The 125,699-nt window shown below is 38.4% G+C and overlaps 2 protein-coding genes across 2 annotated transcripts in view; one reads left to right on the forward strand and one right to left on the reverse strand.

Moving 5' to 3' along the window:
• vwa5b1 (von Willebrand factor A domain containing 5B1) overlaps window positions 1-10,023 on the forward strand; it is an 88,964-nt gene extending 78,941 nt beyond the window's left edge. Inside the window, exons 20-22 of the mRNA XM_057820224.1 lie at window positions 987-1,056; window positions 1,283-1,406; window positions 4,522-10,023. Coding sequence (XP_057676207.1) covers window positions 987-1,056; window positions 1,283-1,406; window positions 4,522-5,037 — 710 coding nt within the window. The 3' untranslated portion in view covers window positions 5,038-10,023. The remainder of the gene's footprint in view (window positions 1-986; window positions 1,057-1,282; window positions 1,407-4,521) is intronic.
• A 21,097-nt stretch (window positions 10,024-31,120) lies between these two features.
• Window positions 31,121-114,907, reverse strand: LOC130906197 (XK-related protein 7-like). The gene is made up of 4 exons (XM_057820236.1): window positions 114,264-114,907; window positions 46,186-46,385; window positions 45,837-46,056; window positions 31,121-39,809 (listed from the first exon to the last, which is right to left on the reverse strand). Exons 1-4 carry the CDS (start codon window positions 114,878-114,880, stop codon window positions 39,005-39,007), a joined length of 1,842 nt encoding a protein of 613 aa, XP_057676219.1. The 5' UTR covers window positions 114,881-114,907; the 3' UTR covers window positions 31,121-39,004.
• Window positions 114,908-125,699: the final 10,792 nt, after the last annotated feature.

Raw genomic sequence — 125,699 nt, forward strand, 5'->3', positions numbered from 1 at the left:
GAACAGCAAAACCCTACCTGAAGGTGAGAGCGCGCGAGATTAGAATTACAGACGTCATGACTTTAACGAGATACTATCGCGTACGTACCTACCTTATTTCGATCCAAAACCTCCATGTCGCATGTATCAATGAATGTCAAGACACAGCTGTGAATGGCCACAGCTGGATTTTTCGGGGATTTTACGGGTGAAACATGGTAATATAACAAGGGTTGCGATGCAGAAATCGCAGACATCAAGGAGTGGTCGAGATTTTCTTTTTCATATATTTACCATTTTAAACTTTTTTTTTTCTTTTCTCAATTTTTCTTTGTTTGGATCATTTTTTTTTTTTTTTTAAATCATCTAACATATCGGGGAAAATGCGACAGTAACAAAAAGAAATACAATTTAGTGATAGTTATGAAGTAGATATCTGTGACTTTTTTACAGACGCCATTTTTTTCATTGTGACGTAATTTGTTTAAAAGTCTAAAATATGCGAGTGAATAATATCTTAAAGTCATTTTTTTTTTTTTAAACAAAATATTAGACATCAATTAATGATTCTAAGCTAAAAACGACAGACATTTCAAATACTAAATAATCATTACTTACCTTGTTTTCATGTCTGGGTTGAAACAAATACGGTTGCGCGACGTCTGTAAACGTGGGGTTTCCAGGGTAAAACGGGCAAATAAAAAATAGTTCGGGGGCTTAATGCGCCATGAATCTGCTATGGCAGCATATAGCCACGCTTGTATGAATGCCAAATGTCCAACATGACGCCAAGTATGTAGATGCCAGATCTTAATTAAATTTTTTTAAATTACCTTAAATGGTCACTTGCTCTATTAAGGGTTAAAATGATTACAATCAGTGCTCATTTTGAAGATTGTGATTGAGTTTGTCGTTTAGCAAAAAGTAATTTCTGCATGTAAAAGTTGCCCATCGTAAGACTGATCCCTCGTCCCCTTTCTCGCTTACATCCCCACGCTCTCTTCCAGGGACTCAAAGGAGTCCGTCGGTGACATCAGACCAGTCTCAGAAATCTGTGGAAAGTCTGTTTTCTGCCAGGTAGGTGTGTGAAATGTCGTTCTCAAGCCTTCATTTTTCCTCCATTTTTGCCTGGCTTGTTGTTTATACCTGGTATTCTATTGGTTTTCTTTAATGTGTGAGGAGTTTGTGTGGTTCTAGGCCTGTTCCATGATGTGAAGTACCTTGAGATAACACCCAGAGTAAATTGGTACCAATATAAATAAAACTGACTTTACTTGACTTGTGGAATGTGTCTCTTGGTCAGGTTGGCACTCAGCAGGACTCGTCTATTGACCAAAGCTGCCAAAGGATTCATGAGCCGATCCCACAGCAGGTCAGGTGATTCCATGGGAGAAAGCGACAATGAGAACAAAGACTACATCCCTCTGGTAGGTAGCAGATATATCCGATCCGAAAATTGACATCCAAAAAGAAGCAGGCATTTGTTGGATTATTATTTAATTATGCTCAGGTTAGCACTATTCAATTTTTTGTTTAATTCTTTTGGATTTAAAAGAAAGACCGCTGTTAAGATATTTAACCTGTAAAATATCAAAGAATAGTCATTAAAATGACTATTGCTTATGTTTTTTCTTGTTCACCCGTTACGGTGCTACTAGTCACCACAAAATCCAATCATTAACATTCACTGTTTATTTGCGCAATTTAATTACTATAGAAAAAAAAAAAAAAGGAAAACATATCTACTAAGGTCCATAACCTGAGTATATTTAAACAACATTATATTAATTTGTTTAGAAATAATAATGTAAACAAAAAAAGAAAATATTTTAAAAGTACAAAAAGAAAATGTTATAAGAGTGTATTTTTCGGACTATAATGCGCACCTAAAATACTTTTAATTTTTCCCAAAATTGACAGTTCACTTTATCCAGAACAGATCCAGGTTTTTATGATGCAAAACAATCTTTTTAACTCATTTCAATCTGGATTTCGGCCACAACACAGCACCGAGACTGTGTTTATCAAAGTCCTAAATGATATACGTCGGAATACCAATGCTACTATTGGATCTCAGTGCCGCATTCGACACGGTTGATCACAACATACTACTCAGCAGATTGGAACAGTGGGTAGGGCTTACTGACACTGTTTTTCAGTGGTTCACATCTTATTTACATAAGGATTTCTTTGTGTCAATCGGAAACCATCAGTCAGAACGAACCAAATTTACGTGTGGAGTCCCTCAAGGGTCAATTCTTGGACCACTCTTATTTAACATCTATATGCTTCCCCTAGCTCAGATTATGAAACAGTATGACATCTCCTATCACACCTATGCAGATGACACACAACTCTACATTTCTGTGTCCCCACATGATTATAGTCCCTTAGTCTCCCTGAGTAAATTCATTCATCAAATCAATGAATGGATGTGCCATAATTTTCTCCAGTTAAATGTGGAAAAGACAGAAGTGATCATTTTTGGCCCAAAAAAGGAAAGGTCAAAGATAAGCAGGCACCTTAGCACAATGTCTCTTACAGTTACAAATCAAATCAGAAACCTCAGCGTAATTATTGACTTAGACCTAAAATTTGATAGCCTTCTAAAGTCCGTCACTAAATCTGCTTATTACCACCTAAAAAATATAGTCAGAATTAAGGGGCTTCTGATTCAACAAGACATGGAAAAACTTATGCATGCATTCATTTTCAGCAGATTGGAATATTGAAACGGTATATTTACAGGTCCTCACAAATACAAGGAAACAGGACCACATTACACCGGTTTTGAAATCGTTACACTGGCTTCCAGTGAGTCAAAGGATAGACTATAAAATACTACTGCTCGTCTACAAAACACTTAACGGCCTTGGACAAAAAATACAAATGCTTGATTTATTAGAATCCTATGAAACATCTAGACCCCTAAGGTCCTCTGGAACCGGTCCCCTATATGTTCCAAGAACAAGAACCAAGCAGGGTGAGGCAGCATTTAGTTATCATGCTCCTCAACCCTGGAACAAGTTACCTGAAGGTCTGAAGTATGCTCAAACTGTTAGCTCCTTTAAATCAGGTCTAAAAACGCTTTTGTTTAGCACTGCATATCCATAACTGTCTATATATTTCATTCTATTTGCTTTCTACTGTAATCTTATCTCCATTGCTGATTTCAATTATTAGCAGTAGTAGTAGTATGTTTTTTTTTTTTTTTTAATTCCATCCGTGATTAAATGCGATTTTTATGTATAATTTTATTTCCTATTTCGATTGTCTTTGTTTTTACGTTCTATTGATTTTAATGTGATTTTTATGATCTTCATGTGATGTAAAGCACTTTGAATTGCCTTGTGTTGAATTGTGCTATATAAATAAATTTGCCTTGCCTTACTTCAACTGCACTTCATGTTGTTCTGTCTAAACTAGCGGTGTCCAAACGTTTTGCAAAGGGGGCCAGATTTGGCGTGGTAAAAATGTGGGGGGGCGACCTTGGCTGACATCCTTTACATAGAACAATATATTTAAGCAAAATTTAGCAAGCCATTCAGTGTGTCACATTTTCTTTATTAATTTTTTAATGAATAATTTCAACAATCTCGCAACTAGCCTTTGCGGCGTTCTCTTTCGACTCTCGGGCTCTTGCGAAATACTACTCTTGTGAAATTGAACAAGCTTCAAGTTGCTTCAATTTCTCGCTGCGTATCTTCCCTGTAATCTTGTCGTACATGTCAGCGTGTCTTGTTTGGTAATATCGCCTCACATTGAAATCTTTAAAAACAGCGACTGTCTCTTTGCAAATGACGCAAGACACAGTTGTTGCGTATTTTATGAAGAAATAGTACAATTTCCACCTATCCTTGAAGCGTCGTCCCTCACAGTCAACTTTTTTTTGTTGATTGTCGCCATTTTAGAAAATTGGAAGTAGAGGGTCACACGAAGTAATGTTGCTTAGCCTGCAACATGAAGCAATTATCAGAAAATCCCAAAATTTGAAAAATAAGGTCCTAATGAAACCTTTTTTTCAAATTTGTGAAAAGAAAAGTCAAAATGAATATGTGTAATAAGCGCTCTAATATCTATAACCCATGCCAAATCATGTTTTTTTCTTATGGAACCAGCAGATGCATGTGTTGACTTGCATGCATAATTATCAAAAAGAAATGTCAAAATTCTAAATTGGTCTGAAAATCATGAAATTTTAGGTGTATCAAATGTGATACATTTGGCAATAAAGGGTTAAAGTGCTGCTGCCTTTTAGTGGGTAAATGAGGAGCAGCATTTAGTGTGTCAGCTACTTCATATGCTGGTTGCAGTACTGCTGACCAATTTATTATTAAATCTGTGTGCGGGCCAGATGTTATTGATTTTATGACAGTGGCTGGGGGCCGGATGAAATTTGACCACGGGGCGCATTTGGCCCCCGGGCCGGACTTTGGACATGTCTGGTCTAAACTGTTCAGAGCAGAAATGATCAAAAATGGCGCCGCACATGTTTCGTTCAGGAAACCTGTCTATTGAAAAATGATATTCGGTACTCCACAGGTATTGCTGCAGCTGGCGTGTGGCGCTTTCCCGCTTGACCCAGCCCTGTGTGACACCATCAACGTCCCCATGGATAAACTCAAGTGGACATCCCCCTTTGCTAGCCACCGAACCAGCCTCGCACACCCTTCCCACTCAAGCAGCCGGCGCGCAGAGAGCACTGAAGATGACTCTGGACTATCGAGTGACACGCAGACAAGTCTGAAAGATTCTTTACCAACCGATCAGGAGACAACCTCTCCTGGCGATGCACAAAGAAGGATGATGGACCCCGAGAGCCTAGTATGGGCGACGGCAGTAGCACTAGCCTGGCTTGAGCACAGCTCCGCCAGCTATTTCATCGAGTGGGAGCTGGTCGCCGCCAAGGCCAGCATGTGGCTGAGTGAACAGGACATCCCAGAAGGCCGTGATGTGGGCTCGGTCAAGGCGGCTGCCAACCAACTCTTTATCATCCTCAGACACTGGGATGAAAACCTTCAGCTGAACATGCTGTGCTATAATCCAAACAGTGTGTGATGGTCATGCAGGTGCCGACGCTTGTCTGTCTGGAGTCATTCAGTGTTGTGAGCAATGTGCATGTTCTTTTGTGTACGTGTCCTCTAAACATATCAGAGTCAGTACGTTTACATGTACAGTGTTGCTCAACTAAGGCATTCTTTTCAACTGCTTGCCGACTATGAATGACTAAACGAGGTTGGCCATTTCCACAACACCAAAATGAAGGATGGCTTGTGGCATTTAGTGAGGAAAGAAAAATAGCAACATCCAACTCAAGTGTGCACATTAAAAAAAAATATGATCATGGTAGCATAATACAGATACGTTGTTTATCACAAGACAATTTTATTGATAAGGCAGACATTATGTCTTGAAATTTATATTTTGTCAATGCATCCTTCAAGGAAAATGGAGTGCCACAAAGCATAACATTTATAGTTTCTGTCAGAGGACTGTTATCACTCTGGATATCAAAGGTCACGTGCTTTTAATGCAATTAACTCTGCATTTCAGATCATTCACTTCCTTTAACCCTTTAAGAGACAGTGGTGACTACAGTGGACAGCTATTCAAAAGTTGTGAATTAGGACCTTTAACCCTTTATATAGCAAATGACTATTTTTGGTCATTTAAAAAAATGAAGAATCTAAATAACCATTATTATTATATACAGTGGTACCTCTACATATGAATTTAATTTGTTTCAGGACCTGGTTTGTAAGTCGAAATGGTCATATGTCGAGTGGGATTTTCTACTGAGAATACGTTATAATTCGATTAATTTGCTCCACAGACCACAAACATACGTTTAATCCTTCATAAATACTGCATGTACAATTAGAAATAGCAGTTACACATAGCAAAACAAAGAAATTATGACTACAAATCATAATAATAATAATTATGTAATGAATTCTGTTCTCACGTGGCTGTTGTGTTTTGCATCCTGTTCTTAAACATATTAACGAAAAGTGAGAGAGGCACAGAAGAGTGGGAGTTTTTTTTACTTTCTCTTTTCATGTTTTGTTGTTGGCATCGGCTACAGCAAACAGTAACCGTGTTGCGTTGCACAACTTCGGAAATAAATAATTAAAAACCTGACGAAGCTGGCGACTTCCTTGCCGATATTACAATTAGGGCTGTCAAAATTATCGCGTTAACGGGCGGTAATTAATTTTTTAAACTAATCACGTTAAAATATTTGACGCAATTAACGCACATGCCCCGCTCAGATTAAAATGACAGCAGTGTAATGTCCACTTGTTATTTGTTTTTTTTATGTTTGGCGCCCTCTGCTGGCGCTTGGGTCCAAATGATTTTATTTTACAATGAGTGAGCATGGTGTAACTATTGACATCAACAATGGCGAGCTACTAGTTTATTTTTTGATTGAAAATTTTACAAATTTTAATAAAACAAAAACATCAAGAGGGGTTTTAATATAAAATTACTATAACTTGTACTAACGTTTATCTTTTAAGAACTACAAGTCTTTCTATCCATGGATCGCTTTAAGAGAATGTTAATAATGTTAATGCCATCTTGTTGATTTATTGTTATAGTAAACAAATACAGTACTTATGTACCGTATGTTGAATGTATATATCCGTCTTGTGTCTTATCTTTCCATTCCAACAACAATTTACAGAAAAATATGGCATATTTTATTGATGGTTTGAATTGCGATTAATTACGATTAATTAATTTTTAAGCTGTAATTAACTCGATTAAAAATTTTAATCGTTTGACAGCCCTAATTACAATAATAATAATTGTCACCTTAACCTATAAAACTGGCGAACAGAAGACAGTTGAGATTGCTGACATTCTACGGCCGTATTGCCGAGCCAGTTCCCGGAAGCGCACAGCACGCTAATATTTTTCCATCATTTCCATCTTCATTTCAATATTAAGCCTCACCTTTTTCCTTTCTTCACCACTTACACTAACATTCTTAGAACCCATGTTGATTTCTCTCACAAGAAAATCCGCCGTGCGTCCATCTTGCGGGAAAACAAACTGAGGCGTCATCATAAATCGTCGTATTTTGAGCACGTCGTCAATTGTAGAGACAAATGACGTGTCAAATTTTACGTCGGATGCCGAAAGGATCGTATGTCAAGGTAGCACTGTATATATTTACATTTTTAAACATTATTTATTCATTGTTGTATTCTTTATATTCTTTTTTAATTTTGAATACATTTATAAATGAATGTTAATAAAACTAAATTATGGAATTAAAATGAATGAAAACAAACACTGATTACCTCCACAAATATCACTCTTAACTACAATTAAAAATCAAGACATTCACTTAACTCTTTGCATGCCATTGATGGTGAGGACTTCAAATTCATTTTAACCAGGAAGTCTGGATACAAATACCCATGTTTCAGTGCCACTGACGGCTCCAGACTTCCAATCCACTTTGAATAGGAGGGGCAAATGAACAAACCTCCAGTCAAAATGGATTGGATGTCTCACACAGTCAGTGGCAGCCAGTGAGTTCAATGTGTGCCAAATAAGCAGAGGTGGGTAGAGTAGCCAAAACTTTTACTCAAGTAAGAGTAGCGTTACTTCAAAATAATATTACTCAAGTAAAAGTAGTTGTCCGAAAAAATGTACTGAAGTGCAAGTAAAAAGTATTTGGTGGAAAGAATACAAGTAATGAGCAACATTGTGAATGACTGCTTATATTTTTGTTGGATTTTTTTTTTTTTTTAAACAATTGTATTTTTTTTCCGAGCTCAGTTATCTATATGGACTGTTGTTATAATGATACTGTACAATAACCCATTACATAACCACATTAGGCCAAAGATATGCGGAGAAAAAAAAAAAAAAAAAAAAAAAAAAAAAATCATTGAATTCTGACCATATTAGGCCAAAGAAATGCAAAAAAAATAAAATAAAATAAAAATTATTGAATTCTGACAAAAGAAAAAAAATTACATAAATGAAGCATTATTCGTCCAAAGAGCATGAGTGCCCTCTGGTGGAGAAATTTGTTCCTAGTTTGAATAGTGAAGAGTTCCTTCATCATTACTATTTTAAAATTAAAAGGATCATATGTCACGTTTTCCGTGATCAGTCGGTGTCAAATAAAACCTGGGAGAGAGGTTAAAATCCTGCTCTTTTCAGTCATATTGAGGGCAGTGCTCTATATTAAATACTTCAAATTTTACGGTGCTTTAAAGACGCCACATGATTGTACATGCTGGCATGAAGATGGAACGGCAAGCTTGTGTCTGATTGGTATAATAGTCATGTGATTATTGTTGCGACGTCTCATTGGTGAAATCGTTAGAGCTACCCTGGTAATACAACAGGCATATCTCTACTCTAGGCATTGCTGGCCGAAAAAAATAAAAATCTACCGGTAATATCTAGAATAAAGAGGAAAAATGTAACGACTCTTGTGAAGCCCAAAGTTGCGGAGTAAGAGTAGCAATTTTTCTTTACAAATCAACTCAAGTAATAGTAAAAGGTAAAGCTTAGTAAAACTTCTCTTTGAGGTACATTTTTCTCAAAAAGTTACTCAAGTAAATGTAAAGGAGTACATGTAACACGTTACTACCCATCTCTGCAAATAAGTATTGAATACAAAATCATATTTTGTGCATGAAATGGTTAAAATAACATTTTTTTTTTTAAAATACAGAAACATTTTGACATTTCTAACAATATTTACAAAAGAGTCCAGCACCAAGAACTATTTCCAAGTTTAACTTGATATGTAGCTAACCGCTAGTATGCTAACACAGACTTTAAGTAGATTAAACTCACCGATTCCCTCTTGTTAGCAGTCGCATTATTAACAGAAAATATGTCATCTGTGGCCATTACAAGTGGACATTATATCAGATGCTGAGCTAAGACAGTACTCTCCAATGTGTTTAACATTACGCACTTGCAGCTGTTCTCAATGCAGTGAGCACTTGAGAACACAAATAGTGTGTTGTGTTCAGGTGCAACTCTAAAAGTGAGGACAATTAATTGTCATGCTTAAAGGTGTCACACAAGGCATTTAAAATGAAGGACCGAGTTTCATATAACAGGACGTACGGCCACCCATAGTCTATCAGCTATTATTGGTAGTGCTTTGCCTTCTTTAGTTCTTTTTGTTACCTTCCTTACCTATCCAATCTATTGTAGGTCTACTATGCCACAGACCATCCAAAAATAGTAATCACGGTGCAATTCATTAGTGTTTCGTTTCATTGGTTTTTGACATTTCAGTACTAATAGTGCATTATTAATAATTGGGGAACAAGTGTCTAAAAACAGTGTAGGCAGAGTGGCTTCATTTAACCATTTCACCCTTAGTAACTGCCTTTATATTTGCCCTGTGACTGACTGGCGACCAGTCTTGGGTGTAGACTGCCTTTCTCCAGAGTTAGCTAGGCTAAGTTCTAGCTTGTCGCAAAACTGAACAGGCTGAGCAGAAACATTTTTCAAAAGATTCTTATTTATACAGACCTGCAAAAATGACTAAATCAATCATAATGTGCATGCTAGATTAGTAGTTGTTTTGAAAAGCTGTGGTTGACTATTTTTTTTTAACCTTGTGAACGCTTGTGCACGTGCATGTTATCATCTCATGTTTTAAATGCTTGTGTTTTCAGAGCTTAACTGCTGTTGTCATGCAAAGAAATGGGAAAATGAGTGCATAGGTAAAAAAAAAAAAAAAAAAAAAAAAAAATTTTACTATTCCAGCATGCAGTTACTCAATGTCTGGTAATTATGAGGACTTAGTCAGGTTTTGGGATGTTTTGTGTTAAATGTTGTATAAAAGGCATTTACGCATTTCGACCTTAGTGACAAATATGAGCTAAATGTTTCTTATGTAGCAAAGCAAGCCAAGTCAAAGACCGGATTTTTTTGATGGCCGCCATTTATCGCAAGAAAAGTGAATGGCATTGATGGGGTTGAAAAAGTATTTCTTTCTAAGAAATTAAGCTGTATTTTATTTTGCATTCTAATATGACAACTATACTGGCATGCGGTAGAAATTTTAGAACAGGGGTGCTCAAATCCAGTCCTCGAGAGCCCCTATCCAGCTTGTTTTCCATTTCTCCCTCCTGCAACACACCTGACTCAAATAATCAGGATCATTATCACGCTCCTGCAGAGCTTGCTGATGAGCTGATCATTTGATTCAGGTGTGTTCCAGGAGGGAGACATGGAAAACAAGCTGAATAGGGGCTCTCGAGGACCGGACTTGGGCACCCCTGTTCTAGAACTACAGCAACAAGTACAAATACAAATTAGCTTTACAGTACTCTGTATTATTATTATTATTATTATTATTTTAAATGTATAATCATACAAATTGATGTACGAACCTACCTACCGACTAAATATGCATACAATCATAATGTTGTTGAAGGTTATACATAATTTATTATTCATATAATTTATTATTCATATGATTTTATTCGAACAAAATAACTTTCAAAACGACAATTACATACTTAAAAAATATCAATTTGCCTGACCTGATTTTAGTAGGTTTCCCAGATATTTCTCACAATGGCAAAATGGGGTGGGGGAAATGGTTCTGCCCACTAAAAGCTAACAATTTTGAATTCATGACAAATGAATGAATGCAAATGGGCCATTCTATGTGAATCCACAAAAAATTCCTGGAACCTCCCCAATTTTTAATGTCAAATTGATTATGAATATCTGTTTTTACCATGAGAAACATTTAATAGGCAATAAAAACAAGTACTGACGGACAAAAAAACAAACTACTTACAGCAAACAGCCCAAGAATGCAAATGCACAGGCATATTTCATAGTACATATAGTAGTACTATATACTGTAAAAGCTTTTATTGGCTTAAAAATTTTATTCCCATTATCATGTGCCCACATGGTCAATCAATAGCGGAAATAGGTAGTCCCGAATGATAATTTTGTCCTGTTGCCATATTTGGAGCCCTCCCATACCCCCACCAAAGGTCTGAGTGCCTTGAAACCCTCTAAATTCAGAGTAGTGTTCTCAAATATAATGATAAATTATGAGAACATATACTTTTAAAGGGAGAATATCTCTAAAAAATAGTACACCTATGTTCATTGGCTGCCATTGACGGTGCTAGACGCCCTATGCATTTTGAGTGGGATAGGGCAAATGAACAATTGCCCACTTTGCCTTGTTCACTCCCAGTCAAAATGGATTGGACGCCTAGCACCGTCGATGGCACTGAAATATTATCATTCACAGCCAGGCTTCCTAGTTTAAATAAACTGGACGTCTATCCTTGTCAGTGGCAGGGAATGGGTAATGAAGATTATGATAGGTCCATAAAACATAAATATAGTATATACATATATATAATATACTGTATAATAATATTAGGTATATACCAAGGGCTTAGGTTAGGTCTCAACATTGGTAGGGACGATATGCGTAACAGCATAGCCTGCATGTACATGTTTTACTCGGGATGGGACATTAATAAGACCAAACAGATCGTGTGGACGGGGGTCAGGGCTACATTTCACACAAATATGAACCTAATTAAATCAGCGGTGCTTATTACATGATTACGGTCGACCAGTTGATTGCAACGCGAGTTTGGGAGGCTCGCGGCATTCAAACAATTTTTTCAACCTTTTTTTTTCTTTTTTAATGTACATAGTTAATTATGATGATGTTGTGTTGTGTGAGCAACATATGAGGTTATGCAGCACCTGTCTCTCTCTAAGCAGCTTCTTGCTCACGTTTTTCTAGTTCTATAGTTTCCAGCAGAGTTCACTACATTTCTAACAGTTTAATTAACGTTAACAGAAGAAAACACAAACAGGAGACTTCTCTCTAAGCAGCTTCCTACTCAAGTTTTGCAGGTTAGCAAGTTCACACAGTTTAATGTTATGCTAACTCTGATGTAGGTCGGACTTTCAGTAGCAAAATTAGTGGTGTTTCCCACCCCCACGAAACAGGCGTCTTTTTAAATTACTCTCAGTGGCTGCTGCTGGCTGAAAAAAATTCTCTTCGAAGGGGGAGGAGGAGGCGGCATGTCGTCGACATGTATTTTTGTCGGCGCTGTGTGAGTGTGAGCGTGGGTGGGTGTGTCGGGGATGGGTCAAGTCATCAGCCAATCAGACGGGGGGGGAAATGGACTGGCACATTCAGCAAGTGAAAAGGGACAAATGTAAGTTTGAACATAATGAAAATCATTCACTTAATAATAGTAGGGTCAATTCTATCCTTTTAACATACAGTGTATTACAAAGGTTAGTACACCCCTCGGATTTCTGCAGATATTTAAGTATATCTTTTCATGGGACATCACTGACAAAATGACAGTTTGACACAATGAAAAGTAGTCTGTGTGCATCTGATGTTATGGAGTTGATTTATTTTCCCCTCAAAATAACTCAAAATATAGCCATTAATATCTAAACACCTGGCAACAAAAGTGAGTACACCGCATAGAAACTACGTACATCCATCCCTAAATGTCGAAATTGAGTACTGCTTGTCATTTTCCCTCCAAAATGTCATGTGACTCATTACAGGAGTGCTGTCAGCATTGCTGCAGAGATGGAACAGGTTGGGGTCAGCCTGTTAGTGCTCAGACCATACGCCGCATTCTACATCAATTCGTACATCAAATTCGTGTGCGTGGCTCTCACCCCAGGAGGAAGCCTCTTCTGAAGACGGTACACAAGAAAGCCCGCAAGCAGTTTGCTGAAGACATGTCAGCAAAGCACATGGATTACTGGAACCATGTCCTATGCTCTGATGAGACGGGCGGGGTTTCTTGTGTACCGTCTTCAGAAGAGGCTTCCTCCTAGGGTGACAGCCATGGATACCAATTTGATGTAGAGTGCGGCGTATGGCCTGAGCACTAACCAGCTGACCACCCACCTCTTCAATCTCTGCAGCAATGCTGACAGCACTCCTGTAATGAGTCAAATGACATTTTGGAGGGAAAATGACAATTTGAGCATCCTGAAAAGTTGGTAGTGTTATGTCCCTTATCGTCCCTATGCAAACCTATGCCCTTGGTATTTACTGTATACATTATATATCTGTACTGACCTTAAAACAAAAGATGAGACCCCCAAATGTGTGACTTCATATAGAATCACCCAAATATTACTTTGCTAGTGGCCCAAAAATTACATTTTACTGAGTCTGAATAAGTTGTGGGCAAACTAAATGATACAGAGCATTTATTCATCAAATGCTGTTTTATCACAAGTGCCTATAATGTGAAGTGTGATTGCGCCTAAACTTATTGTATTCTTTCTTCTTTTTTTTTTTTTTAATTTTTAAAATATGTACTTTATTTCTTGTTTCCTCTTGTGTACTTCGAGGCGTCTTTCAATATTAATTTTGTTCCCTACGGGTCACCGTGTTGCTTTACTCAGGTAACCATTCACCTCGTTTGTGGTTGATTACTTCCCTTGCATGAGCATGGGCTGCCATTTTGTGTCACCCTTGTGATAGTAAAATACGTATTTTATGATAAGCCTTGTCAATGTTAATACAGTGTCATGTAGTACTACTTTTGTGTGTGTTGTAGTTAAAAGTAACGTGTGCCTCTGTGATGGTGCCAAGGTATATTTTGAAGTGAATTTGCTACATGTGCCTTTAAAAAAATGAATGTTGACAGTTGTGCTAATGCTCAGACTGGCTCTACAGGTGCATGTAATGTAAAACATCCAACAATAAATATTTGTGCCTACTGAACTTACTGGTTATTATTGACCTTGTTTAACGAATATGAAAATATTCACAATCATGCAGAGGTGTGTACAGTAGCCAAAGATTTTACTCATGTAAGAGTAGAGTTATTTCAGAAAAATATAAATGTAGTAAAAGTAGTCAAATTTTACTCAGGTACAAGTGAAAAAGTATTCGGTAGAAAGAATACTCAAGAAATGAGTAATTGCTTAAGATTTCTGATTTTCTTTTTTTTACACAACATATTTTTTCTCTGCATGTCAGCTATGTGAAGTGTTAATACTACTACCGTACTATAACCTATTACATGACCTTATTAACCTCCAAAATACCGGATTGGCCCAAATATAAGACGGCCCTGATTATAAGACGACCCCCTTTTTTTCAAGACTCAATTTTAAAAAAAGACTTTTTGAACACCAAATTAATTTTTATACAGAAAATAATTACAGTAAATCCGAAATAAATGATTATAACAATACATTTGAGAGAAAAAACATGTTATTTTGCCTCATTCAAATCTTAATATCTGAACATTTAAATATGTAAACTAAAGTGCAATCACATTCGTAAATGAATGGCTTCTGGTTTTTAAATGTAAATAAACCAATCCATTGTGAAAAAAAAAAGAACAAAATTGCAATAACTGCATTAACCATGAAAGTGAAATCTAACTAACTGCCGTCTTGAAACAAATCTGAATAAGGAAAAACATTGCAATAAAATCATGCAAATGGGTAAAACTTGAGAGTAGCTGAGATCTGTCATGACAGAACATCGCTTCAATGATATTTGGCGCCATCTAGCGTCGTGAATGGGGAAAGTAGCTGAGAACTGTCATGACAGAACATCGCGTCAATGATATCTGGCGCCATCTAGCGTCGTGAATGGGTATAATGTCTAGACCGCAAATATAAGACGACCCCCTTTTTATCAATCTTATTTCAATGCAAAAAACACCGTCTTATATTCGGGCCAATACAGTAGATAAAAATCATTTATTACTGACTAGAAAAATCGACAGAAAACTAACATCGCCTGTCCAAAAGAGCATGAGTGCCCTCTAGTGGGGAAAACATATTTCCTACCATAAATTAAAACAACCATATTTTTGATTTTCCTTGGTATATCGGTGCCAAATAAAAACTTGAGCGAGTTTGAAATCCACGCTTTCGAGTGAGGGTTCACTGCAAACCGCTTCTGAAATGATTTTTTATGGCACTTTAAACACGGCACGTGAGTGAACACGCTGACGTGATCATATGAACTCCGACTGCAAGCTTGTGTGTGTGGTCATGTGCAATGTTCTCTCTTAATTTTTCATGTGTCTGAGCAGACACACAAACTCCCTTAGCACACTGAGAACCACTGTGAGCAACATCAGATGTGTACGCAGCAGTCACACACCAGTATCACAACGTTTGATTTGTATAATGGAGTCATGTAATTATTGTTGCAACGTTTCACTGGTGAAACTGGTAGAGCCAAAGTGCGCATCTCTGGCAAAAATAAAGTCAAATCTAACATGTAAAATATGTCACAAAAATGTAACTACAGTAATGGCCCGATATAAGACGGTGTTTTCTGCATTGAAATAACACTGAAAAAGAGGGGGTCGTCTTATATTCGCGGTCTAGACATTATACCCATTCACGACGCTAGATGGCACCAGATATCATTGAAGCGATGTTCTGTCATGACTAATCTCAGCTACTCTCCCCATTCACGACGCTAGATGGCACCAGATATCATTGAAGCGATGTTCTGTCATGACAGATCTCAGCTACTCTTTTTAGTTTAACCAGTTTGCATTATTTTATTGCAATATTTCCTGATTCAGATTTGTTTCAAGACTACAGTTACAGTTAGACTTCACTTTGACGGTTAATGCAGTTATTGCAATTTTGTTCTTTTATCACAATGGATTGGTTTATTTACATTTCAAAAACCAGAAGCCATTCATTTACGAATGTGATTGCACTTTAGTTTACATATTTAAATGTTCAGATATTAAGATTCGAATGAGGCAAAATAACATGCTTTTTCTCTCAAATATATTGTTAAAATCATTTGTTTCGGATGTACTGCAATTATTTTCTGTATAAAAATCAATTTGGTGTTCAAAAAGTATTTTTTCAAACTTGAGTCTTGAAAAAGAGGGGGTCGTCTTATAATCAGGGCCATCTTATATTCGGGCCAATATGGTAATCTTGTGCGCAGGCGAAATTAGCAGAGGGTTTCGTGTTTCTTCTTCACAAATCTACTCAAGCAAAAGTATAAAGTATGACTTATCTCAAAAAGTTATTCAATAAATGTAATGAAGTAAATGTAATGCGTTAAAGTCTCGGCATTTATGTCCTATTCTGGCAAAATATTAACATACTTTTTCTACATTATATATTTTCACTAGAAAACCCAGCAGAGGCCAATTCGGCCTTTCCCAAAGACAAATACTCCTAATATTCCCAAGCAATGGCCGATTTGGCGTTTCCTTCTATAAAAACCCAGAGGTGGCCCAAATGACCCAAGTGGCTTTGAATTAGCAAGTCGTTGTCTGACAGACAGCAACCATTCATATGCAAATGCAACCACTAGACAGACATTGTGTTAGAATGGGGCCCAAAAGGAGGGGAACACACCACAGTTGCACAATTCATGCACAGGCGGTTTTTGCTATGGGCAATGTGGGCGACCGCCCAGGGCGCAATCTATTTGGGGGCGCACAAGCGCCCTCGAGAAAAAAAAAAAAAGAAAAAAAAATCCTTTAGTTTTCTAGACTAATACCGCTCATCTCCACGTCAAGTTAGTAGAGTGGGCGCTAGGGCGCCCCTTACTATCATGTCAACTGCTGCTGAGAGTCGTGTGTGTCAGAAGAAAAGGCAGGGGGAGACGGGAGGGGGATCAGCTGCTCGCAACTGCAGAGTGAGTGAGCAGGACGAGTCTCACTCACTCTCAGAGGAAAAGCAAGGAGGGGGGCGGGGGATAGACTGACCTCTCATGATCCCAGGCCACACAACACAAACTCCTGCTTCCAAATAAATTGTATTTAATTCATGAAATTAACATAGATATTATTAAATGTATCGGGTTATGACATAACCCAATAAATGTCTTTGTAAAATGTTAAAAAAAAAAAAAAAAAAAAAAAAAAAAAAGAACAACGAATCTGTGCCTGCATCAACGTGTATTTGTTTACGTCACGTCAATCTTGACTCTGGTGGTTGACAGACGGAAAAGGTGATGATGTCGAGTCGAGTCAAGGGTGCTGCATCATGGACAAACGACCAAAAAAACCATCAGGTGCCCAGTTCAGGAAGAGAAGGAAAGAAGAAGAGGAGAAACGTTCAAAAGATAAAGGTATGCAGGTCTCTATGAGTGACGTTAATTGTGCATGTAATGAACCAGTAGCCTATACGCTATGCTATTATCCTCTTGCTAATATGTTGCTACTTAGCCACAGAAGACGACTGTATTGTTAGCTTTGCTGAACAAGCAGCTACCATTTCTCCAGTAGGCTAGTTTGTGTTTACAACACAACAAGTGCAAGTTCACACAGGCTTATTAGTCTGGGAATTTGGTAAACAATAGTACGCCGTGACTGTGGAATTTTTAATGCTATGCGTGGGTCTATGCTAACCTAAATAACATTCATGTCATATACATTGACATGATGTTTTGTAAGCTTTATGTGATATAGCTTTTTGAACAATTTGTAGTGTGTCAATAGGATCAGAATCAGAATCAGAAAAAGCTTTATTGCCAAGTACGGTTTTACACATAAAAGGAATTTGCTGTGGGGATATTGGTGCGTGCGGTCAATAAACTATTAAAAAATTAAAGATATAACAATATAAACTATTAACAAGAGATACAAACTATTAACAAGAGATGTTACAAGATGTTAACAAATGATAATAATTTGTGCATTACAAACGTAACACATACTTGTGTTTGATGTCGGCGGGGGTGGGGTGGGGGTGGGGGGGGTAGTTTGGATGTTGGGGGGGGGGGGGGGGGGGGGGGGTTCGCCCAGGGCGCGAAAGTAGCCAGGAGCGCCACTGAATTCATGTCATAGTTTGTGTCAGTTCAACTCAAGCTACATTTATTTATTTACATTTATTTATGGAGTTTTACGCTTTTTACAAATTTTTAACTCACTTCTCCTATATTCCACACAGAAAAACTGAAAAAATGGCCCAAACGTGTACGTTGTTTTGCAAAAAAGGCATTTTAGAACTGCAATTTGAGTTTAAAGCAGGATCGTGTCTATAGTTTAGAATGACTGGATCAGGTGCATGAAGCATAAATTGTGGTCATTTTGTCTGAAGTTACTACAAGAAAACGTGTGAAAACCTTTGAGTAAAAGGTCCAGTTTGTTCTTCATACTCAATTAAACGGAAATCAATTCACCTCTGTCTGTTCCACAGACTATTGTACTTGTTGTGTGGTACCATTTTTGGGACCCGCAACAACAACACACATTAATAAAATGTGCAAAACCCCATAAATGTAGCTTGACTTGAAATTACACAAACCATCACATGAATAGTACTACTGTTGTGTCTTCCCCTCCATTTGGGGCGCATAACAACACAATGTATGTCTAGTGGTTGCATTTCCATTGAATGGCTGTTGTCTGGCAGACGACTTGCTAACTCAAAAGCATTTGGGTCACCTCTGGGTTTTTTCGGAGGAGATGCCAAATCGGCCATTGCTTGGGACTATAAGGAATACCAGAATTCTCTGGGACTTCAAGTGTTAAAACGGATGAAAGGTAATCTTAGACTAACTGAGCACAAGGACGAAGTAAGCAGACTCACGATCCATATTGTTTGTCTTATTTTTCTTCATGTACACGTGTAAGGTTAAATGAGGTTTGTGTTGCAGTTACCTGTTTTGGTCGCAGGGTGGAAGCAGTGTTTCACAGATTTTGGAATAAGGGGCAAACTGAGGAGAGGGATTTATTTCCCTCATGAGTAAATGAATACAGCATTTAATATTGTAATTGACTTGTAATGGACCTTCAGAAACGTATTCCCCAAACACATGTTTCATGTTTCTCAATTTAGTAACCCAGGGCCATTTGGTCCATTGAAGATTTGATGGGAGGCTTTTGTTTGTACAAATGTACTTTTGGAATGAGACTAATATATTACAATGACATTACAACTGAGACCGCTGTCAAAGAAACAACGACTATCATGCAGTATTTCCCCCCCCAAAAACTTCCTATGCCTGGTGGTACAGAAGCCCACTGGCCACCCACCATGTTTCCGAAAATAAATATTAATAATTTACAGGAATTTTTAACTCAGAGGCTGAAGGATGTTGTGCTGAGTGACCTCTTCAAGTTTTTGAAAAGAAAAACATACTAACCCTGTTCATAGCCAGTGTTGTCACAGATTACTTGAAAAAGTAATTTAATTACTGATTACGCCTCAAAAAGGTAATCTAGTTACTTTACTGATTTCTTCATTATCAAAGTAACTAAGTTACTTTAAAAAGTAATCTATCAGTTACTTTTTACCCATTTTTCTCCCTTTGCCGCCTCAACATAAGAATGACAACAGAAAAATGTCATCACATGTAATTGACTTTACGATGATTGAATTTAAAGGGGAATATCAGAATTTCGCGCCAGCTTAGCCACTCTGGAGCCCTGGAACTAACAAATATCTGACAAACTACTTGGAATTTGTTGAAATCAACTCCACCGACCAATTAAACCCCGCTAACTCTAAGATTAAGCCTAATGTCAAAACTTCTGAATTTTGGGTTATGGTTAACAGCATATCAGAGCCAATGTAAAAACAATGCAAACTGACTGCACAAAATTGCAAAGGTGGTGGCGGGCGTGGATGCGCGTGCATAACCCGGAAGTACTCCTCTCAACGCACACGCGGTCAATTTGGCCACAAAACGTGACGGCAACTAAGCACTTTACACTCAATCAGATTTACAACACATCCCACAGATGCTAGACGAACACATCACCTCACGGCATGAATGTGCAACACGCATATGAAGTAAACAAAGCTTGCCAACTTGGAGCGATGACTGCCCGTCGTTGCTACGGCAAAGCTACGAAACGGCCGCGCATGTAGGGGGTCCAACCTTTTGCTGATACCCTCTAGAATGAAGGAAAAATACTCACCTTCATTCATGGATATCCACAGATCAACATTCCCTCGCAACGTCTCAACACTCGGCTCGAATGTCCACCCGCCTGGCCCACGCCTGCAGTCCCACAACATATGCGACGCGGGACCAAAACAGGAAATAGCTAAGAGGTTGTCATGGTAACACGTACCGGGAACCTTTTATTTTAGCATTTTCTGTTCAAAATGCTCTTTGTATATGACTAGAAAATTCTTCATTCTACATACGTTATGAGGCAATGAAAAAATAGTAACGCAGAGACACTAAGGAAACTAACTTTAATCAGATTACTGGTGTCGAAAAATGAACGCGTTAGATTACTTGTTACTGAAAAAAGTAATCAGATTACAGTAATGCATTACTAACTAACGCGTTACTGACAACACTGTTCATAGACGATAAATTTCACTACTCTGGGAGAGAGCTGGGACAGGTTTGTTCACACATCAACATATAAAATGTCGCCATTGCATTTTCAAGCCTAACATCAGACACGGTTAAAATATGTATACGTTTTTTTTTTTTACTTTATTTTGGTGCACTGTATTAGCCTAGCGGGGTGGGTGGAGGTTTGAGAAAAACTTGAGGCTTAATAAGCAGTAGTGAAGTTTGTGAAGTTTGTGAAGCTTGGACTTTCTATGCTAGCTGGCTATCTGGTTGATGAGCGCCAACCATCCCATATTAGCCAGGACATCCTATATTTGAGCCAAAAGAGGCGCATCTCGAATGTGACGTTGGTTGTCCCGGAGTTCTGAAATTCCTTTCTACCCCGCGAGGTGCCCTATCAATGCCCAGTGCGCTTGCGTATACAGTGTATCACAAAAGTGAGTACACCCCTCGCATTTATGCTATCGCATTTCTATCTTTGAATGGGACAACACTGACAAAATGACTTTGACACAATGAAAAGTAGTCTGTGTGCAGCTTATATAATAGTTAATTTTATTTTCCCCTCAAAATAACTCAAATATAGCCATTAATATCTAAACTCCTGGCAACAAAAGTGAGTACACCACATGGGAACTATGTACATCCCTAAATGTCCAAATTGAGTACTCAAATGTGACTTGTTACAGGAGTGCTGTCAGCATTGCTGCAGAGATTGATGGGGTGGGGGTGTCAGCCTATTAGTGCTCAGACCATACACCGTACTCTACTTCAAATTGGTGTGCATGGCTGTCACTCCAGGAGGAAGCCTCTTCTGAAGACGGTACACAAGAAAGCCCGCAAACAATTTGCTGAAGACATGTCAACAAAGTACATGGATTACTGCAGGGGTGTCCAAACTTTTTGCAAAGGGGGCCAGCTTTGGTGTGGCAAAAATGTGGTGTGCCGACAATGGTTGACGTCCTTTACGTAGAACAATATATTTAAGCAAATTTTAGCAAGCCAATCTGTGTGTCACATTTGCTTTATTATTTTTCTTTAATTGATAATATCAACAATCTCGCAACTAGCCTTTGTGGCGTTCTCTTTCGATTCTCGGGTTCCTGCGAAATACTGCTGCTGTGAAATTAAAACTAGCTTCAAGTTGCTCTAATTTCTCGCTATGTATCTTCCCTGTAATCTTGTCGCACATGTCAGCGTGTCTTGTTTGGTAATATCGCCTCACATTGAACTCTTTAAAAACAGCGACTGTCTCTTTGGAAATAAGGCAGACACAGTTTTTGTGTATTTTGGTGAAGAAATAGTCCAATTTCCACCTATCCCTGAAGCGTCGGCCGTCACAGTCAACTTTCTTTTGTTTTAATTGTCACCATTTTAGAAAACTGGGAGTTAAGGGTCACATGGGGTAATGTTGCTTAGAGTGCTGCTGCCTTTTAGTGGGTAAATGAGTAGCAGCATTTAGTGTGTAAGCTACTTCATATGATGGTAGCAGTACTGCTGACCAATTTATTAAGTCTGTGTGCGGGCCAGACGTTATTGATTTTATGACAGAGGCTGGGGGCCGGATGAAATTTAACCAGGGGCTGCATTTGGCCCTTGGGCCGGACTTTTGACATGCCTGGATTACTGGAACCATGTCCTATGGTCTGATGAGACTGGCGGCCTCTATCATGCCCTCACCATGATAGTAGACAATTCCCCGCACTTTTCTCAGCTTTGCATTGGGGGTAAGTTGAATTACAACAAAAATGAAGTTTTATTTGGGAGGCACCACAAGACATTAGAAAAAAAAAAAATCTAGAATCCTAGATCTGCCCCTGGATAACAGCATCTTTTTGTCTCCCCTTGGCTAGTATAATGTGTTGCTCTCTGATCTTCCTATTTCTAGTATTACTGGCTTACAAATAAATCATTAGTGGATAAAATGGGCTGTACTTCCTCCATTTGGAAATAGATACTGAATCAGCGTATGAATTATTTTTGTTAAATGGTTTTCAATGTGAAATATGTGACAAATTTATACTTGCAGAATAGAGAAGTACACCGGGCAAGCAATCTTAGGACCCAAAATGAGATCTCTCAGACACCCACTGAATAAACATATCGTCTTCAGGATGGAGGATGATGTGCTGAGATCAAACAACATGGCCTTGAGGGAGATTTTTTTGCTCTCTCTGGAGGAAAGGCTGGAGAAAAGAAAGGAGAGTATCTTAGGAGCTCCAGTTTTAGTCTACAGTGTAACAAATGTGGGAGAATTTTCTGGGCATAAACCTATCATTGTGAAGGAGCTACGGTTCCATACCGAGACTATCTTGATTGACTGACTGTCCAAAAGATAAAGCCCAGATTCTGCTCTATATCGTACCAAAAGTATTTTGTCAGGAAATCCCACACGCTCAACTTTGTTGGTATAGTTTGGGGATAGTCTATTCCAAAATTGAGCCGGTGTACAAATTAAGGTAAAGGTACGTGTGAGAAAGCTTTGTAGATTAACCTGGCTGGTCTTTACTGGAGGTGGGTAGAAGTAGCCAAGACTTTTACTCAAGTAAGAGTAGCGTTACTTCAAAATAATATTACTCAAGAACAAGTAAATTTACTCAAGTACAAATAAAAAAGTTTTCATTGAAAAGAATACCCAAGTAATGAGTAAAATTGTGAGTAAAATGCTTAGAATGTCAGATTTTTTTTTATAACAATGTTTTTTTTCTTCTTAGCACCACGTCATCTAGTATATGAACTGTTATTATTGTACTGGGTACAACCTATTACATGACCATATTAGGCCAAAAAAGATAACTTGCAAATCGTCGAATTCAGACCAGAACAAGACTTGAAACATCACCCGACCTTTAATCTTAAAATTAGGGCTGTCAAACGATTAAAAATTTTAATCGAGTTCATTACAGCTTAAAAATTATTTAATCGTAATTAATCGCAATTAATCGCAATTCAAACCATCTATAAAATATGCCATATTTTTCTGTAAATTATTGTTGGAATGGAAAGATAAGACACAAGATGGATACATATATTCAACATGCGGTACATAAGGACTGTATTTGTTTATTATAACAATAAATCAACAAGATGGCATTAACATTATTAACATTCTGTTAAAGCGATCCATGGATAGAAAGACTTGTAGTTCTTAAAAGATAAATGTTAGTACAAGTTATAGAAATTTTATATTAAAATCCCTCCGAATATTTTCGTTTTAATAAAATTTGTAAATTTTTCAATCAAAAAATAAACTAGTAGCCCGCCATTGTTGATGTCAATAATTACTTACACAATGCTCATGGGTGCTGAAGCCTGTAAAATCAGTCGCACCCAAGCGCCAGCAGAGGGCAGCAAAACTCCACAAAACACAATTAACAAGTGGGCATTTCACTGTGCTGTCATTTCAATTTGTCTGAGCGGGGCATGTGCGTTAATTGCGGCAAATATTTTAACGTGATTAAGAAAAAAAAAAAATACCGCCCGTTAACGCGATAATTTTGACAGCCCCACTTAAAACATCAGTAAATGTTTTATCTTGTGCCTAATTGAGATAACAATGTTAACCATTGTTTTTTGGGACCACAATATCTTGCTAATACAGAATTTTGAGCCACTTTTGGAATTGTTTTGATTTCTCTCTCCCCTTTATGCACAGTTGAGTGATCACATTTTGAATGAAATTAAGTATATATTTTTTTGTGAAAACAAACAAACAAAAAATAAAAACATTACCCGTCCAAAGAGCATGACCGACCTCTAGTGGAGAAAAAACATTCGATTGGTGTAATGGAGCATGTGGTTAATGTTGCGATGTCTCATTGGTTAAAATGAGACAGCCTCTGTCAGCATCTCTGGCATAAATAAATTCAATATGTAGAAAAAAGACGAAAAATGTAACGACTTTAGTGTAGCCAATCTAGTGGAGTAAGAGTAGTGTTCTTCACAAATCTACTCAAGTAAAATTAAAAAAGTACTGCATTGTAAAACTACTCTAAGAAGTACATTTTTTCTCAAAAAGTTACTCAAGTAAACGTAACGGAGTAAATGTAACGCGTTACTACCCACCTCTGGTCTTTACAAAGTCCTGACCTCAACCCAATTGAACACTTCTGGCGAAATTTGAACAAAAAAGGAGATCCAGGCACTGTTGGCCATGGGCTTTGCCAGACATATTTCACTTGGTCAGGTGCCCCAGTTTTGATCTGCAGTGTTTTATTTGTTACTGCAGTCCCTGTTATCTGTAACAAGATGTCATTATTATTTTTTTTCTTAAATTTCTATTTCACTCAAACAGGATTATTCTTGCAAATGGATATTAGAACATTATTTGCTCGTGGCAAGGATAAATAAGGAAGGAGGAATTAGAGGGGTAAATTAGGTAACCCACCTAGACAACATAAACCACCTACCAGTTGAGAAGCACTGATTGATTGCATAACAGTTACAATGATATATCCCCATTTCTGTCCAGACAAAGTAGAGCAGCAGAGTGTAGGAAGAGGTGAAGGACAGATGGAAGTTGATGAGCATGAGCAGAGGTGAATTGACTATCAACAGGGGATGTCCCAATTTTGATTTTGAACACTGATGCACAGGCGCCACCAGGGGGTGGCCAAGGCCACCCCTATAAATTTGTTGGCCACCCCGCTAGCTAGTATATCGTATTCCTGTTGGGAAGTACTTTTTATGTTATGTTCATTCAGTAATAATTATTTTTGTGTCACATCAACACCATGTTAGGAAATACTCAGTAAAGATATGATTGCTTCTGTACTTGCTTTTATTTGTACCTGCCAGCACCTGCTTTTCCCCAGTAATTATTTTCTTTTGGTAAATGTACACTTTATGCCTAATATATACATGACACAATAAAACAGAATTGTAGGGAACTCAAAATGTTGACTGGATAGTTATGGACTATGCACATTAAATCATTAGTAACATCAAATATTACACAATACACCAAAGTATATCAGTAGCCGTGTCCTTAACTTTTTGTTATAGTTTTCCCCTGACCTTTTTACTGCAATAGTATAATGAAAACCTGAAATTATGGCTTTTAGTTTTGGTGTGCCACCCCAAGATTTTAAGTGGCCCCTTCTGGCCACCCCTATGAAAAATTTCTGGAGGCGCCACTGTACTGATGGCTGAAAAACAAAAACATGTCACATTTAAAAAGAAACTTGTATTTTGGTTTGATTGTTTATAGTTTAAAGAGCTATTTCTGACTTAGGTACCATACGTGTCACAACGTGGCGGCGAGGTAGACCCAAATGCAGGGAAAACACGAGGAGACGAGGCAGGGTGGTGGTGAACTAAAAAAAAAAAAGATATGATTGTTAGCAAAAAAAGTAAAAGCTCAGGGGATCCAAAAATCAAAGACAAACTAAAGACTGGCATGAAAATTTACTTTGAAAATTAGAAACCAAGCAGAACGAGGGCACAGGAATACAAAGGGCTCAGACACTGCAATAAACACTGGGATAGACAATAAATCAGCAAAAATAAATAAATAAATAAAAAACAGGTCACACAAGGTGAAGTTTTTTTTTAGGACAAGTGGTCCTAGTCCAATTCTTTACCCTAAACTTAACTAGACACAGGGGGTATTGCAGATATTGCGATAACTAGATAGTAACCTTTGCTATGTGTGGAAGTCATTTAATGTTGTGAATCAACCGTTAAAGTTGTTAAAATTGCTCCCGTTATTGGATTAGTTCCCTTCTGTCTATTTTCGACATGTGTAAGTTTTAAAACTGTTTCATCATTTAAAGTTACTAAGGTTTGCTAGGAAGGTTCTCTACAACAGAGCCTTCCTGAGAGGTCTACTACTTTAAGATGGCGGCTGTTTACTAACGCATCTAGTTCTTTATTATAGATGTTGCTGATGCCACCGTGTCTGTCATTTGCATTTAGTTCTGTATATATGTGATATCTACCGAAGCATGTGGGCGTAGTTTGTAGGCTATCGGCTACAGTCAGGTGTTATTGGAGCCACCTAGCATAGTAGCATCACGTTTGCAACGGCGTCACACTTCCTTGCCTACTCCCCACTCCTGCTCTGCTCTCTCTTCTCCGTGAGTCCGTCTTTTTCAGACTTTTCTCTCGTCAGTCAACCAACATCATAACGCATACTAACGCACGCCTTTCCCGCCTCAGTAACGGTAACGGCGTTGCCAAGATGAGAAAAGTAATTAATTAGATTACTCACTACTGAAGAAAATAACGCATTTAGTAACGCCGTTATATTCTAACGCGTTATTAACAACACTGGTGTAAATCTACTAGAAATAAGTGAAATTATCTGCCAGTGGTTCAAGTAATTTTACTCAGATACCTTGAAATAAGAAAAATAGCAATAAATTAGTATATTTAATCTTTATATAGCTTTGAAAGATCAAAAATGTTCTTAATTCAAGAATAGATATTGTTCAAAACATTTTTTGAAAACAGTTTTTTCTTGATTTAAGTGAAAAATTACCAATTTTTAGACATATGGGCTTAATAAGAACAAATAGTAATGTTTACTTAAAGTAAATGGAATAACCTGAGCCATTAATCTGTTAACTAGAGAAAAAATATCTGATTAAGTGCAATTGTAGTGAACTGTATCGTATTATTGGCTAGACACCTGACGCTCAGTGAGTAACGTTGCAAAATACCGTACTGGCCCGAATATAAGACAGTATTTTTTGCATTGAAATAAGACTGAAAAAGTGGGAGTTGTCTTATATTCGGGGTCTAGACATTATACCCGTTCACGACGCTAGATGGCGCTAGATATAAATTAAGCGAATGCTGAACTCGAGGAGCAGTGTTCTGTCATGACAGATCTCAGCTACTCTCAAGTTTAACCAGTTTGCATTATTTTATTGCAGTGTTTTTCCTTATTCAGATTTGTTTCAAGACTATATACAGTTAGACCTCACTTTGATGGTTAATGCAGTTATTGCAATTTTGTTGTTTTATCACAATAGATTGGTTTATTTACATTTCAAAAACCAGAAGCCATTCATTTACGAATGTGATTGCAGTTTAGTTTACATATTTAAATGTTCAGATATTAAGATTTGAATGAGGCAAAATAACATGCTTTTTCTCTCAAATATATTGTTATAATCATTTGTTTCAGATGTACAGTAATTATTTTCTGTATAAAAATTAATTTTGTGTTCAAAAAGTCTTTTTTCAAACATGAGTCTTGAAAAAGAGGGGGTCATCTTATAATCAGGGCCGTCTTATATTCAGGCCAATACGGAAGTTCAAAAAAGGATTTTGTTGGTCTAATTAACTAGATTACATCAGTTCTAAAATTAGATAATAATTAATACTGTAGCGCTTGCAAAGATTGGCAGCGAAATGTTGCTTCAATAAATCAGCACAGGAGTCAAGCTCACTTTTCTCCACATATGGGAGCGTCGCGTTGCCGTATTGAACGCACCAATAGGAGGGTCGCGTTGCCGTATCGAACGAACCAGCAGGATTGTCAGGCTGACACATCACTATGATGCTGACAGACAGTAGTCCTATTGACGCTATAAAACGTTTCTATTGAATTTTATTTTGTGCGCTGCATAGATTTTCATGTGTGCTGAGTATGTGGAAGCAGTGCGCGATTGCGCACTCGCACAGTTTAGGGGGAACATTGCTCGCCAGTGCCCCACTATTGTATTAGGGCTAGTGACACCCCAACTCTTGGCTTGTGATCAACTCACTGGCTGCCACTGGTGGCGCTAGATGTCCAATTCATTTTGATTGGGTGAGGGCAAAGGAACATTCAGTCTTCCTAGTTGAAAAGAATTGGACGTCTATCATTGTCAATGGCAGGGAATGAGTTAAGAAGGAGCTTATGTTAGCAGTAGGGTTGTTCCGATCATGTTTTTTTTGCTCCCGATCCGATCGTTTTAGTTTGAGTATCTGCCGATCCCGATATTTCCCGATCCAATTGCTTTTTTTTTTTTTTGCTCCCGATTCAATTCCAATCATTCCCGATAATTTTTCCCGATTATATACATTTTGGCAATGCATTAAAAAAAAAAGAATAAAACTCGGACGAATATATACATTCAACATACAGTACATAAGTACTGTATTTGTTTATTATGACAATAAATCCTCAAGATGGCATTTACATTATTAACATTCTTTCTGTGAGAGGGATCCACGGATAGAAAGACTTGTAATTCTTAAAAGATAAATGGGACTTTGTATATTGTGACTAAATATTGCCATCTAGTGTATTTGTTGAGCTTTCAGTAAATGATACTGTAACCATTTAACTGTTCTGCCCAAATGCATGATGGGAAGTGCAACCATGATTGTGCGTAGTGGTACCAATTGATATATCTTCTCTGCATTGGGAAATAACATAGGGTGTTAAGAAAAAGATCAATTACTACCTATCTTCCCCACAATGCTTCCCACGATATTTCTAATCGTAGGGAGAGGGATTGTAAGGCTTTAGCCAATTAAAAAAAGGCTCCAAAGACTGCCAAAATTCACACTACTCATTTTACGCTGCCTTTTAGCTCTATCTATAGGTAAAACGGCGCCATTACAGATTGAACGCGACAATGCGTGAGTGGGTCGTGCAGCGCATGCGTTAATTGCGTTAAATATTTTAACGTGATAATTTTAAAAAAAAATTAATTACCGCCGTTAATGGGATAAATTTCATAACTCTACCTTAAGCCTAAACTAAAGACTCTGGATGAGTGTAACATATTATGTCTGTAACGTTAAATGCAATTAGAAAACGATTTAATTAAGAAACATTTTAAAAAAAAGGCATGGCCGATATTTTTTTGCCAATTCCGATACTTTGAAAATGACGTGATCGGACCCGATCGATCGGGATACCGATCAATTGGGACATCTCTAGTTAGCAGTGCTAATTAGTAGACCAGAACTTTGTGTATGACTGTGTACAAGAAGCTGCAATGGTGTGGTTTTGGCAACTATTTATTTCTTTTGAACTGCTCTTTTGTTGCTTAAATAATACAAGGGCGTAGGTTTGGTCTCAACATTGGTAGGGACGATAGAACAGCATAATCTGCATGTACACTTTTTGCTGGGGACAGGACATTAATAAGACCAAACTGATTGGGTGAATGCGGGTCAGGGCTACATTTCTCACGAATATCAACCAAATTAATTGATAGGCTAACTGATCAATGCAAAATTAGTCTGTATTGACTTATGCTAACTTTTATATGTATTGGTTCAGGTGATAAACCGTTCGATTCAAATCTTTGTTTTCAAAAACTACTAAAGAAACATTTTGAAAACATAGATGTCTGGATTTTATTAGCAAATTTAATTTGCAATATTTGAAAATAACTTAAATTACATTAACATTCACAATAAATACAAACTTATTAATAATCTGTTAACTATCCAGGAATGCAAAAAAAAAAAAAATAATAAAATAAACATTTGTCTCGAGACCACTCAACATTGTCTGTCTAAATGAATTAATTTAAGATAACTGAAAAAACGTCTTAGTCAGGGAATAACAAAAATAAATAAAGATGGGGCCTTCCTTCAGATAAAACATTACTGCTTTTGTCCATAAGCACAGCCAAACTTAAAAGAAAACAAAAGCTCCTTTGGGCTTCTTTCAGGCCACATAAATAAAATAAAAATGACAACTGGGGAGAAGGGAGTAAACCTCGGTTCACTGCATTTCTAATAGTTTAAGGAGAAAACACATACAGGAGGACACTTCTCTCTAAGCAGCTCCCTACTCGAGTTTTGCAGGTTGGCAAATTCACACAGTTTAATGTTAACCTAACTCCTGTCGAATTTTCAGTAGCAAAATTTGTGGTGTGTTCCCCACCTCCACAACATCGACGTCTTTTTACATTACTTACAGTAGCTGCTAGTGTTGTCGGCTGAAAAAAAAAACAACTAAGGGAGGTGGAGAAGGCGGCATGTTGTCAACATGTTGATTAAGTGATCAACCAATCAAACATGCGTTTGAGGGGGACAAAAATGGACTGGCACATTCAGCAAGTGAAAAGGGGTAAATGTAAGTCTGAACATAATGAAAATAATTCACTTAATAATAGTAGGGTCAATTCTACCCTTACGGCATATGGGAATGCAAACTAAATGACCCATATAAATGAAGTCATTATATAATGCAAATAAAGTTGCTTGAATATTGGTGGGGACAATTTGATCATCCTGAAAAGTTAGTAGTGTTATGTCCCTAGCGTCCGTATGCAAACCTACACCCTTGAAATAATTAGGGATGCAGCTATCGAATATTTTAGTAATCGACTGAAAATTCTATCGATTAATCGAGTAATCGGATAAAACATTTTTTTAAAGGTAAAGAGCAATTATTAATATACATGAGAAAAAAAGACATTTCATCTAATATTGAACCATTTTCAGTCAATCAATGTCTTTATTTTTTATGTACATTGTTGAAAACAGCCAACAATTGCATCTCAGAGGTGACTAGAATAAAAAGACTAATTCACTGCTTTTACTTAAAAAAACTTCTAGATCTTATAAAAAAAAAAAAAAAAAAAGTATATTTCTTACCTAAAAATGTCATTACGCTTGATAACACACATCACTTAAAAGTTAGGTGTTTTTCCCATGTGTTTCAATAGAATTTCCATTTGTGTCAAGCTATTTTTAAGTTCTAGTTAAGTTTTAAGTTAGTCTGAACTGCAAGTCCTGATAGGATTTTGAGTTTTTGCAGTGTTCAAAATAAATGTACGTATGATACCTGCTGTATTGGAGCATATTAGGGACCAGTACTACTTGGTGTTTTATCCAGCAATGACTACTGAGCTAAAATTGACAGTTAGCATTTTTATTTTACACCCTCATCACTCTACAGCGCTATGTTTTCACAGATTAAATGAAGCCTGTATGTAAAACACGTTAACCACGCATCGACAGTGGTCATAATTGATAGAAAACTAGCCCTCCGCAGGGCTAACGTTACGTGAGCTAGTGACAGTAACGTTAATCTTATTTATTAGCGCTATGTAGTCTACTGCTTTAAGATGGCAGCCGCCCTGTCTGTCATTTCGCATCTAGTTCTACATACATATGATATTTGTGAGACGCATCAGAACTTAGCTACCTGCTACAACTGTAGCATCATGCGTGCGTAGTTTTTAGCAACGTCGGCGTAGCTTGTAGCGGCTGTCGGCTGCAGTAAGGTGTTTTTTTTTATTGGTTCTTCCTCTATGCACGTGCGTTGTCCCGCATTAAAAGTACTCCGGGCAAAACGTGATGCTTAGAGCTGGCAAAATTAAACGATTCCTTGAGGTGAATAAAATTACTCGGATCAGTTTTTTAACTCGAGTTGCTCGAGTATTCGTTTCAGCTCTAGAAATAATACTAGTGAGTATGTTTTAGCTACAAATAAGGACAACATACATTTCTCCTCCCAAAATTTTTACTTAATAGTCCATTCCAGAAAATACGGTACTTAAAAAAATAATAAATTCAAAAAGACACAGAGACACACTTCTTGCTGTCCAGCCATGTTTACTAAAGTAATTGTTCCCAATCTACAATCGTCAGCACAGCTTGTTGAGCTTTTTTAAATTTAATTTTTAAACACCATCAAGAAAGTTTCAATCTGAAGATTATGTGGTGTGAACAACCTGTCTCCAAACACACTGTATACAACATACACACACACACGCACGCGCACATCCTAGTCTATTATGTACATATAGACGGAATGAGTAAAAAATCGTTTTTACACCTTAATGTAAGTTATAACAAAGATATGGCCACTGAGTGATTAAACAATAGGAAATAGATATAAAACAAATACAAAAATAAACATAAATACTTGCATCAATTAACAGAATATGATTGACATATTTTATCTCAAGGTAATAAATAATCACCACGCAAAAACAAAAGGATCAGTTCATTGGAGCGCGAAGTCCCGCCCTCAACAACTGACAAGTTCTGTACATTAGCTTATCATGTTTGACATGATAGGGGGTTAGGGGTGGAAGGAATTTGTGGGGCGGACGCCAAGTTGTCGTTTGCAGCACCATTAACGTGGCCATCAACATCCACGAGTTGTGTTACCATGACGACAACACTGATTTGATCTTTACACACTCATTTTTTGTCAGAGACAAGCTCATCATTACATGTGACCTTATTGTGCTGTCATTATGTACTGTACATTCTCAGAACCCAAGAGACACATAAGGAGTACTGGAGTTCAACCAGCAGGGGGAAAAAAAACAAGTTGAAATGTTTGAGTTTGTGGAGAATGCTCAGTCTGAAAAGAAAACATGAGTTTTCCCTTCTTCCTTTCTTCAAATTCCCAAACTGTAACAGTTCACGGTGGATGTTTTGGTCACTGAAGATCAATACGTTTGATCTTTTGAAGCATTATTATTGAGAGAAAATCCATTTACTGGTCCTTCTAAAAAAATTAGCATCTTGTGATGAAGTTAATTATTTTCTGAAATGTAGCCTACTGATAAACATTAGACTTTCATATATTTTAGATTCGTTACACACAAGTGAAGTAGTTCAAGCCTTATATTGTTTTAGTATTGATGATTTTGGCAAAAAAGTCAAGAAAACAAAACAAAAAAATCCCTATCTCAAAATATTAGCATATCATGAAATGGTACTCTAAAGAAGCTACTAACCTAATCATCTGAATCAACAAATTTACTCAAAACACCTGCGTAAGATTCCTGAGGCTTTAAAAAACTCTCAGCCTGGTTCATTACTCAAAACCACAATCATGGGCGAGACTGCCAACCTGACTGCTGTCCAGAAGGCCATCACTGACACACTCAAGCTAGAGGCTAAGACACAGACAGAAATTTCTGAGCGAATAGGGTGTTCCTAGAGTGCTGTATCAAGGCACCTCAGTAGGAATGAAAAAGTGTGGCAGGAAACGCTGGACAACCAGAAGAGGTGACCGCACACTGAGAAAGATTGTGGAGAAGGGCAGATTCCTGACCTTGGGGGACCTGCAGAAACAGTGGACTGAGTCTGGAGTAGAAACATCCAGAGCAACCGTGCAAAGGTGTGTGCTGGAAATGGGCTACAGGTGCCGCATTCCTCAAGTCAAGCCACTTTTGAACCTGAAACAGTGGCAGAAGTGCCTGACCTGGGCTACAGAGAAGCAGCACTTGACTGTTGCTCTGTGGTCCAAAGTACTTTTTTCAGATGAAAGCAAATTTTGCATGTCATTCGGAAATCAAGGTGCCAGAGTTTGGAGGAAGACTGGGGAGAAGGAAATGTCAAAATGCCTGAAGTCCAGTGTCAAGTACCCACAGTCAGTGATGGTCTGGGGTGCCATGTCAGCTGCTGGTGTTGGTGTACTGTGTTTTATCAAGGGCAGGGTCAATGCAGCTAGCTATCAGTAGATTTTGGAGCACTTCATGCTTCCATCTGCTGAAAAGCTTTATGGAGATCAAGATTTCATTCTTCAGCATGACCTGCTCACAGTGCTAAAACCACTGGTAAATGGTTTACTGACCATGGCATAACTGTGCTCAATTGGCCTGCCAACTCTCCTGACCCGAACCCCATAGAGAATCTGTGGAATATTGTGAAGAGGAAGTTGAGAGACACCAGACCCAACACTGTGGATGAGCTTAAGGCCGCTATCGAAGCATCCTGGGCCTCCGTAACACCCCAGCAGCGCCACAGGCTGATTGCCTCCATGCCACGCTGCATTGAAGCAGTCATTTCTGCATTCCCGACCAAGTACTGAGTGCATAGCTGACATAATTAATTGAAGGTTGACTTTTTTTTTTGGTATTAAAAAAACACTTTTTTGTATTGGTCGGATGAAATATGCACATTTTTTGAGATAGGGAATTTGTTTTTCTTGATTTTTTTTTTTTGCCAAAATCATCAATATTAAAACATTAAAAGGCTTAAACTACTTCAGTTGAGTGTAGTGAATCTAAAATATATAAAAGTCTAATGTTTATCAGTACATTACAGAAAATAATGAACTTTATCACAATATGCTATTTTTTAAGAAGGATTAGTATACTGTTTCTCATGATATACCCAGTGCAAAGATAAAATGCATTTAGAATATTCACTTGAGCTTCATTTTGTTCATGTGGGTCTATTCTAAAATTTTCAAATTGCATAATTTCTATGCAGTGATGGAATTGTATTAAATGATCTGCTCAGAAACTTTACAAATCATTCAAGTGATCATATTTTAGTGGAATGCAAGTATTAGAAACAATAGTAAGATATGCTACATTCATCCATTTTCTGCAGTCTTTCTTTTCATCGGGACTGGTCGTCGACATGGACCTCTTGGACCTGGGCGCATGGACCTGAACTCCAGGTTGGTCCTTAGACCTGAACTCCAGGTATGTCTTTACACCACGACTCAAGGATCAGGGCTACAGCAATTCCCTTGGACCATGACACTCAAGTTCTTGGACTTCAGGTAGCTCCCTGGACTCTAAGACATTGATGTGGATGCCAGGTAGGTTCTTGGACCTGGACTCCAGGAAGGTCTTGGACCTAGACAATTCCAAGGACGGCTATATCTCTCAATTACAAAGACGGCCATACCCGGTAATTCCACTGACGGATATATTCGTCTATTCCAAAGGAAATCAGGAAAAAGTTATCGACCAGCGGAGCAAAGCATCCCCATGCATTTTCTCAAGAAATCTTCTATTTCTAGATAAGAAAGCCATTGAGGATTCTTGACTTTAGAACTTAAAAGCAAATAGACATTTTTTTAAGAAGAGTTTGCTTAACATGTCGGAATAATTGAAAATAATACACCTAAACTTAAATATCAATACTTACTGTAGTATCTCTTTTACAGCTACATACAGTACTGTACAAAACTGTCCCTTACTAGCTTTGATGTTGTTTAGCAGCAATCATGTTGACATGTTATTTTCATCTTTTGAGGAAATGTAATTAACAGCTGGAGGTAAACTGCTAGTTTAGGTGCTTGAATTTAGCTTCGTCACAAGTGCTTGTGCTATCATTATCATTTTCTTTTGTTGTCTAATATAAATTATGCGGTATCTTTGTGCCATGCGCAATGACAGATCAGCAGAAGTACTATTGATGATCTAAAATGTTTACTTTATTGAATATTTTAATGTCAACTTTTTGTGAGGCCCTTTGGAATCTTTTGGTGATTTAGGGCTATGTAAGTAAAGACTAACTTGAATTTTAAAAATAATAGAAATAGGAAAGTAGGTGGTTTTCGTTTGTAAATAATACTCATCTAGGGTTGCCAACTCCCTGAAAAAAATAATAAGGGACACCCCATTGGAAGAGCTGGCAGGCCCAATAATTGTCACCATTAGTACTTTTTTTGTATGTGAACAAAGATTAAAAAAAAAAAATTATTTGACTCAAACCTGAATTTATTAGGTGCATATTTGAGTGATATAAGTATGTGGAAAACCAATAAGTATTAGCAATGTATTTTAATACAAAATTAAAAAAAAATACACACACGCACACAAAAAAAAAAACAACCCAACCAACTTGCAGCAGAGCGACATGCAGCGTTTGTGCACGTGAAATTTCGCACTCGTGCACGTGCACACATGGACCAGCGACGCGATATCCAGTACGAAAATAGGAAATGGCTCTATTTCTGTCACTGTTGCCTGGCACAACCAATCAGCAACAGATTTATTGATCGACAATCACCTGTGGGGACACTAGCCAAACCTTCGTCAACATCGTCGAGCGTATCATTTTAGCAGTGTGCGACCAGTACATACTTTATTATAGCTCTCGGCATGATTTCCGGGACATAAATTAAAAAGCAGCAGTATGGGAAGTTGTTTGATGATGGCATTCTCCATTGACCATCCTAGTTTTTAAGATGGGTTTTTTTTAAAGCAAGGTTAAAGGTTTAGCTCAACGGCGATGACTTTCGCATTTCACCATCACCTCCTGTGTGTCGAGCCCTTAAGTATGTGTTCAGCTTAATTTAAAAGTATATAAATTAACCCTTAAGGTCCTGAGCCTTTTGTGTGTTTGTTTTTGGATGTTTGTTGTTGTTGTTGTTGTTGTTTTTTTTCTTAATATATAACTGTAATTTTGTCTCTTTAGAGCATGTAACAGTTGCCACGTTTACATGGAGCCAAATATTCCAATTACAATCGGAATATTTGTTCAAACCGAATAAATGTGTTCCATATAAACCCCTCATTCGGAATGAACAGGCCCAAACCGAATGGAATTTCATTCCGATTCACAGGGGTGGAATATTCCTTTTCCCAAACCGATTAGAAGTAAAATTATATCATGTAAACAGGGAAGCGGAATGGTGTCTGGTTGCGTTCTTTCTGCACATGCTCCGTACTGACGTGGTGACGTCACTTAGTGACGTAAGTAACGTCACTTGCAACATGGCTTCCAAGCACAGCGCACCTAATTGGAGTCCGGCGGAAAGATTGTATTTAATTCAAACTTTAAAAGAATTGAATATAATTGCTCGCTTAGACGGGCGTAAAACGAGGAACAGTGAACTATTTAAAAAAGTTCACGAGAGCTTACACGAAGCCGGAATAGACCGGAGCGTTGACCAGATTAGAAACCGGTGGAAAACCGGCTACTACAAGGCAAAAGAGCAAAACAGCAGAAGCGGATACGACCCCACAAACACAACAAGTGGGTTAAAGTTAAAACAGCAGCACTCCGACGATCGATCTCCATGTTTTGCAACGTGACGCTTTGTTTTGATTAATCTGCGCATGTCAGACGGCAGTTGTCAAACGTCCTTTCGGAATAAAGGCAGTCACATGTAAACGCTGGATCGGAATAGATAAAGTGACATGTAAACAGCTGATCTGAAATTTCCATTCGGAATGATTTGAATCGGTATCAATAAAAGTCAGCATGTAAACGTGGCTAATGTTCCACATGCCCTGGGTATCGTGTTTGGTATAATTTTTCTCAGCACTTCATCTATATGAACTGTTATTATTACACTTTAAACTATTACGTTACCACAGTCTGCCAAAAAACACATGAAAAAACAAATTTATTCAGTGAAGTGATCCCTTCCAAAGTGCATGAGTGCCCTCTAGTGTCTATTGCACACACATGCACATTTCCAATTTTTTACCATCAAATAAAAACGATCATATGTCCGATTTTCTTTGATCGATTGGTGCCAAATAAGAGCTGGGAGAGTCCTCAGGTATGAGTCATGTTGACATTAAAGATGCCATTCAACTGATTGGTGGCGCAGGCTTATTCATAGGATTCATGAAGGTTAATATAGAAATCTGAACATTTTGTGCAGCCACAAAAAGTGAGGTAAACAAAAAATGTAAAGCAAACAAACAAACAAACAAAAAAAAAACCAACAACTTCTATGATGTGTTATTTGTTGAGTCATCCAAGGTGCTATTATGCTTCCGTTATCATGACAAGTGACAGGACCTGGACCAATGAGATGAGCGTGCTTTTGGTTTGTCATTGTTCTGTTGGCTGATTGATCACAAAGCAGGAGAGGCAGGGAAAACGTTTCCCTGCATATTTTTGAAAAGCCCTATACTAGCATTCGTTAATTCTACGAAGAGTTTCATGATAATACGGGAAAAAGCACGTCTCTTTTAAGCTCAATACAGGACGCGGACTTGTTCCTGGATAGGGGGCAATTTTGTTTTTCACGGGATGGTTGGCAACCCTATAACTCATCCACCATTTAGACAAACAAGCTAACTCGTTAGCTTGGCTAAATCTAGCGTTTCACACAATTAACCCATCCCTCCATCCATTGTCTATAATGCTGAGCTGATGCAAATCATACTTTCCCAATAAAAAGTGAAAAATGTTGTCAAACCACATGACTTCCACTATAAATCTTGCTAAAAGTTGACTTGAATGAACATTTAGACTCTGTTGAGTCACTCGTCTCCTACAGTAACTACGTGTTCTACTAGCTTATATCTGACATTAGTATTTACTTGACTGTACAACAGTGTGAGGTGGCTCTCAAGTCACATCAGTCCTTGGTTATGTGATGTAAACACGTAATCCCATCATTGGACCTAAATGGACCTGTGTGTGATGTTCGTAGAGGTCAGAGAGGGATATGCAGCCAAGTGGCAGAAAATTGTGATTACGGTAGGTCTTCTCGTACCCTCAAAGTTACCTTAAAATTGAGCTTAATTAGTTGACATTTAACACTGGAGCTCAGTTTTTACCCTTTTCAGTCTATTTTTGATTAAGGTTAACCTTTAAATTAGAAATGGGATATTTTTGTCAATATTTGATTTTGCTCCACAATTATTCCACGTGCCATTCTAACCACCTGACAAAACAGTCTTTGAACTCTCGCCCTCGTTCATTTTAGCAGATAGCAGGGGTGAGGGGGTCTCCACAGTCTGAGGCTCATGTTCATGCATTTGCTCATTAATCTCATTCTGACCATGACGAATGGAATCTAATATTTTACTTCTCAGTCCCACCGTGTGAGATTAAATATTTCACCTCCAAGCGTTCTAGTTAGATGAAGATGATATGATTCCTGCTCCCCTTTCAGCTGGCTGATGGAGCTTCCACCTGGACCAGGTCAAGCGAAGAGAATGCCTTGGCAAGAGATTGCACTTCACATTTTACAATCAGTTTTAACAGCCATCTTTCATGAAAAACAGTGTCTCCTGGCAGACGGAGTTCTGGGATGAGAACTGGTCTCTGGCTGAGTCTAAAGCCCAGACTGCATTTCTTATCTGAATAGCGGCAGTTTGCCTAAACAGTCGTCTCATACTCTAACACCTCTTTACTGCCCATCATGCTACTTCTGTACTGTATCCTTGGGCTGACTGCTGACGTGGTCTCCAGAATTAAGATGGTCTTACGGAGGCGGCGGTCAATAAAGTGGGCATCCCAGGCCGGATACCTCTTCCTTGGAAGGTCGATCCGGATCACAGGACCTTCTTGGGAGGATGAGGTTCTGTGGAGGAGTGCCGGGGAGGACGAAGGGGACGGACGCACCTGGAATACTGGCAGGCAACTATCTCGATCCCGTTCCTTGTCTCTCTCCTGTTCCCCGGGAACCATGTCACCCGTGTCTTTAGTCCTAGGGAGAGTTCTGGGAGGACTGGTGATAACCATGTCTGTTTGCGAACCTTGGGATGGGGTGAGACAGGCGTCGATCACGCCCACCACGCCACTTGCACTAGCTATCCCCTCATCCACACACCCGCCCCAATTTGTGCCAAGAACTGGCCCGTCAGGATGCAGCCAGCAGTAGTAGACCAACATAAAGAATGTCCCCAAGGCGAAGCTGCAGGCCACCAGGCACACCACAATCAGGGCGTAGGAGTCAGAGGTATAGGGACCACGATACGTATACCAGGCCGCCGTCAACGCTACGTTCTCAGCAAGCGTCACGGTGTAGTAGACGGTCATTCGGATGCGGCTGGGCCCTTCCTTAACGTTGAACCAGCAGAAAATGTAGATGATGCCCACCACCATGTTGTAGATAATCTCCTCCCACTTGGACATGCAGAAGTCAGTCTCGCCTTGGATGATCCAGAAGGTCATGATACACCTGGAAAACCATACAAGAGACACTCACAATCAGGTCCCATGTTTGAAAATGTAATATTTTATATCAAGTACTTCGTAAAATACTTGGCCTGTTGTGTACAACCACCACTTACATGGTTTTGCTTTTTTTGCACCAATATGATGTTTTTGAGGTCTGATTCTGCTAAATGGCTGTGTGGTATTAGCAGATGCCAAAGGTGGATAGTAATGCGTTACATGTACTCTCTTACATTTACTTGAATAACTTTTTCTTTTTCCCTGTTATCTCTCCTTCTAACAAAGCTAACATACAGTGGGGCAAATAAGTATTTAGTCAACCACCAATAGTGCAAGTTCTCCTACTTGAAAAGATTAGAAAGGCCTGTAATTGTCAACATGGGTAAACCTCAACCATGAGCGACAGAATGAGGAAAAAAAAACAGAAAATCACATTGATTGACTTTTAATGAATTTATTTCCAGATTAGAGTGGGAAATAAGTATTTGGTCACCTACAAACAAGCAAGATTTCTGGCTGTCAAACGTCTTCTAACGAGGTCTAACGAGGCTCCACTCGTTACCTGTATTAATGGTTCCTGTTTTAACTCATTATCGGTATAAATACACCTGTCCACAACTCAGTCAGTCACACTCCAAACTCTACTATGGCCAAGACCAAAGAGCTGTTGAAGGACACCAGAGACAAAATTGTAGACCTGCAGCAGGCTGGGAAGACTGAATCTGCAATAGGTAAAACGTGTGGTGTAAAGAAATCAACTGTGAGAGCAATTATTAGAAAATGGAAGACATACAAGACCACTCATAATCTCCCTCGATCTGGGGCTCCATGCAAGATCTCACCCAGTGGCGTGAAAATGATAACAAGAACGGTGAGCAAAAAATCCCAGAACCACACGGGGGGACCTAGTGAATGACCTACAGAGAGCTGGGACCACAGTAACAAAGGCTACTATCATTAACACAATGCGCCGCCAGGGACTCAAATCCTGCACTGCCAGACGTGTCCCCCTGTTGAAGCCAGTACACGTCAAGGCCCGTCTGCGGTTCGCTAGAGAGCATTTGGATGATTCTTAAGAGGACTGGGAGAATGTGTTATGGTCAGATGAAACAAAAATAGAACTTTTTGGTAGAAACTAGGCATGTGCCGGTTACCGGTTTCACAGTTTACCGCGGTGTGAAAACGTTGCGGTTTCAAAACCACTAAAATTTTCCGTCAGACCGTAGTACGGTATTCGCCATTTTTCATGTGTCAAAAATGCAGCCAGAAGTGGCGTGGCGCGACAGCGCTCACCCCCTCCCGTTTGTTTCTGTGTGAAAGTGACGCTAAACAGCAAGCAAACCCAAAAACAAATACTCCAATCATAAGTCGTTCTTTTCTTCAATTTATTGAGCTCTCAAATCGTGGTAAGTGTAATATACAAAATAAATACATTTAAAACGTTGTCCAATTGTATTTTGCCATGTGTGAGAGTGAGTAGCTTCAACAGATTAGCACCATGGAAAAGTTCGCTAAAAACAAAACACACATTTTCCTTTCAAATTCGATATACGCACTAACTAAAAGCTTACAAAGATGAATGTTAGCCTAGGCTTAGCTGGAAGAGCAACTTCGTCGAGTGTTACAGTCGCAGAGTGAGAAAACAAGCTTGATTTGCTTGAATGAAGGGGGGAAAAAGGCATAGCATCAAATATCGTTAATTGACGAAAGATGATCTTGCCCTAAGCACAAATCCACGTTTGTTAGCTCAAGAAGAGGTCTCACTCCCAATGTTTTTTTTTTTTTTTTTAGATGAAACCTTTCCACAACAATATTTACATTTTAACTTTTACATTTTTAACTAACTTATACTAACTTGTACATTTTTAACTAACTTATTAACTTATGAATTCTTTATGTTCTTTTTAACACAAAGGCATGACCAGATTTGACACAGTGGCTGAAAATGGCAAAACTTCACTTGAGCTTTTCCACCCTCAAAAAAAAAAAAAAAAAAAAAAAAGTCATGCAGTATACATTTTTAAAAAATTTATTCAGAAGTGTTTTTACTTTTTTACAGAAATTATTTTGTTCTTGCTCTAATCTTAAGCAACTTGAGCTGTGGCTGTGGGTATAGTCTATTAGTTATATTTTAATTTTATTTAAAATGTTGCTGTTTTTTTATTGATAATGTATTTATTTTAACAACATATTCATGTTCCAATTTGCAACTATGTTCTGAAAAACAAAAAAAAATCCTGTTCAATGGAAAAAAGTTATTTTTTTTAACCCATACATCTCAAAATAACACATTTTGTAGCTATAATTGCAATACCGTGATACCGTGAAACCGCGGTATTTTTGCTCACGGTTATCGTACCGTCAAAATCTCATACCGGCACATGCCTAGTAGAAACACAGGTTCTCGTGTTTGGAGGAAAAAGAATACTGAATTGCACCATACCCACTGTGAAGCATGGGGGTGGAAACATCATGCTTTGGGGCTGTTTTTCTGCAAAGGGACCAGGACGACTGATCTGTGTTAAGGACGGAATGAAATGGGGCCATGTATCAAGAGACTTTGAGTGAAAATCTCTGTCCATCAGCAAGGGCATTGAAGATGAGACGTGGCTGGATCTTTCAGCATGACAATGATCCCAAACACACAGGCAGGGCAACAAAGGAGTGGCTTTGTATGAAGCATTTCAAGGACTTGGAGTCGCCTAGCCAGTCTCCAGATCTCAACCCCATAGAAAATCTGTGGAGGGAGTTGAAAGTCGGTGTTGCCTGACGACAGCCCCAAAACATCACTGCTCTAGAGGAGATTTGCATGGAGGAATGGGCCAAAAAAACAGCAACAATGTGTGAAAAGCTTGTAAAGAGTTACAGAAAACATTAGGCCTCAGTTATTGCCAACAAAGGGTACATAACAAAGTACTGAGATGAACTTTTGGTATAGACCAAATAATTATTTTCCACCATGATTTGCAAATAAATTATTTAAAAATCAAACAACGTGATTTTCTGTTTTTTTCCCCACATTCTGTCTCTCATGGTTGAGGTTTACCTAAGTTGACAATTACAGGCCTCGCTAATATTTTCAAGTGGGGGAACTTGCACAACTACTGGTTGACTAAATACTTAGTTGCCCCACTGTATTTATAAGATGCTCATGTCAATGTCATTGTTCATAAAACTTCGACTCCTGATTGGTTTATTATGCAAATTCATCCACCATTTAAAGCACAGGTGTCAAACCGATTCCAGAAAGGGCCTAGTGGGTGCTGGATTTTGTTCCAACCGATAATGCGCAGAGAGTTTAACCAATGAACGTCCTGCTGAAACAAGCAGCACCTGACAAAGTTTAACTGATTACACATGTAAAAGATCTAATTGGTGAAAAGGTGTCCTCTTCACTGGTTGGAACGCAAACCTGCACCCACTAGGCCCTTTCTGGAATCGGTTTGACACCTGTGATTTAAAGTATAGGCCCATACATCGAGAATGTGACTGCTAAATAAGCACATTCAATAAAACCAGAATAAAAACTTTTCCTCTTCTTCTTATTCACTGGCGTTTGTAATCGGTGACCATCTTGGGAAGGGCAACAAACACTACTTCTTTTAAAGCAGCGTTTGTAACAGGTGGCCTTTTTGAAAAGGTTGGTGGCGGTTGGAAATTAAATTTCGAAGAGACCATATTGCGCAGCAAGGGTGACCTATTTCTTAGTACTAGCCTATACCTGCATTTCAATGTTGTATCAGGATCGGTGAAACACTATCCTAGTTATTTTAAACGAAACAGTTCTAAAACATTAAAAGGAATCTTTTGTAGCTAAAATTGAATATAACCGAACAGTACTTGATAAATGCACTGTTATGGATTAAAAACGGTCATTTGAACATTTAATTCTTTTGCGTGCCACATACTACTCGTGAGACTTGTATCACACAATGAGAACCACTGAAGAAGACGATAAAATAATATCAAACAGCTCACACTGTCTGAGTCTGAACCAAAATGTACTTGAACACTCTACAAAGAAGACTGTATTAAAGAAGTAGCTGTATTAATTATTCTGAATCATCATCCTCTTAGAATAATTCCCTAAACCATTTTTTACCAAAATTTTAAAAAATTATTTGTGAAAGTGACTTCGGCGATTAGTTTATGAAGGTGTTGAAATCAGGGGTAACTGGGAAGCCTTCTTAAATTTGGATTTATTTTTATTGTGCTACCAATGCTACCAACAAGATGTGTAGGGGAAAATATCAGTTCATTCAATGTCAATCCTTGCATTCCTGTGAAGCTAAACAAAACAAAACAACAAAAAAGGATATATCGTGAATATACAGTGGGGCAAATAAGTATTTAGTCATCCACTAATTGTGCAAGTTCTTCCACCTGAAAATATTAGAGAGGCCTGTAATTGTCAACATGGGTAAACCTCAACCATGAGAGACAGAATGTGGGAAAAACCCCCAGAAAATCACATTGTTGGATTTTTAAAGAAATTATTTGCAAATCATGGTGGAAAATAAGTATTTGGTCAATACCAATAGTTCATCTCAATGCTTTGTTATTACTGGTGCACGATAATTATTGGTCCGATAATTATCGGTCTGGTAATAGAAATTATGACGTCATCCCGATAAATCCAATAACATTATTAATAGGACCGATAATATGTATTGTGCTGACTTTACAGTTTACAGTGACTTTACACACTAGTTTAGGAAAGCAGTTGACCATTTGCGGGGCATTGCTCCCACCTGCTGGTCAGAATAATTCGTTGCATCTATTTTTTGTCACAGTAGTTTTGTTCACATTACAAGCTCATTCACATACACATTGCGGTGTCTAGCGGTCGCATTGACAATCGTGAATGCTTTCTGTTACGTTTCCGCCTCGGAAATATGTCAATGCAGCGCAAGCTAGTGTGCTATGCTATACATATAATAGGTGTGTATATAAGTGTATTGTGCAGTTTGTTGTATATTGAGTGTTGAATATGCGGTATCGGCTTTGAGGAGCAGGAAGTTATCGATATCGGCTTAAAAAAAATGGATATCGTGCACCCCTATTTGTTATGTACCCTTTGTTGGCAATAACGGAGGCCAAACGTTTTCTGTAAATCTTCACAAGCTTTTCACACACTGTTGCTGGTATTTTGGCTAATTCCTCCATGCAGATCTTCTCTAGAGCAGTGATGTTTTGGGGCTGTCGTCGGGTAACACGGACTTTCAACTCCCTCCACAGATTTTCTATGGGGTTGAGATCTGGAGACTGGCTAGGGGGACACGTCTGGCAGTGCAGGATTTGAGTCCCTGGCGGCGCATTGTGTTACTGATAGTAGCCTTTGTTACTGTGGTCCCAGTTTTCTGTAGGTCATTCACTAGGTCGCCGTGTGGTTCTGGGATTTTTGCTCACCGTTCTTGTTATCATTTTGACGCACGGGGTGAGATCTTGGATGGAGCCCCAGATCAAGGGAGATTATCAGTGGTCTTGTATGTCTTCCATTTTCTAATAATTGCTCCCACAGTTGATTTCTTTACACCAAGCGTTTTACCTATTGCAGATTCAGTCTTCCCAGCGTGGTGCAGGTCTACAATTTTGTCTCCGGTGTCCTTCGACAGCTCTTTGGGCTTGGCCATAGTGGAGTTTGGAGTGTGACTGACTGAAGTTGTAGACAGGTGTCTTTTATACCGATAATGAGTTAAAACAGGTGCCATTAATAGAGGTAACGAGTGGAGCCTCGTTAGAGCTTGTTAGAAGACGTTAGACCTCTTTGACAGCCAGAAATCTTGCTTGGTTGTAGGTGACCAAATACTTATTTTCTACTCTAATTTGTAAATAAATTCTTTAAAAATCAAACAATGTGATTTTCTGTTTTTTCCACATTGTCTCTCATGGCTGACGTTTACCCATGTTGACAATTACAGGCCTCTCTAATCTTTTCAAGTAGGAGAACTTGCACAATTGGTGGTTGACTAAATACTTATTTGCCCTACTGTATTTTGGTTTTGAGGTAGTTTGAGGTTATATGACGCACCAGTGACTGACGATGAAAATTCCAAAATACAGCTGGAAGACAGAGGCAAAGAGGGCGAAGGCCACTGTCCTGGCACCGATGGTGAACAGGTGCCAGAGAATCTGAGCGATGACGGCCTTGTAGGACATGGGGAGCTTGTCATCACGTGAGTCTCTCAGAACCTTCTGGTAGGACGCGATCATCCAAGCCAGCGACACGAGGGAGGCAGAGGCCGACAGACCTGCATTGAGAATAGAATTATGAGAATATATTGAAGTAAGTGCCGAAACAAGAATGGCAACAGGCAACAGTTTTTTCAAATTGTCAGTGGTTCATGATAAAACTTGTAGGTCATGTAAGTGCGTCTCACCTTGCAGCGGGAGGACTGCGTTTCCGTGGATCATGATGCTTAGCTGAAGGACAAGCTGTGGCGCCGACTTGAGGAAGGCCTCCAAGAGACGGAGCATGGTGATGTCAGCACTCTCGAACATTAGGCGCCAGTGGAAGCGGTGGTGGGAGCTGTTGCTGTGCCAACGACTCTGGGCGCCCAAGTAGAGAGCGTGGATGTATCTGAAGTAGAGAAAGCAGCTAAATCTTCTATCGTGATAAAAATATGCCACATTACAGTGTATATTTTTAACTATTTGATGAAAAATAATATAACTGTCAGGGCCTCTGCCCCCTGCTCCTCCTCTTTTTGTGTGTGTTTTGATTGAAGGATTGGATAGATGAGTGAGCCTGGGACCTGGTGCAGTCTATCATCGTTAACAGCCTACTTAAGCCAGTACCTTGCCCTCACTTCATCGCCAGATAAACAACTCTACTCCACGGTCGCTTTGTTCTCAGAATGGTATAGCTTCTACTCAGCTCATTTTGCCTTTATTAACAGCTCCTGCGTTGTTGTCTGCCTTCACAGCTCACCTGCTCACCCACCAACTGCCCGCATGACCATTTGGACACAGATTGCCTTCACATACTGCAATAAAAAATTGTTACATCTGCCACCTTGCCTTCCTTCACCCACTCACCCAGAACTTTAACAATAACAATTATGACAGCTTCTTTATATTTGTTGTAAACTGAAAACAACTTCAACAGATAAACAGGAGAACGGACATGCATTTCCAAATCGACATCTTTTTAAAGAAACAGCTAGTTATCAACGCTCCCACTTAAATTGGATTAGATGTATATCGCCGATAATGGCCGCAAAAGATGTAAATATACATAAAGCATTGGGGGAATACATATAAATGAAGGACATGAAAAAAAATTAAAATTAAAGGTAAAAATCAGAAAATGCTAAATCACAGATAAAGGAAAATATAGAAAATGTATTAAAAATACATGCAACTGAATATATATATGTGTGTGTATTTAAATATAAATTGAGATACAATTATATTTTTTAATTTTCAAAAACACTAATATTTTATTTGTAAACATTTTATTTATAATTTATTATAATTGTTTTGTTGTTACTATGTGTTTTAAGTCAGATTTTTTTATTTTAGATTTAATATTTTAATTTTCATGATTAAAAAAAAAAAAATCTTTAAATTTAGGATTTACCGATTTGAAGTTGTATTAACAATTGCATTTTACACACAAACACAACTATATATACACAGTGTTGTTAATAACGGCGTCACCTATATATACACAGTGTTGTTAATAACAGCGTTAGAGTATAAAAACGTTTCTAAAGGCATTGTTTTTCTCAGTAGCAAGTAATCTAACTACTTTTCCCCTAAACTTGGGAGAGATCAGAGCGGGAGTGGGGAGGAGGGAAGTGGGTGGTGACCAGTGTTGTTAATAACGGCGTTCCAATATAAAATACGGCGTTATTTTTTTAAGTAGTGAGTAATCTAATTAATTACTCTTCTCATCTTGGCAACGCCGTTACTGTTACTGAGAACGGATAGGCGTGCGTTACTATATTGGGTGAATGACGCGAGAAAGGTCTAAGGGAGACGGACTCACCGAGACAACATGCAGAGCAGGAGTGGCGAGGAGGCAAAAAAGTTGTGACGCCAAGCAACCGCGATGCTAGGTGGCTCCAATAACACCTGACTGTAACCGATAGCATACAAACTACGCTCACATGATATAGTAGATATGTTAGACGTCACATAGATATAGAACTAGATGCGAAATGACAGACACGGCGCCATTAACAACATGTACAGTATAGGAACTAGATGTGTTAGTAAACAGCCGCCATCTTAAAGCAGTAGACTTCTTAGGAAGGCTCTGTTGCAGAGAACCTTCCAAGCGAACCTATGTAACTTTTTATCTAAAATACTCCTAAATCAGCAAAATGTTGACTTGAATCTATCTTTAAATGATGAAACAGTTTTAAAACCTCCACATGTCAAAAGTAGACAGAAGGGAACTAATGCAATAATGGGAGCAATTTTAACAACTTTTAACGGGTGATTCAGGGTAAAGGGTAAATTAAGGTAAAGAATTGGGCTAGGGCCAATTGTCCCAAAAACCTTTTAAACTTCACGTAGTGTGACCTATGTTTTTTTTTTTTTTTGACGAAAAAAAACAACAAAACATGAAAATGATCACCAGTTACTTTGCCAAGTAACTAATTACTCTTACATTCAAGTAACTGAGTTACTAACGCAATTACTTTTTGGGAGAAGTAATTTGTAACTGTAATTAATTACTTTTTAAAGGTAAGATTAAAAACACTGGTGGTGATGCTGTTGCAAACGCGATCATGATTGGCTGAGTGGGTGGATTAGAGCTGTCCCGACTAGTCAACATAGTCGACGTCATTGATGACATAAATGCGTCAGTGAGCACAACATCCCGTCGACGGTTAATGAAGGGTTAAAAAAAATATATGCGTGGAAAGTTGAAAATGGCGGACGCTGGGTATGCAAGCTTGGAAAGGTGCACAAAGCCAAAAAAACACACCAGAGTGGCCAAAACATTGACTTATTTCAACGAAACGAAGGAGTGTACACTGTTGTGTCCTGTCTCTTCAATGCCAAGCTTGGCTGCACGTCGGCCGTAAATGAACACCTAATGCGCCGTCTCCCAGTTGTAATTTTGGAAGACGACAGGAGACAAGCTGGCAGATCGTAAGTCCATCTAACTAACTAACAACATTTTTTATTGAAGTTGCTAAGCCTGTCGCGATATGCAATAAGTCCATTTATTGCACGGTAAATAAAAATGAGTGCGGTAATTTTCACGGCTGCATTTTATCGCGTGCGTGCATACATTTGTGCGTGCATGTATACATGTGTGTTGATGGCATATGAGACTCCAGTTCCTTTCACAGATGTTTATTGGTCATCAACACGGCGTAGAATTAAGGTTCAGACATACAAAATAAGGAAACGCGTATATTAAACACTGTAACCGTTAGCATTGCAACATTGAAGCTTATGGGGAAAAAAGACAACATCCTCATCACTTTAGCCTGCTATAAAACATTGGCAGTCTTCTCCAAAACGCAAAGGTGCGGTGAAAAAGTGACACTTCAAACATGAAAAATCGCTGGTTAACAGCATTTGCAAACAAGAAAATGAAAAAAAATCTATTACTGACACCACATGCAGTGACGAAAAGTGCATTTTTTTGCGGAGTGTGAAGCTTACGGTTAGCAGTTCAGTGAACATACTTCCGGTGGCCATTTCAAACTAAAAGCATGTCATGTTCAATATATAAATAACAATTTCTGGAGTTAATCTCACATATTTCAGAATTCAGATTCCACACTAAGAATAGCTTTAAAATGACACCCTTTATGAAAAATCAGATTTTGTAATTGCTAGATTTGTAAAAAAATAAATTATAAAAAAAAAAAAAAAAAAAAAAAAAAAAAGAAATATTAGATTAGCCGACTAATGGTTAAAAAAAAGTCTGTTGACTAATCGGGAGAAAAATAGTTGTTTGGGACAGCCCTAGGTTGGATCATACCCGCCTCCTCTCATGGTCTACTGCACGGCACACTCCGGCAACACAAGAGAGCGATAATGGCGATTAGCCAGGGAATTTCAATGGTAGAGTTCTCAAACTTGAATTATTTTCACTATTTAATATTGTTACTTTACATAATGTTTAAGAATAGTATTCTGCTTATTGTGCAGTAGGCCTAACATACAGTTTCAGAGATTTGCACTGGTTAATGGTCAGAAGTTTACATTTGATAAATGGAGACTACTTGTATAGCAAATTTATCTACATGTTTACCATGTCCAAACGCTCTAAATTAGCACACATTCCAACACCAATGGTGCTGCTGCCACACATAGTGCTGCCAATCCATTGTTGTCAAATTCAGGTTCAGTGGCTTGTCTAAGGGCACCTCAATAGTGGGCAATCTTGGCCAGGACTGGAGCTGCTGACCATTCAGTCCCAGGACAACTTGAGAGGTATACCAACTGCGCCACGGCTGCCCCGCATTTGGACCCAATATATTGTGTTTTCTTAACAGAAAACACAATATATTGGGTCCAAATGAATACCAAATGTTCTAGAATACTGTATATAGTGTTCTTATTCTTCATTCAGTTAATATAAACATCTTTGGTATGAAATATATTATATAATGTATAATGTAATAACGGGTAGAACATGACAAGTAACGTCAGTTTCTTTGTTGTGTAACAAATTACTCTTACAATGAGGTAACTGAGTTACTAACTCAATTACTTTTTGGGAGAAGTAATTTCTAACTGTAATTATTACTTTTTATGGTAAGAGAAATAATACTGTATATATATATATATATATGCATAATATATATGAAAACACAGACAAGACTGAAAAAGCAGTTTTTGCTCTTGCACTCCTCTTTAAAAGAAACTGCTGTATTTTAAGCCAAAACAACTGTTGTGTTTGATAGAACAATATGTCTATATGCTGCCATTGCAGGTTCATGGCGCATTAAGCCCCCGAACTATTTTTAATTTGTTCGTTTTACCCTGAAAACCCCCGTTTACAGACGTCGCGCAACCACTTTTGTTTCAACCTAGCCATAAAACGAAAGTATTATATTTATTATTCAAAATGTCTGTCGTTTTTAGTTTAGAATCATTAATTGATGTCTCATATTTCGTTTAAAAAAAAAAAAAAAAAAAAGACTAAAAAATTACTCACTCACATATTTTAAACTTTTTAAACAAACCACGTCACAATGAAAAAAAATGGCGTCTGTAAAAAAGTCATGGATATCTACTTCATAACTATCGCTTAATTGTATTTTTTTTTGCTACTGTCACATTTTCTCCGATATGTCAGATGATAAATAATCGATCCAAACAAAGAAAAGTTGGAAAAAAAAAAAAAAAACGTTTAAAAGGGAAAATATATGAAAAAGAGAATCTCGACCACTCCTTGATGTCTGCGATTTCTGCATCGCGACCCTTGTGATATTACCATGTTTCACCTATAAAATCCTAAAAAAAAATCCAGCTCTGGACATTCATAGCTGTGTCTTGACACTCAGTGATACATGCTACATGGAGTTTTTGGATCGAAACAAGGTAAGTACGTGATAATATCTCGTTAAATTCATGGCGTCTGTAATTTTGCTCTCGCGTGCTCTCACCTCCAGATAGGGTTTTGCTGTTTAAAAAACTTTTTTTTTTTGTTTTTTTGATGCCCTCCTGTTCAAAAAAATTCCTCCCCCAGAAAATTGAGATTTTAAGCTTTCCAATGATGTATCACACATGCACATCCGACAATTTTGAAATTTGGCCAAATTGGGGGTCTCAGAGCGGAACTTCAAGTCACCTGAGTGTTTACGCCATAAAAAAAAAAAAAAAAAAAAAAAATATATATATATATATATATATATATATATGTATATATATATTTTTTTCTTTTTTTTTTGGAAAAAAAAAAAGATTTTTTTCAAATCATTTTCATGCACTCATGTTTTCCACCAATCCTTATAGATGTATATTTGTTAAATGTAAAATCAGGTATAAAAGGATTAAGTCGCCATGCACATCAGCTTACTGAGTTTATGACAAATGAGAACTTCATTGAGAATTTTGTGTACAATCTTCTTTCCAAAGTCAGAGAGAGAGAGAGCGAGAGAGTTAAAACTTGGAGAAAATACACAACATGAGAGAATGAGGAGAAAAATCAAGTGAAGAACCGAGATGTTTGAAAGGAGGAAAAGACAGTGAGTGGAGAAGGGGGAGGGAGAGGAGCAGTCAAAACAGGAACGGAAGGGAAGAAGATTAGAAGAGTAGGAAGTAAGAAGAACGAAGAAAAATGAAAGAGGAAATTGATGGAGACAGGAGCAAGAGAAGGAGATGAAAACAGCAAGAAAAGAAATTAGGATGTAGACTAGGAAGGAAGGAAAAAAAAGGACAGAGTAAGTGTTGAGGGAGTGTGAGAGAGAGGCATGCTGAAGAGGAGACTGACAAAAGAAATGAAAAAAAAAAAAAAAAAAATAGTAGAAGAGGAGACGACGCAAGAAGATTGGAGGTCAAGAACCAGGAAGAGAAAATTTGAGAAACAGTGAGTACATCTCGGAGGGAAACCCAAGTTCGGATTTTCAGGTTAACATAGAGCACAAAAACATGCAGGGAAAAAGTAAACATTGTTCTTCCCCACACAGTAAATAAATCCTTTGCACTAGCTCATCTGACATTGGTCCAGCATGTCATGGATTTGCTACCATGACAACAGTGTGTGAGTATGGCCAACTATTTCTATCTACAATAAAAGAAGTCTTGTTCTCGTCGCACAAAAAAGAACAAGTCGTAAGAAAACAGTGAAATGAGAAAAAAAAGCATGTCATCCAAGGAAGGATTTTCTAAGATTTATGCTGAAAAAAGCGTCGGAAGAATAAGAGTAGAAAGGGCAAAATGGCTGAGCTGCCACCTGTGCTGATCCATCACAGTTTATGGAAGATACCTGGAGAAAAAGGGAGTTGAAGATGAATGGATGCATGGAAGACAGAGAGAAATGAATGATAATGGGCTCATAAAAGTGATAAATACGGGGAGTCGGGTCCTTTTTCTCTGCACTATTCAACAATCTCCTAGCCTTCATTCATCCATGTGAGGGAACATCACAGATCGGACCAAACAAATCCATCTTTGTTGTTCTTTCACACACTAACGAGGCTTCAGATTTATGAAAAAAAATGCCAAAGACGGTTTCTTAAAACTTCTATCACCCAATCCACCAAACAAGAGTCAAGTAGTTAAAATACACCTTGGCAATGGTACAGAGGAGTCAGAAATGTCTTCTCTGGCACAACCCACATACTCAGCTCAGCTGCTCATCCCACAACTACATGTTGCTTATCAATGTGGCACCATTTTAAAGGGTAATAAAAAGGCATTTTTCCCTGGCGGTAAAAGATTTCCAAGAAGCATGTTCCTGATTTACTGAGAAAGGTAATAAATCATTAATATTTTGTTAACTCATTTGCTGCCATTGGCAAAAGATGAACCAGAGTTGCTCGAAAAATGAACTGTTTTACATTGACCGTGAACTTTGGCATATCACCACTTATTACACTGAAAACAGAACTTTCCTCCCATTTCAACACCTGTAACCCATCTTAGCACTAAATGTTTTTATTTCTTAAATGTTTTCAATATTCATATAGGAGAGGGGTGTCAAAAATGCAAATAAAAAAGCCATGAGTAATAAAAAAAAATAGACATATTTTTTTTCTAAAATAAAAGCAATTAAATATACGTATAACACGTAAATAAATAAAAACAAATTGCAATAAATTGGAAAATGAACAATAAAGACATAAATTCAAATATGTGTGTATTTTACTCTGGGAACTTTTTTGTCGTTGTTTTGTGACTGTGACCTTACATAGTTTAACTCTTTGGCTGCCATTGATAGCAATAGACGTCTAATCTATATTAACTGGGAGGGCCCGGAAGTGATCAAATGATCGCTTTCAGTTCGTCCCAGTTAAAGTGGGTTAGACGTCTGTTCCCGTCAACAGGTGTTTTAAATGTCAATTTCTTTTAGTAACTACCACAACACATCCTCTGGACCTGAGCTAGCAGTGAATGAGTTAAGCGAATTGTAACTTTTGAATAGTTGTTCATTATAGTTACCACTGTCCCTGAACAGTTTAATTTTATTTCAGGGCTGTCAACAGACTTGCATGGGCCCGGGACAAGAGACCATTATAGGGCCCCCCACCCCATTATTCTTTCTAAATAAGCAAAACATCCGATTCCAAAACAAAAATCCTTTTAATACTGTTGGTTTTAACAGAGGCGTCTACTGTAGCTGCAGCTATCGAATATTTTGGTAATCGAGTAATCGACTGAAAATTCTATCGAGTAATCGGATAAAACAAATATATTTTTAGGTGAAGAGCAATTATAAATATACACAAGACACAAGACATTTCATCTAATCTTGAACCATTTCCAGTCAATCAATGTCTTTATTTTCGATGTACAGTATATTGTTGAAAACAGCCAACAATTGCATCTCAGATGTAACTAGAATAAAAAAAGACTAATTCACTGCTTTGACTCAAAAACCTTTAGATCTTATAAAAAAAAAAAAAAAAAAAAAAAAAAAAAAATATATATATATATATATATATATAAATGCCGTTACGCTTGATAACACACATCACATGCCGTTACGCTTGATAACACACATCACTTAAAAGTTAGGATTTTTTCCCACGTGTTTCAATTGAATTTCTATTTGTGTCAAGCCATTTTTAAGTTCTAGTTAAGTTTTAAGTTAGTTTAAACTGTAAGTCCTGATAGGATTTGGAGTTTTTGCAGTGTTCAAAATAAATGTATGATACAGGCTGTATTGGAGCACATTAGGGACCAGTGCTACTTGGTGTTTTATCCAGCAAGGACTACTGAGTTAAAATTGATAGTTAGCATTATTGAGTTTTTATTTTACACCCTCATCACTCCACAACGCTATGTTATATTAAAGCCTGTATGTAAGACACGTTAGCCACGCATCGAAAGTGGTCATAATTAATAGAAACCTAGCTCTCCGCAGGGCTAACGTTACTTGAGCTAGTGAGAGTAATGTTAATCTCATTTATTAGCGCTTAGCGCTCTTTTTCTAGCGCTTAGCGCTCTACTGCTTTAAGATGGCGGCTGTTTACTAACGCTGCCCAGACGCGGCCGAGTCTGTCATTTCGCGTCTAGTTCAACATACATGTGATCTCTATGAGACTCATCAGACGCTACCTGCTACCAACGTAGCATCGTGTGGGCTAGTATTTAGCAACGTCAGCGTCGTTTGTAGCGGCTGTCGGCTGCAGTTTTTTTTTTTTTTTTTTTTTTTTTTTTGCTTCTTCCTCTACGCACGTGACATCAGCGCGTTGTCCCGCATTAAAAGTAGTCTGAGCAAAACGTGATGCTTGGAGCTGTCAAAATAAACGATTACTCGAGGTGAATAAGATTACTCGGATCAGTTTTTAAACTCGAGTTACTCGAGTTGCTCAAGTATTCGTTTCAGCTCTAGTCTATTGCTTTAAGATGGAGGCTGTTTACTAACGCCAGCGAGTCTGTCATTTCGCATCTAATTCTCTTTGTATGTTCTAACACTGCCGGGTCTGTCATTTCGCATCTAGTTCTATTTACATGTGATATCGACCATAGCCCGACGTAATATACAGTGCCTTGCAAAAGTATTCGGCCCCCTTGAACCTTGCAACCTTTTGCCACATTTCAGGCTTCAAACATAAAGATATAAAATTTTAATTTTTTGTCAAGAATCAACAACAAGTGGGACATAATCGTGAAGTGGAACAAAATTTATTGGATAATTTAAACTTTAACAAATAAAAAACTGAAAAGTGGGGCGTGCAATATTATTCGGCCCCCTTGCGTTAATACTTTGTAGCGCCACCTTTTGCTCCAATTACAGCTGCAAGTCGCTTGGGGTATGTTTCAATCAGTTTTGCACATCGAGAGACTGACATTCTTGCCCATTCTTCCTTGCAAAACAGCTCGAGCTCAGTGAGGTTGGATGGAGAGTGTTTGTGAACAGCAGTCTTCAGCTCTTTCCACAGATTCTCGATTGGATTCAGGTCTGGACTTTGACTTGGTCATTCTAACACCTGGATACCTTTATTTTTGAACCATTCCATTGTAGATTTGGCTTTATGTTTTGGATCATTGTCCTGTTGGAAGATAAATCTCCGTCCCAGTCTCAGGTCTTGTGCAGATACCAACAGGTTTTCTTCCAGAATGTTCCTGTATTTGGCTGCATCCATCTTCCCGTCAATTTTAACCATCTTCCCTGTCCCTGCTGAAGAAAAGCAGGCCCAAACCATGATGCTGCCACCACCATGTTTGACAGTGGGGATGGTGTGTTCAGGGTGATGAGCTGTGTTGCTTTTACGCCAAACATATCGTTTTGCATTGTGGCCAAAAAGTTCAATTTTGGTTTCATCTGACCAGAGCACCTTCTTCCACATGTTTGGTGTGTCTCCCAGGTGGCTTGTGGCAAACTTTAAACGAGACTTTTTATGGATATCTTTGAGAAATGGCTTTCTTCTTGCCACTCTTCCATAAAGGCCAGATTTGTGCAGTGTACGACTGATTGTTGTCCTATGGACAGACTCTCCCACCTCAGCTGTAGATCTCTGCAGTTCATCCAGAGTGATCATGGGCCTCTTGGCTGCATCTCTGATCAGTTTTCTCCTTGTTTGAGAAGAAAGTTTGGAAGGACGGCCGGGTCTTGGTAGATTTGCAGTGGTCTGATGCTCCTTCCATTTCAATATGATGGCTTGCACAGTGCTCCTTGAGATGTTTAAAGCTTGGGAAATCTTTTTGTATCCAAATCCGGCTTTAAACTTCTCCACAACAGTATCTCGGACCTGCCTGGTGTGTTCCTTGGTTTTCATAATGCTCTCTGCACTTTAAACAGAACCCTGAGACTATCACAGAGCAGGTGCATTTATACGGAGACTTGATTACACACAGGTGGATTCTATTTATCATCATCGGTCATTTAGGACAACATTGGATCCTTCAGAGATCCTCACTGAACTTCTGGAGTGAGTTTGCTGCACTGAAAGTAAAGGGGCCGAATAACATTGCAGGCCCCACTTTTCAGTTTTTTATTTGTTAAAAAAGTTTAAATTATCCAATAAATGTTGTTCCACTTCACGATTGTGTCCCACTTGTTGTTGATTCTTGACAAAAAAATTAAATTTCATATCTTTATGTTTGAAGCCTGAAATGTGGCGAAAGGTTGCAAGATTCAAGGGGGCTGAATACTTTTGCAAGGCACTGTATATTCTCATACTGTTCCATCCATCCATCATCTACTGCTTAATCCGAGTCGCTGGAACAGCAGAAGACAGACGTAAGGTATTGTTTTACTTACCCGGTTTTGACTGCGCGGCATGTCAACTACGCAGCACTCAGCTAGCTTTGCACTTGGCTATATTCTATGATGCCGGTCGTGCATAGTTGGTCGTGCAGCCACCTTTGCATGATATCGTTGTGTTGCAAATGTTGCACTGAGCTGACTGGTCTTTTCTTTTTGTTGATTTTGTTTTTTTGAGTGCCGCCGCACTGTGTCCATGGTTGTAATCAGTGGTGCCTCCAGAAATTTTTCACTGGGGTGGCCAGATGCCGCCACTTAAAATCTTGGGGTGCCACACCAAACTAAAAGCCATAATTTCAGGTTTTCATTATATTATTGCTGTAAAAAGATCAGGGGAAAACTATCAGAAAGACTTAAGGACACGTGATTTGATGAAATGCATAAATGATGCTACAACAATCTAACGATATACTGGCAAGCGGGGTGGCCAGTGGGGTGGCTAACAAATTTATAGGTGGGGCTGTGGCCACCCCTGGCCACCCCCTGGGAGCGCCACTGGTTGTAATCAAGTTGCAATGCACAAACATGCGCTTCTTGTAGCATCCTCTTCTTGGTTTTCGGCAGCATTTTTTTCCGCTCGGTGGTCAGGGCATGGAAAAATGGAATCGAAATTTAAAAATTCAAATGGTTCCGAGAGAACCGGGTCCCATCGATGCTCGATGCCCAACCCTAACCATTACAAAAAAAAAAAAAAAAAAAAAAAAACTATTGAATGAATTGAGTGTCTTTGTACATGTGTGTGCCTTTTGTGCCTGTCCAACACAATATAGCTTTTTCCAACACGTCGGTACCATGGTTACGCAGCGACATGAACCACCGCCAAACCAGTCATATGAGCATTCACACTGCTGATCTGTGCGCACACATACACACTCTATAAATATCCATGTGCCACTCAAAGTGAATCAGTTGTCTATCCCCAAGCTGCTGTCCCACATAGCCACTCAAGTGAGTTGTGTGTATGTCTGTTTGCAAGTGAGTGCTATTTTGAGCCATGTGTTTGAAATCCAGGGAGAAGGAAGTGCTGTGTGTTATGCTGTTCTGTGTGTGCTGTTGTTTTTGCAGAATAAACACGGCGTCCCCAGCTAGTGATGCAGTCATCCCTCAGGCCAATCAGTAGAAGGAAAACAAACACAGTGCCCCCCTCAGGCTAGTCAGTGAACTAAGCTTCAATTGATGAGTGTGAAAGGATGTGAATTAAAATACAATTAAGTAGAAGTGTGGTTAAGTTAGCGAATTTGTAGTGATGCCAAACTCTGTAGATTGTCTAATGTTAAATGAACATGGTGAAATTCAAATTTCATCAACATACTGCAAATATCAAAACGAAACAAAGTTAACCTCTAACTAAATGAGCAAAAATGAGTAAAAGCGGTAGTAACGCAGGATAGTCGTTTCCATCAACATTCTGAAAACATAAATGTTAGACTCACAGAAAACTAAATTGTACATAATAATGATTTTTATTTCCCAGCATCTACAGATATTGATTGGCAATGATCTCTTATTTCGGGAAATTAAGCACCGATTTCTTTCTGGGGGATCAGTGATCACTAAAAATATAACAAATCTTGTTTGTCGATCATATCTAGTGTTTGTTCGCCACATTAGCATGCTAGCACACTGTCAATTTGTGGTTAGCTCATTTGCTCCCAAAAACGTATAAATACATTATATTCTTAATTGTTTCAGTGTCCCAAAGACGTATTTATACGTCTTTTACGTTTTTTTTTTCTTTTTCAAAAAAGACATCTCTGAGTCGTGATTCAATTTAGCTCCAAAGCACAAAGCTGAAAATGCATTTTAAAGCAATAAAACTGGCCACTGGAGGGCAGTAGGGCATTTGGTAAGACCTGCAACCCTATTCAATGGCAACGAACAGCCAAGCTGCAAAGCCGGGGCACAGGTGGAAGACGACCGAATGGATGCCAGGCGGCGGACGACCGAGCAGAGCCACCGGTAGGACGCCCGGGATGCCAGGTGCTGGACGAGCGAGCAGAACGACCGGGACTACTAGATACCGTTGAGTCCGTGCTGCTCGCGAGCAGAGCCCGCAGAGACTAAAAACAAATTCATCTATTTGAGACAGGCAACGATGAGGGAAAAGTTTAACCGGCTGTCGCGGCCACAATAGCGTCATCTATCAGTTAGTTATGTGTTAATAAATTGTTGCTTTGCAATCAAAAGTTCTATTTGTCTTGTTGTTTCTGTTATTTTGTAAAAGGAAAACATTATTCAGATGTTTGGAATGTAACTAAAGCAAAAAATAACTATGTTAAAGTCAAAGTTATGTTTGAAATGTATGCTTTCACAAAAAGCTCAATTTCTACGTTTTTTCCTCAGAAATTGGAAAATTGCTCAAACTAAGCTATTTTCTAATGCTGATTTCTAAAGAATGGAAAAGATATGAGCTTACTTTTTTTCTGCTGAAAGAAGAGAGTCTAATCTTTCTTTTGGTGGGTTCCGTGTTTATATAGCAATAGAATAGAATTTTCTGTGGGCCTTGCAAAATCAGTAAAAATCCAGTAAAACGGCCGGGAGCGAAGGGGGTTGCACCGGTGAAAATGGCTGGGAGTCAATGAGTTAATAATATGAGCATATAAGTACACTTGTTGGGTATTTTTATATTTTCATGACCCCAACATGGTTGTGTTTGAAATGTCAGCTGCTCAATGTTAAATTAAGTTTGAAATATCAGCCACCCAATGCTAAATTAATCTGGAAAGGAGTGCAGTTTTTGACATCCCGTGTAGTCATTATGGTCGTTAGATGGCGTCATTACTCTTTTCTTTGTGAGTCTGGGAGGGAGTCTGATAATACTTGTTTAGTGAAAGCTCACATTTGTCTCACATGTAAATTGTTCCAGCATTGAAAGGTGTTAAAGATGCAAAAAAAGAAAGAGACCTGATATAATTCAGTAATTCTTTTCGCTAAAAAATTGCTCCGTCCATTTTCTTAAACCGTGTGATTTTCTTTTTGCTAAGCAAATTAATGCTTCCTTTTAATTTTTGTTTCAAAGATAATGTTCTGTGTCTTACAATAAAACAGGATTCACTTCACTATTAAAGGTACCGTATTTTTCGGACTATAAGTCGCACCTGAGTATAAATCGCACCAGCCATAAAATGCCCAACGAAGAGGGAAAAAAACATATATGTCACACCGGAGTATAAGTCGCATTTTGGGGGGAAATTAACTTGATAAAATCCAACACATAGAAAAGATATGTCATCTTGAAAGGCAATTTAATATAAAAATACAATAGAGAACATGTGAATCTGAATATGTGTACAGTATGATGTTACATGATGCATGAACAACGAAATGCGAATATACTGTTCTCATCAGGATGCTACGGCTCGGGCCTGGCTATATAGCGAGCTAAACTCCCAAATGACGATGCCGGACGTCCGTATAATTTGCTGAATCAATTTCGTCCTCGATACCAAACAGGTTCGCATCAACGTAAATAAAAAGTCCTTAGCTGCTATTACAGCAATGACACAAATAATTAGCATGCATTCGCTAACATTAGCACATTGTTCAAACAACCACACAACTGGCTCTAAGTGTCCGATCGCGGGTGGAAAACACACAACAACAACAGAAAAGATGATACACACAGGCGTTACCTCTGTAGAGATATTTTACAAGCATAAACAATGAACGTAGGTTCGCAGCAGTGTTTCTCTCTCTCTCGCTCTTGCCCACTCACTCAGAGAGGCTGCATAGCTGTCCGTCTTCTTCTGGCGTGTGAGCGCTCTTCTTCACGTAAACAAGTGCGAGTGCGCCCCCACTAGGGCGTGTAAGCGCCACAAACTAAAAGCATGCATTTCAACATAAAAAAGTCAATAATGCCATTGAACACATATTGCCAAAGGCAGAACGCGAATGTGGCCATAGCTATTAAGATATTCAGATAACTATAGCATAAAGAACATGCTACATAGTTTACCAAACCATCAGTGTCACTCCAAAACACCAAAATAAAAATTTATTCAAAAATGTATTCAAAATAATCATTTCACACATGTCGCTCCTGAGTATAAGTCGCACCCCTAGCCAAACTATGAAAAAAACTGCGACTTATAGTCCGAAAAACATGGTACATGTTTGTATTTCTTTTATTTTGTTTTGGAGTGGCGTGACTCAGTGGTAGAATAGTTGTCCCCCAACCCAGAGGTGATTAACTCGTCTGAGTTTTCTTGAGCAAGATACTGAACCCCAAATTGCTCCTGGTGCTGCATCACCAGTAGAAGGATGACAATGTAGTGTAAAGCACTTTGAGGGCCTTGAAAGGTGGAAAAGCGATATACAGGTATAACACACCATGGGGCAAAAAAATGGGATTGGCAAAATTCCATATCAGTAGCTTTCTATTCCAAAATTACTTATTTTAGTACCAGGACTTCAACGTAACATGACTAGATTTTTAAAACATTGGCAAATTCATAAACAACAGCCATATGTCATTTATGGTAAAGACATGTTTTAAGATCAGATGAATAATTTATCTAACACCACTTTGAGGTGATTCGATCTACCCTCAGATATGCCCTTGACATCAAACACACAGGTATACTAAAAAATGTTTTAACTTGAACTTAAATTGTGCCCCCCCCCTTGAATATTCGCCATTTTTAACACGGGTAACATGTGGGTAAAAGGACTGAGTAATAACCCAAGGACAAACTGTACAATTACCTTACCCCCAAATTTGAAGCACATGTACCGTATTTTTCGGACCACAAGTCGCACCTGAGTATAAGTCGCACCAGTCATAAAATGCCCAACGAAGAGAAAAAAAACCCATATATAAGTCGCACCGGAGTATAAGTCGCATTTTGGGGGACATTTACTTGATAAAATCCAACACATAGAGCAGATCTGTCATCTTGAAAGGCAATTTAATATAAAAATACAATAGAAAACAACATGCTGAATAAGTGTACAGTGCATGAACAACGAAATGCGAATATACTGTCCTCACCAGGGCGCTACGGCTCGTTCCTGGCTATAGACCCTATTCACCTACGTGACAAAATGACGTGTCGCTGTATCCGGCCGCCATATTGTACCTATTTTTTAGACCTATTCTCATTGTTTTCAATTAGTCGTGCAAGTTATAGAGCAATTCATGGAAGCCCCGGTGTTATCTGACGCTGTAAACTCATTGGATGCGTTGCATAAAAGGCGTTACGTGGAAAAGCTTCAGTTTATCCATTCGCCAGATCCGTATTTGATGCCTAAATCGATGTTTTTCGACCCGCTGTCATCGCCATCTTTGCCTGACCCTGATATTTACAACTATCTTGTCCACACAAAATCAGCCTATTCTCACGAAAGTTTGAAAAACTTTAAGATCTTGGAGGCTTATAAATGCTACGTTGCTGGTTGGGTGAAACAGGTCCTCGTACACGAAAATTCGGCAGGAATCTTGTGCTCGGAAGGTGAGTTACGAAATTTTCAATTCAAAATCTTTTGTTCTTGCTAACATCCACTGTCAAGTCTAATGTATTTCATGTCATTTGTCAATGGAGCTAGGGCTTTTAATGTTTATATGGTTTAGCGATAGCACTCTCACTACATACATATATAATATGTAATAAATATGAAGTGCGATAGCACTACTCCAGATTGTCCCTAGTTGAATTTATTTTTTGGCTTTTGACTCAATAGTGAAATTGTAAATTAATTGTATGACAACTGTCTTATTATCTCCTTATAATTATATATTTTCAGGTAGTTCATTCACAACGTCTGAGTGTATGTTGTCGGCGATTAGCCTAGCAATGATCTTAATTGTGGTTGTCAGCCCAAAACCCTCTAAATATATATTAAATGCATCTTACCAGATATAAAATGTACTACATAATCTGTGGTAGTCGTTTGGAGCCCAGTTTTCTCGTCGAATTGCAGCAGTCAATCTCGGTCTCCTCTCCGGGTCTCTCGGAATACGGTAAAACTTCAAGTCTCTCCGTCTATCTTCTCTGTTTTTGCAACCGACCGCCACACACGACTTCACCATTTTGATTATTAATGTTAACGAGCAGAAAAACACGCCATAATAGGAGGAATTTACGAAGCGCTAATGCATTAACATGATGAGTATACGGACAACATGGCGCGGGGGCGTGGCTGTGACGTCACGTGAGTAGGGTCTATACAGCGAGCTAAACTCCCAAATGACAATGCTTGACGTCCGTATAATTTGCGGAATCAATTTCGTCCTCGATACCATACAGGTTCGCATCAACATAAATAAATGATAATTAGGTGCTGTTACAGCAACGCTAACATTAGCACATCGTTCAAACAACCACACAACTGGCTCTAAGTGTCCGATCGCGGGTGGAAAACACACAACAACAACAGAAAAGATGATACACACAGGCGTTGCCTCTGTAGAGATATTTTACAAGCATAAACAATGAACGTAGGTTCGCAGCCGTGTTTCTCTCTCGCTAACTCGCCCACTCACTCAAGCTGCGTAGCTGTCCGTCTTCTTCTGGCTTGTTAGCAGTCTTCTTCACGTAAACAAGTGGGAGTGCGCCCCCAAGTGGGCGTGAAAGCGCCACAAACTAAAAACATGCTTTTCAATATAGAAAAGTCAATAATACAATTGAACACACATTGCCAAAGGCAGAACGCGAACGTGGCCATAGCTATTAAGAGTTATTCAGATAACTATAGCATAAGGAAAATGCTAAAAAGTTTACCAAACCATCAGTGTCACTCCAAAACACCAAAATAACATGTGAAATGATATCATAATGTGTTAATAATTTCACACATTAGTCGCACCTGAGTATAAGTCGCACCCACAGCCAAACTAGGAAAAAAACTGCGACTTATAGTCCGAAAAATACGGTACATTTTTTCTAAGAGCATAGATTTTAAGCTAAAAACAAGCCAATCATCTTCTCTTTGAATCCAATATTCAACAGTTCACATGAATCCTCACACTAGTATCATCTGTGCTGCTACAGAAAAGTGGCAAAATCACAGCAGGAACTAAACAGTCTCCCTACTAAAGTACAGAAAGAGATTTTCTCCCTCATATGAAAGGAAAGTGGGGGGTGGTGGAAGCGGAGGAGGTGCCGTTTCTAATTTGGGAGGTGAAATGAGCAGTAGAGGATCATGTGGACGAACAGGTAAAGATAAAAAATGCTCACATGTGATGATGAATTATACAGAGAATGATGGCTATGATAATTATTAGAAGCGCCAGAATGTGTGCTTTATTCAGTGCCACTTCAGCCTGCAGCTGGCGCGCTATTCATGGCAACTGTGAATGACTCTAATGAGCAATTCACTTTATGAAGATACAAAAATGGCATAGCACATAGTTCAGGCCAGGGTGGATTTCTTCCTTTCGTCTGAAATCATCTGGGATTGTTATATGAAAATACAGCGTGTGTGAGTTTCTGTAAATTAAATGAGTACATAAGCCAAAGTGGAGTCAAGTACATGAAAATGGAAAGAGAGGAGAGCAGAATGTGGTATAATAAACTATACAGAAAACTCATCTTACATTTGGAAAATAAACTCCAATTTAATTACTGATAGAAAGGTCTCGATCATTCATTGACCGTTAAAGTTTATCTTAAGCTTTACAGTCCAAGCTGGTCCATTAAACATTATTTCAATAAAGTGCGACTGCACTGTGTCCTTCCATCTTACTGCACCTTCCGCAGTAGCGTCACATAACTTCAGTAGAGACTAAGGCTCAGTGTTAAACATCTTTAAATATGTAATATAATCAATGATGTAAGGCAGGGGTTGGCAACCTATGTCTCACGAGCCATAGTCTTGATGAGTGCGTCAGGCTCTCCGCAAACCCTTAATCTTAAATGTGGGACCGGCCGGCTCGCTGGTCATGAACGAACTGTGTTGAGGTGATGATGCATTCACACATTGATCTTGGACACTTCAATTGTACGTTGCAATAATATGCTCCAATTCGGTCCCTATTCGTGGTCCTCCCGTCACGGATTGCATGGAGATGGGTGGTTACAGAGCTTGCAAGTCTCTACTCAGCCAGCAGCGGGGCTGGCCGCTCCTAAATCAATGCCGAGCGAACTGGAGTATATAGAAAATGCGTGGGTCAAAAAATTAAACAAAAGCAAACTGCATTGTACCCCAAGTCCCCTTGAAATCGGTTTCACTTTCATGACCTTTTCACCTGTTAAAATGTCGCCACTTCCAGGAGAGCGAAACTCACGAAACAGCTGCCCTGAGAGGCTCCACCTGTCTCAGCGATTGTCATGCATACGTCATCTGGTTGCTCCAGGAAATATACGCAGCGCCTCGATATGTTTCTATTTGTTATTTTCCAAGTGGTGAATGCAAAACTGAGCAATAATTGCAACATCCCAAGTAATGATGTTAGGCTTTCGTTGTTGTTTTCTAAAGATTTATTTCAATCACAACTCTGCAACCGCTCGTAAAAGCCGGGCATGACCTCATGCTCGCTGTCGTGTCAAGCGTTCAAATGCATTCACAAAAAAAAAAAAAAAAGTGCTCACAAAACGGACTTTTGACAAGCTAGCAACAAAATATACTCTCTCAGTGAAAAAGCCTCCCGACCCCTGATTTAGGGTGGTGCAACTTCAAACATACTTTTGACCAAATCTTACCAACATCATCTTCCCATAGCCAACAGTCAGTCGATTTTTCCAGCAAACTAGTAGATATTTTCTTAATTAGTTGACAATAATTGATTAAAAAAAAAAAAAAAATTGTCACAAAATATTTGGATAATCAATTAATTGCTGGACTTCAAAATGTACAGAAATCTCGGGTTTTTGTAGATCTCTATGAAAACAGACTGATTATTATTCAGTGCCAGAGATGAGAGACTTCATCCTTCTGCTGTTACTTTCAATGAGTATGTTGTTCGTTCATTCGCTGCAAGCCCTCCCAGTTCAAATGGATTGGACATCTAGAGCCATCAGTGCTAGTCGCAGAGTTGAATTTACTTGGAAAATTAAACAAAACTTTTGCTGAATCATAATTAGTCCATGTATATACAGTGCCTTGCAAAAGTATTCGGCCCCCTTGAACCTTGCAACCTTTCGCCACATTTCAGGCTTCAAACATAAAGATAAAAAATTTTAATTTTTTGTCAAGAATCAACAACAAGTGGGACACAATCGTGAAGTGGAACAAAATTTATTGGATAATTTAAACTTTTTTAACAAATAAAAAACTGAAAAGTGGGGCATGCAATATTATTCGGCCCCCTTGCGTTAATACTTTGTAGCGCCACCTTTTGCTCCAATTACAGCTGCAAGTCGCTTGGGGTATGTTTCTATCAGTTTTGCACATCGAGAGACTGACATTCTTGCCCATTCTTCCTTGCAAAACAGCTCAAGCTCAGTGAGGTTGGATGGAGAGTGTTTGTGAACAGCAGTCTCCAGCTCTTTCCACAGATTCTCGATTGGATTCAGGTCTGGACTTTGACTTGGCCATTCTAACACCTGGATACGTTTATTTTTGAACCATTCCATTGTAGATTTGGCTTTATGTTTTGGATCATTGTCCTGTTGGAAGATAAATCTCCGTCCCAGTCTCAGGTCTTGTGCAGATACCAACAGGTTTTCTTCCAGAATGTTCCTGTATTTGGCTGCACCCATCTTCCCGTCAATTTTAACCATCTTCCCTGTCCCTGCTGAAGAAAAGCAGGCCCAAACCATGATGCTGCCACCACCATGTTTGACAGTGGGGATGGTGTGTTCAGGGTGATGAGCTGTGTTGCTTTTACGCCAAACATGTCGTTTTGCATTGTGGCCAAAAAGTTCAATTTTGGTTTCATCTGACCAGAGCACCTTCTTCCACATGTTTGGTGTGTCTCCCAGGTGGCTTGTGGCAAACTTTAAACGAGACTTTTTATGGATATCTTTGAGAAATGGCTTTCTTCTTGCCACTCTTCCATAAAGGCCAGATTTGTGCAGTGTACGACTGATTGTTGTCCTATGGACAGACTCTCCCACCTCAGCTGTAGATCTCTGCAGTTCATCCAGAGTGATCATGGGCCTCTTGGCTGCATCTCTGATCAGTTTTCTCCTTGTTTGAGAAGAAAGTTTGGAAGGACGGCCGGGTCTTGGTAGATTTGCAGTGGTCTGATGCTCCTTCCATTTCAATATGATGGCTTGCACAGTGCTCCTTGAGATGCTTAAAGCTTGGGAAATCTTTTTGTATCCAAATCCGGCTTTAAACTTCTCCACAACAGTATCTCGGACCTGCCTGGTGTGTTCCTTGGTTTTCATAATGCTCTCTGCACTTCAAACAGAACCCTGAGACTATCACAGAGCATTTAGGACAACATTGGATCATTCAGAGATCCTCACTGAACTTCTGGAGTGAGTTTGCTGCACTGTAAGTAAAGGGGCCGAATAATATTGCACGCCCCACTTTTCAGTTTTTTATTTGTTAAAAAAGTTTAAATTATCCAATAAATGTTCTTCCACTTCACGATTGTGTCCCACTTGTTGTTGATTCTTGACAAAAAAATTAAATTTCATATCTATATGTTTGAAGCCTGAAATGTGGCGAAAGGTTGCAAGATTCAAGGGGGCCGAATACTTTTGCAAGGCACTGTACATATTCTGCGTTGTCAATTTGAAATAATATCATTCTTTATAATAAAGGAAAGGAAAATGGTTTTCATCTGATTCATCAAAAAAGTACCTAATTGACTAGTTATGCTTAGATGGTATATAAAATTACCATTAATTGCAGGTCTACAGAAAACTAAAATGCAGACTTTACACTATTGAAAAAATAATCATACCCTATGTGATAGCATCCGAAATCTACAGCTACATTAGAAAAAACTTGCACCTGGATGACGACATTCCTCAAAGACTTGAGGAGGACGAATGCTGATATCAGCGCATGATGCAAAGACAGGAAAGAGCAGAGGGAGATGATGCGGAGGAGGCTTCAGTACAGCAAGGCAGGTAGATGCACAATCCCAAAAGGAAGTGGCACAGATTTCTGCTCTCGCTTTTTGAGGTCAAATAGAAGTAAGTCTAAAAATTTGGGTTTGTAAAGTTTTACATACAGTATATTCTGTGAAACCTGTCACATAAATTGATTACAATTCTGTACAATAGCATGCACTTAATTTGATTACAAAGGGAAATATTTCCTAATCTTTTTCCAAGACAAAAATGCGACACCTGCATACAATGGTCACGAGTGTAGAGGAAACCAAACACCACCCACCCACAAATACACACCCGGGTGGTTTGATGATGTAAATGTCAGCTGGTGTTCCTGGAGGGGAGACACGGTCTGCACAGTGAGCAATTGGGGCAGCCACAGAGCCTCAGATCCAGATCAAAGGACTTTCCCTGGGCGACTCTCTGGGATTCTTTATTCCAAAAGATCATGAATATTCACTCAAAATAAGGTGTATGGCCTCTTTGTAGACCCTGTGCAGTACATTCCCTACCAGTGTTGTTAATCTTACTTTAAAAAAGTAATTAATTGCAGTTACAAATTACTTCTCCCAAAAAGTAATTGCGCTAGTAACTCAGTTACCTGAATGTAAGAGTAATTAGTTACTTGGCAAAGTAGAGTAGTATAGTAAAATACTATAGTAAAATAGTATTTTAGATTAGTATTTTAAAGTTACTTAGGTTCTCAAAAGGTTCTCTACAACAAAGCCTTCCTAAGAAGTCTACTGCTTAAAGATGGCGGTTGTTTACTAACGCATCTAGTTCCTTATACATGTTGCTAATGCCGTGTCTGTCATTTTGCATCTAGTCCTATATATATGTGATATATACCGTAGCATCATGTAGGCGTAGTTTGTAGACTATCTGCTATAGTCAGGTATTATTGGAGCCACCTAGCCTCGCGTTTGCCACGGCGTCACAACTCCCTTGCCTCCACCCCACTCCTGGTCTGCTCTCTCGTGTCCGTGAGTCCGTCTCTCTCGTGTCATTCAACCAACATAGTAACGCATAGTAACGCACGCCTTTCCCGCCTCAGTAACGGTAACGGCGTTGCCATGATGAGAAAAGTAATTAATTTGATTGTTCACTACGTTAGTAATGCCGTTATATTCTAACGCCGTTATCAACAACACTGTTCACAACTATATGTGTTACCCATTTTATAAGTTTTATTCTATTAACACCAACACTATTAACACTAGCTGTTTCAAATTTCAGTCTATGCTGTGGGCCACTTAAAAATGGATGGGAATACTTTGGACACCTATCACCAATCTCTGAAAAAAACCGTTGTCATAAGTCACCACACAAACCAAACCAAAGGTGCACAGATAAAATAGTGAATGAAAATTATTAAATTATAAGTTGGGTGGACACAAAAAGCGACTATTGCTACATAGAAAAAGAATTCCACTAAGAAAAGGAATAAAATATCCAATTATTAACTCACTCACTGCCACTGACAGCAATAGACGCCCAGTCCAATTTCACTTGGGGGCGGGCAGTGATCAAATGAGCGCTGCCGGTCCTCTCATTCAAAATGGATTGGAAGCCAATGAGTTGATAGTCAAAAGGTCACTTTTGACACCGTAAGCCACTCCTCACTCTGGAACATCCTCCAAGCCCTAGGAATGCCACCCATGATCATCATCCTGCTCAAGCTGCTCTAAAGCAATGCAGAGAGCTGTGTCTGTATTAACAGCATTGACTCCGACTGGTTTAACATCTCTTGTGGCGTTCGCCAGGGTTGCATGGCTTCTCATGACCTGTTTAACTGCATCATCGACCATCTGATGTCCAGGGTCTGCGAGCATGTCCCCGGAGTGTCCTTTGGCAGCTACCACCTGACTGAGCTGGAGTACCGTTGACACCATCCTGCTCAGCTGAGAGATGTTCTGGGCATTTACAGTGTGAGGCAGGATACAGCTCAGCCTCCAAGTGAGCTGGACTAAAACAAAGTTCATGTACGTTGGTGATGGACCAGATCCATCTCCTATTGGGGTACATGATGACAGATAACGGGGACCTAAAACCAGAGATTATTCGCAGACAAGCCTTGGCAGCATCCGCCCTGCAGTCTCTCTGGAAACCACTTTGGCGGCATCAGACCACCTCACGCAAGACGAAGCTCCGGATTTACAACTCCGCCGTACTCTCCATCCTGCTTTATGGCTCAGAAACATTGCCCCTGAACCACACTCTCGCCGCAAGAATCGATGGCTTTAAAAGCAGGGCTCTCAGAACCCTTGAGACCTCAGTACCCTTTTGCAATGCATTTTTCCAGGGGTTGAAAAGTCTGGTCCTCGCGCGTCTCAATCTAGCCTGTGATTCAGGTTTCCCTCCTCCAACATGCTTGCATCAAATAATCAGGGTCTCGGCAATGGGATTAAGAGGTTTTAGAATATGACAACAAATTTTCCAGAATGTTGATGTCGATTTCTTCAACTTCATCGTCAGCGATAGCGTCGCCTACTGGAGATTATGTCTTCAGCTCATTCATGTGTGGTTCAGCAATATTGGGAAGAGTTCCACCGTCGTACTCTCATAAATCGTCTTCAAGAACATCTTCCGCGAAAATGAAAACATTTTCATTTGATTTAATGTCTGAATAGCTGAAGAAAAACCGAGTTGTCCGACAAATCGCTCGTCTATGGTGATTGTATATTCTGCTGCGTAAATACACACTCCTGCCCGTGACGTAACAGCTGCTAACAAACAATGTTTTGCCACATTGTTCAATTGGCTGAGTGTCTTCGGAACTCCTGCAGTGTGGGCAAGTAAAATCAGCTTTTCTGCAGTAAGTATGGAAAATATTTAACTGAAGGTGACAGGTTATTTCTACATACACTATATAATATTAGGAAAAAAAAATTGTGATTTTCGGAATGCGGCATATTTCATCTTTAAAGTTAAATGATGTTACACGTGTCCAGGGGTGCACATAAGTGGTCCGCATGCGCACATGCGTACTGGACGTAGACAAACGCGCTGGCCCTCAACGGCTTCCATACGCTTTTGCGTACCGATGGCTGACCACTGTATTTGCGGCGGACACGAGAAAATAACTTCTCAAAATGTCAAAGAGGCAGGCCACAGTGAGTAATTATTTCTGTGTTCCCCCCACCCCCGTCAAAAGACAGACAGACGACAGAGACGTCACTGGAGCTACCGGAAAAAAAGGACTTTTGCTGAAAAGTGGCTGCAGGAGGTACCATGGCTAGAAGCAAATGATGCTCGCACGGAAATGTGGAGCAACATTTGCCATGAGAATCCCAATGTCGTTAATAAGACCAGCGCATTTTATGTAGGGTCAAAGAAATTTAGCCATCCAAACTTTGAAAAGCACGAAAAAAACAGCATGTGGCAATTAAGCAAACTATCGATGTCAGACAGGACCCCACTCGCCCTATGGACAAGTGGTGGAAAAAAGTTATTGAAGAACAGCGCCATGCACTGACAAACGTGTTTTTGCTCGCATTTCACAAAGCTAAACATGCACGTTCAATGAGCTCTTATGAGGAGGACATACCACTTTTACAAAGGCTTGGAGTTAATGTGGGAGCCGCATATGAATGCCCTTTATTTTGAATTAGTGCTTTTATGTTTATTTCTTTACATTTTACTTCAAAGTAATGGCAATTTTGTTGTGCCAGTTGATGTTAATCAAGCGTTAATTGTTTATATAATTAATTAAAGATAATTGGCTCTAAGTAAAGCTTGTCATAATTTTATCGCATCAGGCGGGTCGGCTCTCAAGCTCAATGAGGACCAAGTCACATCTCCAGGTCCTCCTCTGAGAACCTGGGCAAAAAAAATATGTGCACCCCTGTGTATAGCGCTTTTCCACCTTTCAAGGTGCTCAAAGCGCTTTACACTCAGTATCTTGCTCAAGGATACTTAGGTGAGCTCAGGGCAGAGAATAGAACCCACAACCGCTGGGTTGGGGAACAACTACTCTACCATTGAGCCACGCCACCCCACCCACATCACCCAACAAGTTAGCTGAATGTATTATGTTAGCATACTGTACACCTAGTCAGTCTTTTTTTCTATTGTATCTCTATTTTAGTGACTGTTTGTAGTGACTGTTCTTATTGGTCTTTCCCATCGAAAAGGTTGATGGGTAATTTGTTACAGCACCGTTACTGAGAGTAATGTTGTTTGTTCAATATTGCTCTTTCTTGGAGTTGTGCGGGAACAAAAGGAGCCAATGAAAGTAAAGTGCTGTGTCTTCTGACTTAGTTCCCCATATCGCTTGCCACTACATTTCAAATTGCATTTAAGGATGAAATGTCTATTTTTCATGTTGGATTTTATCAAAGAAATTTCCCCATAAATATGCAACTTATACAGTCCCTGAAAAAAGTCTTGTCGCTTATCCGTTTTGTTGTAACAATTGGTAATAACCTGACTTTTAATTATTCAATTTGTTTCAGAAATGGCTCCTTTGAAAGCTAAAACACTCCCAAATGATTTTGAATGTGCAAAAATATGTTTGTTTCACTGAAAAAAGATTGATCATTTAATGAAGACATAAAAGGTCAAATTTTGGCAAGACAAAAGTCTTGTCGCCTACAGAAAGTAGTGTGAAAATTGAACAAAAAATGTATTTCAAAGAGGCAGCTAAGATTTGTTGATATCTCAGACAATTTATCTCTCAGTGTGATGACAATTAAAAAACCGTGTGGCATATGCCAAGGCCCACAGCCTGTCAAAAGGACAAATGCTGGAAAAGTGGCAAAAGGTGGATTTTTCAGATGAATCTTCCATTGAATTACAACACAGTCGCCGCAAATATTGCAGGAGACCTACTGGACCCTGCATGGACCCGAGATTCGCTCAGTAAACTGAAGTTTGGTGGTGGCAAAATCATGGTCTGGGGTTACATCCAGTATGGGGTGTTTGAGAGATCTGCAGGGTGGAAGGCAATATACTGTAAATAGTGTGAAATATCAACAAATCTTAGCTGCCTCTTACATTCCTAACCATAAAAAGGGACAAATTCTGCAGCAGGATGGTGCTCCTTCGCATACTTCAATCTCTACCTCAAAGTTCCTCAAGGCAAAAAAGATCAAGATCCTCCAGGACTGGCCAGCCCAGTCACCAGACATGAACATCATTGAGCATGTCTGAGGTAGAATGAAAGAGGACGCATGGAAGATGAAACCCAAGAATGTTGATGAACTCTGGGAGGCATGCAAGACTGCTTTCTTTAATGTTCCCGATGACTTCATCAATAAATTGTATGAATCTTGCCGAAGCCCATGGAAGTCATACAAAATACAGTGGTACCTCTACATACGATCGCTTCGACACACGAACTTTTCGACATCCGACGTAAAATTTGACTCGCCATTTGTTTCTACATCCGACGACATGCTCGAAATACGACGACAATGGCAGCACCACAGACGAATGCACGGAGGATTTTCTTGTGTGACAAATCAACACAGGTTTCAGAAAAGGTTGGTACAGGTGGTGAAACAAGGAAAAAGTTGATGCTTACCTTCGAAATGAAGATGCAAATGACAGAAAAATATGAGCGTGGGGTGGGCATCCGTGAAATGGCTCAACAATACATCTCCACGGTCCTCCTCCGACCATCGTTCGCCAGTCTTTATAAATTAAGCTGACAATTCTTATTGTCTCCAAAGAAATCGCCAGCTTCGCCACGTTTTCATCATTTCTTTCACAACTTATTCAACACAAAACGCCTGCTGTCTGCCGCAATCGATGGTGTTTTCAAGAGAACATTCAAAGTGAAAGTGAAACTCAAGCTCACCGGTCCGTCTCTGGCACGTGAGCCCCGCGGTGCGTTCAGGTACACAAAAAAACGTCCGCCTTATTAGAACCCGATTCGTTACACTATTACTGGAATTATTATTATTCTTTTTATTACATTATTCCAATTTTGATTTATAATTTATTTGTTTTGCTACGTGTAATTGCCATTTGTAATAGCACCAGCAGTATTTTTTAAGGATTTAGTGCAGGTTTTTGGGCTGTGGAACGAATTAATGGAATTATAATGTATTCCTATGGGAAAATCCTGCTCGACATACGACCATTTCGACTTAAAACAAGGTCCTGGAACGGATTAACTTCGTATGTAGAGGTACCACTGTATTAAATTTGGATCTCACAGCACCACTACTTAATTTGCTTAAGTTATGTAACATATGTTGGTATTTGAAGTACATATTTTGTTCAGTTTTCACACTACTTTCGGTTGGCGACAAAATTTTTGTTTTGCCAAAATTTGACCTTTATGTCTTCATTAAATGATAAATCTTTTTACAGTGAAACAAATATATTTTTGTACATTCAACATCATTTAGGAGGGTCTTAGCTTTCATAAGAGCCATTTCTGAAACCAACTGAATAATTAAAAGTCAGGTTATTAGCAATTGTTTCTACAAAATGGATAAGCGACAAGACTTTTGTCAGGGACTGTACTCCAGTGTGATGTATGTTTTTTTCTTCTTTAGTTAAGCATTTTTTTGGTTTGTGCGACAGACTCCGGAGTGACTGTCGACAGATTGTCTAAAAATATGGTAACTTTATGAGGAAGCGAAAAGGTACCCAAATGAGCGTACAAAACAGAAATGGTTCAGTACTTCCACATGAACCGTTACACCTCTACCTGATATATTTCACACTTGTGACAGGTCTGTTTATTTTAGGTTCAAAATAAAATGAGGAAGAAAGCTCATAATCCTTAAAATTATTAATTTGACATTCTTAAATTTACTATATCGTGGCATATCCTTATAGTGGACGTTTTTTAACACATTGTCCAGTGTGTGATCTTGACCTATCGATTGCAATGGCTCTCAGATCCAGGCTGCTGGCTCTTCTGATACAACGTACACACTGTGGGACTCACTGTCTTGCGCTGTGTCCTTTTTGTGAGAGATTATGGTAAATTCATTATTTCCGCTTTGGTCATCTTATCGGTCCAACTTTCTCGCCCTTGTTTCCTCGTTGTCTCTTTCCATCTTTTCTTCAACTTCCCTTTTCCATCCTGAATTTGAAATGACTCATCTTAATTGTTTCTCATTTATACTTTCACTCTCTTCCTCTCCTGCCTTCACCCAGCTCCCACACCTTCTCCTCCCCCTCACTCAGTCCTTCCTCGCCTTGCTATCTTAATTGCGCTGAGTGTTGCAGAAGATGGCGTGGCCTGCTGCTGCTATCGTCAACGCTCGTTCTTATTGTGACGAACAGAAAAGAGAACAAGAAAGTCTTTTGTTTCTTTTTGACTGACGCTAGAACGTTTGCTGAAAGGAAGTAAAAGGAACGTTGCTCAGAGACTCCCACTACTTTCATATATGCGGAGACACATTTTGCTTGATGATGATAGACAATGCTTTATGAAGTTGTACAAAAAGCCTGTCAAACTAAAGGCTAATGCTTTCTGACACAATTCACTAAACTCGCAAGATGTTGCTCCAGTCTCGTGAGACGTGGCTACAAATATTCATGTTATATATAAATATTATTTGCAGTCAACAACCCACTGGCTCCCATTGCCGGTGCTAGACGTCTGATCCATTTTGAATGGTGGAGCGTCAGTGAATGACCACCCCGTCAGGACGTATTGGATATCTAGCTCCAGCAATGGCATTAAAACATGAGCATTCACAGCGTCTCCTCCCACTTTAAATGAATTGGCCATCTATCGTTGTCAATGACAGGCAATAAAATAATCATTTCTTGGACCAACATACCATTAAAACTATCTGGTAGTACAACTAGTTTTCAAGGAATGTACATGTGTGTTGTGTATAATGTAATGGACATGTCAACGTCCTTGTTCATCTACCACTGACACATATGAGTATTTTGTGGGGGGCATATACATCTGGTAGTATTGCTGTAGGCACCCATGCCCTCCCGTCTCTACTAGGCATAGGCCGGTTACCAGTTTCAAGGTATACTGTGATATGAAAACATCAAGGTTTCAAAATCGCTAAAATTTTCTGTCATACCATCCCTACGGTATTAGCTATTTTTCATGTCCCAAATATGCAGGGTTGTGAGTCCGCTGTGCTGCACGTTGGCTGGAGGACATGAAACACCCGAACCTTTTCCCCCTATCGAAGAAAACTAAGTCACTGGTGTGGGAATACTTCAGTTACAAGAAAGTTACAGACAGCCGCAGCTTACAGTGGTGGGTCAACCGACATGTAAAATAAGTATGTGGGTCGTGGCTACCAGAGAAAGTAATATCTCCAATATGATTTCACATTTGTACAAAATTAAAGGTTAGTAAATGCTGTCATGAATGTTTCCCACTAGCTGCGAAAGGCAACTCCAGCATGTGTAGTGTGTCTAGCAGTGGTAAAACATACTGTAACATAAGCTTGTTAACGAGGCAGATAACGTGGCTAAGTAGCATGCCAATTTATTTTATTTAGAATGTTTCATTTATTTTATGTTATTTTTTATTTATTCAACTTAATATTAGACTTATATTCTAATTTGCTAATAAAAATCCTGTTCAATGGGGAAAAAAATATATATTTGTAACCCAGAAATCTCAAAATAAAACATTTTAGAGCTGTAATTGCAATACCATGATACTGTGAAACCTTGATATTTTTGCTTCAGGTTATCATACCGTCAGAATCTCATACCGGCACATGCCCTCTAGTCTCCATATATCACTAATCAATCAATGTGCTCCATAAAAAAACTGCTTAGTCATTCCATTATACAGCTTTGAATCACACATCCAAATTACCACATTTTTGTATTACATGGCAATCTATGGTCTTATATTTCACAACACTACTGATGCAAGAGCTACCAATTCGATTCAAACTTTCAAAAGAATGTATCTGCTCCAAATACTGGATTTTTCTTTAGCCCCTTTCACATACACATGAACACCGGGATTTAAACGGGCAGCCCTTGTGTGTGAAAGCAATTTCCCGGGTCGACTGACACGGAGATTACACGGACATTTAACTGGTCGCGTCTTAATATAATGTCCGGGACTTTCCCGGGAAGCAGTGTGCATGAAAGCAAGCGTTAAATTCCCGGGTCACAGCACGATGGCTGATGACGTAAATATCATTGGACTACAGCGCGGGCTGGTGTTCATTACATCATTCCCTCTTTCTTCGCGGCATACTCAACATAGAAAAGAGGAAGGATAGCGAAATTCGATTGCTACTACTAAAAACTAAATGTTGTATTTGTGCCAAAAATGCGTCACCACCAGTGTTGTTAATCTTACTGAAAAAAAGTAATTAATTATAGTTACAAATTACTTCTCCCAAAAAGTAATTGCGTTAGTAACTCAATTACCTGAATGTAAGAGTAATTAGTTACTTGGCAAAGTAATTGGTGATAATTACTTTTTTTTTTTCCCCTCAAAAAAAAAAAAAAAAAAAAAAAAAAAAACATTGGCCACACTATGTGAAGTTTTTTGTGAAGGTTTTTGGTACAATTGGCCCGAGCCCAATTCTTTACCCTAATTTACCCTTTACCCTGAATCAACTGTTAAAAGTTGTTAAAATTGCTCCCATTATTGCAATAGTTCCCTTCTCTCTACTTTCGACATATGAAAGTTTTAAAACTGTTTCATCATTTAAAGATAGATTCAAGTCAAGATTTTGCCGATTTAGAAGTATTTTAGATTAAAAGTTACTTAGGTTCGCTAGGAAGGTTCTCTACAACAGAACCGTCCTAAAAAATCTACTGCTTTAAGATGGCGGCTGTCTACTAACGCATTTAGTGCCATGTCTGTCATTTTGCATCTAGTTATATCTATATACAGTACATGTGATATCTACCATGTCTACCATAACATGCGGGCGTAGTTTGTAGGCTATCGGCTAAAAACATGTATTATTGGAGCTACCTAGCATCGCGTTTGCTCGGCGTCACAACTTTCTTGCCATCTCCCCACTCCTGCTCTGCTCTGTCGTCTCGGTGAGTCCGTCTCCCTCAGACTTTTCGACCAATATAGTAACGCATAGTAACGCGTGCCTTTCCGTCCTCAGTAACGGTAACGGCGTTGCCAAGATGAGAAAAGTAATTAATTAGATTACCCACTACTGAAAAAAATTACGCCGTTAGTAACGCCGTTATTTTGTAACGCCGTTATTAACAACACTTAATTAGAATTATGACACCTGAAGCTTAGTTTCTACTTAGAAGAGAAAAAACTTAAAATTTTTTTTTTTTTTTTAATGTTGTATTTTTTTTGTTTTGGACTAACGAAAAAGGAACGTCTGCAAATGTTCTTTATGTTTTGTTTTTATTTATTTCAATTTAATGTATTTAAATTTAATAAAACAGAGAGAATTAAAAAAAATTGCATTAATTTTTCAATTAAAAACAAAAGCGGAATAGTCAATGCACTCAATTTTTCTTTTATTTAATTTTGTTATTTAAAAAAAAAACAAAAAAAACCCCAGTAAATATTCTTTGATTTCTGTAGTTTCCTGAGGATTACAGAAATGTTATTTTAGGGACATGGTGGAGTTGACACACATGACTGATTTTCCAGACAACTTCAAATGGAGTAGCGGACCAGATCTGGCCTGGACACATGTGCTCCAAACCCTCCCGCTATACGTTAGCAATTTGTAGAATAAGGTACCTGATGTGGTCGTTACGGGCAGGCACCATGTTGTTAAACTTATTAAGAATTTTATTCATTAATTCACAGTGTTGGGCATGTTACTTTAAAAAAGTAATTAGTTACATTACTCACTACTTCTTCCAAAAAGTAACTGAGCTAGTAACTGAATGACTCTATAATAAAAGTAACTAGTTACCAGGGAAAGTAACTATTTCCGTTACTTTAAAAAGAACTTGTTGTATGTCAAAGAATTTGAAATTTTCTGAGCAGTATTCGAGTCAGTGGAATAGAGAAAAACAGACAGGTAGTTAACTTGTTAGGTGCTTCAGCAGATTTGAATTGCTTACCACAGATGTCGACAAAAGCTTTGCCCCGGGACATAAATTACACATTACATGCAGGTTCTTTCCTTTAATTTCGACAAACTTGAAATAGTGTCTTTGTCTCCACCTCTTAAAGGACCATTTTTCTTCTGAATGCTCTGCCATCCCGACCCTGTGCATCTGTTTTGCGTGTGTGTGTTTGCCGCACGCGCTGTTCCGGTTTGCTTGTGAAATCACCGGCTCTGATTGGCTTACTACGACACATGACTCTAACCCTCAGCCAATCACAATCACTTCCATGGCATCTCTCGAGGGGCTGCATTTAGGTAGGCTCGTTTCCCGACAATTCACGTCACCTTCAAAGCGTCTGCCATCCTCAAGATGGAAGCAGAATTATTGCTGGCTGACAGTGGGAGATGGGAACGAGGCTAGCATCAGGTGTAGCAAACAGAGAAACGTTACCAAACTTTGGAAAGCATTGTCTAATTGAATGAGCAGGGACAAACAGCTTGGAGTCAGAAGTACGAGCGCTATTCTCGAACCTGAACGCACCCCAAGTCTTGGATGACAAATCAACAGAGCAGAGAGTCGACTCGACACGGCTGGTAGTTTCTTCAATTTATTCAGAGTAAGTAACGCACCGCTTTTGACCGTCAGTAACGGTAACGGCATTGTAACGGCGGAAAAAGTAATTAGTTAGATTACCCCGTTAAAAATAACGGCGTTACTCCCAACACTGTTAATTCATTTTCCAAGCCACTTATCCTCAAGTGTATCAGATGGTTGCTGGAGCCTATTCTGGTGGGATACACCCTGAATCAGTTGCCAGCCAATCACAGGGTACAAGGAGATAAACACCATTCACGTACGCGCTCACACCTATGGATGATTTGGTGTGGTGATCACTCAGCTTATGTACGTTTTTGGGACGTGGAAGGAAACCAGAAAAATCAACACAGTCACAGGGATAATGTGCAAACTCCACACAGGAAGGAGAGAGCCCTGGATTGAACCCTTGATTTCAGAACTGTGAGGCGGTCGTGCTAACCACTCATCACCGTGCCGCCAATAAGAGTTTTTAAAAACGTAAACTGTGCGTGCATAGTGTAAAACTGGTCCTCACGAAATGAGAAAAAAAAAGACACCACCAAGCTTATGTTTTCCTGACCTTGTTGTGTAAAAGCATGAAAAACATGTTGAAATGCCCAGATAAAACAAGCGCGACAAAAAAAGTTACTAAAAACTAGGGTTGTTCCGATCATGTTTTTTTGCTCCCGATCCGATCCCGTTCGTTTTAGTTTGAGTATCTGCCGATCCCGATATTTCCCGATCCGATTGCTTTTTTTTGCTCCCGATTCAATTGCGTTGGGAAATAACATAAGGTGTTAAGACAATGATCAATTGCCACCTTGCTTCCCCACATTGCTTCCCATGATATTTATAATCATAGGGAGAGGGATTGCAAGGCTTTAGCCAATTAATAAAAGGCTTCAAAGGCTGCCAAAGTTCACTCTACTCATTTTGCGCTGCCTTTTATCTCTCTATATAGGTAAAACGGCGTCATTACAGATTGAGCGCGACAATGAGTGACAGGGTCATGCAGCGCATGCATTAATTGCATTAAATATTTTAACGCGACACATTTTTAAAAAAATTAATTGTCGCCGTTATTGGGATAAATTTGATAACCCTACCTTAAGCCTAAACTAAAGACTTTGGATGAGTGTAACATATTATGTCTGTGACGTTAAATACAATTAGAAAACGATTTAATTTAAAAAAAAAATATATATTTAAAAAAGGCATGGCCGATATTTTTTTGCCAATTCCGATACTTTGATAAAGACGTGATCGGCCCCGATCGATCGGCATCTCTACTAAAAACCCTATAGCCTGTTTTTTGAAGTCCACACTGAGAACCTAAGAAATTACAGTCGGCTACAGAGTTTCAAATAAAGCTTAGACGGTGAGAGAATGACATTATACAGTACTGTACGTCCAATTCAGTGGTGAAGAAAATGGGATGTTGATGTCAAATGTGTATGAGTGAGCTATGTCTAATGAAAACATAAGAATTCAATGAAGCGTGATGAATAAAAAGTGCTTCATTTCTGCCCTTTAAAGCTTTTCTTGAGGCAAATAGGCCTGGTGAGCCATGTGAGAGGAGAAACACAACTAGGTTGGTGATTGATTGTTCAGCCCTTGTGCTATTGGAGAGTTTAATCTATCACTAGGATCCGGGCGGGCCCAATCTGATTGCAATATTCGTAAAAAAAAAGCCAACAAAATTGATGAAATATTTATACACACAAATACAGGTGAAACAATTAATCGACAACTATTTTGATAACTAATTAATTGTTTAGGACCTTCTTCACCTTAAACTTGTCTAAATTCTTAAAATTACAACATACATATAACTTCTCAGTTGTAAATAATAGATTTCTTAATTATATTTTTGTTAAGTGAAAGTACATGAAGAAAAACAACAATAAAACAACAATTCACATTTTTGCCAATTTTCCGACATCTTACTGTCTAAATTAGGTTCTTAATAAGGCTGCAACAGCTAATCGATTAAATCGATTAATAAATTAGTTGCCATCGAATTTGATAATCAATACAATTGACTACAGTTAAGTTAGGAAGCTGTAAAATAATATCATTTTTGAAGGAAATTAGCATCCGTTTTGTCTTCGTTGTTACTTACAACATGCCTAAAACAACTTCAGGGTAAATTGTGAAGGTAATTGGGAAAAAAAGTGACATTTATCCGATTAATCGATTGTGAAAATAATGGTGAGTTGCAGCCCAACACACAAACAAGTAAGATCTTCACTTCTTGAGTAGCTTATGTTGTGTAGTTTATCTGAGTTTGGTGGTAGCATTGACAGGTCTATTAATTTCATTATGGTCAATACACACAGTAAACCTGAAATAGCATGTGTCCCTCTACTAAAAAAAAAAAAGTAACCTATAACCAGTGTTGTTAATCTTACTGAAAAAAAGTAATTAATTATAGTTACAAATTACTTCTCCCAAAAAGTAATTGTGTTAGTAACTCAATTACCTGAATGTAAGAGTAATTAGTTACTTGGCAAAGTAATTGGTGATAATTACTTTTTTTTTTTCCCCCTCAAAAAAAAAAAAAAAAAAAAAAAAACACAAAAAAAAAAACATTGGCCACACTATGTGAAGTTTTTTGTGGAGGTTTATGGTACAACTGGCCCGAGCCCAATTCTTTACCCTAATTTACCCTTTGCCCTGAATCAACTGTTAAAAGTTGTTAAAATTGCTCCCATTATTGCATTAGTTCCCTTCTCTCTACTTTCGACATATGAAAGTTTTAAAACTGTTTCATCATTTAAAGATAGATTCAAGTCAAGATTTTGCCGATTTAGAAGTATTTTAGATAAAAAGTTACTTAGGTTCGCTAGGAAGGTTCTATACAACAGAGCCGTCCTAAAAAGCCTACTGCTTTAAGATGGCGGCTGTCTACTAACGCATTTAGTGCCATGTCTGTCATTTTGCATCTAGTTATATCTATATACAGTACATGTGATATCTACCATATCTACCATAACATGCGGGCGTAGTTTGTCGGCTATCGGCTACAACATGTATTATTGGAGCTACCTAGCATCGCGTTTGCTCGGCGTCACAACTTCCTTGCCTCCTCCCCGCTCCTCCTCTGCTCTGTCGTCTCGGTGAGTCCGTCTCCCTCAGACTTTTCGACCAATATAGTAACGCATAGTAACGCATGCCTTTCCGTCCTCAGTAACGGTAACGGCGTTGCCAAGATGAGAAAAGTAATTAATTAGATTACCCACTACTGAAAAAAATAACGCCATTAGTAACGCCGTTATATTGTAACGCCGTTATTAACAACACTGCCTATAACTGATGAACCAAAAACATGTATATCAGGTCTATATGGTCTCATCTGTTTATCAAAAAAAGTTAGGAAGAAGACTCACCAAATACCACTTGTACTCCCTTACCAACCTCAGACCCCAATTGGAAATAGTACAGTTATATCAATTTAATCTTACATAATTTTCCTTGGTCAAGGAAGTAACCTGCTTAAGCTAACTGGTCCAATTCAAAGTAGTAGCGGTGCGGTATTAGAATCGTTAAGGACGGGACACTCAAAGAGCTGAAATTAATCAGTGAAGCTGAAATGATGTTCTAAAGATCATAGTCTTCTTAGTTAGACAACATAGAAACAAAACATCTAATTTAATTGCCTGGTACACCAGACTCAACGCTGTTCCAGCTATTGAGTCTGGCCACCATTCCCACGGATACAATTTCCAGGGCGGAGCAAGCCACAGCAAACAGACAGCGGAGTGGACCAATCAGCGACGGGCAGACGTGACGTTATTAACTGACGACGGAAGCACGAGGGACTTGCGCGCGGAAGTAAACATACGAAGAGAGTGGAGTTTATTCAACATGGCTAGCGCGAGACAGACTATTGTCAATGACTCGTGTCGATGTGTTTTTGGTCATTTTAAACAGAATTTACCGCGGATTGGAACATGTTCTCGGTTATCCCGTTGACCATCTGTGTTGTGGAGACGACTTTCGACGCGCAAGAGTGACGTTGCTCGTGAAGAACACGTCACGCAAATAAACGAATCTGATTTGTCGATTGATTTTGTACCTGCTCGAAAAGGCCGTTAATGGGATGGTTCCCAGACTATTTCTCTCAGTGTTTGAAAAATACAGGGAGAATAGTTTGGCAGAGCCAGGCAACTAATTTAACACAATTGGTTCCAAAAGGAACCACTTAATGGTGTGCTAGGTTCATTAACAATTAATTGTGGTATGTAGTAGGGGTGTGACAAAATATCGAAATGGTGATATATCGTGATACTTTGTATCCCAAAAGGTTATCGATATGCTCCTGTCATGAATCGAGATATCGTTTTAAAAAGGTGTCAATAAAAAAAAATGCTGCCATTGACTGTGCTCAACGCCCAATCCATTTAGACTGGGAACATTCGTTCATTCAAAACCAGAGTATTCACAGTCATTCGGTCCGATTGTGGGGCATTTACAGGTCACTTGCTGTTCATTTTAGGGCATTTACAGGTCATTTCCTGTTGAGTTTCAGTCACTGCCTATTCATTTGAGTCATTCCCAGGTCACTTCATTTTCTGTAATGCAAAATAAACAGGAAGTGAATCATAAAATACCCCCAAATCAACAGGAAGTAACTAAAAATCAACAGGTAAATGACCTTAAATGGCCCAAAACTACCTCATTGCCTGGCACTGGCTGCCACTGTAGGCCATAGACGTTCAAATGGACTGGACATCTACTAGTGATAAACTCGTTCTAATTCACAACGAAAGCTTGTTTTTCTGTTTATTAGTTTTTTGGAGAATATCCTAGAATGATTTCCTGACCAATGTATCGATAATCGCTGTATCGCCATATCGTCAGATCATCGTTATCGTTGTATCGCTAATCGTATCGTATCGTGAGGCACCAAGAGGTTCCCACTCCTAGTATGTAGTATAACAGCATTTCCAAGGTTAAGGCATTTTATTTATAGCTGTCTCGTTTATATTTCAAATCAACTTTTGAGTTGCAAATCTGTTACAGCCACCATCGGATCTTTTCTATTTAAATTCAACTTTACACATTCAAACATTGAAACATAAGTGTTTTGAAATCTAGAAACACTGTTTCATATGCATCAGTATCAGAATGCAGTATGATGCGCTGCTTAAAACTAACCAAAATAATAAAAATAATGTGCCAGTCGAAATTGAGCCTCCCCCATTTTTTTATTCTGCAGAATAGGTGCAATACTACTTCTACTAAATTATTACTGCATCTATTTACAAGGTTTGACTTATAGAACATGAAAAAAACATTTAACCAATGTTCCCTATACATGTGCTTATTGTGTTAACTTTGGTGCTGTATATTTAATGTTCTACATCTTATTTGCAATGTTAAAATATACAAGAAAAGCATATGTTTACGCCAGTTGAATATTAGTGAATATTCCAATGAAATCACTACAATATTAATACCTGCATTCGCACAGCCAGAATGTTAATGCATGTGTTCATAGTAATGCAATGGCACGTTTAAGGCTGTGCGTCCGTGTGTGTTACAATTTGTGCAGTTCTCAGCATGTTTATTCTTTTTGCACAAGCTGCATCAAGGTCACCTGAGGTTAGCAACAACAACATAAAAAACCTCTGTCCCTGTAGTACGTCGTTCGAATTTAATAAAAAGCTTGCACTGATATAGATTAATACAGTGGAATTACTAACGTTAAACAATAGTGCAATGGTGCAATTCAGAATTTACAGGAAAAGTATCAAGTTGCAAATTTTGGAGATTGAACCTCCTTTAGTGTATTGTTAAAGTACAAACAGTGGGTAACTTTAACACTTGTATGTAAAGTTGCACCGATACCGATACCAGTATCGACAGGGGGTGCTGATCCGGCCCGAATTGATGGTATCGGTATCGACAAGTACCAACATTTAGGGCGCCGATACCATCTACTGGCATCACTTGAACGCAAATGTACTGTCCTCCCCACGTGAGCTAACTTCCCAAATCCCGATGCATGACATCTGTATGTCTTTGTCTCGAAATTACCAAACGAAATAAACACCTTCGTCTTCAATATTAAGGATGTTCAGTACAACGCATATCCGCGATCTTACGCTGCTCATCTAACATGTCATTCACATACGATTAGCATGCGTGAGCTAGCGCCGATGGGATGAGAAAGATTAAGACCCTAGGAGACTAAGCAAACTCATGGATTCATGATGAACAATGAGTGGCAAATTAAGAGTGCTGTACTTCAAACTTGTCCTGTTTATGAAAGTCGATTGTCATATGCTGGTGTTGTGCAGTAATGAGCAGAAGTGACTTCTGCGGTCAGAAAACACTCAAGCGCGCACACTAGATATCATCAAATAGCAACCTAGATGTCCTATGTTGGATCCCATGCCAACTCTTGCGCGCACACACTAGATATCATCAAATAGCAACCTAGATGTGCTACATGAGATCCCATGCCATTAGCTGCGTGAGCCCAGAGCGACGCGTAGTCCATATACTACATTGATGAATTAGAAACCGCCATGACTGAATGGAAGTTAAGCAGGCCAAAGCAATCCATACCAGTGACTATAGATAATGCTGCAAATACTGTTAATTCAGTACATGTTACAGATGGACTGGGACCACAAATAGGATGTTTTGCTTATATGGTAAATATAGCTGCTAAGAGAGCTGCAGCAATCAACAGTGTGCCCCACTTTACAAACAGTAAAGATTGTTCTCAGCACTTTTATACATTTCTTCAGATGAGTAAGAAGTAAGCACATATTATGCACTAAAATGCTTGTTTATATGATGGCACTGTTATTTTTGCTTGTTAGCAAAAAAAAAAAAAAAAAAAAAAAAAAAAAAAACATTTAAAAAAAATAGTTGTATTTTCTGTTTCAGAGCATTAAATGTATTGAATTGTATCGAAAATCGTACCGAACTGTGACTTAACTGTATCGTTGCATCCCTTATACGTACATATATATATAATGTATGTATGTATGTATGTATATATATATATATATATATATATATATATATATATATATATATATATATATATATATATATTTTTTTTTTTTTTTTTTTTTTTGCAAACAGAGTGGTATCGGAATGGTATCGGTATCGGCCGATACTGCACAGCCAGGTATCTGTATCGGTATCGGGCCCAAAAAATGGTATCGGTGCAACACTACATGACTATCAAGAATGCCAACAAATTTGATTTGTGATGCCAATACACTTGACCTTGATACCCTGACACATTTTCTGTTCTCATCTCAACAGTTCAATTTGACAAGATTGGCTCAATAACATTAAATATACAGTGATATCATGAGTCACCACAGTATTTTATGGCAGTAGTCTGACATGATGCCATTGTGAGACACCAAACTTGGGCTTAGCGATGACGTTGACCAGCGACTCTGATGCCTGTGTGTGTCTCCTTCCTGTCTGCTCCTGATTGTGACTCCCTTACCTGCACCTTGGTCAACTCTATCTCATCCCCAGTTCAGATACCTTGTCATCATGTTCCAGTATTCCTTGCCCTTACCACATGTTTTCAAATACCATTGCCTTGCTTGACATTTGTCTGTGTACAGCACTCATCTCATTTTTAAAAAAAAGTAATTCACCACCAGCTGTTCTCAAAACACCTCCTCATATTGCTTGCTATTTGAAAGCGTTCTGACAGTTCTTTCAAGCAAGAGCGTAGGTTTGGTCTCAATATTGGAAGGGACGATATAACAACATAACCTGCATGTCCACTTTTTGCTGGGGAGGGGAAATTAATAAGATCAAACAGATTGGGTAAACAGGGGTCAGGGCTACATTTCTCAACAATATGAATTTAATTAATTGATAGGCTAAATCAGACATGTCCAAAGTCCGGCCCGGGGGCCAAATGCGGCCCTTGGTCAAATTTCATCCGGCCCCCAGCCTCTGTCATAAAATCAATAACGTCTGGCCCGCACACAGACTTAATAAATTGGTCAGCTGTACTGCTACCAGCATATGAAGTAGCTTACACACTAAATGCTGCTCCTCATTTACCCCCTAAAAGGCAGCAGCACTCTAAGCAACATTACCCTATGTGACCCTGTGCTCCCAATTTTCTAAAATGGTAACAATCAACAAAAAAAAGAAAGTTGACTGCGACGGCCGACGCTTCAAGGATAGGTGGAAATTGAACTATTTCTTCACTCAAATACGCAACAACTGTGTCTGCCTAATTTGCAAAAAGACAGTCGCTGTTTTTAAACAGTTCAATATGAGGCGATATTACCAAACCAGACACGCTGACATGTACGACAAGATTACAGGGAAGATACGTAGCGAGAAATTGAAGAAACTTGAAGCTAGTTTAATTTTACAGCTGCAGTATTTCACAAGAGCCTGAAAGTCAAAAGAGTACGCTACAAAGGCTAGTTGCGAGATTGTTGAAATTATTAAAAAAATAATAAAGCAAATGTGACACACGGAATGGCTTACTAAAATGTGCTTAAATATTTTGCTCTACGTACAGGACGTCAGCCAAGGTCGGCCCCCCACAATTTTACCACACCAAATCTGGCCCCCTTTGCAAAAAGTTTGGACACCCCTGGGCTAAATGATTAATGCAAAATAAATCTGTATTGACTTATACAACCCCTAGCAAAAAGCATGGAATCACCAGTCACACACATCGGACGAGCACTCGCTCAGACATTTTATCATGTGGAACAAACTCAGATAAAAAGCTTGAAAAATAATGAATTAGTTCAAAAGTGCAACTCTTTAGCATTCAGAAACACTAAAAGAAATGAATAAAAAACATTGTGGTGGTCAGTAAATGTTACTTTTACAAAGCAAGTGCAGGGAAATATACATGGAATCACTCCATTCTGAGGAAAAAATATAGAATCATGAGAAACAAACAAAGAAATAACAATCAAAACACATTTATAGTATTTAGTAGCACCACCTCTGGCTTTTATGACAGCTTGCAGTCTCTGAGGCATGGACTTGATGAATATTCTTCATCAATTTGGTGCCAACGCTCCTTGATTGCTGTTGCCAAATCATCCTTGCAGGTCGGAGACTTGTTGTGGACCATTTTTTTTTCAATTTCCACCACAGGTTTTCAATAGGGTTGAGATCTGGGCTATTTGCAGACCTTGTCTAAAATTTCAATGTAAACTTGTGCATTTATTGAAGATTCAACCACAGCCATTTCTTCAGTGCCTTTGCCTGACATGCAGCCCCATATCATCAAGGACTGACGGAATTTTGATGTTTTCTTCAGGCAGTCATCTTTGTAAATCTCACTGGAACAACATCATCACCTTGTCAAAAGTCAAGAATCTGCAATGGACAAGGTGATGATGCTGGAACTTTTGTTTGGTGCTGTTCCAGTGAGAGAGCCAGGCGGGAGGGCAGAGTCCTGGCGGCGAAGCTGAGCGAAGTCGCAGAAATAAATGTGATAAAAAGAGGAAGTGGCCGTGCCATAAAGGTATTGTACTAAACCACTGCAGATGCACATGTATGCATTTAAATACTACTTTATTTGTATACTGTTTACTTGAATAAACTTCAAACTACTCACACATGGGCTCAAATGCACTGTATTTGATGTGGCGAGAGGAAGCAACTTCAGTGCGAGGGTGTAGAAGCGATGAAGCAAATTTATTTTACTTCATTTAATAATTCATATATTTCTTTGAGACCTCAAAATACTTCCAAGCCGGGGACATGTTGGCTGTGAGCCAGTATAGTTAGCGTGTTGCTTCTTGCCGTGTTTTCTTTACATCATCACAAGAGTACTAAGGTTCTTCACTTGGGGTGTGACAAAATATCGAAATGGTGATATATCGTGATACTTTCTATCCCAAAAGATTATCGATATACTCCTGTTAAGAATCGAGATATCGTTTTATAAAGGTGTCACTGTTTAAAAGAAAAACAAAAGGGAACCAACAAGTTGCTACCAAAATCTTCCACCATAATAGTGTCTCAGCACGGACTTTCAACTCCTTCCTCACCCCGTGGCGTCAAAATGATAACAAGAGCGGTGAGCAAAAATCCCAGAACCACACGGGGAGTCTAGTGAATGACCTACAGAGAGTTGGGACCACACTAACAAAGGCTACTATCAGTAACACAATGCGCCGCCAGGGACTCAAATCCTGCACTACCAGACGTGTCCCCCTGCTGAAGAAAGTACACGTCTAGGCCCGTCTGCAGTTCACTAGAGAGCATTTGGATGATCCAGAAGAGGACTGGGAGAATGTGTTATGGTCAGATGAAACCAAAAAAGAACTTTTTGGTAGAAACACAGCTTCTCGTGGTTGGAGGAAAAAGAATACTGAATTGTACCATACCCACTGTGAAGCATGGGGGTGGAAATATTATGCTTTGGGTCTGTTTTTCTGCAAAGGGACTAAGACGACTGATCTGTGTAAAGGAAAGAATTAATGGGGCCATGTATCGAGAGATTTTGAGTGAAAATCTCCTTCCATCAGCAAGGGCATTGAAGATGTGATGTGGCTGGGTCTTTCAGCATGATCCCAAACACACAGCCAGGGCAACAAAGCAGTGGCTTCGTAAGAAGCATTTCAAGGTCCTGGAGTGGCCTAGCCAGTCTCCAGATCTCAACCCCATACAAAATCTGTGGAGGGAGTTGAAAGTCCGCGTTGCCCAACGACAACCCCAAAACATCATTGCTCCAAAGGAGATATGCATGGAGGAATGGGTCAAAATACCAGCAACAGTGTGTGAGAAGCTTGTGAAGAGTTACAGAAAACCTTTGGCCTCTGTTATTGCCAGCAAAGGGTTCATGACAAAGTATTGAGATGAACTTTTGGTATTGACCAAATACTTATTTTCCACCATGATTTGCAAACAAATCTTTAAAAATCAAACAATGTGATTTTCTCTTTTTTTTCCCACATTCTGTCTCTCAAGGTTGAGGTTTACCCATGTTGACAATTACAGGCCTCTCTAATATTTTCAAGTGGGAGAACTTACAGTGGGAGAAGTACAATTAGTGGTTGACTAAATACTTATTAAATACTTATTTGCCCCACTGTATAAGGCTGCATTGATGGTGCTCGACACCCAATCATTTAGACTGGGAACTAAGCCTGAACGATATATCGTTTAAACATCGCCATCGCGATGTGTGCGTGCGCGATAGTCCCATCGCGAAGACGTGCGATAGTTTTTATTTTTTTTAATCCACATACGCCCTGCTTTCTGCTCTGCGCAGAGCCTCACACGCTCTTTGAACCTCACAGTCACTGCAGCACTTGCTTATTAAAGTTAACAATGCTTGTATCTTTGATCTTGCCAAAGAAGCCGGACATCACAGCACAGCAGCTGTCAATCATTGTTAAACAGTTTCTGCAAGGAAGCCGCTTTGGAATGAATGTGTGTGCGTGTGGAGACGTTTGAGACATAAATTAAATGCCAGAAGTGATCATGAGGAGTTTGTAATTTCTACATGTCCACCAAAAGTCACAGCCATGTTAGGTAAACAGCAGCATTTAATAAAGCCAAGCATTTTTCTACTACAGTACTTCATTCCTGTTCAAAAATTATTTTGGTTGGACAGTTATGTTTAAAACTGATCATAATTATTACATTTGAAGTGCTTAAAACCATTTATTAATATGTATATACATTTTTTAAAATAGTACTTTGTGGAAAAAGTGAGAAAAAAACATGCCTGACATGTATCTCTTTCCAATGCTAAATCTGAATAAATACATTGAGCACACACACAAAAAAAATAACAATTTGGGGGGCGGGGGCGCAGCTTAGCAGTTTTTCACTTATCGCGGCGGGTTCTGGTCCTCATTAACCGCGAAAAACGAGGGCTCACTGTACACTGGTCATTGCGAGTCATCTAAAGTCTTTCCAAACAGCTATTCAAGTCATCTAGTGAAAATTTCTTTAAAAATATGTATATATATTAGGGCTGTCAAAATTATCGTGTTAACGCACGGTAATTAATTTTTTAAATTAATCACGTTAAAATATTTGACGCAATTAACGCATATGTCCCGCTCAGACAGTATTCTGCCTTTTGGTAAGTTTTACAGCAAGGCTTTTTGTGCTGTCTAACAGCGAACTCTTGTGGTCACTTTGCGACATGGTTTATTGTGTTCTTGCCAGTCAATATGGCTGCACGACGTCTCGGGCTGACGCCTACGTTGTAATATTGTGCTTATATGATTCTTGGACAAGATTTGTCCGTAAGTATGGTTGTTGTAAAGAATGTACATATTATGTTAGTAAGCGACATGTTATATTTTTTTGTATGAGACGCTTTTTGTTTTATGTTTAGTGAACCTGTATAGCGTGCTAAGCTAACGTTGTTGCTAATGCAATGCTTGTGTACTTTTTTTTGTAGTTTTACAACGGTCTAAAGAGGACAATGGTTTGAGGCCATTTTATTAATAAATCAGATGAAAAAGGAAGAAGTCTGATTATTAAGGCGTCGTTCACTAGCTGTCTAGCTTTGGAAAAAGTAGATGCTTCGGAGAGAGGACAGCATAGACAGATTTAAATGACAGTAGAGTGAAATGCCCACTACAGTCCTCATGTACCGTAAGTTGAATGTGTATATCCATCTTGTGTCTTATCTTTCCATTCCAACAATTTATTTTACAGAATATATAATTTACAGAAAGATATGGCATTTTATAGATGGTTTGAAATGCGATTAATTGCGATTAATTACGATTAATTTTTAAGCTGTAATTAACTCGATTAAAAATTTTAATCGTTTGACAGCCCTCATATATATATATATATTTTTTAATATCGCAATATAATATCGCAAACCCCCAAAAAATCGCAGCAATAGTTTTTTCCAATATCGTTCAGGCCTACTGGGAACATTTGTTCGTTCAAAACCACAGCATTTCTGTTCGATTTTCAGGGCACTTGCTGTTCATTTTGGGGCATTCACAGGTCATTTCCTGTTGAGTTTGAGTCACTGCCTATTGATTCGGGTGATTCCCAGGTCACTTCCTGTTCTGTAACTCAATATAAACAGGAAGTGACCCATAAAATACCCCAAAATCAACAGGAAGTAAATGAAAATCAACAGGTAAATGACCTTAAATGGCCCAAAATTACCTCATTGCCGGGCATGGGCTGTCACTGACGGCCATAGACGTTCAATCCGTTTGAAGTGGGCGGGATGGCAGCAAATGAACGAATGTTCATTCGCTGCCACCCAGTTCAAATGAATTGGACGTCTACAAGTGATAAACTCATTCCAATTCACAGCAGAAGCTTGTTTTTCTGTTTATTAGTTGTTTACACTGGCTTCCAGTGAGTCAAAGGATAGACTATAAAATACTACTGCTCGTCTACAAAGCACTTAATGGCCTTGGACCAAAATACATGCTTGATTTGTTAGATTCCTATGAGACATCTAGACCCCTTCTGGAACCGGTCTCCTGCATGTTCCAAGAACAAGAACCAAGCAGGGTGAGGCAGTTTAGTTATTATGCTCCTTACCTCTGGAACAAGTTACCTGAACGTCTGAAGTATGCTCAAACTGTTAGCTCTTTTAAATCAGGGCTAAAAACGCTTTTGTTTAGCACTGCATATCCATAACTGTCTATATATTTCAATCTACTTGCTTTCTATTCCTCTTGTGCTTATCTCCATTGCTGATTTCAATTATTATTAGTAGTAGCAGTTTTTGTTTTATATTTATTTATTTATTTTTATTCTATTTGTAATTAAATGCGATTTTTATGTACAATTTTATTTCCGATTTGGATTGTCTTGGTTTTTACGATGTATTGATTTAAATGTGATTTTTATGATCTTCATGTGATGTAAAGCACTTTGAATTGCATTGTGTTGAATTGTGCTATATAAATGAATTTGCCTTGCCTATAGAATATCCTAGAATGATTTTCTGACCAATGTATCGATAATCGTTGTATCGCCATATCGTCATATCATCGATATCGTGAACTTTGTATCGCAAATCGTATCGTATCTTAAGGTACCAAGAGGTTCCCACTCCTATTCTTCACACTATTCTGTGGTATTCTTTCAGTCTTAAAAACAAAAAAAACCATAATATATTTTTCGGCCGATAATTTTTGGCGCCGAATTTTTGGACACATCTCTAAAATGAATGAATGCAGCTGGGGCAAACAATCACCTACCCTTTGAAGAACGCACATGACAAATATAGATTACAATAATATTTTAATTTTTGGCAGTAAAATAGTTGTAATCCAGTTGACTAATATATATAAAATATAGAATACAGAATTGAATGAGTTTGGAATTGCCTTTTTTTTTTTTTCTGAGTCTTGCATTTGTGCCCTATTCCCTGACAATGAGTCACATTTTGGATCGCAGCAAAAGCAGTGGTCAGTGGTCTGCCATTAACATAAACTAGAGGCAGAACTTTGCATAATGTGCAATAGTGCAGTCTGTTTAAGACACACAGTAAGCCTTCGTTTTTCCACTGCATTTTCATTTGATGCACCAATACCATGTTAGAGGTTACAATCTATTTGCATTTCCCTTTTTTGCTATTTCACTAAAATTTTAAGGGGTGAAATGTGGCGTATGAGGAATCAAGGAGCATTTAGGCCTGTGTGGGCCACGAGCGCTTCATCTCATAAAAGCTGCAGAGAATTACAGCTGATTTTGCTTCAGTCTGCATTTAATGGGCTCCAAAAACCATTAGAGTCCATTCAATAGCAAAATAGTTTAAGCACGGTTTGCTTTTCAGACTGCATCAGCTGCTTAAGATTTAATTCGAATGGTAACATGCAGCAATTCTGATGGAGCGCTTCATTTGGAGCAAAAGGCCGTAAAACAGGACGAACTTTGCTGCTCCCTGAGGCGTAGCTGGCGACTTATTTTAGCACTCATGAAGACGTGCAAACATCGTTGGGGAGCAGCTTAACTCATAAGTAGACTGCACAGCAGGAAAACTACAGTATAGGGGGTCCTCAATTTGTACAGTACTTAGAACTTACAGTAAGTAAATATCTGTGTGAAAAACCCTATCATTAAGTTTGAGGCTTGAATAAACCAAACACGCATGTTTTTGAAATGGGGAATGAAGCCGGACTACCTGTACCCAGGGGTGAAAGTGGCCGGGAACGGTCAGGTACGCAGTTCCTGTATAAGATTCAGGGTCGGAACACTGTTCCGGTATACGGTGCTTTGATTCCGAAAACATGACGGCAACTGTCAAAACACTATTCCAAAAAAAAAAAAAAAGAAAATACAAAGCTGCCGCATCTCCAAGAAGAAAACTATCTACCAACATCAGATTTACATACACATGTGCTAACAACAAGCATAATAAAGTTCTTGTGTAGGGTAATCCGTTTCCACCGATATTATTTATTTTATTCCACAGACGGCATGGAGGTTTTCCCAGCTGCTGCAGTTATCTGAGTCTGACGATGACGAGTCACGTCAATGTGTGAATGCACGCAGCAAAGCACAATGCCTGGACTCATTTATCCGTTCAACTGGCTGATATGCTGACATGTGATTACCAGAGATAGTTAGCGCTGATTGATTCAAATGTGCAGGTTTTCTGAAAAAGCAAAAAAAAAAAAAAAAAAAAAAAAAAGCAAAAAAAAAAGGGCAATGCAACAGAAAATGGATCAAATCTTTAAGAACAAGGAACGGGTTAAGGTGGCTTATGTATCATATTTAGTGTTATTTGCTCTGATGGTGAGGTTCAGAACATTTTAGCTGTGAATGCGCACTTTGGACTTATATTTGTTCATTTATCTTAGGCTACTTATTAATTTCCTTATGATTAAAAAAGTCAATGTTTGCGCGATCTTCACCCCCCCCCCCAAAAAAAATTAATTACCGTATTGGGCCGAATATAAGACGGTGTTTTTTGCATTGAAATAAGACTGAAAAAGAGGGGGTCATCTTATATTTGCAGTCTAGACATTATACCCATTCACGACACTAGATGGCGCCAGATATCATTGAAGCGATGTTCTGTCATAACAAATCTCAGCTACTCTCCCCATTCACGATGCTAGATGGCGCCAGATATCATTGAAGCGAATTTCTGTCATGACAGATCTCAGCTACTCTCAATTTTAACCAGTTTGCATTATTTCATTGCAATGTTTTTCCTTATTCAGATTTGTTTCAAGACTACAGTTACAGTTAGACTTCACTTTGATGGTTAATGCTGTTATTGCAATTTTGTTGTTTTATCACAATACATTGGTTTATTTCCATTTCAAAAACCAGAAGCCATTCATTTCCGAATGTGATTGCACTTTAGTTTACACATTTAAATGTTCAGATATTAAGATTTGGATGAGGCAAAATGACATGCTTTTTCTCTCAAATATATTGTTCTAATCATTTGTTTCGGATGAACTGTAATTATTTTCTGTATATAAATCAATTTGGTGTTCAAAAAGTCTTTTTTCAAACTTGAGTCTTGAAAAAGAGGGGGTCGTCTTATAATCAGGACCGTCTTATATTCGGACCAATACGGTAATTTAAAAAAAATCTGGCTCCGTGGCGACCTTCACCTCGGGGAGTTCCGGCAAGAAATTCTAACCACTTTCACCCCTGCCTGTACCCATAGCAAAAATTTGCGACTCATCTGTTGCTTAATCTTGTCTCGTGAGACGAATTTGATCATCTCAAATTTATCTCATTCTCTGCTTGTTTCTGAGTGTGTGCTCCAAAGGGTACTTAAAAATGGAGTTATACTTGTACAGCACCTTTCGGGAACTCAAAGCACTATGACACTAAATCCTCATCTACCGGCTGGTGACACAACAGTGTGGGGTTCAGTGTCTTGCTCAAGGATACTTAGATGAATTCATCAGGACAGAGGGTTGAACTCACAACCTCTGGGTTGGGGAACGACTTCTGTACCACTGAGCCATGCACGGTCTCTGATGCACTGTGCTCGATGTGACACGGCACATCAATTGAAAGCAATTTCAGAAACCGCATATAGCAACGATGAAGAAAATGTATTATATTTTGGTTCATTTAATAACTTATATATTTCTTTGATATCTGAAAAAAAAATCCAAATCGCAGACAGGTTGCCTGTGAGCCAGTAGTTTTAGCGTAACATCGTCAGCCAGCGTGTTGCCCGTTTTGATTACTTCATCAAAAAGAGGACTAAGGTTCTTCACACTATTTTGTGGTAAACTTTCGGTCTCCGAAACCAAAAACCGATAATGCATTTGTAGCGGCAGATAGTTTTCGGTGCCGAATTTTCGGTCACATCTTTAATTTTTACATTGAACAAGATGAACCAAATGAACCAGATGTTATTTAATTATTTGACCAATTATAATGTTTTCTTGGATTTTGGTATGAGATGAATTAAGATGTGATTGGACATGTCAGAGCACTACTACACACTACACCACTCTTTCTTACAATGAAAGAATCTTGAAAACCCAAAATGAGCAATTGCAGACTGGAAGAAGATCAAATTGAGAAATATTTGTAACTGGCACAATATAAGGTTGCTCCACGAGATCAGTAATAGAGGCAGCTTTGAGGCAAGTTGAAGACATAAAATACTTTGCTCATCCATATCTTTTACTGAGACATTACTGAGATCGTGACTCCAAGTAAGGAGATAAAATTGAGACACATTTGAGATCGCCACAAGTACTCATAGTTGTCTCTTGGTGAGATCTTGAAAGGAGACAACTGTGAGACTTATTGAAAAATCGTGCTAGTAGAACTATTATCAAGACCTTCTCATGTAATGTTCACTATGAGACTTCTCATGAGACAAATTTGAGAAAACTGAGAAAACCACTCTGATCTTGATTACTACTGATTCATTTCTCAGAGATGTAAATGAGACATGAACACGATCTCATCTTCAATTTTGCTTTGCTATGGGATGTTATTAAATTATTTGCCCGATTATATTATTTTCTCGGAATTTTGCATGAGATGAATTAAGATGTGATTGCACATGTCAGAGCAGACACTACGCTTTTACAATGAAAGAATCCCAAGAACTCGAAATGAGCAATTACAGACTGGAAGGAGTTCAAATTGAGCAATATTTGTAACTGGCATATGTCTATTAAGGGCTGCTTGGCATCATCAGGAAATGAGGCAGCTTTGAGAAAAGTTTAAGAAATAAAATACTTTGCTCATCCATCTTTCACTGAGACATGACTAAGATACTTAGTGCAAGTAAGGAGGATCAAATTGAGATGTGTTTGAGATGAACACAAGGTCTCATAGTTGTCTCTTAGTGAGATCTTGAAAGGAGACAGCTGTAAAACATTGTTGAGAAATTGTGCCACTGGAATTATTTCTCAAAACCTTGTCACGCAATGCTCACTGTGAGACTTATTTCTCACAAGACAAATTTGAGAAAACTGAGAAAACCACTCTGGTCTCAATAATTGCTTGATTGATACTGATTGACTTCTCAGAGATGTAAATAAGACATGAACGAGATCTCATCGTCAATTTTGCTTTGCTATGGGTAGGAAGACCACGACAGAAGGTAGTGACTAATGAATATGAAAATCTTACAAAAGAAGACAGAAGCCAAGAATGGGACCCAGGACTTCTGACTGACTGTGAGTTAGATGCGCTAACCACTAAGGCTAAACCTCCCGTCTTTAAAAATGAAATGCCCGAAGTTTTATGATAGACAACTGATTTAAAGATCCAAAATTAGGTAGTAGTAAGCTGGCTATTTTGTTTAAAGAGGTTAAACTTTATCAAAATAATTAATGCATTCTGGTGTTGGGTGTCCTTCCGGCAACTTTACAATCGGCGTGTTTGGATTCCCGCCCAAAGACTGACGTAGAGAACATGTACTGCCTTAATAGCCTGACTATGGGGTTCACATACGCTGAAAAAAATCACGGCGGATCTCATGACAGCGCTCTGAGCAGTGAAATGCTGATGCTATGAGTGACCTAACCAGGGTTTGTCCAGTTCTTGATCCAACCACTCACCCACTGAGCTGTCTGCTGTAAAGGCAAATCAAATATTTATGGCGGAAAACACAGACAAGTCTGAAAAAGCGATTTCTGCTCCCCTATTTAAAATAAACTTCTGTATTTTAAGCCAAAACAACTGTTGTGTTTGATTGAACAATATGTCCATATGCTGCCACAGCAGATTCATGGCGCATTATGCCCCCGAACTATTTTTAATTTCTCCGTTTTACCCTGAAAACCCCGGTTTACTGACGTCGCGCAATCACTTTTGCTTCAACCCAGCCATAAAACGAAGGTAATTAATTATGTTTATTATTCAAAATGTAATTTTTAGCTTAGAATCATTAATTGATGTCTAATATTTCGTTTAAAAAAAACAAACAAAAAAAACCCCCAACAACTTTAAAAAGATTATTTACTCGGATATTTTAAACTTTTAAACAAATGACATCACAATGAAAAAAATGGCGTCTGTAAAAAAGTCACGGATATCTACCTCATAACTATCGCTTAATTGCATTTTTTTTGTTACTGTCACATTTTCTCCGATATGTTAGATGATAAATAATTGATCCAAACAAAGAAAAATTGAAAAAAAAAAATGTTCAAAAGGCTAAATATATGAAAAAGAAAATCTCGATCACTGCTTAATGTCTGCGATTTCTGCATCGCGACCCTTGTTATATGACCATGTTTCACCCATAAAATCCCCCAAAAATCCAGCTTTGGCCATTCACAGCCACTTGACACTCGATGATACATGCTACATGGAATTTTTGGATCAAAACAAGGTAAGTACGCGATAAAATCTCGTTAAAGTTGTGGCTTCTGTAATTCTGCTCTCGCGTGCTCTCACCTCCAGATAGGATTTTGCTGTTTAAAAAAAAAAAAAAAAAAAAAATTAAATGCCCTCCTGTTCAAAATGTTTCTTCCCCCAGAAAATTGAGATTTTAAGCTTTCCAATGACACATGCATATCGGAAAATTTTGAAAGTTGGCTAAATTGGGGGTCTCAGAGCGGAACTACAAGTCACCTGAGTTTTTTCCGCCGTATATAATGTAAAGGCCACCCCAAATGACAACAATTTAAAGGAAACTAGTATAATTACACCGAAAACAACACAAAATAGAGATTATGAGGCATGACTATACTCGAAATCCTCATATTATATTATCAGGTATACAATAATAGATTGTGTTGGGTTCATCCTTGTTGAATTCACTGCTGCCTGACGCGCTAGACTTCACAGCTGACCCTTTCATACCTTCAAATAGACTAGACCTCTTGCTCTTGGTTGATATGACCTTGGCAGACGTTTGCACTCCACTTTTTTAGTTTCAAATGCTGTCCTGCCAAGATATTGGCTGGTGTCATAAATCAAATTATTACACGTTTCTTGCGTCTTCTCTCACTGACGTAATTGTCATACAGTTTATGCCAAGATTAGCCAGTGAAATAATAAGTCTTCTTCAATAAAACACTTTTGATTTTAAAGGAGAAATGTCATGGAAGATTCAACTTTGGATCCAAACTGTTGTGTTTGATGATTTGAGCATGCACCTTATACACCCAGTGTAGTGCACAGGTGTCAAACTCAAGGCCTGAGGGCCAGATCTGGCCCAACACATCATTTTGTGTGGCCCGCGAAAGTCAATCTTGTGCATCGACTTTTGATGATGTGTCTTGCTTGTTAAAACTTTAAAATTAAATTAAAACAAGAATATTTGCTGTTAACCCCCCTCTTGTGGAAAAAAGTAAATTAAAAAGAACATTTTTCAAATTAAATAAGAACTAAGTAAATAAATTAGGGCTGTCAAAATTAACGCGTTAAAGGGCGGTAATTATTTTTTTAAATTAATCACGTTAAAATATTTGACACAATTAACGCACATGGCCCGCTCAAACAGATTAAAATGACAGTACAGTGTACTGTCCGTTTGTTACTTGTTTTTGGTGTTTGGCGCCCTCTGCTGGCGCTTGGGTCCAGCTGTTTTATTGGTTAGTACCATGAGTGAGCATGGTGTAATTATTGACATCAACAATGGCGAGCTAATAGTTTATTTTTTTTGATTGAAAATTTTACAAATTTTAATAAAACGAAAACATTAACAGGGGTTTTGATATAAAATTTCTATAACTTGTACTAACATTTATCTTTTAAGAACTATGTCTTTCTATCCATGGATCGCTTTAAGAGAATGTTAATAATGTTAATGCCATCTTGTTGATTTATTGTTATAATAAACAAATACAGTACTTATGTACCGTATGTTGAATGTAGAGCTGAAACGAATAATCGAGCAACTCGAGTAACTCGAGTTTAAAAACTGATCCGAGTAATTTTATTCACCTCGAGTAATCGTTTATTTTGACAGCTCTAAGCATCACGTTTTGCTCGGACTACTTTTAATGCGGGACAACGCGCTGATGTCACATGCGTAGAGGACGAAGCAAAAAAAAAAAAAAAAAAAAAAAAAAAAAAAAAAAAAAAAAACTTACTGCAGCCGATAGCCGTTACAAATGACGCCAACGTTGCTAAATACTAGCCCGCACGATGCTACGTTGGTAGCAGGTAGCGTCTGATGAGTCTCATAGAGATCACATGTATGTTGAACTAGATGCGAATGACAGACTCGGCCGCGCCTGGGCAGCGTTAGTAAACAGCCACCATCTTAAAGCAGTAGAGCGCTAAGAGCTAATAAAGAGCGCTAAGCGCTAATAAATAAGATTAACGTTACTGTCACTAGCTCAAGTAACGTTAGGTTTCTATTAATTATGACCACTTTCGATGTGTGGCTAACGTGTCTTACATACAGGCTTTAACATAACATAGCGTTGTGGAGTGATGAGCGTGTAAAATAAAAACTCAATAATGCCAACTATCAATTTTAGCTCAGTAGTCATTGCTGGATAAAACACCAAGTAGCACTGGTCCCTAATGTGCTCCAATACAGCCTGTATCATAAATGTATTTTGAACAATGCAAAAACTCAAAATCCTATCCACTGCAAAAACTCAAAATCCTATCAGGACTTACAGTTTAGACTAACTTAAAACTTAACTAGAACTTAAAAATGGCTTGACACAAATAGAAATTCAATTGAAACACGTGGGAAAAAATCCAAACTTTTAAGTGATGTATGTTATCAAGCGTAACGGTATTTTTAGGTATATATATATATATATATATATATATATATATATATATATATATATATATATATATGGGGTGTCAAACGATTACAATTTTTAATCGAGTTAATTACAGCTTAAAAATTAATTAATCGCAATTAATCGCAATTCAAACCATCTATAAAATATGCCATATTTTTCTGTAAATTATTGTTGGAATGGTAAGATAAGACACAAGATGGATATATACATTCAACATACGGTACATAAGTACTGTATTTCTTTATTATAACAATAAATCAACAAGATGGCATTACCATTATTAACATTCTGTTAAAGCGATTCATGGATAGAAAGACTTGTAGTTCTTAAAAGATAAATGTTAGTACAAGTTATAGAAATTTTATATTAAAACCCCTCTTCATGTTTTCGTTTTAATAAAATTTGTAAAATTTTCAATCAAAAAATCAACTAGTAGCCCGCCATTGTTGATGTCAATAAATACTTACACAATGCTCATGGGTGCTGAACCCTATAAAATCAGTCGCACCCAAGCCCCAGCAGAGGGCGGCAAAACTCCGAAAAACACAACAAGTACACCTTTCACTGTGCTGACATTTTAGTCTGTTTGAGCGGGGCATTTGTGCGTTAATTGCGTCAAGCATTTTAACGGGATTAATAAAAAAAAAATTACCGCTCGTTAACGTGATCATTTTGACAGCCCTAATATATATATATATATATTTTTTTTTAAATAAGATCTAAAGGTTTTTTGAGTGAAAGCAGTGAATTAGTCTTTTTTTTAATTCTAGTTACATCTGAGATGCAATTGTTGCCTGTTTTCAACAATATACATCGAAAATAAAGACTGATTGACGGAAAATGGTTAAAGACTAGATGAAATGTCTTGTTTTCTCATGTATATTTATAATTGCTCTTCACCTAAAAATATATTTGTTTTATCTGATTACTCGATTAATCAATAGAATTTTCAGTCGATTACTTGATTATTAAAATATTCGATAGCTGCAGCCCTAGTTGAATGTATATATCCATCTTGTGTCTTATCTTTCCACTCCAACAATAATTTACAGAAAAATATGGCATATTTTATGGATGGTTTGGATTACGATTCATTACGATTTATTAGTTTTTAACAAGTAATTAACCAGATTAAAAATTTCAATCGTTTGACAGCCCTCAAATAAATAAAGTTGTCGATTAGTAGATTCATCTTGGCAGCCCTAATTGGCAGACAATGGCCCTCCAAAAGAAACCATAATTACAACGTGGCCCGTGACAAAGATGAGTTTGACACCCCTTGTGTATTTACAGGTGCCTCTGTCAGTGAATATGCTTTCTGGGTACTTTTTTACCCATACTCTGGGCTCTGCTTCTACAAGTAGAGTCAAACAGGCAGGCAGGCAAGCAGGCGCACACTCGCCAGTGAGATTCAGCTCATTGTTACACATGACAGATGCAAGGGATGAAGGCTGGCACCTGAGATAAACAGCTTGATAACAGCAAGACAATAAAGGTCATGTAAAGTGTACTATAACGCTTTATTCTATTTTTTTGCTGTGTGAAAAATGCCTTACATGTCACCCTTAAAGACTATCCAAGCTGACCCACGCATACCTTTAGACTAGGGAAACTGAAAGCAGTGAGACCTCACCGAGAATGTTTAAATCACGTATACACACAAACACACGGACATTTGATTGACAGCTCCCTAGAGGGCTACGGTGAATTATTCAGCAGAGGCTGACAGACAAACATCAGTCGGTGCATCAGACAGGCAGGTGGCTGCGGATCATCAACACTTTCCCCGCGGGCATATTTTTATTCATAATCAATAACTCTATTGAATTTTACATGAGCCTCTCTGCATTTGCGCGCCGTAGCCGTAACATACTTAAACAGAAACGCCTTTTAAAGAAACACTATTACTTCACACGATGCCGACCACTGCTAGAGAGACACATACCAACTCTAATGGGGGACGAGTGGCGATTCACTACCTTTCAGTTAGAGGAGCTCCTGAGACTCAACTGCAGGAATCTATCACGTTTTAAAAGGCCAACAAATCCCAGAAGGCCAAGTTGCTACAAGAGATGTCAGCTAACTGCAGTGGGAACAACGAGTTGAACATAATAGTCAACCAGTCCATTTAACTACTTCACATCAATGTTTAAAGCTTAAAGACGTCTAATTGCAAATCACGTGCTTTTGTCATCCTCTCTTTCATAGGCCTTATTTAGAGTGGACTTATAAAATAAATATTCTTGTTAGCTGTGGCTATTTCAATTGACACTGGACCTAAAAAACGCGACAAAAGGCTCAAAGTAAAACTCGTGCAACAACTGTTTGCTGGAAATCATTTTCCAAAAAATGCAAGTCTATTCTCACACAGAGGTATGCAAACTATTCCATAAATGGCTGCCGTGGGGGGCAATTTTTCATTTCAACCGATCAAAAGGACACCTTTTCATCAATCTGGTGTCTTACAAGTAGGAGTGGGAACCTCTTGGTACCTCACGATACGATACGATTTGCGATACAAAGCTCACAATAACAATGATCTGACGATATGGCGATACAACGATTATCGATACACTGGTCAGGAAACCATTCAAGGATATTCTATAAACAACTAATGAACAGGAAAACAAGCTTCTGCTGTGAATTGGAATGAGTTTATCACTTGTAGACGTCCAAACCATTTGAACTGGGAGGGTGGCAGCGAATGAACATTCCTTCATTCGCTGCCATCCCTCCCACTTCAAACGGATTGAACGTCTATGGCCGTCAGTGACAGCCAATGCCAGGCAATAAGGTAATTTTGGGCCATTTAAGGTCATTTACCAGTTTATGTTCAGTTACTTCCTGTTGATTTGGGGGTATTTTATGGGTCACTTCCTGTTTATTTTTTGTTACAGAACAGGAAGTGACCTGGGAATCACCCGAATCAATAGGCATCGACTCAAACTCAACAGGAAATGACCTGTAAATGCCCCAAAATGAACAGCAAGTGACCTGTAAATGCCCTGAAAATCGGACAGAATAACTGTAAATGCTCTGGTTTCAAATGAACAAACGTTCCCAGTCTAAATGATTGGGCGTCGAGCAACATCAATGAAGCCCTATAGTTACCTGAGACACTATTATGGTGGAATATTTTGGTAGCAACTTGTTGGTTCCTTTATTTTTTATTTATTTTTTAATTTTTTTTAAACAGTGCCACCTTTTTAAATCTCGATTCTTGGCAGGAGCATATCGATAACCTTCTGGGATACAGAGTATCATGATATATCACCATTTCGATATATTGTCACACCCCTACTTACTAGTGTAATTAGTTTATTACAGTTAGGTGCTGCTTGTTTCAGCAGAAACCTCAGTGGTTAAACTGTCTGTGCAGAATTGGTTGGAAAACCTTCAACCACCCTTGAGGACCAATTTGGGCACCCTTGCTCTAATAATACAATTAAAGCACAGGTGAAATTGAAATGCTAAAAAATCAAGTACTTATTTTTAAAGATCCTGCTGCTATGCCCCGTCTTAAAAATTGCTCACAAGATGAGGCCTGCCATCTCATTAAATTGAAAAACAAACACAGGGGTTCGTCACTAATTCGAAAAAAGATGCATTCAACATAGTGATTTGTTATTTTTGTTTCTATGCCAGTTTCTAGAAATTCCAATTAATGGAGCAAAAAATATTGGGAACTACTGCTGCTTTAAAAGATTAATTATGTAATCAATAAAAGATCGATGGTCTCATCAATAAAGCGACTTTGACTGGACTACACATAATACAAACATTTGCAGTTGACCACAAAACTCTTCAATCATTTAACCTCTAATGGGACCAAGGATTTAGTTATATTAGGAAAGAATTAGGGAGTGCTGTCACAGAGTACTTGTAAAAGTAATTTCATTACTGATTACTGACTGCACCTCAAAAAAGTAATCTAATTACTTTACTGATTTCTTTACTATCAAAGTAAGTTACTTTAAAAGTAACTTATCAGTTACTTTCTACATTTTTTTTCTCTTTTTGCTGCCTCAACATAAAAATGACAACAGAAAAATATCATTGCATGTAATTTAATTTTTTACTACTACTACTACTACCAGTAAAAGGGTAAAGGTTTGCGAAAATTAGTTATGCATAAAATATTTGTTAAATGTCATTTCTTTGTGTTTCAGGTCAAACTAAGTCTATAGAATAAGGAATAAATGTACATACGAATATGAAACATATGAAAAAGTATCTGAACCTTTTGGAATTTCTCACATTTCTTCATAAAATCACCATCAACTGTGATCTGATCTTTGTCAAAATCACACAGATGAAAAAACGGTGTCTGCTTTAACTAAAACCACCCAAACATTTATAGGTTTTCATATTTTAATGAGGATAGTATGCAAACAATGACAGACGGGGGAAAAATGAGTTTCACTCACTCATTTTCCACATCACATTTAATGTTTTGTGGCCCCCCTTTGGCACCAACAACTTCAACCAAACGCTTTCTGCAGCTGCAGATCAGTCTGGCACATCGATCAGGGCTAACCTTGGCCCATTCTTTTCGACAAAATTGCTGTTTTTCAGTCAGATTCCTGGGATCTCTGGCATGAATCGCTGTCTTTAGGTCATGACACAGCATCTCATTGGTGTTCAAGTCTGGCTTTGACTTGGCCACTCCAGAACATGTATTTTGTTCTTCTGAAACCATTCCAAAGTTCATTTACTTCAGTGTTTTGGATCATTTTCTTGTTGCAGCATCCATCCATCCTTTTATTTAGCTTCAACTGTCTGAAACACAGCCTCATGTTTTCCTGCAAAACATTGCTCTTTTGATCGAGCCATGATGCACATCAGACAATGCTTCTCATCAAGACAATTCTTACCAGGTGTGTGTTTCAGAGTGGGCAGGGCAGCTTTAAACCACTCATCAGTGATTGGGCACACACCTGACTTAGGTTGTTTGGTAAAAATTGGTTTCAATTGCTCTTTAAGTCTCCTTAGGCAGCGGTTTCACTTACTAATTTTTTCCCTTCTGTCATTGTTTGCATGCTATCCTCATTAAAATATGAAAACCTATGAATGTTTGGGTGGTTTAAATTAAAGCAGACACTTTTTTACATCTGTGTGATTTTGACAAAGATCAGATCACATTTGATGGTGATTTTATGAAGAAATGTGAAAAATTCCAAAAAGGTTCAGATACTTTTTCATGCCACTGTATTTAAACACAAAGTTATCTACTTTTTTCCCTTTAATCTGTTACACCATCCTTAAAATGTATAAGGAGAAGTCTGCTCATTGGTTATAAAAAAAAAAATGCATAAGGGGTTGACGTGGTTCACCCCTCTATCAGCACACATGTGCACAGAGGGCCTGGCAAGTTGCAAATCTACATTAGACTTGCACTTGGAACAAAAATAGGGCCTCATAAGCTTAGTTGAACTGCTATGTAGTCAATTTCTAATGTCCATCCTATACACCGTAATTGAATATCAGTCCTCCCTTTGCCATCTTGCCACAAAAGTGCCAGTGTAGGTGCTGGAATTCTAAATTGAACCGCAAGGGCCGAGGAGCAAAATTTTAATTTGACCAGAAGTCAAATTATTTTTTAGTACTACAGAGGAGCTGTTTCGCCTGCAGGCTTCTCAGACTTTGTAGGATCCAAACTTGAGTGAAAACTTCAAAATTGAGAGGCTCAATTGCAAATAGAGATATTGAACAACCAATATAGGGAGAAGAAACATGCTTGGCATTAGAAAACAACTATCCTATTCACTATTGATAAATCCAGTGCATCTTAGCATGATAAAATTGGAGAAACTATAATGGAAATATTTTAATCACCTGAGACCAAAAAATGTGTGACAGCTTAATATACTACGATGTCCATGCCATAATTAAGCCCTGTTGAGAGGTGATACAAAAGTTAAGTAGATGACTGTAAGCCCATCTACATTTACTATGCAAAACTAAAGGAAAACGACAAAGAACAAATTCCACAAGCACCACCCAAACCATCATATTTTCTGAGTGCGTGGAAACTCACAATTCAACAATGACAGCTGCAAAAGTTTTTAGTTTTACTCAGCCACATGGAAGGCAATAACTACAGTGTAATTAAATGGATCAGTTTGATGCATTCCAATACACAAATGTTGGAAAACACAATTACATGACCATGCGTCTTGACAGAAAATAAATACCTTTAAAATCAGACACTACACTACACTAAAATGTTAAGTATTGTTATTTGTATATAAATATATGGCAGAAAACACAGACAAGACTGAAAAAGCAGTTTCTGCTCTTGCACTCCTCTTTAAAAGAAACTGCTGTATTTTAAGCCAAAACAACCGTTGTGTTTGGTAGAACAATATGTCTATATATGCTGCCATTGCAGATTCATGGCGCATTAAGCCCGCGAACTATTTTCAATTTGTCCATTTTACCCTGGAAACCCCCGTTTACAGACGTCATGCAACCGCTTTTGTTTCAACCCACCCATAAAAAGAAGGGAAGTAATTATATTTATTATTCAAAATGTCTGTAATTTTTGCTTAGAATCATTAATTGATGTCTAATATTCCATTGAAAAAAAAAAAAAAAAACGACTTAAAATTATTCACTCGCATATTTTCAACTTTTAAAAAAAATGACGTCACAATGAAAAAAATGGTGTCTGTAAATTAGTTATGGATGTCTACCTCATAACTATCACTTAATTGTTTTTTTTTTTTGTTGTTGTTTTTTTTGTTACTGTTGCATTTTCTCCGATATGTTAAATGATAAATAATTGATCCAAATAAAGAAACATTGAAAAAAAAACGTTTAAAAGGGTAAATATATGAAAAAGAACATCTCGAGCACTCCTTGATGTCTGCGATTTATGCATCGCGACCCTTACGATATTACCATTTTTCACCTATAAAATCCCCAAAAAATCCAGCTGTGGCCATTCACAGCTGTGTTTTGACACTCAGTGATACATGCTACATGGAGTTTTTGGATCAAAACAAGGTAAGTACGTGATAATATCTCCTTAAAGTCATGCCGTCTGTAATTCTGCTCTCGCGTGCTCTCACCTCTAGATCGGGTTTTGCTGTTTAATTTTTTTTTTTTTAAATGCCCTCCTGTTCAAAATGTTTCTTCCCTCTTAAATGTTGAGATTTTAAGCTTTCCAATGACGTATCACACATAGATATAGGACCATTTTGAAATTTGGCCAAATTGGGGTCTCAAAGTGGAACTTCATGTCACCTGAGTGTTTTCCGCCATATATATTTTTTTAAATGATCCAAATTAGAGATAGACCGATTTTGCCGGAACTTCAAGTCACCTAAGTGTTTTCGGCCATAAACAGTATATTTCTTAAATGATCCAAATTAGAGATAGACCAATTATCGGCATCGTGGAGAATACTGCAGGAAACACTGTCAGTGATATTTGGAAATTTGACATATATCGGTCTATTTTTTAATCCGACCAGCCGATATGAAAAAAATCCATTTAAAACTGGGTTATTTTGCCTCGGATGCAGCCGGGCCTCTTTCTCCTGCACTAGTATTAACCCCGTCCTCTGATCGGTTAAATTGGAATGGTAAATGGAGTTACACTTGTATTGCGCCTTTCCCACTTTTTTAAGGCCCTCAAAGCACTTCACACTATATCCTCATCTACCTACTGGTGATTCAGCACCAGGAGCAGCGTGGGGTTTAGTATCTTGCTCAAGGATACTTACAAGAGGTCATCAGGGCGGTGAATTGAACCCACAGCCTCTGGGTTGCGGAACGAGTACTCCACCACTGAACCAAGCCACCCTCTATTATTAGCTATTATTTTCTATTTGTGTGATTCAATAAACAAGCTTTTGGCATTTCGACTAAGTTAAGTTTTTGCATCAGTTTTTTAAGGCAATTTTTACACTTTTACTCCAAATAAATATCGGCTCCAAAAATCGGTTATCGCCCCCTCTAACTACTAGTAATCGGCATTGGTCCTGAAAAACCCATCTTGGTCTATCTCTAATCCAAAATGTAAAAAAGAATATTTGTTAATTTTATTTAGTATAAAGTTTATACTTGAGTAACAGTGTATTATTGTGCTTCATGTACTGTGCACTATTTTGTCAGACAAAACATTTTGTAAACCTATTTTTAAAGGTCCTATACATAAATAAGAAAATGTTTGTACTATTAATACTGTTCTTATTACACCGGTAAAGGCTTTGTAGTAGACTCTCAGAACATGATCACTCACCGATGAGTTTAATGACATCTCTCATTAATGGTTTCACGCAATTAACCATAGGTAATATCGTTTAAAGTTATGTTATTTTGTACTCACTTTTGAGCACAGTCAAAGCTACATTAGCAGCAAGCTCTTTTTCATACTTTGACAGGCATTACATGTCATTAAAGCCCAATATTCTCATCAGCCAGTTTGTTCTTAATGTGCATCTCTCAGCATGTTATTGTTGATTATTAATGCACTTTATTACAGTCTCTGCGTGTAATTATGTAAAATCCCACTTGCTCGCTTTTGAAATTAGCTGGCGTAACGTGAATCGAAATGTTTAACACTGAGCTGTGGACACTCATCACTCATGTGGTAACATACTTTATTTAGCACAAAAGAATCTCTGTTGAGAATTGTACCAGGCACATTATTAAAACAATATATTGAATTGACTTATATATGGCTATACATTGTTTTTTCAGTGATTTTTCATAAGTGTAAGATTCAGCATCCTGTACATTTCTACGGCATCTTTGTTCCAAATCTTTATTTTCCGAAAGAACAACTTCACCTTAAACTTGTCTAAATTCTTGAAATTATAGCATATATATAACGTCTCAGTTGTACATATTATCAGATTTCTTCATTATATTTTTGTTAAGTAAAAGTAGGACATGAACCAAAATCTGCTCTCACTTTGGAAAAAACTATTCATTTTTGCCAATTTTGGGACATCTTACTGTCTAAACTAGCTTCTTAATAAAGCTGCAACAACTAATCAATTAAATCGATTAATAAATTAGTTGCCAACGAATTTGATAATCAATACACGTGAAGGAAATAGTCATCCATTTTATCTTCATTGCCACTTACAACATGCCGAAAAACAACTTCAAGGTAAATTGTGAAGGTAATTGAAAGAAGTGGCATTCATCCGGTTAATCGATTAATCGTTGAATTAATCGTCCGATTAATCAATTATGAAAATAATCATTTGTTGCAGCCCTACACAAAATTTACTTGCAAGTTTTTGCAAAAAAACATGTTTTGTGCACACAATTTTGCACTTTTGCACACACAGAACTAGGCCTGAACGATACATTGTTTAAACATCGCCATCGCGATGTGCGCATGCGCAATAGTCCCATCGCAAGGACGTGCGATAGTTTTTTTGTTTTTTATCCCACAAACTTCATGCGCTCGCACAGCTTCCCTCCCTCCCTCTCCCAGCTCTTTGTTCCTTAGTCACTGTGGCACTCGCTTATTAAAGTTAATGATGTTGACAGATGGTTGCATTTGATCTTGCCAGAGAAGCAGACTTCACATGCGCCCCATATGTCAATCATAGTTTAAATTGTTAAATAGTTGCTGCGCAAGGCAGTGCGCGCTGGAATGAATGTGTGTGTGTCGAGACTTTCAAGGCAGCCGTACATGTTATGTCGTGGCAATAAACGCTAGAAGTGATCTTGAGGAGTTTGTAATTTCTACATGTCACTCCAGGAATCACAGCCAAGGCAGATAAACAGAAGCATTTAATAAAGCCAAGCATTTTTTTTTTTTTTTTTTTTTTTAACGACAGTACTTTATTCTTGTTTAAAAATGATTCGGTGGGACAGTAATGTTTAAAACTAATCATATTAGTTATATTTGAAGTGCTTAAAAACCATTTATTAAAATATATAATATATAATATTTATATACATTTTGTTAAATCTTAATTTGGGGAAAAATAGTGAAAAAACATGTCTTACATGTATCTTTTTTCAATGCTAAATCTGAATAAATACATTGAACAGACACACACACACAAAAAAAAATGGAGGGGCGGGGGTGCGCTACGTTGCGGTTTTTCACTTATCACGGCGGGTTCTTGTCCCCACTAACCGCGCAAAATGAGGGAGCACTGTACACTGTGGTCACGGTGAATCTTAAAAAGTCTTTCCAAACACCTATTCAAGTCATCCAGTGAAAATTGCTTTAATATATACAGTATATACATATATACATACATACATATATATATATATATATATATATATATATATATATATATATATATATATATATACAGTGGGGAGAACAAGTATTTGATACACAGTCAATGGGAAAACCCATTGGCAGTGTATCAAATACTTGTTCTCCCCACTGTATATGTATTTTAATATCGCAATATAATATCGCAGTATATCGCAAGCCCCTCAAAAATCGCAACAATGGTTTTTTCCAATATCGTTCAGGCCTACATAGAACACCCTTTTGTGCTAGGCATTTCCCATCACATACAGTTATTTGTGGCAAAAATCTAACGGCATACAGCCAAAACTGCAACAGCTGTATATCAATAGTCAGCCACGTTACTTACCTGGCCTCGCCCCTTAAAGGCAGATTAAATTCTGCCACACAAACACTTACATTAACTTAGATGTCTAATGGGGGGGTGCAATATACTGCCACGCGGGCCGCAATTGGCCCCCCAGCTGCAGATGTGAGACCTCTGGATTGTAGACATTTTTATTTGATTTTACGAAGAACCCAGCAGGGTGAGGCAGTATTTAGTTATTATGCTCTTCTATGCTATGCTATTATAATCTGAGGTGTTTAAACTATTGCTGTCAAATTTATTGTGTTAATGGGCGGTAATTAAATTTTTTAATTAATCACGTTAAAATATTTGACGCAATTAACACATGCACGGAATGACCAGCCACCACTGACAGTCATGATTGCCCAACTTCCCGTCATGCATTTGGGCGGAACAGTTAAGTCGCTACAGTATCATTTAGTGATAGCATAATAGGCGGTAATCAATTATTTTAATTAATTACGTTAAAATATTTGACGCAATTAACACATGCACGGAATGACCAGCCACCATTGACAGTCATGATTGCCCAACTTCCCATCATGCATTTGGGCGGAACAGTAAAGTCGCTACAGTATCATTTAGTGATAGCATAATGAAAATAATATACCTATCGCTCGTAGGAGACGGTCTTTTTCTTAACACGCTTAATTGAACACAATGCAGAACATACTGTATACCATTTGCAGCCACCACTGACAGTCATGGTTGCCCAACTTCCCATCATGCATTTGGGCGGAACAGTAAAGTCGCTACAGTATCTTATCGTGAAAGCACAACAAATATTCCTATCTCTCAAAATAATTACGTTCACAAAAAGAAGAGCGCTCAATGCAAAGAGAACTGGCATTCCCAATCAAAATAGCTATGCAAAATACACATAAAACTTACTCAGACTTTGCCTTGGCTAGATCTCTAATTAATTTAAAACTCGCCATTGACACCTTGTGGTGTATTTCAATCACTACCTTACGTAGTTAAACTATTAGTTTAATTTTTTGATTGAAAATTTAACAAATTTTATTAAAACGAAAACATTAAGAGGGATTTTGATATAAAATTACTATAACTTGTGCTCAAATTTATCTTTAAAGAACTACAAGTCTTTCTATCCGTGGATCCCTTTAACAGAAAGAATGTTAATAATGTTAATGCCGTCTTGTGGATTTATTGTTATAATAAACAAATACAGTACTTATGTACGGTATGTTGAATGTTTATGTCCGTCTTGTGTCTTAGCTCTCCATTCCAACAATAATTTACAGAAAAATATGGCATATTTTAGAGATGGTTTGAATTGGGATTAATTACGATTAATTAATTTTTAAGATGTGATTAACTCGATTAAAAATTTTAATCGTTAGACAGCCCTAGTTTAAACAGTTAGTTCCTTTAAATCTGGGCTAAAACCGCTATTGTTTAAGACAGCATTTTCTTAACAGCCCATTTAGTTCAAATATGAAATTGCTTCTGCTTTTCGTCAATTTTTTTTATTTGTATTTCCAATTTTAATTGATTTTGTTTTTAACTGTCTAACTAATTTAATGTGACTTTTATCTATCACTTTATTTCTGTGATTATTTCTCTTTCTTAATCATGTCTTGCTGATTTTCATGTGATATAAAGCACTTAGAATTTCCTCGTGTTGGATTGCGCTATACAAATACACATGCCTTGCCTTGCCTTGAAATGCTGATTACAAATACGAATACATTTAGCAACGAGTTTGATCACGGAACGAAACTCCTAAGTCATATGACAGAAACACACAGGAACGCTTGTATGCGGTCTCACAGACTGCAGACACGTGTCTGTAAGAACAAAAATCACCGTAACGTGCACACCCACACCAAAAACACACGCATCCACGCACGAACAATTTCACGCACGCATGTCCTACCTCCACACTTGTCCCAGTTGTAAGGCATGGAGCACCGTCTGAAAGACCCACATGCACACGGTGCAACATCTCCGAGGTCGCCCGCCTCTTTCGGGTGCCGCAGACGGGCAAGAGGACGCGGAAACGGCGGTCGAGTTGACCGCGTTTCCCGTTGCCGCGCCCGCACCACGCTGGTCGCTGTCCTTGGTTCCTGAAGCGGCGTCGCCGGTCGCTTCGCCCACCGCTCCCGTCGCCCCGTCCGCGCCGCTCAGCTCCGTGTAGTCGTACACGAACCACCTGAAACTGAGAACCTGCACGACGGCGGACGGCACCACGACGAAGACGAGCGTCAGGCCGAACCACCAGTAGTCGTCTCGCAGGTAGTAGTCGGCGGCCAGCCACAGGTCGGTGGCGCCGTCGGAGAAGAAGACGAGAAGGGCGCACAGTACCCAGAAGCAGTCCAGCAGCGTGTACGCCTGTCCGCCCGTGGGGCCGCGCCGTGGCCGGGTAGCGGCGGCACCGGCGGCCGCAATGGAGGCGGCGCCGGCGGCGGGGGTGGCTTGGCCTGGCTCCGAGAGGCTCCTGGGCGGGTTGTCATCTTCCACAGCCACCGCTGCTCCATCAGACTTAGCGGCCATGTTGGTTGGGGTAGGAGAGAAAGACGGAGGAGGTGATGGAGGTGGGGAGGAGGAGGGAGTGGAGGGGTGACGTCATAAATAGCCTCATCATCAGCCAATTAAGCGCCAAGGAGCATTTGGAAAGCTCGCATCGCAGCAGCCTCCGCTGATGCTCTACGTTTGCCTCCAAAAATCAACTCGAACACACATGCACACGTTAGCAGATGTGTTCTCGGCATCGTGGAGAATACTGCAGGAAACACTGGCAGTGATAAGTACTGTGCGTTTTAACCCTTTACAGGGCAAGCGAGATTTTTTTTTTTTAAATGTTAAAAAACAACAACAACAACAACAACAAAAAACCAACAATAATAATAATAATAACAATCCTATAAAGACCTGGCGTCCATATAAGAGAACATCACATTTTGGGTCACTTAAGCCTTACACCTCGTGTACAACTTTGATGACCTCAAATGTAATGTCCACATATTTGGATGCCAGTAAGTTAAATGAGTGCCCTATAAAGGGCTAATAACCGTGGCAGCTAATGAGTTAAATGAATGCTATGCAAAGGGTTAATTTAATAAAAAATAAAATAAAAGCACAAAACAATAAAACGATTCTTCAAAATTCCCACTTATGAAAAGTTTGACGTGAATTCAAGATCACGAAATATTTCAACAAGGTCAAACGCTGCCTGCTTGAAAAAATCAGTCAGCAGATAATAGGCAGGCACATACTTTACAAAAGACAAACCTCACTAAAATACCTCACATTTACATACCATTCATGCCAGTAGTATGTTCTCTGCATTTCCTGCCAGAAGTATGTTCTCAGTCAATTTTGGCTTACCCTAAGATTACAGCAATGATGCGTTCAATATGACCTAAATAAATTGGTGACTGCAAACACTGATGCCATTTCAGAATTGCATGTGTCTACAGGAATCAAAAAATGTGGTATGAATACAGACAGTACTTTGAGTCTTTGACTCACACTCCTAAATCATGAAATTCACACAGGTTTACACCAGAGACTCCCCTAAATGTGTGTCTTGTGTGCTGATGCACAGTGGTTTGAAACCACAGTGTTAAACATTATTAGCAAGTGTGAATTACCACTTTATTGTGTGAACAAGAGAGGATTCATTTATATGCTGCTTACAAAACTCAATTAACAGATCCACTTTTCTACCCAACATTGTAGTAATTGGAAACAACAACTTTTTTTTTCAAACATAAATGATGATGTGTGTCCAAACTTGTAACTTCAGTAAGGTCCTTTCTTAACGCCCATGTCTTTGTGCATCAACAGTGGGGCGAATAAGTATTTAGTCATCCACTAATTGTGCAAGTTCTCCCACTTGAAAATATTAGAGAGGCCTGTAATTGTCAACATGGGTAAACCTCAACCATCACAGACAAAATGTGGGAAAAAAAGCAGAAAATCACATTTTTAAAGAATTTATTTTCAAATCATGGTGGAAAATAAGTAATTGGTCAATACCAAAAGTTCATCTCTATTCTTTGTTATATACCCTTATTTGGCAATAACGGAGGCCACACGTTTTCTGTAACTCTTCACAAGCTTTTAACACAATGTTGCTGGTATTTTGGCCCATTCCTCCATGCAGATCTCCTCTAGAGCAGTGATGTTTTGGGGCTGTCGTTGTGCAACACAGACTTTCAACTCCCTCCACAGATTTTGTATGGGGTTGAGATCTGGAGACTGGCTAGGCCACTCCAGGACCTTGAAATGCTTCTTACGAAGCCACTCCTTTGTTGCCCTGGCTGTGTGTTTGGGATCATTGTCATGCTGAAAGACCCAGCCACGTCTCATCTTCAATGCCCTTGCTGATGGAAGGAGATTTTCACTCAAAATCTCTCGATACATGGCCCCATTAATTCTTTCCTTTACACAGATCAGTCGTCCTGGTCCCTTTGCAGAAAAACAGCCCCAAAGCATGATGTTTCCACCCCCATGCTTCACAGTAGGTATGGTGTTCTTCGGATGCAATTCAGTATTCTTTCTCCTGCAAACACGAGAACCTGTGTTTCTACCAAAAAGTTCCAATTTGGTTTCATCTGACCATAACACGTTCTCCCAGTCCTCTTCTGGATTGTCCAAATGCTCTCTAGCGAACCACAGACGGGCCTGGACGTGTACTTTCTTCAGCAGGGGGACACGTCTGGCAGTGCAGGATTTGAGTCCCTGGCGGCGCATTGTGTTACTAATAGTAGCCTTTGTTACTGTGGTCCCAGCTCTCTGTAGGTCATTCACTAGGTCCCTCCGTGTGGTTCTGGGATTTTTGCTCACCGTTCTTGTTATCATTTTGATGCCACGGGGTGAGATCTTGCATGGAGCCCTGGATAGAGGGAGATTATCAGTGGTCTTGTATGTCTTCCATTTTCTAATAATTGCACCCACAGTTGATTCTTGAGTCTTCCCAGCCTGGTGCAGGTCTACAATTTTGTCTCTGGTGTCCTTCGACAGCTCTTTGGTCTTGGCCATAGTGGAGTTTGGAGTGTGACTGACTGAGGTTGTGGACAGGTGTCTTTTATACCGATAATGAGTTAAAACAGGTGTCATTAATACAGGTAATGAGTGGAGCCTCGTTAGACCTCATTAGAAGAAGTTAGACCTCTTTGACAGCCAGAAATCTTGGTTGTTTGTAGGTGACCAAATACTTATTTTCCACTCTAATTTGGAAATTCTTTAAAAATCAAACAATGTGATTTTCTTTTTTTTCCCCCACATTCTGTCTCTCATGGTTGAGGTTTACCCATGTTGACAATTACAGGCCTCTCTAATCTTTTCAAGTAGGAGAACTAGACTGTTGACTAAATACTTATTTGCCCCACTGTATGTAGTGCTTGGGGATGATGTAGCACAACACGTAAGAGGTGGTCTCCATACTGTAGTTACTCTAATTTTTCACCTTCATTCATCTCACATGCCTTTTTGTAACAAGGATATAACATGAAACTATAAATATTGGTATCATAGCTACAAGTGGAAAACTTTTTTTAAAAGCCATTTTAACCTAACAACAAACTTTTCTTAACACACTCACTCTGCCTTTTTGGTTGAAAGAATTAAAAATATTTTAGAACTTTTAAATTTTGCAAGGTTTTGTGTTTCTTTTTGGCAAAGTAGTCAGGAAATAATACAGTCATGAAAAATTGCATTGTAACAAAACTCACAGCAACACATTGGGGAGTAAAAATAGCTATGAAGTACTTCATTTTTGGCAAGGCAAGGCAAGGCAAATTTAACTAAACTAGTTCATTGTAAATTTTTGACCTGAATTAGTTTATGTAGAAAATGAATTTCCCCTAACTGGTTCACTCACTGAAGCTTATGTTTTCTTCCCATGTTTACTCCCCGAATTCCTGTCAAGTCGAGGCTCATGTTGTTGTTGGGGGTGTGTAACCTACCATTTTATATCTATTCCTCTGTTACTGGTGGATGGTTCACAATTAATTTGTTCAATATATTCTAGCGACGTACACGCACCGATCACCAGGGCCCGATTTTTTTAAAATATCAGGGCTGATTACTTAACTCATTCACTCCCAGCCATTTTCACCGGAGATAGGCCCTTTGATCCCGGCCGTTTTACTGGATTTTGACTGATTTTGCAAGGCCCACAGAAAATTCTGTTCTATTGCTATATAAACATGGAACCCACCAAAAGAAAGATTAGACTCTCTTCTTTCAGCATAAAAAAAAGCCAGTTCATATCTTTTTCCATTCTTTAGAAATCAGCATTACAAAATAGCTTTGTTTGAGCAATTTTCCAATTTCTGATGAAAAAACAGAGAAATTGAGCTTTTTGTAAAAGCATACATTTCAAACATAACTTTGACTTATGCAGAGGTATTTTTTTGCTTTAGTTACATCCCAAACATCTGAATAATGTTTTCCTTTTACAAAATAAGACAGACAACAAGACAAATAGAGCTTTTGATAGCAAAGTAACCATTTACTTATACATAACTAAGGCTAAGCTTCATATGACAGGTCTAAATGCACGAATCCGATTTTTTCGTGTTTTTCCGACTCGAGTCAGGCATTAACTTGACGGTCTGAACGGGACAAGTCGCATAGAAGTGGACCATTTCAAATCTGATCTGAGTCACTTTCGTATGTGGTTCCAATCCGATCTGGGCCACATTTTTTCAGAACGTGACTGACGGTCTGAATTGTCAAGACTCCCAAATCGGAATTAATGCAGCAATTATGTCAGCAAAGAGCAGGAGGCACGGAGGACGGCAGCCATGTAGGCATTAGCGCCTAGCTTGTACTCTGCTTTTAAGCATGAAGCGGGCTTGATCAAAGTCATAAAAAAATAAAATGAAGAAAAGAATAAGCCTTACAATTTTCGATTTTCCTTCCGTGCGCCGAATGAGCAATGTTTCATTATTGCACACATGGCCGAGTTGGGGCAAACTGACGCACCCACGCCATTTCATGCTCACACGTCAAGGCTCATGTGTGTGCGTGTATGCGTTCTGTCAGTCCACATAAACTTTGAATATAAGACTAAACAGCGATTATTAATGTCTGTTATTTGTGTCCTCTTTTTGGAAATCAAAATATGATCACTCTGGAATGACATACAGCTAGCATGTGTAATTTGTTTTGATGTTCCTGCGCGTGTGGCTCTCTTTGCATCTCGGACTGCGAATTAGTGCGCATGCGTGATACTTGAACGGTCTCAGTGGACAAAGGCAGTCTGAATGGGCACGCCAAAAAAACAGATATGGCAAAAAATCGGATTTGTGCATTAAGGCCTGTAGTATGAACCTAGCCTAACTGAAATATGACGTTGTTTTGGCTGCGACAGCCGGTTAAACTTTTCCCTCATCGCCGTCTGTCTCATAAAGATGAATTTTTTTTTGTCTCTGCTGGCACCGCTCCGCAGCACGGACTCAAAGGCATCGTCCGCTGCACTAGTGGTCCCTGTTGTTCTGCTCGGTTGTCCAGCGCCTGGCATCCCGGGCGTCCTACCGGTTGTTCTGCTCGGTCGTCCGCCGCCTGGCATCCATTCGGTCGTCTTCCGCCAGCGCCCGGCCGTGAAGCTTGGCCGTTCGTTGCCGTTGAATCGGGTTGCGGGTCTTACCAAATGCGCTACTGCCCTCCGGTGGCCAGTTTTATTGCTTTAAAATGGATTTTCAGCTGTGTGCTTTGGAGCTAAATTGAATCAGAACCCAGAGATTTCTTTTTTGAAAAAAAAAAAAAAAAAAAAAAAAAACGTAAAAGACGTATAAATACGTCTTTGGGACACTGAAACAATTAAAAATAGAACGTATTTATACGTTTTGGGGAGTAAATGAGTTAATTGCAGACATATTGTAGCCTGCGGATTAGGAGTTAGCCAGTAGAGGGCACGCACGCTCTCCGCCACACCCTTCAACCAGCTCTAGCACATAAGTTCTTTAACTGCTTATATCCTAATACATACAGTGTTTCCTATTTGTTTCTCTCTGGAGTCACAGTTCTTTCCCTTCAAGCTGCACGCTTGTTAATAAATGAAAATCACTATGCGTTCTGGAGTGCACGAAGCTCATTAAAAGGTCTCAGATCAGTGCACAATCATACGTGTATGAATAAACAGCGACGCACTTCCCAGGGATTTTAAATGTATATATACTGCTCTACCCCTGCTTTAAACATTGATTTTAAGTCTGCGGATGCATATTACTTTAATCTAAAATCAGTTGAATGATAAAATAAGTATGAGAAAGATTGAAATGGTGAAAAACAGAGTAGAAATAGAATTTTTATTATATGGTTTTCACTCATGTACAATGTTGATACACTGTTATGTATGGGTGTAATGGATTTTTTGGGGTTATTGGATATTATCTCCAGTGGATAAACAGGGTCCATGTGTTGAGCTGCCATACAGCTGCTGATTGTTGGAGTGGCTTTTTTAGGGAGACATGATCAGTTCTCTTTAGGAATGACAGATATGTTGATGATGTTTTGATGTTGTGTATGTATTTTGAAGAGATTGAGAATGAGATTGTCAGACTTTACACTGACACTCGGTGATTTACTAAAAACATTTTGAGTGGAGTCCAGAAGAGGTATTTAACTAAAAACACCTTTTGTTTCTACATTCCTTCAACCTTTGTGTTTTTCACCTTTTTATTTTTATCTATCTTTTTGTCAGAATAAGTGTATCACTAGTACAGTATAGCCTTTCATTATCTATATTAGAGTTAATTTTTTTTTTTTTTTTTTTTTTTTTTAAATTTAGTTTCCGCATATAGAATGATCAATCTTTTGAGGGAATGTAACAACACTATCATCAAATATCAATTTTAGTGCAATGACATTAAAAAATAAGTGGGTCCATCTATCCATATTTGAGTGGTAACACGATCAAGACAAAAGCTGACAACACAGTTCAAAACGCATTGTATAATTTTGCACATTTTTGATGAGTTTTCATCCTTTAATAACAGTTGTTGTAGAGGTAAAAAAATATACAGTGGGGAGAACAAGTATTTGATACACTGCCAATGGGTTTTCCCATTGACAGTGTATGAAATACTTGCTCTCCCCATTGTATATATATATACTACTATATATACAAATTCAAAGGCAAATTTTTGATGAATTTTCTTTCTTTCATCACAGCTGTTTTAAAGGTAAAAAATATGATTCCAATTCTCTGGACCCTAGAATACTATCTTCAATTTGCTTCTGCTCCTTGGTTTGTATCCAGGTATTCCTGATGATTTGCTAAATTGGTTTGAGCCAAGTAATCCCGTAAAAGCTGCGGAAAATCAAGACAATAAAGAACATGGATTTACGAGTTTGAAAATCCGCCTAGGCTAATGTGGCTGAGTTGACGACCTACCGCAGCTACTCAGCAGTTCCGTTAGTGAGCATGTTAGCGCCATTCACTCCGTACCTAATGAAATCATCAATAAATTTTGAGTTGTTCTTCCTTCATATACATTGACATGTATTTTCATCCTATGTCAAGTTACAGCACCACACATGGCCGCCGTCACAAAATCGATTGGAAATTTCACGGTTGTGTTTTTAACTAAATCCCATGAAGCACTGACTATGTGAAAATTATTGATTTTTGGATTCCAACACCGCGCAATTAAATAAAGATCACTTCCCTTTTGGAATTGATGTGACTTTTCTACCTTTACACCTTGGAAAAATGCTTTCATTAAGACGATGTGGGTAAATCCCCATGACAAAAGTCGTCAAACAACGAAAAATCAATGGAAACAATCTGGCTAAACAGGAAAAATCCCATCATGTCTGGTATCAATAGAAAGCTTGGCCTTCCCCGCAGCTACCGATTTAATTGTTTAATCCATCCTGGTGTAAACGAAACATCCTTGTTGCTAGGCTAATGCTGAAAGGCCGATTCTGATAGAGTTACTTCATGATTCGTAGATTGAAACTCACGCCACACTTCCAACAGCATACAGTATGTTTAGAAAGGTCAGGTTTAATCTAAAGCATTTTTAATGCCCTTTCAGAAAATATGTACATCTTATTTTTAACACATCAGGTGTTAACATCTTTAATCATACAGCACAGTGGCAACCACACTAATAGTAAATTATCTATCAGTTTGTATCTAATTCAATTTAATTATTAGTATCTAATTTCTCAGCATTGTTGTCATCACCATGTTGAAAGAACAATGTATAGGGCATCATTTTTCCTCTTGAGGACTAAAATTTAAAACGACTCATTAAAATGTGTGTTGGGGTTAGGGGGGGTTTGAGGGTGTGTGTGTGCCGTTCCCATCAAGTGATCACTGATTAGACTAAAGAACATCTGTTGTGAGCGTTCCCGTATGGTTTTTAGCGTGCCTCTATTCATTTACTTGAGTTCAACTCTGTTGATGTTGTTACTTTTTTATGTTTTTTTTCGGTTCCCCCATTGCAGCTCTCACTAAATCCCAATTCTTGCAAGTTCACATGATCTCAAGTGTCAAGTAAATCCATCACTCAAAGTCTGAGGACTGATTGATGTTCCCTTCGGGGGGTATCGTTGATTGAGAGCCACTGCAGGCTGATGGCACTGATCCCATAATAAAGTAGACACTTTTTCTTTTCCTTACTGCGCACTGTAAATAAAACTACTTCTTATTATTAACAGCTTATTAGGAAATGAGATGGTGATAGACATAGGCAGTGTTTGACTTTTGGGGCAGGGGGGGCACAACATGTTGATGACCCCGAAACGCAGTGTCAGCAATAAAATTAACTTACAAGAAAATTTATAATAATAAGTTGACAATGAGCGTTTTTTTGTTTCCCATCATTGTTGAGGGGGATTCTAAATCAGGCTGCATAGGCAATACTTTTCGCCAAGATCGTCATCTATTGAATATGGTACACCCGCCGCTGTCGTGCCAATGTAGTTACCCCAGTCAAAAATTGTATCCACTGGGCGGAGCCATATGGAGGTAGATTTTTGTCTTTATTATTCAATCCAAAAAAAGTTGCTTCAAAAAAAAAAAAAAGTTGCTCCAATCAAAATACATATATTCAATAAAAAAGCCGCTTCAAACAAAAAAAAAATTTCGAATGCAAAAATAAATTTGAAACTCAGAAAAACGCATGTGAAAGCTATTTTTCTTTGATTAAATAAAAAAATGTATTGGAGTTTTTTTTTTTTGATTGATTGAAGCAACTCTTTTGATTGAAGTAATGTTGATTTGTGTTTCGGCCACATTTTGGCTAAGACATTTTTGTCTTTTTATTCATTCAAAAAATAAGTTGCTTCAAAAAATATATATTTTCAAAAAGAAAAATCAATCAAAAAAAGTCAAATTTCAATCATAGAAAACATTTTTGAATGTGAAAAAATATTTGAGATTGACAAATTTGCATTTGAACACTTAATTTTTCGTTGAAAAAGTTTTCTTTGATTGAAGCAATCCCTTTTGTGTTTCGGCCATATTATGGGTAGGAGATTTGTGTCTAAATCATTCAATCCCAAAAAAGTTGCTCCAATCAAAAAAAAAAAAAAAAATTCAAACAAAGAAAAAAAATCTTTTGAAAAATAAAATTGCCCTCCCCTAATTTTTTGTTTTTTTTTGAAAATTATATGCAAACTGTTGGAGGCAGTCTTTCAGGTCCTCCGCGTGTTGGTTTTCAATTCAGGTGAGACGGCTAGACTGGATTGCAAATTACAAGACTGGAGGCAAGCGGTTAATACTGCGCAGTTTTAATTTCAGAATTTTCTGGGTGCATTCAATGACAAAACAAAGCTGTGTAGAGAAATGCATGCCGAACAGAGAGCTCGGCGTTGCTTATATTGTACTTAAAAGGAAGAGTGTCTGTTTGGTGATTAACTAACCTTACAAAATAGGTCATCAGCCTTGCTGGTTGACAGTTAAAAGCCTATGATTATTGTTGGCAGTTAAAAGTCCATGATTATCTGAGGCAAAACTAACTGTCAGCGGTTTTCTGTGAAAAACACCTCAATTTATGAAAGGCGAGATGCATACTGACTTCAAAACCAAATGACCGTTTTAGGTGCTACCGTAATTTCCCGAATATAAGGCGCACCCGTGTATAATGCGCACCCCAAATATACTTGTAAAATCTAGGGAAAATGATTGTACCCGTTTATAACGTGAGCCCCAATTTTACCATCAATAAATAGAAGAACACAAGAAAACAGAACTCGTGTACAGATACAGAAATGTCATTTTACTGACTGGTGGAAAACAGTACAAGCATAGCATATTGGTAGTTCAAAACATTACCATAAACTGACAATATTTACGGTAATAATATGATTTGACAACTTTTCCAACTTACCAGAATCGAGGAGAAAACAAAATAGATGTGACTTTTCTTTTAAAGGCTGCTGTATAACTTGCTCGCTTCATTCATCATGATGAATAAATGTTTCTCCATAGATTGATACAGTAAAATGAAAGTGAGAACGTAAGTTGGAAAGCCGAGAGAGCCTATCGCTGTCGACACGACAATAACAATAGGAACTATTGTTATTTGGGTTTGAGTTTCCCGAGGGACAGATATAGTTGACGGACACAGGAAGTCTGCGTTGTTACGTTTGTTATGGTCCGAGTTGCGGAGCTGCAATAAACGTTGACTCAAATGAGTTCAAGAAACTAAATTCTTTGCTTTAAGAAGAGTGAAAAAAGCAGAATTTTACAGAGACGAAATCACACGGCCGATCAGAGTGAAGTATTACCGAAACGAAATGGTGACGTCACGTACCGTAATGGTCGGCAACGGATCGCCGCATACGTTTCTTTAACACAACGTGGCCGTGTCAATAAAAAAAACAAAAAAACTGTTTATATATATATATATATGTATATATATATATATAAATATACATATAAATATATATATATTTCTTTCTCCATCCATGTACCCGTTTATAATGCGCACCATGATTTTACAAGTTGATTTTGAGGAAAAAAGTGCGCGTTATATTCGGGTGATTACGGTAGTCACACGATCTGTTTGAAAAATAATTTTTACCCATGATAAAAACAAATACTTTTTCATTTCATTCATTTTTGTTGCAATTTTATTGCTTTACAACTTTTATATATATGTGAAAGTCAATTTCATGCAATGACACTTTTTGTCCGCTGGGGGGCTGGCCCCCCTTAAAATCCACTTATGGTGATAGAGTCTTCTCATGAAACTCATGAGAACTAAAAACACATGGGTATAGTGGGAGTCGTTGTCTGGTTGACAACCATGTATGATGTATCCTAGTTGGACGGGTATACATACCATTAAAAGGCAGGTGGGTCTTTGATGTGCTTGGCCAGTGAGACCCATCAAGTGTGAAA

Source organism: Corythoichthys intestinalis, chromosome 2, assembly GCF_030265065.1.
Source record: "Corythoichthys intestinalis isolate RoL2023-P3 chromosome 2, ASM3026506v1, whole genome shotgun sequence".
In the NCBI taxonomy this organism is placed as follows: Eukaryota; Metazoa; Chordata; class Actinopteri; order Syngnathiformes; family Syngnathidae; genus Corythoichthys; species Corythoichthys intestinalis.

Bases quoted from the DNA above. Each gene is read 5' to 3' on its own strand.
- LOC130906197 (XM_057820236.1), bottom strand. From the start codon at position 114,880: ATGGCCGCTAAGTCTGATGGAGCAGCGGTGGCTGTGGAAGATGACAAC. The intron at 46,057-46,185 runs GTGAGACGCACT...TTCTCAATGCAG, and splicing joins CGCAGTCCTCCCGCTGCAAG to GTCTGTCGGCCTCTGCCTCC. The intron at 39,810-45,836 runs GTGCGTCATATA...ATGGTTTTCCAG, and splicing joins ATTTTCATCGTCAGTCACTG to GTGTATCATGACCTTCTGGA.